Source organism: Grampus griseus (assembly GCF_964374135.1).
Source record: "Grampus griseus genome assembly, chromosome: X".
Lineage (NCBI taxonomy): Eukaryota > Metazoa > Chordata > Mammalia > Artiodactyla > Delphinidae > Grampus > Grampus griseus.
The window spans coordinates 101,641,488-101,785,666 of record NC_138999.1 but is presented as its reverse complement, the minus strand read 5'-3'; the positions used below and the strand labels follow the sequence as shown (position 1 = coordinate 101,785,666).

General features: G+C 42.3%; 2 protein-coding genes and 1 long non-coding RNA gene across 3 annotated transcripts; all 3 read right to left on the bottom strand.

Annotated features, from left to right (window-relative positions):
• Window positions 1-19,175: 19,175 nt before the first annotated feature.
• Window positions 19,176-28,992, bottom strand: LOC309839339. Its single transcript, XR_014298499.1, has 3 exons — window positions 28,860-28,992; window positions 25,370-25,445; window positions 19,176-19,273 (listed from the first exon to the last, which is right to left on the bottom strand). It is a non-coding gene; the product is annotated as an uncharacterized lncRNA (long non-coding RNA).
• A 17,414-nt stretch (window positions 28,993-46,406) lies between these two features.
• Window positions 46,407-49,573, bottom strand: ZCCHC12 (zinc finger CCHC-type containing 12). Its single transcript, XM_082681389.1, has 4 exons — window positions 49,434-49,573; window positions 49,028-49,079; window positions 48,671-48,810; window positions 46,407-48,243 (listed from the first exon to the last, which is right to left on the bottom strand). The coding sequence occupies exon 4, from the start codon at window positions 48,132-48,134 to the stop codon at window positions 46,923-46,925; it is 1,212 nt and encodes a 403-aa protein (XP_082537515.1). The 5' UTR covers window positions 48,135-48,243; window positions 48,671-48,810; window positions 49,028-49,079; window positions 49,434-49,573; the 3' UTR covers window positions 46,407-46,922.
• Window positions 49,574-78,790: 29,217 nt separating this feature from the next.
• IL13RA1 (interleukin 13 receptor subunit alpha 1) lies at window positions 78,791-143,941 on the bottom strand. Its single transcript, XM_082681464.1, has 11 exons — window positions 143,808-143,941; window positions 137,077-137,216; window positions 131,203-131,341; window positions 129,285-129,405; window positions 108,039-108,226; window positions 105,162-105,313; window positions 99,228-99,275; window positions 98,809-98,941; window positions 95,262-95,358; window positions 92,161-92,245; window positions 78,791-81,253 (listed from the first exon to the last, which is right to left on the bottom strand). The coding sequence occupies exons 1-11, from the start codon at window positions 143,887-143,889 to the stop codon at window positions 81,161-81,163; spliced, it is 1,278 nt and encodes a 425-aa protein (XP_082537590.1). The 5' UTR covers window positions 143,890-143,941; the 3' UTR covers window positions 78,791-81,160.
• Between the last annotated feature and the right edge of the window lie 238 nt (window positions 143,942-144,179).

Below are 144,179 nucleotides of genomic sequence, written 5' to 3'. Positions count from 1 at the left end.
AAGGAGATTAGTGGTTGCTCAGGGTTACGGGTGGGGATTGTGGATAAGGGAGTGATAGCTAAAGGGTACAGAGTTTCTTTTTGAGGTGATGAAAATGTTCCAAAAACTGATGATGGTGGTGGTTGCACATATCTGTGAATGTAACTAAAAACCACTGAATTGTACACTTTTAATGTGTGAATTGTATGGTATGTGAATTACAGCTCAACAAAGCTGTTTCTTTTTAAAAAAAAAAGCAAGTGCTAGAATAATGCATGTACTATGAGTTCATTTACATAAAACCCCAAACTACATATGCATGTAATACAAACATTTGTGAATGTACGTAAATATCCAGAAGATGACTTGGAAGGCTGCCCACCCATCTGTTAGCACTGGTTACTTCTGGAGAGGGAAACAGGATTGCCTTCTGTACTATCACACTTTCCTGTTTCTCCTCCTACCACCCTAGTTGTTCCTTCAAGTTGCTTTTGTAAGCGTTCCTTCCCCTGCCCGTCTCTTTTGAAGCTCATTCTACTCTTCAGGCTCTTCTTGAAGTAATCCTAAGATCATACATTTCCTATGGCTTCAACAACCTCCATCCGTATCCTGACTCATTCATTCAGCAAATATTCATTGAGCACCTACTAGGTACTGTGCTGGTACCTTTGATTCCTTCCTCTCCCTCATCTCCCATCCCTCATCCAGCAAACTCCACCAGTCCTCTGTCCAATAAACATACTCTGTCTCTCTACTTCTCTCCATGCCCGTGGCCTCCACTGTAATGCAGGCTACTGTCATCTCTCCCAGATCACTGCAACAGTCTCCTCCCCGGTCTCCCTGCTTGCATAGGCCATTCTCTACACAACAGCCAGAGCCCACTTTTAAATATATAAATCAGCTCATATCAGTCTCCCTGCTTTGAAGCCCTCCAAGGACTTCTGAATACACTTTGCATAACATCTAAGCTCTCTACTTTGACCTAGTAAGATACAGCCCTTGCCTAAATCTCTGATCTCATCCCATCCTTGTTTGCTATGCTCCCAGCTATAATTTGCTCCCTCTTGAGGGTCTTTGAACTTGCCTAAAATGTTCTCTCATCATCCACGTCTCAGTTCCAGTGTCAGCTCCTCAGGGAGGCCTTCCCTGATCATCCCAACTAAGTAGGCCCCGAGCCTGGTCAGTGTCGCATCGCATCTCCTGTTTTACTCTCTCCCAGCGCTTACTGTCATCTGCGGTTGTTTCATTTGTTGGTTTGCTTGTTCATTATATTTTTTCCCTGCCACTTGCATGTAAGCTCCATGAGAGTGGCAACTCTATTTGCCTTGTTCCTGATGAATCTCTAGCACCTAGAAGGTACTCAATGAATATCTGCTGAATGAATGAGTCGGGAGATGGATGGAGGTTGTTGAAGCCATGGGAAATGTATGATCTTAGGATTACTTCAAGAAGAGCCTGAAGAGTAGAATGAGATTCAGAAGAGACGGGCAGGGGAAGGAATTCTTACAAAGGCAGCTTGAAGGAACAACCAGAGTGTCTGACCCTCAGGTGTTTGGCTGAAGCAACTAGACACATGGTAGGTGCCATTCACTGAGGCTGGAAGACAAGGGGAGGAGCAAGCGGGGTTGGGGATTGCTTCAAGAACTGAGTTCTGGACATGCTAAATTTGAGATGTGTATGAGTCACCCAACTGGAGATCCTAAGTAGATGGCTAGTTACAGAAGTCTAGATAGACTTCAGTGAGGTGGTCAGGGCTAGAGATGGAAGTTTAGAAATTGAATTCATCAATACAGATACAGTATTTAAAGCCCTGGGAATAAATAACCTAGGAAGAAAGCAGAGAATGAGAAAAAGGGGGCCTGATGCAGAGTTCTAATGTCTCCCACATTTGTATCTCCAGTCCTCACCTCCTTCTTCTAGGAGTTCCAGAACCACTATCAAATGCCTCACATAAACCCAGTGTGTCCCAAAATGACTCCATCGACTTCCTCTTCAAAACCGGTCCTCCTTCTGTATTCACCAGTCAGTTGGACCTCTTCGTAACATCTCCAGTACTGTTCCCCACCTTTCCATCCCCGTGACAGTTACCTTAGGTCATCAATCTCATCATCTCATGCCTGGATGACTACAATAGTTTCTTAGCTGGTATCTCTGCCTCCAGTATTGACCCCCAACTGCTGCCAGTAGGGTCCTTCTAAAATCCCTTGATCATGGTACTTCCTTTCTTAAAACCTTTCAATGGTTTCCCATTGTTCAAGATAAAGTACAGGACTTCCCTGGTGGCGCAGTGGTTAAGAATCCGCCTGCCAATGCAGGGGACACAGGTTCGAGCCCTGGTCTGGGAAGATCCCACATGCCGCGGAGCAACTAAGCCCGTGCACCACAACTATTGAGCCCGTGTGCCACAACTACTGAAGCCCACGTGCCTAGAGCCCATGTTCCGCAACAACAGAAGCCACCGCAATGAGAAGCCCGCACACCGCAATGAAGAGCAGCCCCCGTTCACCGCAACTAGAGAAAGCTCATGTGCAGCAACGAAGACCCAATGCAGCCAAAAATAAATAATTTATTTTTTAAAAGAAGATAAAGTACAAATTCTTATACCTAACGTATAAGGTCTTTCAGGACCTGCTTCCTGCTGACCTTTTCAATCCTGTCTTCCGCTTACTCCCTCTCCCTTACACCCTAGGCATACCAATTTATCAATTGCCTTTAGTTCTCTGGATGCATCATCCTTGTTTATTTCTACAAACATGTACCTGCGATGCACCCCACCACTACCTGCTCTCCAGCTCTATGAAAAGTTTTGCCCTCCAACCAAGCCAACTTGCTCTCTTCTCTCTTGATGTCCCCTCAGCATCCTGAGCATCTTCCATCTTTATTTTCTGTAGTATCTTGTTGTATTTCTATGTTCATGTTGCTCTCTCCCTCTACTAGCCTATAAGCTTAATGAGGGCAGGGATGGTACTTCCTTAGCTTTGTTTTGCCAGCACCTAATATAGTGCCTAGCATATAGTAATCACATCAGCCAATATTTATCAAGTGCTTATCAGTGCCAAGTAATTCTATAAGTGCTTTACATGTATTGATTCATTTACAACAACCCTATGAGGCAGGTAGTATTATGCCCAATTGACAAATAGGAAATAAAGACAAATACGAAATTAAGTAACTTTGCTCAAGTTACACAGCTAGTAATGGATACAAGCCCAGTCAGTCTAGCTCCAGAGTCTGTGCTTGTAATCACTAGTCTCTCAGCAAATGCCTGTTCAATGAATGTGGAATTGGAAATGTGGGACATGTGACTTTTTTTCATGTTATTATTCTGACCTTGACTATTTCATCTTTTCTTTCATTAAAAACTCTCATTTCATTCAGAGCTCAGACACAATAAAGTTACAAAATCAAATAACAGATCCTGTGCTATGGAGCTCAAGGGAGTCAATAAGGGCAAATGTTATTATCCTCACACCTCCAGGCACTTAGCAAGTCAGGTTGATTTACTCATGTTCAGCGACGAGGGCCAAAGCACAGAAAAGTAAGATAGGACGAAACATCATAACATCTTAACATCAAAACATCCTGACAGCAACCATTTACTGAGAGCCTCATAGATGCCAGGCACTTTGTTGAGAGTTTTACATGGATTACCTCATTCAATCTTTCCAACAGCCCTCTGTGATGTCCGTACTGTTAGGCTCCCCATCTTACAGATGAGGAAATAGGCTCAAAGACGTTGGATAACTTGTGCGAGGTTGCAGAGTTAGTAAATGGCAAACCAGGATTTACACCAGGGCTGCCGGCTGCAGTCCGTGCTTTATTTTTTTTTAACATCTTTATTGGAGTATAATCGCTTTACAATGGGGTGTTAGTTTCTGCTTTATGACAAAGTGAATCAGCTATACATATACATATATCCCCATATCACCTCCCTCTTGCGTCTCCCTCCCACCCTCCCTATCCCACCCCTCTAGGTGGTCACAAAGCACGGAGCTGAGCTGATCTCCCTGTGCTATGTGGACCGCCCCACTCACCCTTGTCAACCATGACTCTAGGGCTGCACTGCCCCCATTGGACAAACTAGCCATACACGGCTAGGTCAATTTATTTATTTACTTTTTAAATTTTATTGAAGTATAGCTGATTTACAATGTTGTGCTAATTTCTGCTGTATAGCGAAAGTGACCCAGTTATAGATATATATATATATTCTTTTTCATATTCTCTTCCATTATGGTTTATCACAGGATACTGAATATAGTTCCCTGTGTTATATAGGACCTTGTTTATCCACCCTATATATACTAGTTTGCATCTGCTAATCCCAAACTCCCCATCCATCCCTCCCCCACCCCCTCTCCCCTTTGGTAACCATAAGTTTGTTTTCTATGTCTGTGAGTCTGTTTCTGTTCTGTAAATAAGCTCATTCGTGTCATATTTTAGGTTCCACATATAAGTGATATCATACATATGGTATTTGTCTTTCTCGTTCTGACTTAGTTCACTTAGGATGATAATCTCTAAGTCCATCCATGTTGCTGTAAATGCCATTATTTCATTCTTTTTATGGCTGAGTAATATTCCATTGTATACATGTACCATACCTTCTTTATCGACTCCTCTGTTGATGGACACCTAGGTTGTTTCCATGTCTTGGCTACTGTAAACAGTGCTGCTATGAACATTGGGGTGCGTGTATCTTTTCGAATTATGGCTTTCTACAGATATATGCACAGCAGTGGGACTGCTGGATCATATGGTAGCTCTATTTTTAGTTTTTTGAGGAACCACCATACTGTTTTCCATAATGGCTACACCAATTTACATTCCCACCAACAGTGTAGGAGGGTTCCCTTTTCTCCAGACCCTCTCCAGCATTTATTGTTTGTGGATTTTTTGATGATGGCCATTCTGACCAGTGTGAGGTGATATCTCATTGTAGTATTGATTTGCATTTCTCTAATAATTAGCAATGATGAGCATCTTTTCATGTAGGTCAATTTAAATTAATTAAAATTAACTACAACTAAAAATTCAGTTCCTCAGTCACACCAGCCACACTTTAAGTGCTCAAAAGCCACACGTGGCTAATGACTGCCACACTGGGGAGCGCACACAAAGCACATTGCCCTCGTCACACAAGGCTGCATAGGTCAGCGTGGCACCAGAGTGTGCTGGCTATGACAGGGTAGGTTCGGTGAGCTGCTTCCAACTGCTGCCCCCCTTCTCACCATCCTGCCAGTCTGGCTCTTCTCACTTCAGCGTCCTGGGGAAACTTTGAGCCATACGTTAAGGTAATAACTTTCATTATCGTCCCCTCCATCATTCACCTCCTCAGTAATATCACCCTGTCTATCCACTGCCTGCAGTTCACCCTCGTGCCCCATCCCAGTCGCACCCTCCCCTCTCCAGTTCTGGGGAGACAGAGGTCCCGTTGTTATTCATTCTCATTGTGCCTCCAACCAACCCAGATGATCCAGTGCAGGACAGGCACTTTACAGCCACAAGAAGCAGAGATCCCTGACTGTCGTCCGCGGCCACACCCTGTCTCCCCACCTGCTGCTGGCTCAGCTCTCCAGAGGGAGGGCTCACCCTAACCCTGGCCCAGCCGGCTGCTGAGGTGCAGCCTCCTGTGGCCACCACGACTCCAATATGATTTTGGAGCTGGTGAAAAGGACCTGGAACCTTTCTAAGATCACATGTTACCCAACGTCAATGAAATCTAATAGGATGCTAGAAGGCAGGCTGGTTATATATGATCTGCTCTGCACACAGGGACGAGTTGGGAAGAAAGGAGACAAAGCAGCCAGGGATAGAGGAGCTAAATAAGATACACTCAATTACCCACGGTCATGGAGAACAGACATGGTAGCTTATTAAAGCCAGTCAATAATCCCAGAGGCACTCTGGAATCCATCATACGACACAGCCATAACCTACCTCTGAACCCCAGCGGATTTATCCATCTAATTAATTTTTCTCAGACTGATATTAAAATAAGTATATATTTTCCAAGCTGATTCTAACTGATGTCTAGAGAAGTGGGCAATGGCATGCATACTGGGAAGGGTAAAGACAGCCTAAAACGATTAATTTGCCACCGAAAATCTCAATGTATGTATTTGAGAGTCACCTGTACACACTGTCCAAAGAATTCTGCCTGTCAAAGCAACTAAAGGGTTGAGCCACCTAAGACTCTTCTCGGAGGCCCACATCGAAGATGTAGGAAATGGTCAAGTCAAGCTGGATGTCTCTCAGTCCATAATGCCCCCAGTCACAAAGTCAGAGACACCCTGCTGATTCCCAAAAGGTTCTCATGCAGAAGCAACTTCACTCCAGAGCATGCCACTTAACAGCAGGGGCTACAGTAGGGAAAGGAGGGGTGGGCAGGCTCTGTCCCCATCCCCGTGACGTGTGGGCCACACCACCTCTGAAAACACAGCTGTAAAACAGGGACAGTAAGCGCCACTCAGGGTTCTGCTCCAGTCATGCTTGAAGTGGGTAGAGCAGAGTGATAATGGAGCGTGGAAAGGACAACGGGGCAGAAGAATCAACATTCCTGAAAGCAAGAGCACTCACGAGACATGCATTGGTTTCTGTTTTCCCTCCGAAGGGGAGAAAGTAGGTCAACACACTCAAAGAACTGTGGCCAGGAACAGTGGGTCTGAGAGGGAGCCACCGGCTGAGCCCTGCCAAGGCGAAGCAGTGAGACACATGCCTTTCACTTTCAGGCATTTGTCTGAGGTCACTTGGCCTCGGGAAAAACTCGGGCTGTGAATCCCTTGGTGTGTATTCTCTGCAGGCCCTCGGAGTTGGGTGCAAGGGGAGCCTCGCGTTTTAAGACAGACATCTAAATGATTGGCTGGCGTGAGCTGGCAGGCACAGGACTGTTCATGAGCAGACTGCCTGCTTTGGCTTTCAGACAAGGTGGACAAGGCTCGGGGCAGTGTGGCTAAATATAGACAGCACAGGGGGCCCAGAAAGCAGGAGGGCTCAGTTTCATCCCCAGGTCTCTCGGTTAACCTGAGGCAAACTCCCTGAGTGTCTTTCTTTCATGGACTGACTTGTTCTTGGTAAGGCAGGAGCACTGAGGAAGCTTTCCCAGGCCTAGAGCAGGGGGTCACACTGAGTCTGCTGCATTTTCTTGCCTCATCTTCCTTCAACGACCCAAGTCTGGGGAAAAGACCGTTTGTGATCAGGTGGGAGGTGGAGTCGCCGATTCACGTATGGAGACAGGACAAGCTGTGATGACCCGCTGGCAGCCACACGAGGCCCCCTCAACGAGGTTGCTGCCCAGTCAGAGCCAGAAGGAGGCTGACTGACCCCTGGTCTAAAGGCAGAGGTGGCAGAGAAGCATACCAGAGGCGCCAAATCAGAACTCTTGCTGCACAGCACACAGCTACGAGGCAAGCAGTGTGAAACCCAGGAACTTGGGTAGGCGGTTTTAGGAGGAAGTTCAAAGCCCAGGCAGTTCCCGCCCTCTGCCACTGCTCATACGTCATTCCTTTCCTCAGCAAGACTCTACTTGGACAGAAGCAAGAACCCAGACCAAGGCGGCTGCTTGTCCAGCCCAGTTAGGGGGCAGTGTTCTTAGGAAAAACCATGGAGCAGGGGAGGCCGAGCCCAAGGAAACTCTTCAGCATTTCCCGCCCCAAGGCCCTCGGCCCTACCCTCATTCCTGGACACTTCCGCCAGAAGTCACTATATCCCTGGGTGGCAGGAATACCTGGGAGGAGCTGCTTTTTTTTTTTCCGATTATAAAACTGATAAGTGATTATTGTATAAAATTGAGAGCATAAAGGAAAATAGAAACTAGAAAATTTTAAAAATCACTATAATCCCATCACCTAAAGATTACTACCGTTAACAGCCTTTATGTAAATTTGGAGTAGTCAGGCCTGGATTCAAGCCCTAGCTCTATTGCTTACTTACAGTGTGACTTTGGGCAAGTTACATAAGCTCTCTGAACCTCAGCTTTCTTACCTGCAAAATGAGAATAATCATAGCACTCACCTTAAAGTGTTGTTTCAAGGATCCGAGAATTCCCGTGAAGAGGTGTAGTCGTCCCTGGCAAATAGTAAGTGATCAATAAGTGCTGGCCATCATCACCACCACCATCATCATCATTCTACGTGCCTGTATTCAAAAACCTCCATAACGACGGCTGCATAATATTTCACCTTGAGATGGTACTATTTCCTGAGTGTTAAACATCTATCTTGCTTCCAAGATTTCGGTATTACAAAACTGCTGCAAGGAACATTCTTGCACATAATCTCTGATCATTTCCTTAACATGAATCTCCTAGAATTGAGTTTACTGGGGAAAAGAATATGAACATTTTTTAGGCCCTTGTTCCAGACTGTAGAATGGCTTTCTAGAAAGGTTGTACTCACTTACATGTCTAGCAGCAGGGCATATAAGTACCTATCTCTTCATACTTTCACCAACACTGAGTAATAACATTTTTAAGAAGTCTTTGCCAATTTGATAAGGGAAATGGTGTTTTGTTTTCACTTGTAGGACTTTGACCATAAGGGAGGATACACATTTTAAGCTAACTCTCTGTTAAACTCTCTGGGAACACGTGAGTTCCTGTATGGGAGGAGTCCCTATACTTTAGTTTTGCTTTCTTAAAATATTTTAAGTCTCTTTCCCTTAGTAACTGACATACTTGTAATAAAAGCTATGCTGGTTTATAATAGCATATAACTGAAAGAAGAAAATGCTTGTCTTTTTTTAATGGACCTGTACATACACATAAAAACATACACAGGGCTCCCCTGGTGGCGCAGTGGTTGAGAGTCTGCCTGCCAATGCAGGGGACACGGGTTCGAGCCCTGGTCTGGGAGGATCCCACATGCCGCGGAGCAGCTAGGCCCGTGAGCCACAACTACTGAGCCTGTGCGTCTGGAGCCTGTGCTCCGCAACAAGAGAGGCCGCGACAGTGAGAGGCCCGCGCACCACGATGAACAGTGGCCCCCGCTTGCCACAACTAGAGAAAGCCCTCGCACAGAAACGAAGACCCAACATAGCAAAAATAAATAAATTAATTAATAAACTCCTACCCCCAAGATCTAAAAAAAAAAAAACACATACACAATTTTCCCCAGGCATGTGAGTAAATAAATTACTCTGCCTCAAACTTAGCATATCACTTGGATATAGTTACACGTGTTAGTTCAATTTCAAAGTCATGCCCCCAACGTCAGTATAATTTTAACATTTTCCATTCAAGCTTAAGTGTCAGTTATAAGTCAGGATTCTGATTTTCCATCTTTTTCCCCCCTCAATCTGTTAGATAGGTCAGAGTTCTTAGTTGCAAACTACAGAATCCACTCTGACTAGTTTAAGTAGAAAGGAAATTTATTGAAGAATATTAGACAGTTCCAGGATCTCTTGAGACCCATAAAGTCAGGCTCTGAAGAAGCCAGAAGCATGGTGCAAGTACACTGGTAGCACTGCTCTGGCAAAAACACCACTGCCCCTACCCTGCAGAAGACAGCAGTGCCCCACGATCCTTGCCTTCCATTTGGAATTTCCAGGCTGCTGGTATCTCCCTTCCAACAGCCCCTAGAAGCCCATCAAAGAGAGCAATGGGCTGGAGAGATTCGAGCTGCTCGATGGGGCCCCTCTGCAGTCTCCTGGTTTCTGCTGTCCAGGACAGCAGGACTGACATGCCCTATGTTGGATACCGGAAAGCACAGAGAAGTTTTCTGCATGTTTTGCTGGTTCTCACCCAACTTTCCAGTAGAATGTAAACTTTTAAGGGCAGATACCAGCTCGTCACTCTTAAGTAGTCACATACTGATTATTTATTAATTATCTGCTACATGCACCAACAAATATTTCTGAATGCCTACTCTGAATTTGCCATGGTGCTGGGTGCTGGGGATATAAACTGTGGACTAGATAGAAAAGCGTCTTCTCTCACAAGCTTACATTCCAGCCAGCGCTGAGTGACAGCAAATATATAAACAATCATGATTTCAGGTGAGGCAAGAGGCAAGGTTACCAGGCAAGGCTGGTCAGAGAAGGTCTCTATGAGGGGCTGACGGTGGGAATAAAATGCTAAGGATGAGAGGGATCCAAGCATTTGAAGAGTGAGGGGAAGAACAGTCCTGGAAGAAGGAATATCACGCAAGGAGGACACAGACTGACCCACCGGCTCTGGGGCTGGAGCATGATGAGGGAGCAGGGCAGTGAAATGCTTGCATTTTAACCCGAGCACATTGGAGCCACTGGAGGCTGTGAAAGCAGGGAGTGGCGACATCTGCTACAAATTTCGAAGGGTCGCTCTGGGTGGTGAGGGGAGAACACACCATAAGGGAGACAAACAGAAACACCAAGGTCAGCAACACAGACGGAAGATGATGGTGGATTGCAGCAGGGTGCTCGAAAGAATGGGAGGTCGGCACATTTGGGATACGCCTCAGAGTTCGAACCAACAGGAATTACAGATTGGCTGTGGGAGGTGAGAGGAAGAGGAGAATCAAGGATGATGCCCAGATCTGGGGGCTTGAGCAATAGAGCAACTGATGCTGACAGTTGAGATGGGAAAGAGTGGTTGGGGGCGGGGCGGTTCGAGTTCACATTTTGACAGGTTCACGTGCCAGTGTCTACGGGACTGGACGGGGTGAGTAGATAGTGACGTGTATCTGAGTGGAGCTCGGAGGAGACGCCAGGTCTTGTGTTGCCCCACACTGAGCACTCTGAGAGGGGACATGAACTGTACCAGACACAGCTTGGAAGAAGGAGTTAAAACAGAAGGTCTTGTCAATCAGTCCTTGTGTGTCTCCAGGGGAGCCTGGCATCATAATTGACCCTTGACCTACCCCGGGGACTATGGCCCTCAGAAGGCTTTTTTATGTCTCTGATTGACCTTGTTGTTTTACGTATCTGTCCAGAGAAATGGGGCATGTTTGTACCAGTTCAGGGAGGACCTCTCAGGAGTGTTTGAGAAGAGCCATGATGTACCTGCTTTCGATGCTGGAGTCCTGAGTTTTGTTTCATAAACACCTCAGACCCTGAGACTTGGTGGACTTTCCTGGGCACAGACATGTCACAGGTGTCCCTGTAGTTTGCTGTGAGCTGCTCCTGTGTGGCCCTGGGTAGGGAAGAACTTGGAAGCCTGTGCCTGAGCGATGCGTATATTTTTCCCACTGCCTTTCTCTGTATCCTTTGCTGTAAGAAACCTTAGCTGTGACTAAAACCCACTGTTGAATCTTATGAGTCCTTCTAGTGAATCACCCAACTTGAAGTGGCTGTGAGCCCCCCGAAACATAGCCTTTGCCCTCAAGGGGCTTAAGCTTTGGCTGAAGAGGAGAAAGGAAGAAACATGAAGCAACAGTGACCCAAGCAGGACAATATATTTATATAGCATAGTCCGCCCGAGGACAGGGAGTAAGTCTTTACTCATCTTTATATCCCCCAAAGAGGGCTGGGGAACTGCAAGGGCCTCGGTAAAAGTTTGCTGAACTTCACGCAAGAGGTGGAACTTCCTGGATGGTGAGGATTTTCAATAAGCTAAGAAGAGAGGGAAGGCCTGCCAATTGGAGAAAACAACTTGATGGAGGCCCAAAAGCAAGAACAGGCAGGGTTTGTTTGTAGAAAGCTGTCCTCTCAGTCTCCGTGCTCCACAATGCCTGGCTCAGTCACCAAACAGTGGGCATTTATTAAAGTCGGCCACTTGTCAGGTATCCGGGCCCAAGTTTGCTGCCACACCCTCTCCAGCCTCCACCCCTGCTTTTCTGGGTAGCGCTAAGGATGAGAGGTGAGAGCAGAGCTTATTCCTCCTGCACCCACTCAAGTCACTTGCAAGAGAGTGAACTGCGGCTGAGATGTCTAGTTCCAAATCTTACTGCAGCACAGTTAGCTGGGCTGATCTCCCTGTGATTCTGAGATAAAATTCCAGATGGGACTACAATACCTCTATTAATCCTGAATTCCATGTCAGTTCCAAAATCAAAACTCCCAGAACTTAGGCATCTCTAATATAATCTTGCCCAATTCCCTGGGCAGCTTTCAAAAGAAATAGATTCATGACTTCTTCACCACAAGAGAGGCTCAGGTGAAGGGAGATATGGAGACCAAAGAAAAGAGAAGGCACTCTCAAGAACGGACCAAAACATTTCTGTCTGCATGAACAGGAAAGAGAATGGAAGGACGAGCACTTGGACGTTATAGAGATCATCGAATGCAACCGTTGCCCCTCCCTCTCCAACAGATGAAGAAGAGATTTGTCTAGCATGGAAGCAACTGAAGTGTCCACCGACAGATGAATGGATAAAGAAGATGTGGCACATATGTACAGTGGAATATTACTCAGCCATAAAAAGAAACGAAATTGAGTTATCTCTAGTGAGGTGGATGGACCTAGAGTCTGTCATACACAGTGAAGTCAGAAAGAGAAAAACAAATACCGTATGCTAACGCATATATATGGAATCTAAAAAAAAAAAAAGGTTCTGACGAACCGAGGGGCAGGACAGGCATAAAGACACAGACATAGAGAATGGACTTGAGGACACGGGGAGGGGGAAGGGTAAGCTGGGACAAAGTGAGAGAGTAGCACTGACATATATACACTACCAAATGTAAGATAGATAGCTAGTGGGAAGCAGCCGCATAGCACAGGGAGATCAGCTCCGTGCTGTGTGTCCACCTAGAGGGGTGGGATAGGGAGGGTGGGAGGGAGGGAGACGCAAGAGGGAGGGGATATGGGGATATATGTATATGTATAGCTGATTCACTTTGTTATAAAGCAGAAACTAGCACACCATTGTAAAGCAATTATACTCCAATAAAGATGTTAAAAAAAAGAGAGAGAGAGAGAGAGAGAGATTTGTCTAGGACCACACAACTGCTCCAGGACCAGAACCCGGTTTTCCTGATTTCCAGTCCAGTGCTTTACCACATTTTAGTGGTATTCAGCCCTATTCAGTAGTTCTACTGCCATAAGAATCATCCCCAAAGAAGGGGGATGCGTTAAATTTCCAAATTAGCAACCATCCCTTGGTGAAGCACGTTAAGGGCCAGCACAGGGGAGGGAGCAAGAGGCTCAGCCGCGGCAGCACAATTGCAAGGGCTAAGTGAGACATGTTTCTCACTGCTTTACAGGCTCTGCAGCCTCACTGCTGCTTTGCTTTGAGCCAAGTCAATCACGCTCTGTGTCATGGGGTGGGGGGTCAGGCAGGGAGAGGAGTGAACAAAACAGACTTTCCTGCCGGCAGAGGTGCGTGGCCAGACTATTAATCGACCAGCGAAAGGAAGGAGGTAATTGCAGATGCACATGACGGCAGCAGAAAGCCCTGGCCCGACCAGCATCCCTCCCACCCAAGGCCTGCCAGTTCACAGCAGCCGGTCAGAAAGCTCATGGCCATGAGAACGGGATAGGTTGCCAGAGTGGAATATGCACATCAGCCTCTGCGCCCTGCCCAGACTTCCGACTCAGAGGTGGTGACGAAGAGGCTGGGCTGGTCCAGCAGCACAGTGAACCCAGACGACAGGCTGGCAGTGACTTCTTTGAGGACCGAAATCACTTCCTGTTTGGGAACCCCAAACCCTGAGCTGCACTCCCACACAGCTCGGGCCTCCACAGAGGATCACAGGTGGCTTCTAGGCCAATCGCAAAAATGTCAGAAAAAGCCTAGAGGTAGTTAAGGGAGCCTTAGATAAAGTCTGAAATGCGACGCCTCTACTGAGTACCAAATCCGAGAACGAATGAATTCAGGATTCAAATCACATTCTTACTCAATGCCTGAATCACTCTCACAAAACAAGACTGAGATTCAGCTCCTCTCAGGGCTTCAAATCCTCACCATAAAAAAGCATTATATTGTCATCACAGGAAATACCCCATAATTCTAGCTTAGGTGAGGTACGGCAGAGTTAGAAATAACTGGATTTGTACAGATAAGGGAATCATATCCTTTAAACACCAAAACATTTAAACAGTATCTTTGATGACATGAAATATACGTGCATATATTACACGCTTCCCAGATTTCTTAATTCACTCGATGTTCTTCTGGCTAACTCAGAGTAATCAGAATCAACATGCTTTATTATGTTATGCCATTTTGTTTTTCTGTCACTTTTCAGAATATCAGGCCTTCAGCCAGCACTTCCTCTGTCAGTATCTCTGAGCTTCTTCCCCCCCCATCCCCCACTCCAACATCTCTTCCTGTTGCTTCTAATCTGTACAGTTAGGAACCAGATTACAAAACTCTTTATAGCTATGTAACAAGCCAGGCACTAGAAAATAAAGTGCCTTGGGGAATAAAGTTTGTGGCTTTAGTGCTATCTCTGTGTGTTTAAGGGAGTTTGTGGCTATTCTTTCCAGGTTTGGGGAAAATTTCCAGAGAACAGAACCTGGCCTGGGGTTAAGTGTTGTGCTACTGAATATTTGCCTGGGATCAGGCCAGGTCTCAAAATCCCCTGTGCCCACACCAACTCCCTGGCTCAGACAGCTCTGAGTGACAGAAAATTGGGAAGAATAACCAAGAATAAACATGAGGCCGTGCCAGATTCTTCTTTCAGAAAGTGAAGTGCTGACAAAGTAAGGGCTTGGGGAATCTGCTCTAACCTCCAACAGAGGAGCATCCCTGCACTATCCCCAAAACTGTGAAGCACTGAGGAAATTAAAAAGGTGAATTCTCAGAACTAGAACCAAAAAATCTTAAAATTTGTATGGAGACAAAAAAGACTCCGAATAGCCAAAGCAATCTTGAGAAAGAAAAATGGAGCTGGAGGAATCAGTCTCCCCGACTTCAGACTATACTACAAAGCTACAGTAATCAAGACAGTATGGCACTGGCACAAAAATAGAAATATAGATCAATGGAACAGGATAGAAAGCCCAGAGGTAAACCCACGCACCTATGGTCAAGTAATCTATGACAAAGGAAGCAAGGATATACAATGGAGAAAAGACAGTCTCTTCAATACGTGGTGCTGGGAAAACTGGACAGCTACATGTAAAAGAATGAAATTAGAACACTCCCTAACACTATACACAAAAATAAACTCAAAATGGATTAAAGACCTAAATGTAAGACTGGACACTGTAAAACTCTTAGAGGAAAACGTAGGAAGAACACTCTTTGACATAAATCACAGCAACATCTTTTTTGACCCACCTCCTAGAGTAACGAAAATAAAAACAAAAATAAACAAATGGGACCTAATGAAACTTAAAAGCTTTTGCAGAGCAAAGGAAACCATAAACAAGACCAAAAGACAACCCTCAGAATGGGAGAAACTATTTGCAAATGAAACAACAGACAAAGGATTAATCTCCAAAATATACAGACAGCTCATGCAGCTCAATATCAAAAAAACAAACAACCCAATCCAAAAATGGGCAGAAGACCTAAATACACATTTCTCCAAAGAAGATATATAGATTGTCAACAAACACATGAAAGAATGCTCAACATCACTAATCATTAGAGAAATGCATATCAAAACCACAATGAAGTATCACCTCACACCGGTCAGAATGGCCATCATCAAAAAGTCTACAAACAATAAATGCTGGAGAACATGTGGAGAAAAGGGAACCCTCTGGCACTGTTGGTGGGAATGTAAATTGGTACAGCCACTATGGAGAACAGTATGCAGTATGGAGGCTCCTTAATAAACTCAAAATAGAACTACCATACGACCCAGCAATCCCACTACTGGGCATATACCCTGAGAAAACCATAATTCAAAAAGACACATGCACCCCAATGTTCATTGCAGCACTCTTTACCATAGCCAGGTCACAGAAGCAACCTAAATGTCCATCGACAGATGAATGGATAAAGAAGACATGGCACATATATACAATGGACTATTACTCAACCATAAAAAGGAATAAAATTGGGTCATTTGTAGAGACGTGGATGGATCTAGAGCCTGTCATACAGAGTGAAGGAAGTCAGAGAGAGTAAATTAATATCGTATATACATGGAATCTAGAAAAATGGTACAGATGAACCTGTTTGCAAGGCAGAAATAGAGACACAGACGTGAAGAACAAACGTACGGACACCAAGCAGGGAGGGTGGGGTGGGATGAATTGGGAGATTGGGATTGACATATATACACTATTATGTATAAAACAGATAACTAATGAGAACCTGCTGTATAGCACAGGTAACTCCACTTAATGCTCTGTGGTGACCTAAATGGAAAGGAAATCCAAAAAAGAGGGGATATATGCATACATACAGCTGATTCACTTCTCTGTACAGCAGAAACTTACACAGCATCGTAAAGCAACTATACTCCAATAAATAAATAAGTAAATAAAACATATGCGTACACAGATTTTACCAGAAAAATAAAAATAAAAATAAATAAACATAAAAAGGTGAATTCTCATGCTTAGGCAGATCCAGAGAGAAACCCAAGGACATAAAAAAAATGCACTAATCAATTTTTAAGCACATGATACCTTATTGTTAACTATAGGCACTACATTGTACTGCAGACCTCTGGAACTTTCTCATCTTGTACTATATATCTCTAACTTTATACCTATTGAACACCAACCCCCTTCCCATATCCCCATCCCCCCATCCCCTGGCAACCACCATCCTTACTTTTGACTGTTTTAGATGCCTCATATAAGAGGAATCATGCAGTACTTGTCCTTCTGTGACTGACTTAGTTCACTTAGCATAATGTCTTCTAGGTCCATTCACATGTCCAAACTCACCAAATTATATATATATTAATTATTTGCAGTTTTTTACATACCAATTACACCTCAGTGAAGCTGGAGAAAAAATAACTAAGCCATGGGCTCTACCTTCCAGCAAAACAAAAATGCACTAATCAGAAGTAAGGTAAATAAAGTGAATTTTGAAGTTTCTTAACTATGGTAATACTTGAGACCATTGAGGTCTTTCTTTAAAATCCTGGGAGAAAAATAACACATGCAATTTATAATGTAGTACCAATAGCCATCATGTGTTCCATGTTTTTACAATTTAGAAACCATTTTCATAGTCAATACTTCATTTGATAAACTGCAGAGAAGGTCATTCTCTCTCACATCCTCAGCCATCACTTGTTACTTTAAGAAGCAACATTTGAAATTTTCTACTGTCTATATTATTGACAGCTAAATCCCCACTGTGTCCACATCCTCTGTAGACGAGGATTACCACAGGGTCCTGCTGGGAGAGCTGGGTCAGGCCCCAAAGGCCCAGCTACGCATAAGATATAAAAGGAGGATTGCCTAGATGCTGGGGTCCCTGCCTTCTGGGGACCTATAACCTCAGAGTCCTGCCTCTGCCAGACCATTAACACCCACACGATGCAGGGCAGTCTCCTTCAGCCTGTCCCAGTGTCCTTTTTAGCCCAGGATGGAGGTAATAATGCAGAATCCACAGGTCAGCATTTGATTACTTTGGCCTGGACATCAAACAACTAGCAGGATGATGACAAGGTTCATCTCTGAAACTTGATTTGACCATTCTTAAGGTAGAAGGGATAAAACTTGCCTCTACCTAGTTCCCAGATATTTGGAGATGATAAATGAAGTACTACAATGACATATTTTAGTTTTCAAGGTGAATTACTTTGAAGTCCTTGGAAAGATCACAGAAGGCTGAGAGAGTCTAACTGGCTCAAAGTTAAGTATCTTCGATCACTCACCAGTTTTACTAGAAATCATACACAACATCTCAAACTAAAGATATGGAAAAGAGAAAAAGCTTAGGTTTTGATATTGGGAAGTAGGAGGAAACTTAGTGAGGAAAGTGTCAATCAACAGCAGGAGTATGAAACAGGAAGAGGTGGACATGAAAAAGTCAAAGTGAAGAATTAAAATTTTGTTTCTGGGAAAGAAAGGGGGGAATATAAACAGCAACCATCGAACGATGTTCTCCCATAAAGAAAACACAAAGAAATTTTGTAAAGTGGTTCAATCCGGAATAACTGATAAACAATTAAAAACACATCATAAAGGACATAATGCTTATATGTGTGAAATAAATTTAAATGGAAAACTCCAACCAAAGTGAATGCTGTACTGAGTCTCAGAAATCTTTTAACCATAATGAGTTTGGCTGTGATTCTAGAAGGTAAGGGGATGTGATTTGTATCTCAGAACTGTCTATTTGGGTGAGTCTCATCCAGATTCGAGCTAACAAGACCCACACAGAGTATCGCAACGAAGCCAAAGGAGAGAAAGGAAAAACTAATCATCCTGCCCCTCTTTCAGATACAGCCCTGCCTAACCCCTACCTCCTTATGTTGCTGCCCCTTCACACCCTTCTAAGCCAGCCAGCTAACCAGCCAAGCAGTCACCCTGCGGCTAACTTACTTACGTCTGGTCTAGGGCCTACCCTGCAGAAAGATACACATGCCGGAGGCAAGGAAGCTGAGCTGCAATTCTGGCAGATGTGCACTCCTTGGATTGGTCTACACTGATTCCAGCCACCCCTTCCTCTGGAAGACACTAAAGGCAGTAAGAGTAAATTATTATTTCCTTAGTTTGCTCACGCCTGTGATTCCAAGGGAAAATAACAACAACAGAAGAAAATTGTTGCAAGGGCTGGGCAGCCGAAGTCACCAAGTACCACAGGATCGATTTTTATACACACACACACACACACACACACACACACACACACACACACTCTAGTATACTCTAGTGGTTATGGTTCAGCTAAACACGCTAAGTCAAGACAGGAGAAGGCAACCACTTTTTTACTCTCAGGTCCCTTCTGGGAATTTGGTCCTCACTTCTAGTGAGAAATCTGGAAATGGCTCCACTGGTCATCCTCCTCCTGGGAGAAGGACCATCTGAACTGTGGAAAACTTGGCTTTGGGAGGGGAGTGAGTTCCCTATCTCAGTGATACTCCTGGACACTGGGGGAATTCTGCTCCCTCAATCTTGTCAGAGGGTTTGCCGTAAATTAATTTATGGTGACTCAACCCTGGGGCAGTAGGCCCACTAGAGACATGGACAGCCTGCCCCAACCTTGTGAGAACTTCATAAACACAACTCTTGCACTTTCTCATCAAACACTCCCTCAGCTCCAGTCAGACCTGGAACCTGGGACTAGAGTGACAAAGGTGTCTGACCTGGGGGCAATTCTTCTGTTCATATGAGTGTGACTCTCAGGACAGAGCAGAAGTGAGAATGTGTGCTTCATGGTGAGCGACGAGGGAGGACAAGGAAAAGGACTGTACCTGTCAGACAGGTGAGCGCTGCCCGTCCTGTCCCCTTTCCTTAGATAAAACAAGCGCTGTCTGTCAGGTTGGAGAGCTGGTTTGGTCTTCACAGTCCAGGCTGTTACAGAATTAGAAAATCAGCATCACTCATACATTCCCTGAGAGTGGGGTGGGAAGTTAAGGGTCAGTTGGTACCCAGGGGATGTAGCAGAGACTGTTAACAGCCACCAAATACACCAAGTATGCTTCTACGTACCCCCTGCAGTTAGACTGGGGCGAAGTGATTGGTTCCTGCCACTGAAATATGTGAAGTGATGTGTGTCAGGGCTGGGATGAGGCAGCTAAGGCATACGGGTTTCCAGCTGTCTCTTCCTCTGCCATGATGCCCCTGGAGGTCACGTGTGCCAGATGGCATTGCAACAAGATTAAAGAGAGCCAACCAGTCTGCATCAAACCTTATTTACGTGAGCAACAAATAATCCTGTGTTGTTTATTTGTTACTGCGTCAGAGTGTACCCTATCCTGACTAATACAGGAGCCAAAGTAGCGGCCCATCCCCAAAGCCAGAGACTTTAGTGCACTAAGTTTAACCTAGTCCCACTTACTCACAAACTCTAAGAGGATGATTGGATCTCACATGTTTTCCAAGACTTTCTTCAACAAAACATTGTCTCTGAGGGAGGATGGTTCAGCCTAAAACAGTAACTTCAAGTGTAAAGGCCACCTTTCCCAAGACACGTGTCTTCAAAATATCACAAAGCATCCAAAACTCATTCAATGGCTCATGAAATCTCTTCCCAGGCACCTATAACCTCCTGCTGTTTCCCATTTGACTAACACCACTGGACACAAGTGCTGGCTTATAGCCTCTATAAACAGAAGTTCCTCATAAATTCAGGTTCCCATAAAAATCAAACAAGAGAAAAGTGAAAAAAGAGCCACCAGTAAGTTTCTCTCTGTCGAGACCATCTCAGTTTCGTGAGGGCCCTGGTTCAATTCACTTTTCAAGTTTGGAATAGGAAAAAAGAGGAGCTTCCCTCACTCATTGTCTCTAAAACGTCTGGATCTCTCTTGGAGAGCCAGCAAGGCCAGCATGAGGCAGAAGGCACATCGCTTTAGAGCTTGAACTCAAAGGGCTGGGGATGCTTCCGGCTGGGCGCTATTCACAAGCTGCTGAAAGCCCTACCTTTCAGAGCACCTACCTACTCAGATGACAAGGACCCCGTATATGACTACTTGTTGTACGTGACCAAAACGTGTCTTTAGAAACACGTCTTTCAAAGGCAGTCACATTATCAGTGTAAGTTTCAGAAATTACACACATATATTTTTCTCGGGCTGGGACTGGATGGAAATGTTCATGTATTCAACCCCTAAGAGAAGGACTGTCTGGTGGTTAGGGGCTGCACGAAAGCCACGGCCTGGGCCCGTGCTCCGCACCCGGAATCTTCTGGCGGGAGGGGATGGTCAGAGAAGTACTTACTCTCTGACCCAGAAGGCCTCTTCTGAGCATTGCCCAATGCTCCTGTTATACAACATGCAAAATAAATAACCAACCTTAAAAGTCAGGCGGCCAAAACTCTACTCAATAATAAGCCCTTTTACAAGCTGCTTATCACTTGCCAAAATCAGCTCCAGAGGAACACCAGGAACTCTGAATTCTATTGTTCTTATGAACTACTTGGGGAATATAGACAAGCTTCACTGGCTTTATTGGTTTTCTAAGAGACAAAAGACAAAGGTTTTCATCTACCCATACTCTGACCTTGATCTCAAGAATGTAAATACAGACAGCCCCATCCCACCATCTCAGCGAGGTCCCTATTACAAGTGTGAGTTAGAAAGGGGTCCTGATCTTTTCCTAGAAAACACGCCGCTCTCTGCTTTCCCTCTCACCTGATTGTTGGGGTGAGGAAGGGAAGATAAATGCCAACCTTTTCAGAAAATTCACTGGGAGGGAGCGAGAGGGCAGGACAGAGGCACCTGGAATGCGGTCTTCTGCCTGCGAGGGCTCTCTGGCTTAACTACAAAAGGAAAGAGGAGTTTTGCCCGAGGAAAACTGTTCAAAACCATTTTTGGTACACTTAGGTTGGCCTGATGATACGTTGTTGTTGGCCCAGAATGGTTTCTCTAGGTTTCCAAATACACGGTGGAGCCTCTCGTTAAGGGGTCTTGTTAAAGAAATTGATGGGAGAAATCTGTTATAAAACTCATTTCTGATGAACCACAAAAGGGATTTTGATACCCATTTGGCATTCTTATTCCAGGATCCTCAACCCACAGATGCAAAGCTCAGGATGTACCTGCTCTAGAAAACCTTACTGCCCTCCCATTTCCCCTCATTGCTCCCTTCCTCTGCCAGGCTCTATACATACTGACTTGTTGCCTTCACTAGCTGAGAGGTTTTCTTAGAGCAGGAACCAAGCCGTACTCCCCTCTGCATCTCTACTGTCTAGCACAGTCCACGGAACATGGTACGTGTTTATTAAATCATTTAATTAATGATAAGATTAACAATAAATATAGTTAATATCCAAATGTTCAGTAACCGTGTTTAACTTCCTATATTTTTTCTCGTTTTCCAGATGAAGAAGCTGAGGCAATGAGGGGTTAAGAAGCTAATAAGTGGCTAAGCAATGACACAAACTAGGCCATCAGGCCCTAGAACCTTCATTCTTAACCGCTACATGGAGCAGTACACAGCAATAAATAAGTGAGCTGATGAAAGGGCTATACACATATGAAACCATTAAACATGAACCTGGTTTAGTCACACAAAAATGTGTTAGGCACCTAGCACTCTGTGCCAAGCCCAGTGCTAACATAAGGGCATCATCTTATTCCTCAAGGAGAAGAGAGACAAATAACGAAAGCTTATTGAGCACTTACTACATGCTGGGCACCGTTCTAAGTACTTCACACATATTCTTTCCTCTTTACAAAATCCCTATGAGGGCACTACTACTACTATTATTTTATATTGAGATAAGACAGGTGAGAAACTGAGGCACAAGGAGATTAAGCAATTTGCAAGAAGCACTATTTAAACCCAAGCAGCCTAGCTCCAGAGCCCGTGCTCTTATCCACTACACTCTGCCGCCTTTTCTGTTTACAACCACACACAACTCAGTGTAACATGTGCGAAAAGAGAGAAAGAGAAAAAGTGGTATCGAAACTCAGGGAAGGAAATGGTTCATTTTGCCTGAGACGGGGCTCACAGAAGGCTCTGCAGAACAAGTGACACTTGAGCTGGGCCTTGAAGACATGAGAATCGGAAACAAGTTCAAATAAAAACAGGACATGGAGACCAGTAAAACTTGTATGTGTTTTCAAAGCCATCACCACTAACGCACAGAGCTAGGAAGCAAGCCTGGCCCGACAATGGCTTCTGAGGCCACTTCCTGCCAAGGAACAGGGTTGTCATTCGCGGAACTGTGACCTGAATTTTTATGTCACTTTTCCCACTTGGTTCAAACTCTACCTAGGGTTTTGTCATGCTCACAGTATCTATAGAAATTTCTTTTCCTCTCCCTTCTCTAGATAATAGGAGATAATAATGTTTCCGGAAGCGGATCTACAGGCTGTCTTCAGTGTAACTGAGGCCAGATCCTTCAAGGTTGGCAAAGGAGGCTGGAATCACCCAGTGGACAAGGGGGATGGCTAGAGCTCATGGCCCCAGCCATTTCCACACGTGGAGATACTCTCCCTTTCCCTAACTGCAGAGGGTCTGAGTCCAGTTTTAGTAAAGGCTGCCCACGGGTTTCCTTAGAGTTTGTTCCAGTCAAACCTACTGGCAACTTCCCCTCCCTCAACATCTAGCTTCTCTGACGATTACTGGCTACTATGCCCAGAAATGCACGTGACTACGGACTAGTGAACTCCAACGACCAGTGAGTACTCCTGGGGCAAACGTTCCATTATTTCTCCCATTCTGAGTTTATTTTTGTGGATGGTGTGAGGGAGTGTTCTAACTTGATTGGTTTACATGTGGCTGTCCAGCTTTCCCAGCACCACTTGCTGAAGAGACTGTCTTTTCCCCATCGTATATTCTTGCCCCCCTTTGTCGTAGATTAATTGACCGTAGGTGCGTGGGTTTACCTCTGGGCTCTATTTCTCCCATTCTGATACCTTCTTTTGACCCCCTCTCCCACACACCATTCCAGTTACTGCCTCATCTCCCTCCTCTTCTTGACAGCAAAACTCTTCAAAAGATTTGTCTATATTCCCTGTGTACAATTTTTCTCTTCCCATTCTCCCTTGAACCCACTCCAATCAAGCTTTTGTCCACTGAAAAGGCTTTTATCCGGGCCACTCCTGACCTCTGTGTTGCTAGAGTCCACTGAATATTCTCGGTCCTCATCTTGCTCGGCCAACCAGAAGCACTTCTCACAGCTGATCATCCCCCCTTCCCAGAAGCACCTTCTTCACGTGGCTTCCGGGGCACCATTCTCTTCCGGTTTTCCTTCCATCTTCCTGGCCACTCCTTGTCAGTCTCCTTTGCAGGTTCCTCATTGTCTTCCAAACCTCTGGCTGTGGGAGTGCCCCAGGGCGGGGTCCATGGTCCCCTTCTCTTAACTATCCTCACTCCCAGTGATTTCATCCGTCTCACAGCTTTAAATACTATCTAGATGCCTATGACTCAAGAATGTTTATCTCCAGCCCTAACCATGCCTGTGAGTGCCAGGCTCATACATCCCACAGCTCACTCCTCATCTAAGTTAGACTTAGATGTCTAACTGGCATCTGAAATTCAACATATCCCAAAGTCAACTTCCAATATACTCCCAACCTTGTCTACCCACAGTCTTTATCACTGCAGTTAGTGGCAACTCCATCGTTCCAGCTGCTCAGGATGAAAACCTTGGCATCGTCTCGAACAGAAACACTGTGTTATACAACTCCAGAGGGCACGAGCCACATTTTATGCAATGCTATTGGTGTTATGTAACATGGTGACCCTGTTTTCCTTGATTCCTCATTCACATCCCACATCTGATCTGTTAGCAAATCCAATTGGCTCTACCTTCAAGATATACCCCCAAATCCAACAACTTCTCCCAAATTCCAGTTACCAGCCTGGCCCAAGCTTATCCCCTTAAACATAACGTATTATCCAAAAAACAAGAGTGATCCTTTTAAAACATGTCAGATCACACCATTCTTACTCAAAATCCCCCACTGCTTCCCATCTCACTCATAGTAAAAATCAAAGTTCTTACAATGGCCTTCAAGACCTTGCATTATTTGTTCTTTTTAGCACTTATCCCTATCTAATATACTACATATTATTATCTATCTAACTTACTTATTATCTGTTGCCCACATATGAAATAAGCTCCATGAGGTCAGAGACTTGGTCGGTCTTGTTCACAGATGAAGCCTCAGCATCTATAACAATACCTGACACAAAGCATATGCTCAGTATGTATCTGTAGAAGAAATAAAAGATTGGGAAGAGGGAAATCTTCACACATGGGCCAGAATCATACCAGAACCCAATATAACAAGTGAAATGGCATTTGGGTCAACTGGTGCTGAGACCAAGTCAAGTCCCAAGAGACGTATGTGCAGTTCTTACTTCCTATTATTTGTTTTCCCATTGCTTTGATATTTTGCCTGATGAAGTCTCCTTTCTTTTGCCTCTAAAGAAAAAAAAAATTGACCTAGCTATAGTAAGGAGCTCCCCCTGGTGGGAGCAACCCCATCAAAGGAATGGCAAAGAAAATCATAGAAAACAGGCTTTAAGTTACAAAGGAGATCGCTGGAGACAAAGGAGTGACTCCAGCATTTCACAGGAAAAGTCCTTACTAGAAACAAGAGAAACTAAAGATTAGATTCAAGGTACATGGGGGAACTTGTCAACTTATTTTACTGTTGAACATCTTTTGCATCTGATGATGAGAAAGAAAATAATTCATTTAAAGTTGAACAACCTAAGTACCTTCCCTCAAGGAATTTAAAATCTGGTAGAGGAGGTAAGTCATGAATACAAATAAGTACAGGGGCTTCCCTGGTGGTCCAGTGGTTAAGACTCCACGATTCCACTACAGGAGGCACAGGTTCAATCCCTGGTCAGGGAACTAAGATCCCACATGCCACTCAGCCAAAGCAAACAAACAAACAAAATAAACAAATAAGTACAAAGCAATGAGTATAACTGTGAAAGAGTGAATGGGGGCTAAATAAAAGGAATAAACTAAGAGCTATGACTTACCTAGGAAAAAGAAGGATTACTTTAGGCTGAGTAAATCCAGGAAGACAACTTGGAGGAGGTGGTTCTTGAGCTGAGCCTTGAAAAACAGACAAATTTTTATTGAGCGTAAATGTAGGGAAGGGCACATCATGTGGAAACCCAAGTTGACCAACGGGACCCTGTAAAGGTCACAATTTGAGTGACAACACAGAATTCAAAGTCTTTCGTAAAAAGAGCAGAGAGGGATTCTCAAGAGAAAACTCCTTGGCAGAGGTAGACACAGGAGGGAACCAAAGAAAGCTCCTTTCCTTGTTTTCCCTTGCGTGAGAGGAACACTATTAAAAACTATAGAGGAGGGGCTTCCCTGGTGGCGCAGTGGTTGAGAGTCCGCCTGCCGATGCAGGGGACACGGGTTCGTGCCCCAGTCCGGGAAGATCCCACATGCCGCGGAGCGGCTGGGCCCGTGAGCCATGGCCGCTGAGCCTGCGCATACGGAGCCTGTGCTCCGCAATGGGAGAGGCCACAACAGCGAGAGGCCCGCGTACCGCACAAAAAAAAAAAAAAAAAAAAAAAACAACTATAGAGGAAAAAGAAGATAAAATACAATCTCCATGATAAATGGTCCAGCTTCCATACTAGAGGATTTAGAATCCACAAAACTAATGAAAAAAGCCCATATAGACATGCAGGGTCTATTCTGTTCTATATTTTATCTGAAGGTAATGTGCAGAGAACATCCTTTTCAAATGAGGCTGGTCTCCCTTCTATTCCCTCCTGTGCAACGTCCTTCCTGTGGAGATGCCAAAATGCATGCTGAATCCATCCACCCCTCTCAATTTCCACTGCCATCCCCCTAGTCTGAGCCACCATCATCTCTCCCCTGGTCTAGTGCCACAGTCTCCTGACTGGTCCCCCCACTTATAGTCTGGCCCCTCTGTAAGCCACGCTGCACACGGCAGTCAGATCAACCTAGGGATATTTGGGGGTGAGATAAATAACTCATGTTTCATTTTCTTTTTTTTTATTTTTATTTATTATTTATTTATTTATTTTGCTGTGCCAGGTCTTGGTTGTGGCACGTGGCATCTTCATTGCTGCGTGTGGGATCTGTAGTTGAGGCAAGCGAACTCTTAGTTGTGGCCTGGGGGATCTAGTTCCCTGACCAGGGATCAAACCCGGGCCCCCTGCATTGGAAGCGCAGAGTCTTAGCCACTGGACCACCAGGGAAGTCCCTCATGCTTCATTTTCAACTTTTCATTTTGGAAGTACAGACAATGAAAAAAGGGGCACAATAGCACAAAGAATTCTCATATACCTTTCACTCAGATTCTCCAAATGTTAACATCTTCCATAACCACAGTACAATATTATAAATCAGGAAATGAACATTCATACAACACTATAACCTAATCAACAGACTATCTGATTTTCTCCAGTTGCCCCAACACTGTCCTTTTTCTAGTCTAGGATCACACCTGTCTCCTTCAGCTCCTTTAATCTGGCAGAGTTCACTAGTCTTTCTTTCTTTTCTTTTTTTTTTTTTTTTGGTCTTTCATTACCATGACACTTTTGAAAAATACGACTGGTTTCAATTTTGGGTTTGTCTGATGGTTCCTCGTGACTCAATTTAGATTATTTGTTTTGGCAAGAATACTACAGATGTGATGTTGTGTCCTTCTCAGTGCATCCTACCAAGAGGCACCTGGTATCAGTTTGTTCCACAACTATTGATGTTAACTCTGATCGTTTGGTTAATGTGGTGTCTGCCAGGTTTCTCCCCAGTGAAGTTACTATTTTGCCCTTTGTAACAAATAAGCATTTTGTGGGGAGATACTTTGAGACTATAAACATGTATACTGTTTTTCATCATACTTTTGTCCATTTTGTGGAGAAAAGGGAACACTCTTGTGCTGTTGAGTGGGATTGTAAACTGGTGCAGCCACTATGGAAACAGTATGGAGGTGCCTTAAAAATTAAAAATAGAACTGCCATATGATCCAGCAATTTCACTTCTGGGTGTTTATGTGAAGAAAACAAAAACTCTAATTTGAAAAGATATATGCACGCCCATGTTCATTGCAGCATTTACAATAGCCAAGATGTGGAAGCAGGGCTTCCCTGGTGGCGCAGTGGTTGAGAGTCCGCCTGCCGATGCAGGGGACATGCGTTCGTGCCCCGGTGCGGGAGAATACCACATGCCGCGGAGCGGCTAGGCCCGTAAGCCATGGCCTCTGAGCCTGTGCGTCCGGAGCCTGTGCTCCGCAATGGGAGAGGCCACAACAGTGAGAGGCCTGTATACCGCAAAAAAAAAAAAAAAAAAGATATGGAAGCAATCTAAGTGTCCATCGACAGAAGAATGGATAAAGAAGATGTGGTGTATACAAAAACAGACACACACACACACACACACACACACACACACACTGGAGTGTTACTCAGCCATAAAAAAGAATGAAGTTCTGCCATTTGCAGCAACGTGGATGGACCTAGAGAATATTATGCTAAGTGAAATAAATCTGACAGAGAAAGACAAATACTGTATGATCTCACTTACATGTAGAATCTAACAAACAAAATGAAAACAGACTCACAGATACAGAAAACAAACAGGTAGTTACCAAAGGGGAGGAGGGTGGTGGGAGCAAAACAGGAGACGGGAATAAAGAGGAACAAGCCTCCGGTTATAAAATAAATAAGTCACAGGGATGTAATATACAGCATAAGGAATATGGCCCGTAATATGTAATAACTTTGTATGGGAACAGATAGTTACTAGACTTATCATGGTGATCATTTCATAATGTATGCAAATGTCAAGTCACTCTACGGTACAACTGAAACTAACATAATATTGCATGTCAACTATATTTCAATTTAAAAAAGGAATTCCAATCTTGTAAGTAACTTAGAGTCATCTGAAATTGGGAATACTGACACATGCTAATAAATCTCAGAAGAGAATGAAGTTTATAGATTACAACATCAATTTATTAATTTAACAGTAAAGTGGGCATTCTTTCCCCACAGGCTTGCCTACTAAGACAGTTTTCTGGTGAGCCTAGAACAGGGATCCACAAACTCTTCCTTTTAAAGGGCCAGACAGTAAATTTTTTTGATTTTGTGGGTCATATACTCACATCTGTCACAATTACTCAACTCTGCCACTGCGGGGCAAAAGCAATGATAGACAATAAGTAAACAAAGAAGTATGGCTGTGTTCCAATAAGACTTTATTTACAACAATAGACGTCAGGGTTTCTAGAGCCCTGGCCTAAAATAAGAATAAGAGGAGTAGTAGTTACATGATTCAAATGCTTGATCACATCAGGCTTTTGTAGCCTGATGTGTCCATCAATGGAGGAGATAAACCTGTCTCCGCTATCAGATTAGACACGCTGCTTAGCTGGACACTGCCAACGTTTGCCTCTCTAGTCCTCCTTTTTAAATGCCAGCCACCCTTCAAAAATCCCACCCCATCCTAAAGCCTTGAGTGTAAGAAAGCTCTACTTACCAGTAAAACTCTCAGGGAAATGCCAGCAGCCTCAGTTTACATTCTGCGGCTATTTCACGGAGAAAACCTTGATCCTTTGTTACCTTCGGGGTGGGGCGGGGGGAAGAGCACCCTCCATTCTTACTTGTGTTCCCCTGGAAAAAAAGTGACAGATTTGGCAATATTAATACTTATAAGAGGCACTAGCGTGTAAGCTCCATGAAGAGAGAGATTACTTTTTAAATTAGAAAGAATCTCTTATTTTTACAAAAGCAGTGTATGTTTGTTCACTGTGGAAAATTAGAAAACAAAAATTAATAGAAACATTACATTTCTACCATCCAGAAATTACCACTGTTAACAGCTTAGTATATATCCTTCCAGATCTTTTTCTAAGTATATATAATATGTATATGTACTTCCTACCAAAATGAGGTAATGCGTGTGCATAATGCTTTTTCTCAACTAACGAGCTCCACCATTCCACGTTAAGAAGTTTTCATCTCATCTAAGACCCATCCATATTCATATCCGCTTACTTTTCCCCAAAATGTCCTATAAAACTAGTCTGTTCAAATTAAGATCCAACCTCAGATCACACATTGCAAGCTAAGTCTCTTTTCATTTAGAACAGTATCCTTTTTTCAGGACAGGAATTTTGTTTCCCAATGTATCCTCAATGCCTTTAACAGTTCTCGGTACACAGGAGTAGATCAAATATTTGCGTAATTAAGTAATTAATAAAACACTTAGGAGATGGGGGGCTTTCGCCCTCGAGCTTATCTCAACCACCCATACCCTTTATCTTCACTTTATAGATAATAAAAATCAAGGCCAGAGAAGTAAAGTGACTTCCCAAGGTCACCCAGCAAGTACATGGCAATTTCTCGGTTTCTTCTGTTAAACCAGGAGTTGGCAAACTTTTTCTGTGAAGGTCAGATAGTAAATATTTTAGGCTATATGGGCCAAGAAGCAAAATCGAGGATATTACGTAGGTACTTATATAATGACAGAAAAAAATTTCCATAAATTCTTTACTGATGAAACTCAAAATATAATAATAATTGATTATACGGTTTTGTAATACAGGTCTACTAATGAAAAAATGGAATTGAAGAATAATATTTTGTTTTATTGTGGTTGAAACTTAGTGTTCCCTATCATCAAACTGATTGTAAATGTTCATCTGAAAAAACATTCTTAGCTGCCAGGTCATAGTGTGTCAACCTCTGTCCTATACTATGCTGCTTGTCTGTGATTTGGCTTTTTCTTTGAAAGTCTGAATGAAAATAACATTCTTCCTAATTGACGGTTGTAATTGGGTTCTGGCTTATTGAAGTTATATGGTATGAAAATACCAATGAGGAAAACAACTCCTTGGCTGCTCCTTTAAAATGTATATCTTGTCTTACTTCCGTTACTCTGGTACCTAACTGTTGGTAATGACTGTCTTCTTTCATTTAAATGGTAAGGTAGGTTGCACCGTGACTGTGGCTTTCACGATTAACCATGTGATAATATTAAATGGGGCTGGGACTTCCCTGGTGGCGCAGTGGTTAAGAAACCGCCTGCCGGGCTTCCCTGGTGGCGCAGTGGTTGAGAGTCCGCCTGCCGATGCAGGGGACACGGGTTCGTGCCCCGGTCCGGGAAGATCCCACATGCCGCGGAGCGGCTGGGCCCGTGAGCCATGGCTGCTGAGCCTGCGCTCCACAACGGCACAGGCCACAACAGTGAGAGGCCCGCGTACTGCAAAAAAAAAAAAAAAAAAAAGTATCCGCCTGCCAATGCAGGGGACACGTGTTCCAGCCCTGGTCCGGGAGGATCCCACATGCCACGGAGCAGCTAAGCCCCTGCGCCACAACTACTGAGCCTGCACTCTAGAGCCCGTAAGCCACAACTGCTGAGCCCGGGTGCCACAACTACTGAAGCCTGCGCGCCTAGAGCCCATGCTCCGCAATAAGAGAAGCCACTGCAGTGAGAAGCCCGTGCACTGCAATGAAGAGCAGCCCCCCCTCGCTGCAACTGGAGAAAGCCCGCGTGAAGCATCGAAGACCCAATGCAGCCAAAAATAGATAAATACATAAATAAATAAATAAAAATATTAAATGGGGCTGACTAATTGAGAAATCACTGCAAGTGAGGATGGTGATTGTTTGGCCTATGTCAAGGTTGATAATTTTTCTTCTAAAATAAAAATATGCTATGCTATTTAAAGATATAGAGGTAAATATCCAAAGAGTTAAAAGAACAGAAACTATTGGTTTGGGGGAAGCAGGGAATGGGGAGGAAAGCTGGGGACTCCTCTTTTTAAAAATAACCAACCTTGTAGAAGTATTTGACTTTTTAAAACTATGTACATGTGTAATTTTGATAGAAATACACAAAAGAAAACCAAGGCACATTAAAGCGCCTTCTAGAAAAGGCCTTTTTAATACTTTCCTATACACAAAAACAAACTCAAAATGGCTTAAAGGCTTAAATATAAGATATGACACCATAAACTCCTAGAAGAGAACATAGGTAAAACATTTTCTGACATAAATCATAGCAATATTTTCATAATTCAGTCTCCCAAGGCAAAAGACATAAAAGCAAAAATAAACAAATGGGATCTAATCAAACTTACAAGCTTTTGCACAGCAAAGGAAACCATAACAAAACAAAAAAGACAATCTACGGACTGGGAGAAAATATTTGCAAACAAAGGATTAATTTCCAAAATAGACAAACAGCTCATACAACTCAGTATCAAAAAAACAAACAACCCAATCAAAAAAATGGGCAGAAGACCTAAATAGACATTTCTCCAAAGAAGACATACAGATGGCCAACAGGCACATGAAAAGATGCTCCACATCGCTAATTATCAGAGAAACACAAATCAAAACTACAAAGAGCTATCACCTCACACCGGTCAGAATGGCCATCATCAAAAAATCTACAAATAATAAATGCTGGAGAGGCTGTGGAGAAAAGGGAACCCTCTTGCACTGTTGGTGGGAATGTAAATTGGTGCAGCCACTATGGAAAACAGTCTGGAGGTTCCTTTAAAAACTAAAACTAGATTTACCATATGATCCAGCAATCCCACTCCTGGGCATATATCTGGAAAAAAACATAATTCGAAAAGATACATGCACGTCAATGTTTATAGTAGCACTATTTACAATAGACAATAGCCAAGAAATGGAAGCAACCTAAATGTCCACCGACAGATGAATGGATAAAGAAGATGTGGTACATATGTACAGTGGAATATTACTCAGCCATAAGAAAGAATGAAACATTGCCATTTGCAGCAACATGAATGGACCTAGAGAATACCATACTAAGTGAAGTAAGTCAAACAGAGAAAGACAAATATTACATGATATCACATATATGAAATCTAAAAACAATGATACAAATGATACAAAACAGAAACAGACTCACAGACATAGAAAACAAGCTTATGGTTACCAAAGGGGAAAGTGAGGGGAGGGGTAAATTAGGAATATGGCATTAACAGATACATACTACTACCTATAAAATAGATAAACAATAAGGACTTACTGTATAGAGCAGGGAACTATATTCAGTATCTTGTAATAACCTATATTGGAAAAGAATTTGAAAAATATATAACTGAATCACCTTGCTGTACACCTGAAACTAACATAATATTGTAAATCAACTATACTTCAATTTAGAAAAGAATACTTTCCTCCATCCTCCCCCCCCCAGACTAGGTTAGGTGTCCCTCTTCTCTGCTCCCCAGAGCATCCCTTGCTCAGCTCCATCAGAACACTTAACACACTGTACTGTAATTATCTGTTTCTCTACCTGTCTCCCTGAAGGGACTATATATGAGCTCCTTGCAAGGAGGGACCATGTATTATTCATTTCAGCTCCTAGATTAAAATATTAAAATAGGTATCCATTAAAGTGAAGTGAAACTAGCTAAATACCACTCAGTCTGGGAAAATTAACATCACAATGAGATACCAAACAAAAAGACAAAACAAGTGTTGGTGAGTATGTGGAGAAATTGGAACCTTCATACATTTACCGACGGGAATATTAAATGGTACAGCCACTTTAGAAAACAGTCTGGATGTTCCTAAAGAAGTTAAACATGCAGTCACCTTATGACCCAGAAATCCCACTCCTAGACCAGGGAACAAGTGAACATGGTCCTTGCCCTTTCCAGTGTAGAGACAGAGAATAAACCCAAGCTTACAGGGCAGTGTGTTAAGTGTTATGACAGAGGTCTGCTAAGGGCACTATGGCAGCACCTGAGCAGGGCAGTGAAATCAAGAGAATTGAAAACATATGTCCTCACAAATGTTCACAATAGGATTACCCATGATAACCAAAAAGTGGAAATAAATGTCCATCAACCGATAGATGGATAAATAAATGTGGTATACCCATTCCATGGAATGTTATTCCGCCATGCACACATATATACAATGGAATATTACTCAGCCATAAAAAGAAACGAAATTGAGCTATTTGTAATGAGGTGGATGGACCTGGAGTCTGTCATACAGAGTGAAGTAAGTCAGAAAGAGAGAGACAGGTACCGTATGCTAACACATACATATGGAATTTAAGGAAAAAAATGTCATGAAGAACCTAGGGGTAAGACAGGAATAAAGACACAGACCTACTAGAGAATGGACTTGAGGATATGGGGAGGGGGAAGGGTAAGCTGTGATGAGGCGAGAGAGTGTGGCATGGACATATATACACTACCAAACATAAGATAGATAGCTAGTGGGAGGCAGCCGCATAGCACAGGGAGATCATCTCGGTGCTTTGTGACCACCTGGAGGGGTGGGATAGGGAGGGTGGGAGGGAGGGAGATGCAGGAGGTAGGAGATATGGGAACATAATGTATACGTATAACTGATTCACTTTGTTATAAAGCAGAAACTAACACCATTGTAAAGCAATTATACTCCAATAAAGATGTAAAAAAAAAAAGCAATGAGGTACTGATACATGCTACAGCATGGATGAACCTGGAAAACATCATGCTAAGTGAAAGAAGCCATTCACAAAAGACCACATATTGTAAAATTCCATTCACATGAACTGTTCAGAAAAAGCAACTATAGAGACACAGGGCAGTTACATGGTTGCTTAGGACTAGAGGTAGGAGGAGAGATTAACTACAAACAGTCTTTTGGGAATTTGGGGAGGGGTGATAAAAATGCTCTAAAACTGGATTCTGGTGATGGTTACACAACTCCATAAGTTTAGTAAAAACAAGTGTACATGTAAAATGATTGAATTTAATGGTATGCAAAGTATAAAGGCTCTTTTTTAAAAAAAATCCCTCAATCTATTACATTATTTAGTTTCTCTCTAAATTAACTTTCTTCCTCCATGACAAGACCTGGTAAGAACTGTGGTAAATGAAGTTTCTGAGGCATTTTTGTCGGTTGGGGTTTGGGGCTGTGCTGACAGAAACATCAAAGTCAGCCTCTCTGAATATTGCGTGATGAGGTGTACAATGCGTTTCCGGTTGGGTGATCCCAGTGTGTAATCTGGACAATCTGTGGTCTGCCAGTTTAAGTGTGAGTGCGCCAGGCCCCTACTCCAAGCAATAAACTGTAGTCAGGTAACAAATTCACTTCTTGCAACTCTCAAGCCTTGTTCACAACCAGGTGAATTATTCTATTACAGCATATCTGTGAAAATGTTAGTGGTTTTTGCTTGTGTGTTTGGGTATTTTTTTTGGCAATTTGGTCAGTGCTTACTAGGCAAGGATGTCCTGCCAGAACAGCTGATAGATACTAACTCCTCCCCTCCAGACCCGCCCCCTTGGATACTCCAGAGGAAAGCACACCTATCTAAGGGCGATGGGGGACGTGCCAGGGGATGGAACAGCACCTCTCCGAGCTAGGGGAAAGGCTGGGACCGAGTCCCTCCTTCTTTGCGTTGCGGAATGGGCAAAAACTGCCACAAAGTAAGGGTGAGGTGTCTCCTCCCAGGGCCTCCTGGTGCCCGGGAAACTCACGCGTCTTCTTGCAGGGTCGCCAGGAGGTTACAGATAATTGCGCCCAGACCTCAGTCGCTTTCGCCGCTACAGTTCCACCGTGTGGTCCGCGCACAGCGAAAGAAGGCGATGAAGACAAGCAGCCTGAGCAGGCTTGCAGCGGTCCGGAGTTCCAAGCCGCGGTCCCCTACGCCCCAGCGCTCGGCTCCCTGACCACGTGACCGCCACCCCTCCCCGCACGCGCGATTATGTCTTGGCGCCCCCTGGTAGCCGGAAGCGGGCAAAACCGGCGCTGTTATCACCAGCTGGTCGGAGCATGCGTGGACTGGCGAGTGGCTTCCGGTCCGCGGGGCAGCCCAGGCAGAGGCGGAGGCATCTGCGGCGGAAGTGGCCGCGCCGCTGGCCCAGGGCGAAGCCGCGATTCCGAGGGGAGCTGACCCAGATCCAAAGTGGAGTAGGTGGAGGCGGCCTCCACCCCTTCCTCCTTTCTCCCCAAAGGGAGAAGGACCCCAAAGAGGACAGAATGGTCAAATAATTATCTCGAACCTGGATGCCAGCTCCCTTCTGCAAAAACGGAACAGAATAAGGAAGCTTTGTTGAAGATGGTTTTTGTTGACGTTCCGAAAAAATGCATTTGTAGCCTCATCGATATGAGCTAATTATTACCTCCCTGAGCCTCAGTTTCCTCCTCTTATAAAATAGGGATAATAATAGTACCAACTTCACAAGGTGTTTGTGAGGATTAAATAAAATAATCCACCCAAAGGGTTTACCAGACTGTTAAAGCTAGCTATTTAGTTGTTTCTCAGGATAAGAGTATTATCTTTCCTCGAGATTCAGAGAAACGAAAGGATTTTGACACTACCAAACAAACGCATACCTAAGGTGAATTATTCATAAAAATGTTTTGTATATGAGGAAACAGTCCATCCGCACACTCAGCCTGGACACAGAAACAAAAGCACGCCATACTATGTACATAAATGTGTCTTGCTAGTCCACTGTCTTCGTTGGCATTACTTTTCCAGGACTCCTCTGTCCAGGCAAACAGTTTCTTCACTACAGCAACGTCCCCAAAGATCCATCAACTCTTCAATGGAAAGCAGCAACAGTTTGCTCTCTGAAATTCTTTAAGTCCCTCTCCTCAAAATCCTCCCCTTGCAGCTTCCACCAGTCCCAGACTGTTGGTATCATGATCCTTACCCAATCCTAATCAAGCCCCAGAGTTGAAAGACCCTCTGCCTTAAACCATGCTTTCATTTCTCAATAAATTCTGCCCTTTCCTTCCTCCCTGAAACAGTGGCAAAGCTTTGTGAGGTGAGGGTTCTCCCTTACAGAGGTAAGTGATAAATTCAGCATTGTCCTATCAACAGGTGCATTGGTGATATTTGGGGAGCCAGCACTTGACGGTTTTGAAGTCCCCACTGACATCCAGTGCCCCTGAGACCTCAGCACCACAGCTCAAGACCTTCAACTTGGAAACAGTGTGCTCCTCCCGCCTCTTGGACCTCCAGCTTGGGGCTCTCTGACCACAGTGGTAAGGTATGTAGCTTTCACATTGGTTAGAGCTCTGATCCCTCGGAGCTTCCAGTTGCTGAGGATACTAGTCCTACAGCCTGCACATGACCCCCTGTGAGAAGCCTGACCCCGCGGATTATAGGGCCCTCCTCTGTGTTCTGACTGTCCCCTGGCTCACCCCTGCCGTGGCTCTCACCACTCTTGTTTTATTCTGATGAGCTACTGCACTTAATAGTAAGCCAAGTGGGGCAGAGGATCCCTGCATTGTAATTGTGAGGTCAGCCTGTGATGTGGCTGGGGCCTGGGTGATTTTATGACAATGTCTTCCTCTACATCCACCACGCTCACCCACCATCCTCTAGCTGAGCTTCAGTTCTCTCCTTTCATTCGTATCTTCTAATGGTAAAAAGAGTTTTATCATTTTCTTTTCCTAAGCCTTTCAGATTTTACATTAACGTCCCTCATTTTATTTTCAGAAACGTTTCCACCAATTCTTTTGCTTTGTCTATGAAAATAAGCATACTTACTACAATTAATGATCATTATTTGTCAGCCAGTAACAGCACAGTGTTTATTTCTTGTATTTGGCGGGGGGGGGGGGTGTTTTTATATTTGCTCAGGCTTTACCACCCCCTTACTTCTCTTTTTGCCAATCTTTATTTTCTACTTTTGAAATTATTGCACTTATTAACAGAAAAAGAACAAAATTTACTCAATAAATTGTACATATATCTACACCCACAAAGTTAGAAAAAGGATTTAAAAGAAATATGCCACAATGTTCAGTATTCACCTATGGTTTATTTTTTCTTCCTGTATACTTTTATGGCTATTTAAATATTAACCATGTAAAATATTTTGTATAGTTTTGTGACATTCTAAATACTTTTATAACAACTCTAAAATTATTTGGTGAATAAAATAGTTTTACCAAGCATTCTGGCAGACAGAGAAGGAAAAAGTTTATGTGTCATTTCTTGAGTTTCAGAGATCAGTGATACTGAAGACATTCTATTTTCAATTATGTTTCCCTGAGCTAAATTAGATCTTGGTCCATTCAGGATATTTAAAATCAACCTCCATCATGTTCCCTCTAGTAAAATTTAAGTTCTTTTACTTACAGATTTTCAAACAGCTTTAACCTGTGCTTGATGAACAGGAAATTGATCAGATGTTCATATCTGCCTGGTACCCCTGCCCCAATAACTGATCTTCCACTGTGATACAGTTTTTCTCATTAATGTCAACACTTCTACTTCAGATATATGATGGAAAGTTCATAGGCTTTGGTGCCAGACTTACCATCTGTTTACTGGCATATGACACCTTAATCCTGTTGCTGTCTCTTGCTGAGACCCATTTATCGCCTCTAAAATGGGGTTAATAATTCTTACTATATTATTGACATGTTCAACACATAGCGAATGAAAATAATATTCATTATTTTACTCTTTTTTTACATCTTAGGTTATTTATTTATTATGCATGCAAGTCTTACATATTTTTATTGAAGTATAGTTGATTTACAATATTGTGTTAGTTTCAAGTGTACAGCAAAGTGACTCAGTTACATATATATTTTTCAGATTATTTTCCATTATAGGTTATCACAAGATATTGAATATAGTTCCCTGTGTTACACAGTAAATCCTTGTTGCTTATCTATTTTATGTATAGTAGTTTGTATCTGTTGATCCCATACTCCTAATTTATTCCTCCCCCCTCCCTTTCCCCTTTGGTAACCATAAGTTTGTTTTTATGTCGGTGAGTCTGTTTCCGTTTTGTAAATAAGTACTATTTGTACTATTTTTTAGATTCCACATATAAGTGATATCGTGTAGTATTTGTCTTTGTCTGACCTCACTTCGTATGATATTCTCTAGGTCCATCCATGTTGCTGCAAATGGCAATATTTCATCTGTTTTTATGGCTGAGTAATATCCCATTGTATGTGTATATATATACCACATCTTCTTAAATCAGTCATCTGTTGATGGGCACTTGGGTTGTTTCCATGTCTTGACTATTGTAAACAGTGCTACTATAAACATTGGGGTGCATGTATCTTTTTGAATTAGAGTTTTCCTCTTTTCTGGATACATGCCCAGGAGTGGGATTGCTGGATCATATGGTAGCTCTATTTTTAGTTTTTTAAGGAACCTCCATACCGTTTTCCATAGTGGCTGCACCACATAATTATTATTCTTAATTATCCTTTAATAAAAGGGAAAGAGCAAACACTACCCAAAACATTCATATTTTACAGGGCAGTTATCTTTAATATTTACAAATGCACATGGAGTGATTGGGACTTTGAAACACCTAAACCTAAGGTCTGATGATGTGACATGTATGTAGCCACAAAGAAACCCATCTCTCACTTTCTGCCATGCTAGGAGTGAATGGTCCAACTAATAAATGACAACCTGGGAGAGTGAGAAACAAGCAATTGATCTAGAAAGTCTCCCAGGTTTCTGATCTCAACTAGATGGGTGGTGGTTCAGCAGTGTACACTGTTCTCTCCTTGACTGACTCCCCTCCAGTAAAATTTGTTCCAGGAAAGGAGCAATAATAAAGGTTGCCATTCGCTGAGTACCTACTGTGTGACAAGCACTTCATTCATTCTAGCCACAAACATTTATTGAGATCCAGCTTATGTTCCAGGCAGTGTTCTAGGAGCTGAGGATACACCAGTGAACTAAGCAGACTAAAATGTTTATAGTCTAGTGGGGAGAGGCGGGAATAAACGATTAACATAATAAATCAGTAAATTATGTAGTATGCTAGAAGAGAGGCATGTGATGGGCAAACAGCAGGGAAAGGGAAATGAGAATGCTGGTCCAGGTGTGCAGTTCTATTTATTTTTTTTAATTGAAGTATAGTTGATTTACAGTGTTGTGTTAATTTCTGCTGCACAGCAAAGTGATTCAGTTATATACAATTCTTTTTTATATATTCTTTTCCATTATGGTTTATCATAGGATACTAAATATAGTTCCCTGGGCTATACATTAGGACCTTGTTGTTGATCCATTCCATATATAATAGCTTACATCTGCTAACCCCAACCTCCCACTCCATCCCTCCCCAAACACCTCCCTCTTGGCAACCATCAGTCTGTTCTCTATGTCCATGCATCTCTTTCTGTTTCATAGATAGGTTCATTTGTGTCATATTTAGATTCCACATATAAGTGATATCATACGGTATTTGTCTTTCTCTTTCTGACTTACTTCACTTAGTATGATAATCTCTAGTTGTATCCATGTTGCTTCAAATGGCAATATTTAATTCTTTTTTATGACTGAGTAATATTTCACTGTATATATATTACCACATCTTCTTTATCCATTCATCATCATGTCGATGAACATTTAGGTTGTTTCCATGTCTTGGCTATTGGATTAGAGTTTTGTCTGGATATATGCCCAGGGGTGGGATTGCTGGATCATATGGTAATTCTATTTTTAGTTTTCTGAGGAAGCTTCATACTGTTTTCCATAGTGGCTGTACCAACTCACATTCCCACCAACAATGTAGGAGGGTTCACTTTTTGCCACACTCTCTCCAGCATTTGTTATTTGTAGATTTTTTAATGATGACCATTCTGAGTGGTGTGAGGTGGTACCTCACTGTAGTTTTGATTTGCATTTCTCTAATGATTAGTGATGTTGAGCAGCTTTTCATGCGCCTATTGGCCATTTGTATTTTTTTTTTTTTTTGGAGAAATGTCTATTTAGGTCTTCTGCCCATTTTTTTGTTTGTTTTTTTGTTTTTGTTGAGTTGTATGAGCTGTTTGTATACTTTGGAAATTAAGCCCTCATCGGTTGCATCATTTGCAAATATTTTTTCCCATTCTGTAGGTTGTCTTTTTGTTTTGCTTATGGTTTCCTTTGCTGTGCAGAGCTTGTAAGTTTGATTAGGTCCCATTTGTTTATTTTTGTTTTTATTTCTATTGCCTTGGGAGACTGACCTAAGGAAACATTGGTATGATTTATGTCAGAGAATGTTTTGCCTATGATTTCTTCTAGGAGTTTTATTTTTTAATTTTTTTAACATCTTTATTGGAGTATAATTGCTTTACAATGGTGTGTTAGTTTCTGCTTTATAACAAAGTGAATCAGTTATACATATACATATGTTCCCATATCGCTTCCCTCTTGCGTCTCCCTTCCTCCCACCCTCCCTATCCCACCCCTCTAGGTGGACACAAAGCACTGAGCTGATTTCCCTGTGCTATGCGGCTGCTTCCCCCTAGCTATCTATTTTACGTTTGGTAGTGTATATATGTCCATGCCACTCTCTCACTTTGTCACAGCTTACCCTTCCCCCTCCCCATATCCTCAAGTCCATTCTCTAGTAGGTTGTGTCTTTATTCCCGTCTTACCCCTAGGTTCTTCATGACATTTTTTTTCTTAGATTCCATATATATGTGTTAGCATACGGTATTTGTTTTTCCCTTTCTGACTTACTTCACTCTGTATGACAGACTCTAGGTCCATCCACCTCACTACAAATAACTCAATCTCGTTTCTTTTTATGGCTGAGTAATATTCCATTGTATATATGTGCCACATCTTCTTTATCCATTCATCTGTTGATGGACACTTAGGTCATATCTTATGTAGTCTTTAAGCCATTTTGAGTGTATTTTTGTGTATGATGAGAGGGTGTGTTCTAACTTCATTGATTTACATGTGGCTGTCCAACTTTCCCAACACCACTTGCTGAAGAGACTGTCTTTTTCCCATTGTATATTCTTGCCTTCTTTGTCAAAAGGTTAATTGACTGTAGGTGTGTGGGTTTATTTCTGAGCTCTCTATTCTGTTCCACTGATCCATATGTCTGTTTTTGTGCCAGTACCACAGTGTTTTGATTACTGTAGCTTTGTAGTATTGTCTCAAGTCTGGGAGGGTTATGCCTCCTGCTTTATTCTTTTCCTTCAGGATTGCTTTGGCAATTCTGGGTCTTTTGTGGTTCCGTATAAATTTTAGGATTACTTGTCTTACTTCTGTGAAGAATGTCATGGGTAATTTGATAGGGATTGCATTAAATCTGTAGGTTGCTTTGGGTAGCATGGCCTTTTTAACAATATTCATTCTTCCAGTCCAAGAGCATGGGATATCTTTCCATTTCTTTGAATCATCTTCAGTTTCCTTTATCAATGTTTTATAGTTCTCAACGTATGTCTTTCACCTCCTTGGTCAGGTTTATTCCTAAGTATTTTATTTTGGGGGGTGCAGGTGCGCAGTTTTAAATGGGCTGTTCAGGAGGAGGTGCCATTTGAGCAAATACTTGAACATGGTGGGGAGTCAAGGCACAGGGATATCTAGAGGAAGAGTTACAATAACCAGGGCAAACACGTGTAGTGAGAGTGTGCCTGGATTCTGTACCAAGGTATTGAAAACTTCCTGTGCTCTGCACAGGGGTTATAAGCCTCCTGGGGAGGACAGATAATTAGACAAGCAGTTACAATACAAAGTACTACCTAAGCTGTAAGGAATGACCTTTAGTGGAGTCAGAGAAAGCTGTCCCGAAGCAGTGCCAGGGGAGATGATACTAGAAATTTGACAAGAGTTTTGCCAGATGAAGGGGAGGACCAGGCTGATAGACACAGCACATTGGGAGTCACAGATAACACATAAGCCCTGGTGGACTGGTGGTCTTCTAAGCCCCTTTCTAGAGGGACCACTCTTCATTTGTCTGGTTGGGCCCAATGATCTGAAAGCACTCCCAGAGTTTTAAAAGCGTAGCATTCCATTCCAAGTGCGGAGCCTAATTTATTCAGCCAAACTTTACTCGTGGTCTTTCAAGTTGTTTCCAGTTTTCCACTATTACAAAAAAATTAAAAGCTAGAATAAACATCTTTGTTCATAAGAATTTTTACACTTGTTCAGTTACTTTCTTAGCCTCAATTTCGGGAAGTTAAACTGCTGGATTCAGGGTTTTCACATTCAACCTTTGATACATTTCCCCTTGGCCTTGTAGAAAGAATGTGTCAATTCTCAGTCCTGCCAGCAGTGTGGGAGAGAGACTCTAGCCCACGTCCTTACCAACAATTTGTTATTTTTAGTATCTTATCCCAGAAATTGGATATAAAAATAAATACGAGGAGAAGATGGTTTCAGGCTCTGAGATGGAAGTTTCCTAAAATGATAACTTTTTCTGCCTTGTTCAATAAAAGAAATGAGACCAAGGCCATCCTACTATGCTTAGGGTGTGAGTGTGACAATTCAGAAATCCATACCCAGGATGCAGCCAACAGAATGATCAGATGTCTTGTACCTGTTACCTTAGGAATGACTTTACAACACAGTGGTAAAGACTGCAGTCTCTGGGGAGGGGCAAATCTGATGTTCAGTTCCAGCTCCAACTTTTACTAGCTGTCTGATCTTAGGCAAGGTCCTATAACCATGTGTGTGTCAACATGCTGGTCTGTAAAGTGGGGATGGTGAGTGTGGTACATATCTGAAAGAGCAGTTGTGAGAGGCCATGATAAACTGTGACCTCTGATCTGAGATGAGATGCTGCAGCTGGAGATCCATACACCCTGTCAGGATGCAGTGGGAAACCCAGCCCCACTCCCTGTGCCCCCTTTTATCCTGTCCCTGAGATCCCTGGTAGTGACAGGATTGGCGGGTTACCTGGATCGTAAAGAACTCCTCAGACCTCAGTCATGTCTCCTTCCAGCCACGCACTGGGGAGCCTGTGTGACCCTCTGGGATCAGCTCCCCTGACCCCTAGCTCCCATCTGCTGCTCAGGGGAGTTGTTTGAGTGGGGGAAGACTTGGCTGGTCTTGACCTGTCTGAAAGGATAGGAATGCCTCTGACATGTGGGGGAAGGAGACCTCCTCTGGGGACACCAAAAGTAGGAGAAATCCACCTCGGCATTCAGTAAGTGTTCCCTTATCACCCCATCATCAATCATCATCATTACCACCATCATCACCATCACTAAAACACTCAGGCATTTCTGAATCCACTCTTGTACCTGTCAGGGGCCAGGTTCGGCGTAGCTCCTGGAGCCCAACTGTCATGGTGTCAGATTAACACTGAATCAGCACTGCCTGCGTAGCATGGACTGCATTTAATTTTCCCCGTCCTTCCTTCTGTAGCAGAATAATGCATTCTAGCCGAGTAATAATAGCTACCATTTCTTGAGAGCCTACAATGGACCAGCCCTATGCCAGTCACTCATACACTGGGCACCTGGGGAAGACAGGTCTTATTATCCTGAATTTATAAACCTCAGTTTCCTCATACTTCATATGCAGATAATAACACCTACATCGTAGGGTGCTGTGAACACAGGAGAGTTAAGACGTGTAAGAAGCATAGCCTTCTCACCTGGGAGAGTGACCTCTGGCTCCACCACTAACTAGCTGCATGCCCCTAGGCGGGTTTCTTCACTTTGCGGAGTGTTTCCTCATCTGAAACATGTGCTAATCGTAATACCTATTTTATGGAGTTGATCTGAGGCTTAAAGGAGCTAATGTGTTTAAAGGACTTGGTACAGGGTGCCTGGTACTCAGTAAGCTCTTAATAAATCGCAGTTGTGATGATTTTGATTACTATTATGGAAGGATCAGGAAGAAGGAGAAGATTCAGCAAAGGAGACTCAGAACTGGGCACCAAGAAGGTCGGGGAGGGGGGAACCGTGAGAGAGGGTCTCATGGAAACCAAGGGAAAAGAGTGCCAGGAAGGAGAGAGACATAATGCAGAAGGGTACTCGGAGGCCAGTTTCTTCTGACAAGACAAAAGGGTGATTTTCATCTCCTAGCGACCAATGAGAAATGAAGGCAGAAAGGAAGAAAAGAAGCCTATCGTTTGAGATGAAGTCTTTTTTAGGCTAACCCCATTAGTCTGATCTGAATGCCCAGGTCTCGGTTCCATGTCTCCTAATTAGTGAGAATACATATTTCTTGAGTAAAGGAAAAGCCAGTGTCACACAAAGTGAAAAAAGAAATGTCAGATCACATCAGGTTGGCGAAATAAAAGTGTAGACAATCTCAAGTTCATACGATAAAGAGGAGGATGGAGGAGGGAAGAAAAGGGGGGTGAATCACAGAACAGATTTTCAAGGCGGTGGTCTATGCTGAACTCCCAAGCTAACTCCAGTGAAAAGGAGGGTAGTGAGACGGGCAGAATTTATTTATCTATCATTTCAGGTTTCTCTTCTACCTGGTGCCAGAAAGAAATTATGGCAACATAAAGTGGGTCTTTGGGCAAATATTCAACAAGTATTTATAAGGTAAAATTAAGACGAGCAGAAAGGGAGAGGTATGAGGAATTAAGGGTTAAAAATCTATGTGAGCTGGGAAATGGTGGTGGTCCCTGTGGCTTTGGGGGCCTGAGTGGAGCTGCCTCTTGCCTGAAGGTGATGGGGGGGGTCCTCTTTGGCTCTGGAGAGATGGAGGTGGCTACCAAGGTCCCAGAGCTGCCATGGATGGATGCAAGGAGAGGGCCTCTAGAGGCTGCGCTCCTGGCCGGTTCTCAGCTAAAGGGTCCGAGGCAGAGAGGCCCTCCCAGTCTCCCTCTGGCCAGGAGGGTTAAGGAGGCCGAGGCTTAAGGCAAACCTGGGATGCTAGGGGTGGGGGAGGAGTAATGGCAGAGCTAGGGAGGCTGAGCCTCCAAACCCCTGCACCGAGAGAGAGTGTGTGGCGGTGTGTGGGGGGGGCACTGGGGGGTGTCTTTCAAGGCAGGTTCAAGGCGTGGCAGCCCAGGGAAGGCTGCACTGGCTTCTTACAGCGCCTGGCATCTCCCCCTCCCTCCGCCCTCACCTGCTAACATAATTAGAAGCCCGCTGTCTCTCCCTGGGCGCCTCAAGCTGTACCATTCCTGGCACACACAGCCCAGAGTTCTGTATGAAACCCTGGAGTCTGTGATTCCCACCGGGCTTCCTGTCCCTGTCAGGCTCCATGTGAGTGTCCCTGGTCATCGGGCCCTCAGCTGCTCTGCTCTTGCTCTGTGCTTAGCCCCTGACACACCATCTCCCACTGCTGCGAGCGCTGTCCTCTCGGCTCTGTGGAGCACCGATTTCCTGCAGGACAGCTGCTTCAGGTCCCCAGGTGTGCGCGTTCGTTTCGCTCCACCCCATGGCTTAAATGCAGTCGTCCCCCTCCACCACCCACCCCCAGCCCTGTCCTGCTCACAGAGGTAGGAACTTATACACCTACAAGAAACATAGGGATCCTCAGGGTCTGAGGTCAGATACGTCCTCTTTTACCACCCTCCGATATGAGATCAGGAGAGGGGACAGGGCAGGTTCCTGGGAAGGTTCTCCGCCCCCCCCCCAACCCCATCCCGCCTCTCCAGGCCATGAATGCCCACCACTCCACTAAAATAACGTGGAGAGCTTCCAGGCTTTCTGATCCCCGTGTTCCTTCATGCGTCCTGGCAACTATATTGCTTTTCGCTCCTCCCCAGCTATTCTCAGTTCCTGGGGTGAGTGGGGTTGGGCTTGGAGTCCTCGGGCTGCACGTGTGCTCTAACATGTAGCTTCAGGGCTTCCAGGCTGAGGCTCAGGGCGCTGTGAGGAGCTGAGCCTCCTGGTGCTGGGCTCCCTTTCCTTAACTGGGGAGTGGGAAGAGGGCCATGTCAGCCCCCAGGAGAGATTCCCGGTTGTGACCAGGATGCGGTGAAGCAGCGGCAGCAGCGATCTCAGAAGTCCACCCAGAGGAGGGAGGGATGCCCCTCCCCAAAGTGGTCAGGAACGGAGCCGCTGGGCTCCTCATTTTGGGCTATTCAGCACCAGACTCCCCCGCTGTCAGAATCCTCTGGATACATTAGAGAAGAAAGCATTAGCGTGTCGTCAGCTAGCGGGTGCCACAGTTTGGCTCTGTGACCTAAGGGACAGGTCAGCTGTGGTAAAGGGGCTCTGTCCATTTACCTCTGGGGAATATGTCAGCCCATTTCTTCTTCCTTTTTCCCCATCTGCAAAGGGAAGTTAATAAAAACCCCACCTCAGGGTATAACCCCACCGTTCATAGCTTTTTACTATATTTTTCTTATTCCTTTTTCCTTTACTTCTTCCTAAAATAATATCAGAGACATTAAGATAGATGCTGATATATATTTATTGACATAGAAAGACGCCCACAACATATATTATTTGGTGAAAAAATACACTTTAGAACGGCACTTATATTTGATCACTTTTTTCTATACATATATCTGTCTGGGTACATAGGTATAGGGAACTATCTAGAAGGACATTCATCACAGGGTTGACAATGGTTATATAAGGGTTGGAGGGTTTGGGGTTACTTGTACTTTTTGTACTTCCCTTTATTGTTTTAATATTTAACAATGAATTATACCAGTTTCACAAAGAGAATAAAGCCATCAAGGAAAGGGGCACACACAGAAGGTAGACCCTTGGGCAGCAGGGGATTGGAAGCAAGGACGGAGGTCAGGCCATCTCCCTCCACTGTGCTAATATTCAAGACCCTTTGTCTTCCACCCCAAAAGAAAGCCACCTTGTGGATTCATTCATGCAATTAGAAGCACCACCCGCCATTTTTCCCATTGCTGGACTCTGTATATAGGTTAGGGTTCATTTAAAGCTGGGGGCTAGCACCTCACTGTGGCTCAGAAGGGTCACTGGGTTGGCCAGGGGCCTCTCTTGACCCCTCCTCCTCGGTATGCGTCAGCTCCTGCAGGGTGATAATCAGGTTCTCAAACATCTGGGCCTTGTTGCTCTCATTGTCACAGGTTTCCTTTGAGTGGCCCTCCTGTCCACAGTACGAACAGTGGATTGTGTTTTTTCGCTTCCTGGTTCTACGCACATCCCCAGGACCATCATTCTTATACCCAGAACCCCCGCTGGTACAAGGAGATTGAGCCCTGGAATTGCTGGGGGAATCAATGACTAGCACTTGATTCCGAGGTCTGGCCCTGCGTCTGGGGAGAGGAGAACTCGAGAATGAAAGTGGAGGGTCCTGAGACTCCACCAGGATCACATCCTCATCTGAGTCATCATCGGGGGTATCATCTATCTCTATCACGCTGCAGTCGGCATTACCGATCACTATGGGTCGGGAGCCCCCAAATGCCACTGGGCTAGTTGCCCTCTCCACCATTGACTCAGATCTCTTGGCCCGCTTCCGTTTAATAAAAGTGTCATCCCAATCCTCTTCCTCCCTTATCATTCTGATTAACTCCAGGAAGCTGGGGAGACGTTCCTGCTCATTTGCATACATCCTGAGAAGATTCTTCAGCCTGAAGCGCAGGTCCCCATTCAGCTCAGCCCCTAAAAGGAGCTGGTGCAGGCGACTCTGGTTTGCATCTTTCTGAGCTATGATCCCTGCCTGAATAGCATTCTGGAGCTGCACCTCTAAACGGATCACGTAAAGGGAGGCTTTCTCCCCTTGTGCCTGCAGGGTGTTAAAAAATCTACCATGAGCGGTCACACTGCTTTCAGACTCCCCAAACACCAATTTCATGGCGTGCAAGAAATCTGCCACACTTAGATTGGGGTTGGCCGCCTGCAGCAAACGCATGACCTCCCGCGCGGGGCCCCTCAGGGTTTTCATCAAGCGCTTGAGTTTTTCCTCCTCAGACATATTCCAATCTGGTAGGACCCCATTGACTTGGGTCAGCCAGTTTTCAAAGGTTTCTTCCCCCTGGGCTGGCATCACCCTCCCCGAGAACAACTTCATGTTTCTCTCTGCCATGTTGGCCATTAAAGGACCAAGACTTCTCTCCAGGGACCTTAGCATAGAATGGGCCCAAGGCGGCAAGGGTGCGTTCTGCCGCCGGCTGTTACCCACGCGCGCAATGATGCTAGCCATGACGGACGATGACCGGGTTTCTGAATGTAACAAGATGCTCAGGCTTTTTGGAAGAGCCTAATCTGCAGGCGTGCTGGGGGGCTCTGCCTTCCTCTTATCTCGGTAGCAACTGCAAAAAAAGAAAACAAAACAAAAAGCGGGAGGAGGAGTTAATAAGGGACGGGCTGCAGCTGTATTATCTCCCTTCCTGAATATCCTGCAGTACATTTTATATCTGCCCACTGCCCTAAAAATATCCTCCAGAAGACTGGCAATTACAACCTCACGGAGCCAGCCGGTGTCTTTGTAAAAAGCAGGGTGCTTTTTACAGCCTCATCCATCCCCTCCCGCCAGTCCTTCAAGAGGGACGGCAACTGTTGCTTCTAATTCTAAGTGTAACAGTGTATGGAGCTGATATTGGGCTCTCAAAATAGAGCACAGCGGTCACAGATTTGTGGGAATAAATAAGATCTCATTAACCTCTTGGTCTCCGGTCTCAACCACACCCCTTTCTTAAAGTCCCCTCTCCCCCGCCCCATTATTTTTCAGATTCTTACAGGAGCTCAGGAGCAAGCGCGCGCCTTTATTTCACTTCCAGCTTCTGCAACCGGTGGCCTCCGTGAGAAAGCTCGCCTCTGGGGTACGGTCGATCGCTGTCCCCCGGGGGTCGCCGATCCGGGACCTTAGGGCGTCAAGACTGCGCCGCCGCAGAGGGCAGGGCAGGGAGGGAAGGGTCAGAAGCAGCCTCATCCCTCATCCCGCTCCCACCCCGCGCCCGCCCCCGCCCCCTCCCCTCCCCCCTCCTCCAGCGGCCTCCGTAGTACCCAGACGGAAAATTCCTTCTCCCACGTCTGAATACAAGCCAAAGCAAGCCCCCCTCCCATTACAATTCCTCCGGGAAATCGTCGCCCTACCAGCTCTGCAATCAGCCGCACAGAATTCAAGTTCGGATTCGGCTTTGGTCGCCTGCCAAGGAGAAAGGGAATAGGAGTTGGACGCTCACACCCACGTATTCCTCCCCCAGGAAGGGATGAGGAGATGCAAAGGGGTTCAAGGCAGACACTTTGCGATTCTCCCCCCAATACCAACGCGCCCCTTGCCACTTCCCCCCGAAAACGCCCGCCCTCTCAATCCAGGCAAATCCTACCCGTTCGGCAGCAGCCAGTGGAACCCCACCTCCTCCCTCAGCGCAGCCGGGCCGCGGGAGTGCTCCTCCCCCCTGCCGCACACCCCTCGATTTCCCAAACGGGGAGCCGCCCAGTCCTGGTAGGGCTTCCCCCTCCTCTCTCCTCGCGGGGCAATCGCGCCCCCTTGCTTTACCTGTCTGTGTTCGGCTGGTGGGCAGCGGACGCTCCGGCGTTGACAGCTGTGATTCCGCCTTCAGTCTCCGCGGCCCTGCAGGGCGAAAGGACGGACGCCTCCTCGGCCGCTGAGCGACCCGGGACCGCCCGACGGAGCTGCTTCGCACGGCCACCCAGCGAGTGGTAGCCGAGTCGAGGCCGCACAGTTCCCACGGCAGCCGTGGCTGCTTTTATCTCTGCCACCCCCCACCCCCCCCCACCCCCCCCCACCCCCCGAGACAAAAGAGCATGACGAGCTGGCAGGCGGGGCCAATCAACGGAGCGCGGGGGCGGACGCCCCGCGGCGCCTCGGGCAGGACGCAAATGTGCGCCGGCGGCCGAGGGGCTGGGGCGGTGACCCGCAGGTCCCCGGGACGTCAAGTGCAGCTTGGCTGCGGGGACCGGAGGAGTTTTCGAGTCTTCCCCTCTCCCTCTCTTCCTCGCCTCAACCCTGGGCCTTGAAGCCAGGTGCATTAAACATGAGGCGGAATGGATTTCAAATAAGCAATAAAAGTTCTTCACCTTCGTAGAGGCGGAGTGGACAAAAGAAAAGAGGGTTAGCGCTTTCTTTGTGCAAACAGCTCGCACAGACTTTTTTTTTTTTACTGTGAAGGAGGTGGCAGCACCACGTCCATTTAACAGTGAGGGGACTTGGGCACTCAGGCTCTTAACCAATACTCACTAAAGTATGCGTGCATGGCTGGCTGCCTCAATCATTTGGGGGAGCTTGTTGGAAATGCAGATTCCTGGGCCCGGCCTCTGGGAGATTCTGACTGACGAGGGCTAGAGCTGGGGGTGGGATTTCGTACTTTTAACCAGCACTGTAGTTGATTCTGAGGTGTCAGGAGGATGGTGGATAATAGACCTGCCTCCAGCGTATCTGTTCACAGCGTACCTATGGTGAAATGCAACGCCAGGGCAGATGTTCCTCCTGGAGTCCATGATCTTCTTGAAATTGTAGGCAAAGATTTTGGACTCTGTAGGAGGCTGAATAATGTCCACCCCAACATATCAAGTCCTAATCCCTGGAACCTGTAAATGTTACCTTATCAAGTAAAAGAGATTTTGCAGGTGCGGTTAAAGTAAGACTCTTGATGTGGCGGAGATCATCCGGGATCATCTGAGCGGGCCCCACAACTGACCACAAGCTTTCTTATAAGAGAGAGAGGAAGAGAGAGGGCTGATGCACACAGAGTAGGAGAATGTGACGTTAAGACTGCGTCAGACATTGGGGTGGCGTGGTCACAAGCAAAGGAATGCTGGTAGTCACCAGAAACTGGAAGAGGCAACAAGGAAGAGAGTACAGCTCTGCCCAGAGACACTGATGTAGAACTTCTGGCCTCCAGAACTAGGAAAGAATAAACTCGGTTTTTAAACCAAGTTTGCGGTGATTAACTACAGCAGCCATAGGCAACTAATACAGACTCCTGTATTTTGCCGAGTCCATAGCTTTGTAGATGTTTTTGAAAATATCTATTTATTTATTTTGGTTGTGCCAGGTCTCAGTTGCAGCAGGCGGACTCTTAGTTGCGGCATGCGGGCTCCAGTTCCCCGACCAGGGATCGAACCCAGGTCCCCTGCATTGGGAGCACAGAGTCTTACCCACTGGACCACCAGGGAAGTCCTGGAGCTATTTAAATAGTGGTTAAAAACCATTCCCCTACAGTCTTTCTTCATTCATATCTTCCTCCTTCCATTTGTACTTGAGGACGAAGTGCAAGAAACGAAACACAATTTGCTTACACACAGCTCTCTGCTACTGATACAACTCTTCCATTTCTCAACTTGAAGACAGGTTGCTAGGCTGCTCTTCTGTGAGCTAAGGACAGGTTGAGGGGACATGTCCTTCGCTGGATTTGGCATCACTGGCCTCAGAGGAGTAACTCCATGGAAATGGCATGCAGGGCAGCCCGGAGTGAATCGGCGGTGAAGCCAGTGGCTCCATGTATTAGGGTGCTGGGGCTGCCATAACAAAGTATCACAGACTTGGTGGCTTAAACATAAGAAATTTATCTATTTTCTCACAGTTCTGGAGGCTGGAAGACCAAGATCAAGGTGCCCACAGGGATTGGTTTCTCCTGCCACCTCTCTCCTTGGCTTGCAGATGGCCGCTTTCTTGTTGCCTCTTCACAGGGTCATCCCTCTGTGTGCTCTAGTCCCTGATGTTCAAATTTCCTCTTCTTATAAGGACCCCAGTCAGTTTGGATTAAGACCCACCCTATCAGCCTCATTTTAACTTAATCACCTTTTTAAAGTCCCTATCTCCAAATACAGGAGAAGTATTGGGGGCTAGGGCCTCCACATATGAATTTGGGGGGGATGCATTTCAGCTCACAGCACTCTATTTTCCCTTACTTCTGGTTCTGGGAAAACATGTCTCCTTTCCTTCATGTAGAGTGTGACTAGGAGGTCCCTGTGGGGCTTTTGGGGGTCAGGGTGGTGGCAGCGTGCACTGCACAAGTGCAAAGTTGTTGCTGCTGTTTGCTTTTGACTGCTGACATTTGGTGCTTTTTTTCTTTATTATTATTTTATTTTTGGCTGCGTAGGGTCTTAGTTGCCGCATGCGGGATCTTTCACCGTGGCCCGCGGGCTTCTCTCTAGTTGTGGCATGCGGGCTCCAGGGCACGTGGGCTCTGTAGTTGCGCGTGGGCTTTGCTGCCCCGCGGCATGTGGGATCTTAGTTCCCCGACCAGGGATCGAACCCGAGACCCCTGCATTGGGAGGCGGATTCTTTACCACTGGACCACCGGGGAAGTCCCTTGACTGCTGACGTTTGGAAGCAAGTGAACAATCTGATGTCCTTCGGCTGCTGTTGGGTTCCTCTTTAGCCTGCTAATGTACGTCACCTGCTCCTTTCTGCTTTCTTATTTCCAACCCCAATACTTAGAATGCCTTGGAGTAGACAATCCCAATTTGGAGATGAAGCCCCCTGCATCTCAGGAGTGTGGCCTTTCTCTCATGGACGGAACAGTGGGGGTGGTGGCAGAGGGTAGAGGGTGGTGGAGGTAGAGAGAAGGCAGGTTGGTCACCCGGAAGAGTCAAGGGTGATGCTGGCGGTAGCTAGCTCATGGGTTACCCTCAGACTCCTCCTTCGGCTCGCCAGTGCTGTGAAATCTGACCCTAGCCTCTCAGCACACTCTTGTTCTGAATTTAAATAGCTTCATCACCAAATCAGGTGATCTGCAGTTGGACATGGTGGCATCATAAAAGACAAAGACTAGATCTCAGAGCTCTGACAAAAAGTTGGAAGGAAATGGATTGTGTATCAGGTGCCTGGGTGGGGTCATTAGAACAAAGACAGGGTCGCTCCATGTAGGGCTAGAGGAAGAATGTTGGATAGTGAGCAACCCTTATCTCTGGTCTCATGTTGCCGGGTGTCGGGGGACACTTCCAATTGCAAAGATGCAGCTCTGGTCGCTCTAAGGAGGTCACATTTATTTTCCAATTGCAAAAACATAAAGCTTAAAAACCTGTAGGTTAGGAGCTAAGGCTTTCAGTTGAAACAGTATTAGCTACCTTCGGCTGCCTCCTCTGTGACAGGAATTTTCCCTCTGTTATCTCATTTAAGCATCTCTGGCAACTTTGTTGAGATAGACATCGTTCTTTCATCAGAGGAGCTGAGGGCATGCAGGCGCTTCAGACTAGGGCTTTGGCTAATCAGAAGTCAAAGCTGGGATGGGGATGCTTACAGGAGACCCTGACCATAATAAACTGGGACCCTGAGGGCAGCATCTTTCATGAAAATCCTCAACAAGAGGGTGAAATAAGGATATCTTTAAACAAACAAAAAGTAGGAGAGTTTGTCGCCAGCAGACTGCACTAACGGAAATTCTAAAGGATGTACTTCAGGAAGAAAATGATTTTAGAAGAGCTAAATGCAGGAAAGAATGAAGAGCCAGAAAAGTGATAGTATGTGGACAATGTTAAGTGAACACTGACGACAGAAGGAATCATAAAAACGTCTATTCTGCTTTTAAAAAATAAACTTAAAGTACCGTACAATAAGAAAAGACGGGGCTTCCCTGGTGGCGCAGTGGTTGGGAGTCCGCCTGCCAATGCAGGGGACACGGGTTCGTGCCCCGGTCCGGGAAGATCCCACGTGCCGCGGAGCAGCTGGGCCCGTGAGCCATGGCCACTGAGCCTGCGTGTCTGGAGCCTGTGCTCCACAACAGGAGAGGCCACAACAGTGAGAGGCCCGTGTACGGTTAAAAAAAAAAAAAGAAAAAGAAAAAGAAAGACGTCAGAGAGGCATAAATGGAGTTCAACTTTCCTAAGGGCCTTGTATCATATCGAAAGTGATTTAGGTATTTATTAAATTTATACTTTGATAAGGTAATTACATGTGTAGGAATTAATAGGATGTAACTATTAAAATAATAGCAACAGGGCTTCCCTGGTGGCGCAGTGGTTGAGAGTCCGCCTGCCGATGCAGGGGACATGGGTTCGTGCCCCGGTCCGGGAAGATCCCACATGCCGCGGAGCGGCTGGGCCCGTGAGCCATGGCCGCTGAGCCTGCGCGTCCGGAGCCTGTGCTCCACAACGGGAGAGGCCACAGGAGTGAGAGGCCCGCGTACCGCAAAAAAAAAATAAAATAAAATAAAATAATAGCAACAGAATATAAAATTCCAAACTAGTAGAGAGGGAAAATAATTGAATAAAAAAATTCTGAGTCAATTTTTTAGGTCAAGAAAGAAGAGGTTAAAAACACATAGGTGGAGGTTAGAGGGGAAGATGGCGGAAGAGTAAGAAGCGGAGATCACCTTCCTCCCCACAGATACACCAGAAATACATCTACATGTGGAACAACACCTACAAAACACCTACTGAACGCTGGCAGAAGACCTCAGACCTCCCAAAAGGCAAGAAACTCCCCACGTACCTGGGAGAGGGGATTAAGAGCGCTGCTTAAAGGAGCTCCAGAGACGGGCGCGAGCCGTGGCTATCAGCGCGGACCCCAGAGATGGGCATGAGACGCTAAGGCTGCTGCTGCCACCACCAACGGTCCTCTGTGCGAGCACAGGTCACTATCCACAGCCCCCTTCTGGGGAGCCTGTGCAGCCCACCACGGCCAGGGTTCCGGGATCCAGGGACAACTTCCCCGGGAGAATGCACGGCACACCTCAGGCTGGGGCAACGTCCCACCGGCCTCTGGCGCCGCAGGCTCACCCCGCACTCCATACCCCTCCCTCCCCCCGGCCTGAGTGAGCCAGAGCCCCCGAATCAGCGGCTCCTTTAACCCCGTCCTGAGCGAAGAACAGACACCCTCCAGTGACCTACACGGAGAGGCGGGGCCAAATCCAAAGCTGAGCCCCTGGGAGCTGTGAGAACAAAGAAGAGAAAGGGAAATCTCTCCCAGCAGCCTCAGAAGCAGAGGATTAAAGCTCCACAATCAACTTGATGTACCCTGCATCTGTGGAATACCTGAATAGACAACGAATCATCCCAAATTGAGGAGGTGGACTTTGAGAGCAAGATTTATGATTTTTTCCCCTTTTCCACTTTTTGTGAGTGTGTATGCTTTGTGTATGCTTCTGTGTGAGATTTTCTCTATAGCTTTGCTTTCACCATTTGTCCTAGGGTTCTATCCGTCCAGTTTTTTTCTTTCTTTTTAAAAAATTTTTTCCTTAATAATTATTTTTTATTTTAATAACTTTATTTTATCTTACTTCATTTTATTTTATCTCCTTTCTTTCTTTCTTTCTTTCTTTCTTTCTTTCTTTCTTTCTTTCTTTCTTTCTTTCTTTCTTTCCTTTCTTTCTTTCTACTTTCTCTCCCTTTTATTCTGAGCCGTGTGGATGAAAGGCTCTTGGTGCTGCAGCCAGGAGTCAGTGCTGTGCCTCTGAGGTGGAAGACCCACCTTCAGGACACTGGTCCACAAGAGACCTCCCAGCTCCACATAATATCAAATGCCGAAAATCTCCCAGAGATCTCCATCTCAACACCAGCACCCAGCTTCACTCAACAATGAGCAAGCTACAGTGCTGGACACCCTATGCCAAACAACTAGCAAGGCAGGAACACAACCCCACCCATTAGCAGAGAGGCTGCCTAAAATCATAATAAGTCCACAGACACCCCAAAACACACCACCAGACATGGATCTGCCCACCAGAAAGACAAGATTCAGCCTCATCCACCAGAACACAGGCACTAGTCCGCTCCACCAGGAAGCCTACACAACCCACTGAACCAACCTTAGCCACTGGGGACAGACACCAAAAACAATGGGAACTACGAACCTGCAGCCTGCAAAGAGGAGACCCCAAACACAGTAAGATAAGCAACATGAGAAGACAGAAAAACACACCGCAGATGAAGGAGCAAGATAAAAACCCACCAGACCTGACAAATGAAGAGGAAATAGGCAGTCTACCTGAAAAAGAATTCACAATAATGATAGTAAAGATGATCCAAAATATTGGAAATAGAATAGAGAAAATGCAAGAAACATTTAACAAGGACCTAGAAGAACTAAAGATGAAACATCAACGATGAACAACACAATAAATGAAATAAAAAATACCCTAGATGGGGGCTTCCCTGGTGGTGCACTGGTTGAGAGTCCGCCTGCTAATGCAGGCAACGCGGGTTCGTGCCCCGGTCCGGGAGGATCCCATGTGCCACAAAGCGGCTGGGCCCGTGAGCCATGGCCACTGGGCCTGCGCGTCCGGAGCCTGTGCTCCGCAATGGGAGAGGCCACAACAGTGAGAGGCCCATGTATCAAAAAAAAAAAAAAAAAAACTCTAGATGGGATCAATAGCAGAATAACTGAGGCAGAAGAACGGATAAGTGACCTGGAAGATAAAATAGTGGAAATAACCACTGCAGAGCAGAATAAAGAAAAAAGAATGAAAGAACTGAGGACAGTCTCAGAGAATTCTGGGACAACATTAGACACACCAACATTCGAATTATAGGGGTTCCAGAAGAAGAAGAGAAAAAGAAAGGGACTGAGAAAATATTTGAAGAGATTATAGTTGAAAACTTCCCTAATATGGGAAAGGAAATAGTCAATCAAGTCCAGGAAACACAGAGAGTCCCATACAGGATAAATCCAAGGAGAAACACGCCAAGACACATATTATCAAACTGTCAAAAATTAAATACAAAGAAAACATATTAAAAGCAGCAAGAGAAAAACAACAAATAACACACAAGAGCATCCCCATAAGGTTAACAGCTGATCTTTCAGCAGAGACTGTGCAAGCCAGAAGGGACTGGCAGGACATATTTAAAGTGATGAAGGAGAAAAACCTACAACCAAGATTACTCTACCCAGCAAGGGTCTCATTCAGATTTGATAGAGAAATTAAAACCTTTACAGACAAGCAAAAGCTAAGAGAGTTCAGCACCACCAAACCAGCTTTACAACAAATGCTAAAGGGATTTCTCTAGGCAGGAAACACAAGAGAAGGAAAAGACCTACAATAACAAACCCCAAACAATTAAGAAAATGGGAATAGGAACATACATATCGATAATTACCTTAAATATAAATGGATTAATGCTCCCACCAAAAGACACAGACTGGCAGAATGGATACAAAAACAAGACCCATATATATGCTGTCTACACGGGACCCACTTCAGACCTAGAGACACATACAGACTTGAAAGGGAGGGGATGGAAAAAGATATTCCATGCAAATGGAAATCAAAAGAAAGCTGGAGGAGCAATTCTCATATCAGACAAAATAGACTTTAAAATAAAGACTATTAGAAGAGACAGAGAAGGACACTACATAATGATCAAGGGATTGATCCAAGAAGAAGATATAACAATTGTAAATATTTATGCACCCAACATAGGAGCACCTCAATACATAAGGCAAATACTAACAGCCATAAAAGGGGAAACTGACAGCAACACAATCATAGTAGGGGACTTTAACACCCCACTTTCACCAATGGACAGATCATCCAAAATGAAAATAAATAGGGAAACACAAGCTTTAAATGATACATTAAAAAAGATGGACTTAATTGATATTTATAGGACATTCCATCCAAATACAACAGAATACACATTTTTCTCAAGTGCTCATGGAACATTCTCCAGGATAGATCATATCTTGGGTCAAAAATCAAGCCTTGGTAAATTTAAGAAAATTGAAATCGTATCAAGTATCTTTTCTGACCACACTGCTATGAGACTACATATCAATTACAGGAAAAGATCTGTAAAAAATATAAACACATGGAGGCTAAACAATACACTACTTAATAATGAAGTGATCACTGAAGAAATCAAAGCGGAAATAAAAAAATACCTAGAAACAAATGACAATGGAGACACGACAACCCAAAACCTATGGGATGGAGCAAAAGCAGTTCTAAGAGGGAAGTTTATAGCAATGCAATCCTACCTTAAGAAACAGGAAACATCTCAAATAAATAACCTAACCTTGCACCTAAAGCAATTAGAGAAAGAAGAAGAACAACAACAAAAAAACCCAAAGTTAGCAGAAGAAAAGAAATCATAAAGATCAGATCAGAAATAAGTGAAAAAGAGATGAAGGAAATGATATCAAAGATCAATAAAACTAAAAGCTGGTTCTTTGAGAAGATAAACAAAATTGATAAACCATTAGCCAGATTCATCAAGAAAAAAAGGGAGAAGACTCAAATCAATAGAATTAGAAATGAAAAAGAAGTAACAACTAACACTGCAGAAATACAAATCATGAGAAATTACTACAAGCAACTATATGCCAATAAAATGGACAACCTGGAAGAAATGGACAAATTCTTGGAAATGCACAACCTGCCAAGACTGAATCAGAAAGAAATAGAAAATATGAACAGACCAATCACAAGCACTAAAATTGAACCTGTGATTAAAAATCTTCCAACAAACAAAAGCCCAGGACCAGATGGCTTCACAGGCGAATTCTATCAAACATTTAGAGGAGAGCTAACACCTATGCTTCTCAAACTCTTCCAAAATATAGCAGAGGGAGGAACACTCCCAAACTCATTCTACGAGGCCATCATCACCCTAATACCAAAACCAGACAAGGATGTCACAAAGAAAGAAAACGACAGGCCAGTATCACTGATGAACATATATGCAAAAATCCTCAACAAAATACTAGCAAACAGAATCCAACAGCACATTAAAAGGATCATACACCATGATCAAGTGGGGTTTATCCCAGGAATGCAAGGATTCTTCAATATATGCATATCAATCAACGTGATACACCATATTAACAAATTGAAGGAGAAAAACCATATAATCATCTCAATAGATGCAGAGAAATCTTTCGACAAAATTCAACACCATTTATGATAAAAACCCTGCAGAAAGTAGTCATAGAGGGAACTTTCCTCAACATAATAAAGGCCATATATGACAAACCCACAGCCAACATCGTCCTCAAAGGTGAAAAACTGAAAGCATTTCCACTAAGATCAGGAACAAGACAAGGTTGCCCACTCTCACCACTCTTATTCAACACAGTTTTGGAAGTTTTAGCCACAGCAATCAGAAAAGGAAAGGAAATAAAAGGAATCCAAATGGGAAAAGAAGAAGTAAAGCTGTCACTGTTTGCAGATGACATGATACTATACATAGAGAATCCTAAAGATGCTACCAGAAAACTACTAGAGCTAATCAATGAATTTGATAAAGTAGCAGGATACAAAATTAATGCACAGAAGTCTCTGGCATTCCTATACACTAATGATGAAAAATCTGAAAGTGAAATCAAGAAAACACTCCCATTTACCATTGCAACAAAAAGAATAAAATATCTAGGAATAAACCTACCTAAGGAGACAAAAGACCTGTATGCAGAAAACTATAAGACACTGATGAAAGAAATTAAAGATGATACAAATAGATGGAGAGATATACCATGTTCTTGGATTGGAAGAATCAACATTGTGGAAATGACTCTACTACCCAAAGCAATCTACAGATTCAATGCAATCCCTATCAAACTACCACTGGCATTTTTCACAGAACTAGAACAAAAAATTTCACAATTTGTATGGAAACACAAAAGACCCCGAATAGCCAAAGCAATCTTGAGAATGAAAAACGGAGCTGGAGGAATCAGGCTCCCTGACTTCAGCCTATACTACAAAGCTACAGTACTGAAGACAGTATGGTACTGGCACAAAAACAGAAAGATAGATCAATGGAACAGGATAGAAATCCCAGAGATAAACTCATGCACATATGGTCACCTTATCTTTGATAAAGGAGGCAGGAATGTACTGTGGAGAAAGGACAGCCTCTTCAATAAGTGGTGCTGGGAAAACTGGACAGGTACATGTAAAAGTATGAGATTAGATCACTCTCTAACACCATACACAAAAATAAGCTCAAAATGTATTAACGACCTAAATGTAAGGCCAGACACTATCAAACTCTTAGAGGAAAACATAGGCGGAACACTCTATGACATAAACCACAGCAAGATCCTTTTTGACCCACCTCCTAGAGAAATGGAAATAAAAACAAAAATAAACAAATGGGACCTAATGAATCTTCAAAGCTTTTGCACAGCAAAGGAAACCATAAACAAGACCAAAAGACAACCCTCAGAATGGGAGAAAATATTTGCAAATGAAGCGACTGACAAAGGATTAATCTTCAAAATTTATAAGCAGCTCATGCAGCTCAATAACAAAAAAACAAACAACCCAATCCAAAAATGGGCTGAAGACCTAAATAGACATTTCTCCAAAGAAGATATATAGATTGCCAACAAACACATGAAAGAATGCTCACCATCATTAATCATTAGAGAAATGCAAATCAAAACTACAATGAGATATCATCTCACACCAGTCAGAATGGCCATCATCAAAAAATCTAGAAATAATAAATGCTGGAGAACATGTGGAGAAAAGGGAACACTCTTGCACTGCTGGTGGGAATGTGAATTGGTTCAGGCACTATGGAGAACGGTATGGAGGTTCCTTAAAAAACTACAAATAGAACTACCATATGACCCAGCAATCCCACTACTGGGCATATACCCTGAGAAAACCAAAATCCAAAAAGAGTCATGTACCAAAATGTTCATTGCAGCTCTATTTACAATAGCCCAGAGATGGAAACAACCTAAGTGTCCATCATCAGATGAATGGATAAAGATGTGGCACATATATACAACGGAATATTACTCAGCCATAAAAAGAAACGAAATTGAGCTATTTGTAATGAGGTGGATGGACCTAGAGTCTGCCATACACAGTGAAGTAAGTCAGAAAGAGAAAGACAAATACCATATGCTAACACATATATATGGAATTTAAGAAAAAAAATGTCATGAAGAACATAGGGCTAAGGCAGGAATAAAGACACAGACCTACTAGAGAATGAACTTGAGGATATGGGGAGGGGGAAGGGTAAGCTGTGACAAAGCGAGAGCGTGGTATGGACATATATACACTGCCAAACGTAAAATAGATAGCTAGTGGGAAGCAGCCGCATAGCACAGAGAGATCAGCTCGGTGCTTTGTGACCACCTAGGGGGGTGGGATAGGGAGGGTGGGAGGGAGCAAGACGCAAGAGGGAAGAGATATGGGAACATATGTATATGTATAACTGATTCACTTTGTTATAAAGCAGAAACTAACACACCATTGTAAAGCAGTTATACTCCAATAAAGATGTAAAAAAAAAAAAAAACATAGGTGGAAAAAAAAAACATAGGTGGAAACAATACAAGCCCAAAATAAAACGATAGCTTGAAACCTAAATATACTAATAATTTTATTAAATGTTTGTGGGCTAAATGCTCAAGTTAAAAAATAGTGTCAAGGGCTTCCCTGGTGGCGCAGTGGTTGAGAGTCCGCCTGCTGATGCAGGGGATGCGGGTCCGTGCCCCGGTCCGGGAAGATCCCACATGCCGCGGAGCAGCTAGGCCCGTGAGCCATGGCCGCTGAGCCTGTGCATCCGGAGCCTGTGCTCCGCAACGGGAGAGGCCACAACAGTGAGAGGCCCGTGTACCACACACACACAGACACACACACACACACACAAAAATAGTGTCAAATGGGATTAATAAATACACCCATATGCTGTTTAAGAGAGACTAATCCAAAATATAAGGACACTGATAGGTTGACAATAAAAAGATTGAGAGAGATAAATCATGCAAATAACATTTAAGTGATAGAAAACTTGTATACCTGTGTTTGTATCAGACCAAATACACTTAAAAGCAAAAAGCATTATTAGAGATATAGAGGGTTATTTTATAATGATAAAAAGTTCAATTCACCAGGGATGATTATGCACTTATAACAAAACCTCAAACTACATAAAGGCAAAGTTAACTTACTAAAAAGACAAATAGACAAATATACAGAATGGGAGGTCTTACACCTCTCTCAGTAGTTGATCAAGGAGAGAAAAAAATGTCTCTGAGGATATAGTATATTTGAACAATACAATTAATAATTTGAGCTAATAGCCAATGTATAGAACACTGCCCACCAACAACTATAGAATACACACACAGAACATTTATAAAATTTGACCATGTACTAGGCCAGAAAGCAAGTCTCAATAATTTCAAAAATATTGAAATCTGATGATAATGCAAATAAGTTATAAATCGATAAATATAAAAGATAACTGGAAAATCTCTGTGTGTTTGGAAATTAAGGTACACAGTCTGAAATAACTGATGGGTCAAAGAAGAATGACAGTAGAATTTAAAACATTTGTAGTTGAACAATAATGAAAATATATCAAAACTTGTGGGATGTAGCTAAAGCAGTGCTTAGAAGGAAAACTATCTTTCAGCAATGATGAAGGGCCAAGAAAGTTCATGAGTTAAGTATCCATTTCAAGATTTAAGAAAGCAAAAAAGATATGCCCAGCAAAATTAGGAAAACATGAAATGAGAAAGATAAGAATATAAATTAATGACATAGCAATAAAGACAAGTCAAGAATGTCCTCTCTTGACACTTCTATTCAGCACTGTATTGGAGTTCTAGCCAGGAAATTAGGCAAGAAAAAAGAAATAAACAGCATTGGATTGGGAAAAAAAGAAGTAAAACAATCTCTATTTGTAGAGGACATGATTTTGCATATAGAAAATCCTACAGAAACCACGAAAAAACTTCTAGGATGAATAAATTAGTTCAGCATGATTGTAAGATACAAGATCAAGATACAAAAGTCAATTGTATTTCTATACACTAGCAACGAACAATCCAAAAATGAAATTAAGAATGCAATTTAATTTACGATAGCATCAAAAAATAAAATATTTATGAATAAATTTTAGAAGTGCAAGACTCCTACAAGGAAAACCACAAAACATTGTTGAAAGAAATTAAAGATCGCAAGAAATGGAAAGCTATTTCATCTTCATGAACTGGAAGACATAATATTGCTAAAGTGGCGATATACAGATTGATCCTTGAATTCAGTGTAATTCCTATCATAGTCCCAGTTGGCGTCTTGGTAGAAGTTGACAAACTGATCGTAAAATTCATGTGGAAATGCAGGGGACCCAGAATAGCCAAAACAATCTTGAAAAAGAAGAATAAAGTTTGAAGATTCACACTTCCCAATTTCAAAAGTTATAAAAAGCTACAGGGTCAAGACTGCCTGGTATTGGCGTGAGAATGGATATACAGATCAGAATAGAACAGAATTGAGAGGCCAGAAGTAAACCCATACATTTGTGGTCAATTGATTTTTGACAAGGATAGCAAGACCATTCAGTGGGGGAGAAGAATAGTTTATGCAACAAATGACACAGGGACAAGTGTATATCCACATACAAAATAATGAAGGTGGACCTCCTATCTCATACCATGCACAAGAATTAACACAAAATAGACCATAGACCTAAATATAAGAGCTAAAATGATAAAACTCTTAGAAGAAATCACAGAAGTAAAAATTTGTGACCTCGAGTTAGGCAAAGACTTCTGTGACACCAAAGCACAAGCAACACAGGTAAATTAGAAAACATAGATAAGTTAGACTTCATCGAAGTTTAAATATTTTGTGCATCAAAGGACACTGTCAGGAAAGGGAAAAGACAATCCCTAGGATGAGAGAAAATATGTGCAAATCATATATCTGTATCTAGAATATATAAAGTACTTTTATAACTCAATAATAGAAAGACAAATAACCCTATTAAAAATTGGGCAAAAGATCTGAATAGACCTTTCTCCAGGGAAGATATAGAAATGGCCAATAAACACATGAAAAGATGCTCAACATCATTAACCATCAGGAAAATGCAAATCAAAACCACAATGAGATACCACTTTATACCTACTAAGATGCCTGTAATAAAAAAGACGGACAATAACCAGTGTTGGGAAGGATATGGAGAAGTTCGAATTCTCAAATATTGCTGGTGGGAATATAAAATAATACAGCCACTTTGGAAAACAGTCTGGAATTTCCTCAAAACGTTAAATGCAGAATTACCATACCATGCAAAAATTCCGCTCCTAGGTGAATACCCGAGAGAAATGAAACCATATATCAACATACAAACTTGTACACGAAAGTTCATAACAGCATTATTAGTAATAGCCGAAAAATGGAAACAACCCAAATGTCCATCAACTGATGGATAGTTAAAAGGAATGAAGTTCTGACACACGCTATAACATGGATGAAACTTGGGAACATTATGCCACATGAAAGAAGCCAGTCACAAAAGGCCACATATTGTATGATTTCATTTATAGGAAATGTTCAGAATAGGCAAATCCGGAGAGACCGAAAGTAGAGTAATGGTTGCTGCGAGTTGGGGAAGGAGGAAAAAGAGGGTGACTGCTAATGGGTACAGGGTTTCTTTGGTTTTTTCTTTTTTTTTTTTTTTTTTGGCTGCACGACGCGGCATGCCGGATCTTAGTTCCCAGACCAGGAATCGAACCCGTGCCCCCTGCAGTGGAAGCACGGAGTTTTAACCACTGGACCTCCAGAGAAGTCCCCAGGTTTCTTTTTGAGGAGCTGAAAATGTTCTAAAATGATTGTGATGATGATTGTACAACTCTGAATGTATTTTTTTTTACATCTTTATTGGAGTATAATTGCTTTACAATGGTGTGTTAGTTTCTGCTTTATAACAAAGTGAATCAGTTATACGTATACATATGTTCCCATATCCTGAATGTAGTTTTTAAAAAAACACGGAATTGTACACCTTAAAAGGATGAATGTTATGGATGCGCACTGTATCACAATAAAGCTGTTTTAAAAAAAGAATACTTACGGTAAGGATCCATTTATGTAAAACTCAAACACAGGTGAGACTATATTGTTCAGACATGCATTCAGAGATGATAAAACTAAAAGAAAGCAAGGAACTAGTAAATATATAAATATTAAATAAAGTCAAGATAGTGGTTACCCTGCGGGTGAGGGAGAAGTATTGATTAAAAAGAGACCTCCAGAGGGCTTCCGCAATGTTCTACTCCTGACCTTGATTTGTGGTTACATGGGTCGGTTTTTTTTCTATTTTTTAAAATGTATATACGTGCTTTATGCGCATTTCTGTATAAATGCCCTATTTTGAATAACACGATAAAATTAAACTCATTTGCATGAGTTTATGTGGACTACACTAAATTGTTAAAATGTTGGACTGAGCCAGGTTATTTATTCCAGATATTTAAAGAAAAGAGTTGCTGTATTAAGTGTCCGTGAGATTAAGAGAGGGTGTAGAGGTGGAGAGGGAGTAGGGTAGAGGACGAAAGAAGAGAATTTGACTTTCCTAAGAAGTACTACCCCTTGGGATCCTGAGCAAAGCACTAAAGATGGGGTAATAGTGGTGAAGTATCCAGGCTCTGCAGCCAAAGCAACTACGTTCAAATTCTGCATCTGCCACTTAGTTCTTAGTTTCTGACTCCTGTGCCTCAGTTTCCACATCTGTAAAGGCAGTTTATAATCGCATCTAGCTTAAATGTTATTGTGAGGGTTAAAGAGCTAACCCTTGTAAGGTCCTGAGAATGGTTTTTGACACACAAGTGCTCAGCCACTATCATTTGTTATTATTTCTTCCTAAAGCTCTTAATAAGGTGAAGAAATTAATTCTGAATCCCTGTTGTACGTCTGCTATTTTCCTACTTTCCATTTTTCGTAGATACATGAAAATATTAAAATTTCATTAAAAAAATCTACATTTCTGATGTTTCACTCTTTCAGACTGGTTCTGCTTCCTCAGTGCAAAGGAGTAGTCAGGTGTTAGACGTATGCCAACTCCCTTAATCCTCAAACCTATCCTGTGAATTGCTACATTCAATAGAAACTGACACTCAGAGAGGTTAAGTAAGAAGCCTAAAGTTGTACAGCTTGGAAGAGATAAGGTCATGTTTTGAAAACAGGTCCCTCTAAGTCCAAAGTCCTTGCACTTCCCACTGCATCATGTTGCCATGGGGTTAAACATAACCATTAATCCATAGGATTAATATACTGGGCTTGATTCTTTTTTTTCCCTTACCATTGCTAGTGTCAGAGTTGGCCCTTTGTGTAGCTGGAGTAGCCAGCCTCTTCCATGGCCTGGTGTTGAAGCAGCTTCAATGTTCCGTTAGCCTGAAACTATTTCTCCTGACACGCTCTATAAACAGGTCAGCGCTGAAATAATAATACTAACATGTATTATGTGTTTACTGGGCCAGGTACTGGTTTAAGTGCTTTGCATGTATTAACTCATTATGTCTCCAATCTCCCCCCACCCCCGCAGGATGCTGCTCTTATTATTCTTATTTTAACAATGAGGCATCTGAAGTTCAGATAGATTTTGATATCTTAATTTGGTTCAGGTCCAATATGTTAGAACGTTTAAGACATTATGTTCTAGTTCAACTGAGTGCATATGGAGATTTTTAAAATTGGTTTAATTCTTAAAAAACTAAAAATGAAAGAAATCAAAATCTAGTATTTCAAGAGTTCAGGAAAATTAATATTTCTTTATCTACTTATACCTATTCTTTTCCGAAAGGGGCAGTCTAATTTGGAGTTATTTTTTAAAATTAATGTATTTATTTATTTAGTTTATTTTTGGCTGCATTGTGTCTTCATTGCTGTGCGTGGGCTTTCTCTCTAGTTGCGGCGAGTGGGAGCTACTCTTCATTGCGGTGCGCGGGCTTCTCATTGCAGTGGCTTCTTTTGTTGAGGAGCATGGGCTCTAGGCGCGTGGGCTTCAGTAGTTGTGGCAGGAGGGCTCAGTAGTTGTGGCTCGCGGGCTCTAGAGTGCAGTCTCGGTAGTTGTGGCGCAGGGGCTTAGCTGCTCCACGGCATGTGGGATCTTCCTGGACCAGGGCTCGAACCTGTGTCCCCTGCATTGGCAGGTGGATTCTTAGCCACTGCACCACGAGGGAAGTCCTTGTAGTTATTTTTTTAATCTCTATTTCTATGTTTCCTGATTTTCTGATTGTTGTTGTTGTAATTATTATTTTGATTTTAGACACACACTTTTCACTTTAACTGACATGCCAATTCAGGATTAAAGATTCTCCTAGGGATTGTCTGTGTAAAGCTTGGAGTCTCCCTACTGCACTATCATTCTAGAAGACAGAGGAACCAAGAGGATTGCTCCTTCTTTGCCCAGCCTTGTGGGTTTCATATTTTTTAGAACAGTTAACTCCTAGCTAATTCTGACTAATCCTTCAAATTTCAGCTTAAATGTCACATCCTTAGAAAAGTTTTTACTCCCCTTCAAGACTAGGTCGGGTTCCCTTGTTACCTGCTCTCACTGCATCATGAACCTTTCCTTCATAGCAATGATCACATTTAGTATGATTATTTTTCTGTCTTTACAGTTAGAGTGTAATACAACTTTTTGAGGGGTCCCATCTGCTTTTGCTCCTCAATGTATCCTCAGTACCTAGCACACTATAGCCACTCAATAAATGTTTGTTGAACGAATGAATGAAAAGATGAAGGTCCAGTTCCATTACAGAAAAGGTTAGCAAAAGAAAACATCAACGAGTAAGTGGTGCCCTTGCAGGCAAAAAGTAAGATATTCTACAGCAGTATCAAAAGTCAGAGCCAGCCAGTGACTCAACCAAAGCCAGGGATTTGGTGGGTCCAGCAAGGAGTTGCGGTCCAGGCCGGAACTTTGGTCAGTAGTTACAGGATAGCAGGAGCAGCAGGAAAGATCTCAATTCAGTGCTGGCATGCCAGACTGGAAGCAGTCTGTGGTCAAGGTCAAACCCTTCTGGAAAGAAAGGATGCTACAGAACACGTGCCCCCATGGTTTCTTCATTGGGGACCGAGAAATCAAGCTAGCTAAAAAGAATTCGAGGGTGAATTCCCTGGTAGTCCAGTGGTTAGGACTCGGTGCTTTCACTGCCATGGCCCCGGGTTAAATCCCTGGTCGGGGAGCTAAGATCCTGCAAGTCTCAGGGTGTGGCCAAAAAAAAAAAAAAAAAATTCCAGGAAGAACTGTAAAAGGCTTTTTTTTTATAACATCTTTATTGGGGTATAATTGCTTTACAATGGTGTGTTAGTTTCTGCTTTATAACAAAGTGAATCAGTTATACATATACATATGTTCCCATATCTCTTCCCTCTTGCATCTCCCTCCCTCCCATCCTCCCTGTCCCACCCCTCCAGGCGTTCACAAAGCACCGAGCTGATATCCCTGTGCTATGTAAAAGACTTCTGAGAGGCGAGGTCTTTCTTGCTGGCCCCGAAATATGTCCCCTGTCACCAAGCGGCTTTCGCAAAGCTGCCATTATAGATTCTACATGCTGCCCCCAGATGGCAGCAGTGCGTTAGTCTTGAGCTGGAAGGTACTGGTGAGCGCTCTGTCTCGCTGGCAGTCCCGTGACTGCCCCATAGTAAGCTTAGATTTCGGGTTTCCTCACCCTGTGCCGTGAAGGCTTGCAATGCGTCTTCTTCTGCGAGTGTCCGCCCCTCCCCCATTGGTCTTTCCCCGGCGCCTGGCTCCCGCGACCCCAACTCTTGAAGTCGTTCTCCTCTCACTGCCATCCCTGAGTGCCCTCCACCCTGATGGAAATCATGACCCGATGGTTCCCTCCAACAATCCAAGTCAACATGTCCAGAACAGAATTCTTCTCATCCCCCCATCCCCGACCCCCCACCCAAGTCTCCACTTCTCTCTGTCATCTTAAACATCTTCCACCCATTCCTGGTGAGCCCACCTCTAAAATACTTCGGATCTGCACCCTCCTCTCCAATTTGCCTGGCACAGGAGATCCTCAGCACCTCTCGACTGAGCTCCTAACACATCTGCTTGTCTCCATTATCTTCCCCCACAACCCAGCCTGGCACCATGATCTGTGCCTTCGCTCAAACTCCTCCAAGGATAAGAATGTCCCCTTTTGTTAATCTCATCAGATCCTACTCACACTTCAAGATGCAGATCAATTAGCACCTTCTTTAAGAAATTCTTCTATCACTATTTCCCCTGCCTGTCTACAGCACTTTATTTGGACCTCTTTTTAAAGCTCTAATTTTTAGCATTCTGCCTTGCAGATTATTCATCATTTATATGGATGAAGATCTCCCTCCATCCCTTAGCCCAGGGTGGCAACTGTGTGGCACAAATGCTTCAACTCATCTCCCACCGGCACACAGTAAGAGACATCACTATTCGATCCTAGCTGTCTTGCTACTGGGCCCAAATTCAGTCTCAAAATCCTTCTCGAAACAGTACTCTAGGCAGAACTGGCCCACAAGATTAAACAAATTTTCCATCCCTGCCCCAGACTATAAGAAACATTAAGACAGAAAGCATGTGCTATTCTTTGAATCCACCACTGCATCTTGCACATAATCTATACTCATTTCAAGGTTTCTTGAATGAATGAATTTAAAAAGTGGAATGGAGGGCTTCCCTGGTGGCGCAGTGGTTGAGAGTCTGCCTGCCGATGCAGGGGACACGGGTTCGTGCCCCGGTCCGGGAAGATCCCACATGCCGCGGAGCGGCTAGGCCCGTGAGCCATGGCCGCTAAGCCTGTGTGTCCGGAGCCTGTGCTCCGCAAGGGGAGAGGCCACAACAGTGAGAGGCCCGCATACCGAAAAAAAAAAAAAAAAGTGGAATGGAGCAGACCCTGGCAGCAGGAATGCTGCTCCCAGATTCCACAGTTCAATTTAATCAGCTTTTTTTTCACTCCAATATATCTACTATGTCCTGCTGGTGATAGACATGGTGTATATCAATATTTCCCAGTGGTATTCAAAGCAGCAACTTGCTGAAAGCTGAATGACTAAGTGTACACTCAGCAGGTTTAAGAAGCACATACTTAACCATGCATAACTTTTCTCGGCCTAATATTCAGACCCATAAGCCTGTTTTTCTACCCTGCTTTCAGATTTTCAGTGCACTTAAAAATATCAGGAGGGGGTTGCACCATTTTGGTCTTAATCCATGCTGAAATGCTCTTTCAATATCACATTTCCAATGTGCTTAAATTGGTCCTTATCCTGAGGGAAAAAATGATACAACACACATATGCTTTGTACTGCCATATGCAAAACCATTCCTTAGACATATTACAAGTTGGCATTTGGTTGCGTGTGTGTGTGTGTGTGTGTGTGTGTGTGTGTGTGTGTGTGTGCGCGCTCATGCAAGCGTGCACGGTTTTATTTTCCAAGGAACCCTAAGTGCTGGTTGTGTAAGAGCTTTCTAATTTCAAGGCCAAACTTGAGTTTTCACTTCTTTCACAGATGTCATACTGTTCTTGTAAAGAATTTCCGGAGTCCAATTGGACACTAAACTTATGTTTAGTCACAGCAATCTGGAAAGGAAAAAAAAAGCTACTTTGTGGTGACAGGGCCATATTCATTACCAGATGCCAACATGGTGTGGTTTTGAGGGCCAACAATTGTTTGTTGCCAAATCCTTGCCCCTACATATCACGAAGCATCAATATTCAAAAATCCACCGTGAGCCTGGTTGGATCCTGATTTGAACAAATTATAGAAAAAAAATGATGAGACAATTGGGAAAATGTGAACACTGACTGGATATTTGGTAATATTAAGCAATTATTGTTAACTTTTAAGTGTAATAACGGTATTGCAGTTATTTTTTAAATAAAAAGCATCCTTAGTTTTTAGAGATGTATACTGATATGCTTACAGATGAAATGATATAATGTTTGGGTTTTACTTTAAAATAATTCATTTTGTGGGGGATAGAGAATGGGTGGAGGTATAGATGAAACAAGATTTTCCATGTTGATAATTGTTGCAGCCGGATGATGGGTACATGGTAGGTCATTTATTGTAACAATCTCTCTACTTTTATGTTTGAACTTTTCTATAATAAAAGATTTTCAAAAATCTACCATGGAAGTGGTAGCATGGTTTTGGGGAGGCTCCTTGTAATATGAATCTTATCCAGGAATAATTATCCACAAACATCTTGGACTTCCTTGACCACATTAGCAAAGATGAACTGATCAAATGTCTTAATGTCTTAAGATGAGGCAGAGGCCAAAAGGAAGAGGAAATGAGGCAGGGCGAGTCTGGAAAGAGAGGAAGTTGGGAAAGGCCTGCAACATGGACTCTTGCCAGAGTGGACAAGCCACTGCCAGCCACTGAAAGAGAGCATTTGGGGGCGGTAGTAGCTGGAAGAAAGTAGTAGACTCAAAAGAGGGAAGGTACCTTGCATAGGCATGCTGGTGAGGGCTAGTGGGATGCAGCTGGAATGTCAAAGCTGTGAAACAAACTCACCTTTTGGGTAGAGCTAGCTTTGTCTCCCCTCTAGTGCCTTTGGAAGCATCATGGAGATAAGACATTTAGAATTCATTCTCAGTCCAATTCTCAAGACAAACAATAACTCATAGAATCATTTTCTGTTTTTGTCTACATTTTCAAATCTACAAGTCTTGGGTCAGCTGCTGTTTTTCTATATCTGCTTCCACTGTTGTTCTAAAAACAATCAAACTTTATCACTTTATTGATTGTGGAGGTTAGACCTGAAGGGGCTCCTGTAGATCACTTACTCCTTTTCACAGGAGAGAAAAACCGAAACTAAGAGAAAGGAACTGACCTGCCCAGCATCGTGCAGTGCGGGGGCGTGGTAGGTTCTCAGAAAATATCTGCTGAAGGTGGAATTGTTAAACTTGAGTCTTGGAGAGTAAGCTGACTGTTCACTGGGTGGAGGGGGGAGGGGGCAGGGAAGGAAGTGCAGAGAGAAGGGTTCTATGCCCATGAGTCTTTAGACAAGTTCAGATTGTCTAACCATTGTTCTATTTGTCCATTTTAGTTAATGTTGCTGTGTATTAAAGAATAAGCAAGTCCTAATACCCAAAGTATATTAAAAGTAGAGGTAGTAAAATAATCCCTTAATAAATGCCCTTTTGTCGGTTTTTAGGAGTGTCTTCTGGGAGTGTCTATGTTAATCCCCCTCTTGGAGCTAGATGTAGTCCTGTACTTAGCTGAAATGCTGGAAGAGGGGTAAGAGGAAGGGTGAAGGGGAGGGCTCTTGGCTAATATCTCCATATCTAAAAGACAGTTTTAGGTTATAACCACAGGTCTATATGTGCATTTTTTGTAAAGTACCTATGTTTATTATGGACAAGGTTCATTCATTATTTTGCAACATCTAGGCTTTTTCGATGTCCTGAGGTGACAATGTATGATAAAAAGTAGAGCTAGTGAATTAACCAATTTGTAAATATCTTTGTTATAGTTGATAAAAAAGCAGCATCTTGGACATGGAATTGTTAAACCATCTCTGAGAAATGTACGTCAGGACTTGTTCATTAGGTTGGCAGCAGAGGGGCAGAAGGAAGTATAAATGGAGGGATGTATGTGGATGTGTTCGTATTTATATTTTGATGATAACCATTAATGTGTATGCATCTCTTGGCTGTACTATAGGAATACATTGTTAAGTAATTCAATGGAAACATGCCTCCTTGCTAATACTTTAATAGTTTAGATCGGATAATGAATCCTCTTAGAAGCATTATACTTTGCGTACTCTGTTGTTTCATGTCTCACTTTTAATGGAATATTAAAGGAATGTAGTATCTTAATCATAACTCTGACAATAATTTTATCTAGAAGCCTGTTGCCATTTTTGTCTTCTGTGAAATCTTTGTCACCAAGAAAGACAGGATTACATTTTTTTCTTCCAGATTGAGTTGGTGTAGTGTATTCTTGGTTATCAAAATACTCATAGCTTTGGGACTTTGAAATGGTAAATATTCATGATGTGCGAAAAAGCATGATACATAACTGGATGATCTTAATTACATAAAAATGGATGCTTAGTTGTATAAATACACAAACGAGACCTAGAAGGACATATCAAATGGCAAACTGCTTGTGATGATGGATGACTTTGTTTTTTGCTTCTTGTGTTTTTTGGTTTCCTCTTATGCACATGTTAACCTTTAAGAAATAAATGTTATTTTAAAAACCTTAAAAAAAATCTGTTGAATCCAGGATTAGTACATACTAGTATGACCCTACCAAGAAATTACAGCTGGCATCAGATCTGATTGGTTGGTGCCCATGTCACATAATTTTAATATCACTCCTGGTTGAAAAAAATGAATAAATAAATAGAGAAAGCAAAGTTAGATTGTTCCTGACTTACAGGCTTTCTTCCTCTGTAATTCTAGTTCTGGTCTCCTTGGGGTCCCTGCGTGCAGGCAGAGCAGCTCTTGGCTGTGAAGGTCACAGCTAATCCAAATCTCCTCTTGGGGCTGGGTTTTGTCGATTATCTGTTAGCCTCCTTAGTGCACTGCACTCCCATCCTGAGAAAATGGTTAGTTGGCCTCCAGACTACCTATTTTACTGTCAAGGAGCAGCTATCCAGCGTTATTTTTCCAGTTTTTAATCTAACCCAGAGGTGAGGGGAGAAAGTGGATCTGTGCAGTTTTTTTCTGACAACTTGAAAAGTAAAAAAAGAAAAACAGAAAAGGAGAGAAAGAAAAAAACTACTTTTGATTTTAAACATTTTTAGAAACAAATAAAAGAGTTAAGATTTGAATTCTAGCATTCTAAGATTCTAATATTGCTAACTAGATTTATACCATATTTTTTTCTAAAACAGTGCAATTAGAAAATGTCATACCATTACAAACTCAGTACAATGAAGGTTAATAGTATAATAAGATACTGTAAAAGCAAGATATATTGCTGCCACTAGGATTGTCATTTTCACATAAGAAGGAAAAAGGAACTGGTGCCAGAATAACATTACATACAATCACAGCCATCATTTATTGAAGTTCACTTCAAATGGTTTATTTCATCAACGTCTCAAAATAATCCTATGAGGTAGGTCCTTTTATCACCATTTTACAGATGAGAACTGAGGCTCAGACAGATCAAGTTAAGGAAACCTCCAAAAAAGTAGAACCAAAAGACAATTAATTGGGCTTCCCTGGTGGCGCAGTGGTTGAGAGTCCGCCTGCCGATGCAGGGGACGCGGGTTCGTGCCCCGGTCCGGGAGGATCCCACATGCCGCGGAGCGGCTGGGCCCGTGAGCCATGGCCACTGAGCCTGTGCATCCGGAGCCTGTGCTCCGCAACGGGAGAGGCCACAAAAGTGAGAGGCCCGCGTACAGCAAAAAAAAAAAAAAAAAAAAAAAAAAAAAAAAAAAAAGACAATTAATTGAAACATGAGAGAAAGACATGAAAATTAAAGAATCGGTCCAGGACATCCAATATACAACTAATAGGAGTTCTAGAAATAGAGAAAACAAAAAAGAGATAGTATGTGAGAAATGTCTCAAAAATGAAAGATGAGTTTTTTGATTGAAAGGGTTCACAAAAGCCCAGCCCAGTAAATGGAAGAAGATGCAGAAGAAGGCATATCACTGTTAAATTTTAAAACACTAGAGATCAAAAGAGAACTTTTAAAGCTTGCAGAAAAAAAAGTTACATACAAAAAAAAAAAAAGAAATCAATACAGGATTAGACTTTTCAAAAGCAACACTAGCAGCAAGAACATATTAGAATAATGTTTTCAAAATTCTAAAAGGAAATTGTTTCTAATTAGGAATTCTTCACCTGGTGAAAATGTTAATGATGTATGAAGATATATTCAGACACAGAAGGGTTTTATTAAAATTACCTCCCATGCAATCTTTCTAAGGAAGTTAGTGCAGGATGTGGTCCAGCAAAACAAGGGTGTAAAGCAAGAAAGTGGACGAGCTGAGAGCTAGGAAACAGACTCTAACACAGAAGAGAAGCAAACGGAATTCCCAGGATGACAGCTGGGTAGCGGGCCTAGAGGGCAACCATTCCAGAATGGATCGGGGGGCAGCAAACTCCACTAGGGCTGTCTCCAAGAAAAAGAAATGGAACTCGTAGAGTTGAGTATGACTAGATTACCTAATATGCTTGACCATACTGAGTGGAGTTTAATGGTTCTGATAGAAAGTTTGAGACTGAAGTCATGGCAGGTGCATAGCAAAACAAATCGAACCAAATGTACAGTGTGGGGAATATAGTCACTAGCTATGTGATATCTTTGTATGGTCACATATTGTAACTAGACTTATCGTGGTGATCAGTTCGAAATGTATAGAAATACCGAAGCACTATGTTGTGTAACAGGAACTAACATAGGTCAATTATACTTCAATAACAAATAAACTCATGGAAAAAGAGATCAGATTTGTGGTTACCAGAGGCAGGGGGTGTGGGGAGTGGGAATTGGATGAAGGCAGTCAAAAAGTACAAACTGGCAGTTATAAGATAAAACAAGTACTAGGGATGTAATGTACAACATGATAAATATAATTAACATGGCTGTATGTTATATGTGAAAATTGTTAAGAGAGTAGATCCTAAGAGTTCTTACCCCAAGAAAAAAATCGTGTTTTTTTCGTATTTCTTTAATTTTGTATCCATGTGAGATGATGGATGTTCGCTAAACTTATTGTGGTAATCATTTCATTATGTATGGATATCAAATCATTATGTTGTGCACCTTAAACTTATACGTGCTGTCTGTTAATTAATGTCAATAAAACTGGAAGAAAAAATCCAAATCAAACCAAAATAGACTATTTGGGAAAAACAAAATAAAGGAAGTACAGTTAATGGCACTCTACATGGATCAACTGTGAGCAATAATTATATGGTCTAATGCAAATATTGAATATTTAAACCAAAATTTGTTGTATTTGTGGAAGAGAATTATGAGTGCACGTGGTGTGTGTGTATGTGTTGGGACGCATATATGAAAGCTAGTTTCTCATCTTCCATAGCAGAAATTTAGAAATAGATAATTTCTAAACCTAAATAAAAATAAGAAATAGCATTAGGTATTAGGGTATTATTCCAAAGTAAAGAGTTATATGTCAAAAGAAACAGCTAAAAATGTTAAAAGCAGTTTTAAACAACACAAATTTATTAGCTCATACTTCAGCAGGTCAGAAGTGCAGCCCAGCATGACTGAATTCTCTGCTCAGGGTCCCACAAGGCTGGAGTCACGACAGGTCGGCCAGCCTGGGTTCCTATCTGGAGGCGCTGGGAGACAGAGTCTGTTTTCAGGCTCATTCAGGTTGCAGGCAGGACGCGGTTCCCTCTGACACTTTCTACATGGCCTCCTCCATCCTCAAGCCGGCAGCAGCACTTTGGGTCCTTTCTGTGTTTTGAATCTCTCTTCCTCTTCTGTTTCCAGCCAGAGAAATTTCTCTGCTTCTAGGGGCTCAAATGATTAGATCTGACCCAGCCACATAATCCAGGATAATCTCCCCATTTTAAATTCTGTCATCTTAACCACATTTGCAAAGTCCTTTTTGCCACGTAAAGTAACATTTTCACAGGTTCCAGGGATTAGGGTGTGAGGACCTCTTCCGGGAGGAGGGATCCGGGGTAAGAAGGGGCGGGGCAGGGGATTGTTTTTTATAAGCTCTGTGGTACTCTTTGACGTTTAAAATTATGTACATGTTTAATTTTGATCAAACGAAACCCAAAAAGGTAAATTCAATGACCAAATTTGCAAGTATTGAATTCAAATGGATTTTAGAGAATGCATCTATATGCACTATAATGTAGTCATTATACAAGCAATCTGTATTATACAAAGTCTATTTTTGCATTTCTAGGCAAAATGACCTAAGTTCTGCAAAGCATGTTAAGGAATATTTGTTAGGCACAGCCATGGCTGGGCCCTCGTGAAAATTCTGATTTGGGTGAACCACAAGGCTCTCCCAATGTATCAATTCCTTTGTTCTTACTGTCGTATTAAAGGGCCGACTTTGGTTATTTTTTGCAGCTGCTGCTAATAGCTAACTACCTCCTATAGCAAGAATAAGAAGTGACCATAAACATATTTTCTTGATATGTAAAACAAAAGTCATCATCTTAATTTTTGCAGGATGTCAGAATAGAGCTAATCTAGTCCAGTCTCATTTTACAGATGAGAACCCTGATGCCCAGAGAGAGGAGGGGACCTGCCCGTGGCATTGCTAGTGCACGTAGCAAAGATCCTCACTTCTAAATGAGCTCTACGACTTATGGCCACTGTTATGAGCCTTGGGTGGGATGATATATCACTGTCTAACATCTTCATTTTATAGATGGGAAAGCAGATGCAGATAGGAAGAGATACCTGCCCAAGGTCATTTGGAACTCCTACATTCTAATCCAGGTTTCTTTCCCTGTACAAAGTAGCCTCCCCCTGACTAAACACCTGATATCATGACAAATCTTATTCACTTCTAAATTCCTAGTGCCTAGCACATTGCCTGGCTCATAGAGGAATGGACGCACGAATGAATCTTAAGACACTGCATAAAGCTCACTTTGCAATTAAATATTTTAAATTCTCAGTCTGTCGGTTGATAAGAAATTTGGCAATAATTTGAAATAAGATGTTTCTTCTTTTGCCTCCTTAGGACAAATAAGTACATCACTGGCTATATTATACAGGCTCTAAAGCCAGGCTGACTTGTTTCTCTCAGTCACGATCTGTGTGATCTTGCACACATACACTCAATCATTTGATGTCTTGGTTTCCTTATCTGTAACATGAAGATAATAATCAACCTATCTCATGGGACTCACATGGGGATTTAGTGAAATAACACATGTAACTTGGCACACAGTAGCTACTCAATAACTATTAATTTTCTCTTTTTTATATAATGGTCTACCTAATAAATGTTGAAAACTAGCAGTGAAGTATTTTCCTGTTGCTAATGGTAAACTAAAAGTGTGACCATTAGAAAAGATGGCTAAAGGCCAAAGAACATTCAGGAAGAAATCATCTTGGGAATTGATGTCAAAAATACCTAGCACATCCAAATGTCAGTAAAACTGCTTCTTCTCTTAAAGTAAAAGCATGCCAAGATTTCGCTACGGTATTTACAAAGAACTTTATTGCTTGATCTAATCATTAGGGTTTAAAAGAAAATAGAGTCTCTGAAATAAGTGTTCTTGTCCCCTTACTCTCTTCTAAAACTACTAATATTCTAGTAGCGTGATATGCTACTCACATGAGCACAGAGCTGTGCTTGGAAAAGAGCAGGGCTTCTTGGAAATGACAAAATGGTAAATTACCCTGGAAAGCAGGTCATTCTCAGGTCATTCTGGCTCCTCTGCCCTGAGATAAGGTAAACATGTTTGTGGCTACAGGAATTTGTTTTCCGTAGATCTCGTACAGATATACAGTCTCAAGGGTCCTCAGTTAAATGTTTTCTGTCATAATACTCAGCGTGTTGATGTGCTGAGGACCAAAAGGTGATTTCTTATTCAAAACAAAACAAAAGTATACTTATCTGGAGATGGATTTCCAGAATCTTCTTGGATCATTTTCGATAGTTACAGAAGTAACCTGACCAAGATCAGCACCCCCTACCCATACCCTAGGGCTTGGATCCTGGAAAGATGCAGGGTAATTAACAAATGTTGGGCTAAAGACGCACTCCCAGAACTTAATACAAATGAGAAAAACCCTCCGTGACATTCAAACCGTTTTGCTGTAGTTACAGAAAACATGAAACTACATTACCATCTCTTAAGAGGGAAGCTATTGAACACTGATTTTCTTAGTCTCAAATCTAACCTGTTTATGTGATTAATTCATAACCAGAGGTCCCTCATCGTGTATATACCATGACAGTCTCCTTAAGTACATTGCACTCTATTTGAAGCTTGAAATTAGAAAGGACCAGTTCTCCATTTCCCTTAATTGTCAGAAACACGATTTAGCAAATACTTATGCCCCTTTAGGTACTGTTTGCAAAGGCTGTACTAAACCAGGTGCAGGCCTTTATCAGAAAACACAGGCATGCCGAGAACAGCAGGGAAGCTTATGATACATGCTTGTAAGATGAAAGAGCTGTCTTGGAATTTTTTCCCAACTTATATTCTTTTAACTCCAATTTCTTCTGCCACCCACTCCTCACGACACTTTCCCCAAAATAAGGCAAAGGAAAACATTTGGGTCACATACAAAAAGACAATTAATATTTATTTTACTCAAGCTTTTCTGTTAAGAAGTTAAACAAAATGATCCCCATTTGAAGGCATTACCAAAAATGTTAACATTGTTTCACGTATCCCTTCAGTGCGGGATGAAGAAAACACTTATCTGAATGAAAGAATAAGAAGGACCATCCTTACAGTGGCTTTACTTTGATATGTGGAGAAAACAAATCCATAAAGTTAGACATAAAATAGCACATGAACTTACTAGTTTCCTACAGGTAGTGGGAATTCCACTAATGTGTTAAAGTCTCCAAGAGCTCTCAAGACCTGGGGATCAGTTTTCAGCAGTTATAAAACAGCCATAGGTACTCCCATAATTCACTGCCCACTTTTCCCTCAACTATTTTACCACTAAAAGAGCAAGATGGAAACACCCCCGCTCCCAGCCCACTCCCAGGCCACGGGACCGTCATCAGTAGTTCTTTGGGTAATCAGAATATCAAAGCATCCCCTCTCCGTGCTGCCATCTAGATAGGATGACAGGAAAAATGACTTTGGGTGAGGCATTTAGGTGTTTTGTTTTGCAGAAGTATAAGACCTGGCTAGGAAATAATCTCATCGCTACACAGGAGAACCAAATATTCTTTCTAGAGAAGAGTAGGACAGAATAGCACATCCATGCCCGTCTCCCAGCCTCAATCTGACCTCAAATATAAAAGCAGGGGGAGGAAACACCTTGACATCTGACATTGCCATGAACCCCAATTTCCTCAGGAAAGCCAGGGCACAGTGGTCCTCCACTGTGCCCAAACCTGAAAAGAGCAGGGATGTCTGATCTCCCTTCCCCTAAGAGCAGGAATTGGAAGTAGCATTATCTTATTAATACAAATGGATGAATGTTTGGAGAAACTGTGATACAGAGTTCTCAAGTTCCTACCAGTAATCTGAGTCTATGTGTGTGAGGAGAGAAACATTAGAGGGGACTTCTCATTTCCACACTTTAAATATGGAGGAAGTAGAAGTAGAGGGAATATATATATGGATAGGTTGTGGGGATGGGTGAGAATGGAGCCTTAACATATGCAAAAAAAAAATACAAACGTTGGAGCCTTGGATGGCTGGTTATCAATATAAGAAACAAAACCTACTAATAACCATTTGTGGGAGTAAGGGAAAAGAGAAAGACACAACTATTCTTTTTTTCTCAAGCAAATAGCAAAGTTCTAGGTGAAGATAATACCTACTTTCTGTTTATAAAATGCATACAGAAACAGTAAATGCCGAAAAGCTTCAAATAAATGCAGAGTCACACAGAAGTTACAAAATATGCGAGAATTAGTCATTGTTTCTCAGTCTACTCACACTTTTCCTGAGATGCAAATTACTCCCTGCTCCTCTAGGTGCTGTGAGCAGATTTATATTCTAATTGCTCATGAGAGGTGAAAGACTACACCGAAGGGAATGAGGGAGATGCAAAAGGGGAAATCGAGGTGGGAAGAGGGGTGTTGAAAGGTCTGGAAAATGACTGGTGGACAAAGAACTGAGGAGCCCCAACCAGACTGTGAATTCTTTGAGGGAGTTGGTGCCTCACACCTGGGGGCCTAACACAATCTGGACGCAGAGTAGATACTTGATTTGAGTAGCGGAGGTGAAGAATAAACAATGCATCATTAGAGACTGTGTCGCTCAAACTCTAATACCCAATAAGTCATTCTGCCTCTGCTGCCCTTAAAAGCCTGAAATGGCTTTGAAAGATCTCAGTAAAGAAGCTGCTTCTGCTTTTTCTGTAGTCGCGGCCAACGAGGATGCCTGGGCCTTTCAAAGCAGAGGAAGATGCTGCTGAAGGGGATGAAGATTCCGGACTATTAAAGGGTTTTAATAGCCACAGCCATTACTCAGTGGGATCCCAAACAACAGATAACAGATTTTATCAATTTTGTTTGCTAGATGTTCTCTATGACTCAAGTCTGACTTTTAGCATTTGCACCCAAGATGAATTCTCCTACAAATAAAATTTGTTGGTATTATTTGAGACAAAGAATACAAAGCAGGCATAGGTCCCTCAGGAAGTTGTCACAACTCCTGGTAAGATTAACTCGACTGCCATCATCACTTTTTGCTTTTGTCCTCTAGTTTGAAGCCTTAGCAAAAGACGTCTGCTTTTTATAATTCAACAGAAATGACTCCACTCTTTTCTCCAAAGAGCCCATTATTATTTTTAGTTTTTCGGTGCACGACTCAACATAAAGACCTGTGGCTCTTATGAGCTGCCTGTTTTTAAACGGTCCAGTAGTTTCGGTTTCCATTTAACAAGTTCCCAGATAACAAATGGAAAACGGAATGAATCTTCACAAGGTCACATTGAAGGTTAAAATAAATTATCCCCATCACTGAGAGGCTCTCTTCAGGCTTTCTATCAGCACTACAGAGTCAGTTTCTTCTTTGGTTTGCTTCTCATAGATGTCATACTTCTTCCAGTGCTGGAAGGGAAGAAAAAACACATACACGATGACTTTTCTAAACAGTGTTCTTTCCCTGAGTACTCGCAGCCAATGCTTATTTTTAGGTTTCTGTGCATGGAACCCCGAGTATATGTTTTCCTGTTTTGTTTGGGGTCTTTTTTTTTGACCTAAGAATCTTCATCTATTTGAACAATCAATTAAACAAAACAATCAGGAATTAACGTTAAAGGTGAAAAACACCGTGGGACTGTTTATGATATTTAATAGCCATCTCAAAAGATAAATGTGGACACCTCCAAAATTGGAAACGAAGTCTTTTGAAGAAGAATAAAAGAGCAGCATGCTTTCCTTACTTGAACTGTTTCTATCTTTATTTTTTTACCACTCAAATTTGACCATTGCTCCAGAGATGCAATAGGCTCAAAAAGGCATCAAGGTGAACGGCAATATATAAAATGTCCCAAAGGTCTTAGTGCAGTTAAAAGTTTTGAAAGACCTTGCATTAACAGCTTCGTGTAACATCATTTGCGAGACAGGGAATTATGCATATAAGGTAAACTCATCTTGAACTCAATTTAAGTGTGTATCTTACGGTGAAAGCCAATATCCTGGTCCTTGCCTTCCTTCCTTACAAGTCAAAGGAAAGGGTGAAATGTGAGCTCAGTCCCCTCATCTGTAAAATAAAGTTGTTAGACTAAACCAGGGGACTGCAAACCATGGTCTAAGGGCCAAATCCAGCAGCCTGCCTGTTTTTTTAAATAAAGTTTTATTGGAACAGAGCCACCCCCATTTGTTTCTGTACTGTCTACGGCTGTTTTCGTGCTACTACAGCACAGTTGAGTTGCTGTAACAGACCAAAAGGCTTATGAAACCAAAAATATTTACTATCTGGCTCTTTATAGAAAAAGTTTGCCAATCCCTGCACTAGATTATTTCTAAGCTCCATTTCTGCTCTGTTGTTTTCTGGTTCTATAAGCCTAGAAAAGGAAATGGAAAGAAGGAAAAATAGACACAAGCAACAATGATGATTCAGCTGCCTCAGGTTGTGCAACTGGAGATGGACTCAGCAGGTCAGGAGCATCCAGGCTTAGAGAACGTATGGAGAGATAAGTTGGAAGACACTGTTTAAAATATCCAAATTCTACTCAGCCTGTGCTCTATAGAGCCCACGAGCCACAACCACTGAAGCCTGCACACCTAGAGCCCGTGCTCTGCAACAAGAGAAGCCACCGCAGTGAGAAGCCCGTGCACCGCAACGAAGAGTAGCCCCCGCTCGCCGCAACTAGAGAAAGACCACATGCAGCAACGAAGACCCAACACAGCCAAAAATAAATAAATAAATAAATTTATTTTTTAAAAAAGAAAAAGTATATTATAGGACCAGGGTTGGCAAACTTTTTCTGCAGATGGCCAGATAATAAACATTTTCAGCTTTGCGGGCCATACAGTCTCTGCTGTTGTAACATGAAAGCAGCCATAGACAATATATAAATGAATAGCCATGGCTGTGTTGCAACAAAACTTTATTTATGGATGCCGAAATCTGAATTTCATATTATTTTCTTCTTTATATTTTTTCAACTACTTAAAAGTGTAAACACCATTTGCAGCTTGCAACCTGTACACAAACAACTGGCAGGAAGGAGTTGGCCCATGGTCTGTAGTTTACAGAGAAATCCTACGAGGAAGGTAGTGGATGGCAGCATAGTTTTTGCATTTCCCCAAATGCCACTATAAAAACCACAAGTAGGAAAGGTAAGTAGGGTAAGTAGGAAAGCAAAGCCAAAATCCACGGACACAATCTGCAACAAGACCAGATGAAAGTGACGCCCCCATGAACCCTGAAATATGAGTGGGTAGGGACAAATTAGAGATGCTGCAAGAGCAACATGGCATTAGCTATGGGAGAGTATGGAGAGGGAATCAGCAGGGCATCTGATAGATCGGAGAATTCTAAAACAACTCACTCAAACTTCAGCAAGCTAATTTATGAACAATAAGTGAGTCTGGCAGGGGGTTGCACCGCCAAAAGAGTGACCAAATGCAAGGAGTCCACAGAACAGCCTGAGAGCCACCTGAGCCCTATGAACTCTCAGAACCATCCGAAGCTCCCTTCCTGGGCAAAGTCCCACTCTGAAGAGAAACTGATAGGAAAAGACTCCACACTGGCTAGGACACAGGCGAGAGACACAAACTATAAAGTCCAGATAAAAGTAGACGAGGTGAACAGGCAGAGCCAGATTTCAGAAAGGAATTCACTATAGTTTTGAGAAATTGTCAAAAATAATAGAAGATGGAACTCTATAGCCATGAAATTAGAAAAAAAAAAACTATCCTAAATCAAGTCTCCTTCTAAAACTTTAGGGAAACTAATTTCATGTAAAAATAAGCGACAGAATAATATCTTATGGAATTAAAAGATGCCAGAAAGATGTCCACAAAATATACACAGATGAAAATTATAATCTAATATTTCAAAACTAGCAAAAGTATATTAAGAAAAAGTTATGTGATATGAAAAACAGTGCATGATATCGAAGAATATAAAAATTCAGAATAAGAACAATTCAGAAATGACATGGTAAAACCCAAGAAACAATTAGAAGTAAAAGAAAATAATCATTTCAGAAATGAAGACTAGCTAGAGGAAACACAGGGGCAAATAAACACAACAGATAAAACTTAAGAGAAACAAAAGATGAAAAGGAGGATTTTTTTAAAGGAGGATTTTCAAGAAGAAATAAAGATAGATGAAAATTATTCGAAAGGATGTGACAAATATAGAAGACAGGCAAGGAAAATAAGGGAACAGAATAACAAAAGTCTATAAGTGAAGACATTTTCACTGAAAGTTTTTAAAAAGATTTGAAACTACATACTGAAAAGGCACACTATATACCTTGGAAAATCAACCCAGAATGACTAATACCAAGACATATTCTAGTAAAATTATAGGACTTCGAAGGAAAAAATCTTTTGACAACCAGGCAAAAAAGACTAAGTGTTTTAACACAGAAAGAGTATTATATTGTCAGCAGACCTTGACAACACTTTATGCCAGAAGAAAATGCATGACATATTTAAGATACCCAAAGCAAGAACATGTAAGCCATGGATTTTATATCTAACTAAAATGAATTTCAATGATTAATGTAGGAAACTCCATCAATATGTAAATAATCCAGGAAATGTTGGTCCCATGAATCCTTCCTGAGAAAAGTTTTGGAGTTTCAAAAAACCAAAATGACTGGAGAGACATCAACATAAAGATCGGGGGTGAGCATCAAATACATACCATATAGAATTAAGACTAAAGAGGGCTATAGGGAGACAATATAGTATATAATGGCCTTATGCACTGGAAATGTAGATCCTGGACAACTTGAAGAATGGGGAGAGAATGGGAAGAACATATGGAAAAATTGCTGTCTTTAATAATCGTTAAAAATTATTTTATAGTTTGTCAAGAGTTCAGAAATTCCTTCAGTTCCACCTGTTTCCTTTTCACCTGTTAAATTCAAATAAAGATAAATATGAGCATTTTATGAAAACATATTATATAATTTGTTAAAAGTGTGGACTGGAGGATCAGGAAGCCTGGGCTCAGATCCCAGCTCTAACTCTTGTTAGTTAGACGTAGATACTAGCACTGCTAGGCAGCAGCAGTGTAACCTCAAACAAGTTACGTATAATCCCTCTGGTGCTTCACTGTCTTCATCTGTATAGTGGAGATAATCCCTGTTGCAGGATGGGGACAAATTAATGAAGGAAGTGCTTAGAAAAGTGTCTAACACATAGCAAAAGTTCAAGAAGTATGAACTGCTATTATTATTGTTGTTACTATTATTCCATTTACCAGTAAAGGTGCAGTCAGCCCTCCGGAGGAGGTGCATAGGTTATGTGTAAATACTACACCATTTAAGGGACTTGAAAATCCGTGAATTTGGGTATCCGAGGGAGTCCTGAAGCCAATCCCCCACAGATACCAAGGGACGACTGTATTTCCATTCCTCTATGTTGTTCTCATAACCTTAAAGATGATTATAGCTGGATAACAAGATTAATTTTTCTCTTTTGGTTATCTGTATTTCTCATTTCTCTATAATAAACATATTTCTTTTAAAAGAAATATTATTTTAATTTAAAAGATGCACCCTGAATGCTACATTTTCATTGGTGTCTGCTCATTAGACCCAACACTTAACTGTGCTGGACAGGAAAAAAGCAATCAGAACACTGCAGCAGAAGTGGCTTCTAAGAAAACATTAATTAATTAATTAATTAATTTTTTTTTTGCGGTACTAGGGCCTCTCACTGTTGCGGCCTCTCCCGTTGCGGAGCACAGGCTCCGGACGCGCAGGCTCAGCGGCCATGGCTCACGGGCCCCGCCGCTCCGCGGCATGTGGGATCCTCCCGGACCGGGGCACGAACCCGTGTACCCTGCATCGGCAGGCGGACTCTCAACCACTGCACCACCAGGGAAGCCCAAACATTAATTTTTTAATTGCCTTTTTTCATTCCTGAAACTCTGATTACTCTCATTTTCACCCATCGTCAGAATCAGGGCCTTTGCCTGAGCACTGCTTCTACGCATATGTCTATGTAAGGTAAAAGGGACAAAAGCAAAGGCTCTGACCTGTTATTCAATTTTGTGAATTATATGTCAGTCTAATTTTAAAATGACTTGCAGGAAAAAAAAATTCCACAGAATTACAGTCCATAATTCAATTCTTACCCTGCCGATTTTTTAAACAAGGTAATCGACAATAGAATAATGGCCAAAGATGAAAAACATCCTAGATGAAAACAAACCAGTGTTTGGGTGGTGAACACAACTGGCTTTTAGTTGTTAGTCATCCTAGAAAAATACATGTATGTATATAGAATTTTTTTAAAGAAAGAAACAAACGTCATAGAATAATGGAACATCAAGTTTCAGTTTAAGAGTACCTTCAAGATTTGGTTATTTCACAGTGAACTGCCAACAGAGGTGAAGTGGGTTTCACGCACCTAAGCACCACGCAAAACACTGGCCTTGTGTGTACAAATCAGCTGATTATGTGCCCCCGTCTTCTTCAGAGCAACAGACACAATAGAAAGTTGTACAATATGAATTGTAGATCCCCACGCCTTAAAAATCACTGCAGCTTAAAAAGAACTTGTTGAATGTGGTGTGGAGGGGACTAATTTGGTACCATTTGAGGTGGCTATCAATCCAAACACTCACTTTGAAAACTGATAATTAAAGGGAAAGAATTAAACATGTTTCCTACCTTTCTAGCAGAAACCGAATTTCAGAACAACTAAGAAGCCTAGTTGAGGACTGAAAGCAGTGCTTTGTAGGAAAATGCTAGCTTATAAGTGTAGATTAAATGATAGATGAGAAAAATCATCATCGTTTCACAACCCCTACTGAGATTATTGATTCAAGCAAAGATACTAATTGGTCAATAAAAAGCATCAGCTGAAGAGTTGACAGGGTGCTAACATTACCACCACACAGATTATCTTCAGGTGGCAAGGGGAGGAAACGTGTAGATGGCAGGAGGGGACATGCTATTATCACCTTAAATACAGTGGTCCATCTCACTAATGGTGGGACAACTGGATATTATCTGTCTCCTGACAATTGGGACAGCTGGAAATATTTAAATATGGACTGAGCATTAGATGATATTAAGGAATTAATCATTTTTAAAGTGCGGCCATGCTATTTTGGCTATGTAGGAAAGCGATCTTAGCTTTTAAGGATACATACTGAAGTTAAAAAAAAAAATTCAGCAGTATTTGGAAGTCAACTCCAAGTTAAAAAGCTGCTTTCCAATCAGGAATTCAAAACTGGCACAGCACTGAAAATGTAATTGGTTTCCAAGAAGCAGAGGAAGAATAGATAATATTTTGTGGATGAAAAAGAAATGCAGATACAGAAGAGAAGCAATTCCCTCCGCAAAGCCCCCCTACCCCCCAAATATGGCCAGCAGCCCAATTAGTCACACAGAAAAGGCAAACAACAAAGCAACAGGAAAAAATGCTGCTGGCCAAAATGTTACTACAGTGATGAGCAAAACACTGTCAAAACAGTAGAAACCTTAAGGAAAATGATACAGAAGATTTAATTTACTGGTGGCTAAACCTAAATAAGTTTTTTTTTTAAACAACCACTACTGATGGTGCAGCGTGGAAGAAGAAATTGTTTAGAAAGGGCATGGATTATTTCTTGGGATTAGAAGTTGGTAAATTTGGGCTACAATGGCTTCTACTTCAGGTTCTGCAATTCTCTCTCTATGTGATAGTCCTTGAGAAATTTCTCCATGGTCCCCAATGTCCCCATCTTTAAAGTGAGGAGCTGGACTAGAATTTTGAAAATTTATAGTTAAAGACAACTAAACATGTAAACATACACCTCATTAGATGACCTCTAGGGCAATGTTCACTCCATAATTATTCATTCCCTAATTCGATGATTCTAGAAGTAAAAGAACAGTCTTTCTGCTGTATATGCAGTTCAATTTTCGAGAACTGCTGCCATGTAGAGAAAGTAGATTATTCATTTGGTTAAAAAGCAAACATGGAAATTTGTTCTATCACCCTTTCCCCTGTCTGGCATTTTTATTATACTTTTAGTTTTAAACACTGATTTTATTTAATGGTCTGCAACCACCGCAAACAAAAACATCTTATGCTTTTAGTGGTCCATCTTGTCAGTGTATCCACCTCACTAAATTATAGAATTATCTGACTCATCAGGACAACTTATTATCCTCTAGACAGCAAGTTGAAAAAAAGCAATTCTCCCATCTCTGAGAAAGATAATTGATCTGATTTTGCTGTCAATGTTACCATCATTCACTCTATCACCCAGGCTTGAAACCCTGAAATTATTTTTTACTCTCGCCACCTTTCATCACCCACACAGAGTCACCAAGTCGTAATGAGTTTCCTTTAATAATGTCTCTTGCATCAATCTCCTCTGCTACCACCTAAATTCAAATCCCTATTATCTCACAGACCTGGATGACCACAATATTCTCTTTTCCCTTAATGACTTGTATAGCGTTTCTTTTTATTATAAAAGTAATACATGCTCATTACAGGCAATTTGGAAATTTCAGAAAGGTAGAGAGAGAATAATATCAATTATCCACAATCTTCCTGCCCAGAGATGATTATTTGGACGCATGTCCTTCCACTCATTGTTCTATGTATATATTGATAGGTTTTTTATAAACATTAGGATTGTAATACACTACACATTTATGATATGTTTCTTACACTTACACCGTGAGTATTTTGCTAGGACATTAAATGCTTTGAAAACCTAACTTTTCAAAAAACTTATTCTTGATTGTTGATGTTTCCTTAGTTTCTAATTTTTCGTTTTAGAAACAAATGCTGCATTGACCATCCTTGTACCATTGTTGGATTATTTCCCTAAAATAGATTCCTAAAGAAATAATGACAAGATCAAAGATTCTTGTTACATTTTACCAAGCTGCCCTCCAGAAAGAACACATACCATTTTACAGGCCCACCAGCATTGCACGAAAAGTGCCAGTTCCCCACCCACTTGTTAACACTGGATATTATCACTTTTTAGAAATGTATTAAGCTGAAAATTTATATCTCATCAATGCTTTGGCTGTATGTCCTGTATATATCAGTGAGTCCAAACATGTTTTCACAGATATTGGACATTTGTGTCATGGCACTTTGTCTTCATTCTGCTAAAAGGGGTAGCAAACTCAAATGCTTTTCAGGGGTCTGGCATGTTAGGTCAACGTGTGAAACCACAGTGGGAATTAGGAATTCTCAGGAATTCCTAATCTCAGCAATAGGGCCTGAGATGCACTGGTAGAGTGCATGCCCTGCTTAAGATCCCAAATTGAAAAATTTTAAATACACCACGCTGGCCAAACAAAACATCTGTGGGGCAAATTCAGGACTAGGTTCCCAGGTTGCTACCGTGCTAGCGCCTCCCCTCCCTAATCCATTCCCTCCAGGTCGTTGTCAGGATGACAGGTGTGGAGAGAAGGGAACCCTCCTGCACTGTTGGTGGGAATGTAAATTGGTGCAGCCACTGTGGAGAACAGTATGGAGGTTCCCTAAAAACACTAAAAATAGAGCTACCATATGATCCTGCAATCCCACTCCTGGGCATATATCTGGAGAAAAACAGGGTCTGAAAGGGTACCCCAATGTTCATTGCAGCACTGTATACAATAGCCAAGACATGGAAGCAACCTAAATGTCCACCAACAGAGGAATGGATAAAGAAGATGTGGTACATATATACAACGGAATATTACTCAGCCATTAAAAAGAAGGAAAGAATGCCATTTGCAGCAACGTGGATGGACCTAGAGATCGTCATACTGAGTGAAGTAAGTCAGACAAAGACAAATATCGTATGATATCGCTTATATGCGGAACCTAAAAAAATTGATACAAATGAACTTATTTACAAAACAGAAACAGACTCACAGACTTAGAGAAGAAACTTATGGTTACCAGGGGGAGGGGGGGGGAGGGATAGTTAGGGAGTTTGGGATTGACATGTACTCACTGCTATATTTAAAATGGATAACCAACAAGGACCTACTGTAGAGCACAGGGAACTCTGCTCAGTATTATGTAACAACATACATGGGAAAAGAATTTGAAAAAGAATAGATACATGTATATGTATAACTGAATCACTTTGTTGTACAACTGAAACTAACAAAACATTGTTAATCAACTATATGCCAGTATAAAATAAAAAGTTATAAAAACAAAGAGTGATATTCCTAATACCTTCTCATATAAGGCCAGCCATAACATGACTCCAAATCTGTTTCTCGGAACTCTCCTATCCCAACCCGGTACTTCTATCATACAGAACTCTAAGGAGGTAGTGAGGTTCTTGAGGACAAACATTCTATCCTACAAAAGGCAATGCAGCAGAGTGGAAAGAAAGGGAAAAGTCTAGAATCAGACAGTCCTGGGTCAAATCTCACCTTATTATCTACTAGCTGTGTGGCTGCAGTAGTTATTTAACCTCACTGAGGCTCCATTTCCTCGTGTGTGAAATGGTACTAACAGCACCTACCCCACAGGGTGGTTATGAAGATGGAGCATTTAATACACTGTGTACACACGGTAGACTTCCAATCACTGGTTAGAGCTGTTAGAATACTTGCACAATTCTCAACCTCCAGCATCTGTCTCAGTAGCTGGCAAAATGAAGACACACGGGTGATCCTAAGGAAAGTATCTGTAACGGTGATTTTCAAAGTGCGCTCCATGAACGATCATGCCAGGATAGGAATCATCTTTGCGCTCCTTTGAGATATGCAGATTCCTGGGACCCATCCCAGAGCCGGTGAATCCGAACTTCTGAAGGTAGGGCCCAGGATTCTATACTCCTACAAGCACTGCAGCTGACTGTGACTCAAAGCTGAAGAAACACCGTCACCTCAGTTGCGGTATACCAGCCCTTCATCAGGTGCCTGACTTCTAGACCTCCCTGGCTAATGGTGCCCTATCTGGCACAGTTACCCACTGCCCATGCCCATGACTTGGTGAAAAAGTGATCCAGATGGCTCTTCCTCTGACAGCATGGGAGCCTCCCTGCCTTCCTTCCCTAGCCACTGTGTATCACCCGTCATTACAAGAATCGTTTGGGTGTTAAAGATAAATGGAAAGTATTATCAATAGTAATACTAAGCACTAACACTTACAAAGCACCTATAATGTGCCAGACACACTAAGTGGTTTCTACGTATTAAATTAATTTAATCCACATAACAACACTATGAGGCAGGTGCTATCATTACCTCCACTTTTTACAAGTGGGAAAACTGAGGCACAGGAAGGTTAAGGAAGTTACCTAAGGTCAAATAGACGGTAGATGACACAGCAGAGATTTGAATCCAGACACTCTGACTCCAGAGCGCAGGCTATTATCTACTATGCTGTACTATTTCCCTGAATTAACGGCCCTATGCCTGAAATTACTAATTTAAGATACATACAATAATATTGCTATTTATTTCATTTAGTGCCTTTATTATTTTATTTGGGTGAATGTATTTATCAGAGAAGCCTCAAACTCTTTTGTTCCCATAGGGTCTTAGCTTTTCCAGCCACAAATTCTAGCGTAAGAGTCTGCAGCCAGCTAACTCTAACAGTTCGGGTGGGTTTGCTCTAGTTCCATGTCTTCGGAGGCCAGCTTTCCAGGCAATAGCATGAACACAATCTATTTCAATTGTTTACCTTATCTTTCTATTTCCCTAAATCAAGTTTGAAAAATTACTCCAGTCAGAAGACCTGACTATTGGCTTAGTTTCATAAAGGAGGCTCCTCCCCCTGCAGGTTTAGATCAAATATGTTCCCTACCCCAGAGAGAGAATGAAGCCCCGTGAAACAAGACAGACGAAGTATTCTGGGAACTTCTTAAACGCTATGCTTGGCCTGAGATACAACGTTTTAAATCAGCTCTTCTTTAATCTTTTAGATAAAATGTAGTTTAAAATAACCAATTTTGAAATGAAATTCTGACACATGCTACAACATGGATGAACCTTGAAAATGTTATGCTAAGTGAAAGAAGCCAGACACAAAAGGACAAATATTATAGGATTCCATTTATATGAGGTACCCAGGTTAGGCAAATTCAGAGAGACAGAAAGCAGAATAGAGGTTACCAGGGGTTGAGGGGAAAGGAGAGTTATTGCTTAATGGGTACAGTTTCTGTTTGGGATGATGGAAAAAGTTCTGGAAATAGTGAAGATGGTTGTACAACACTGTAAATGTACTTAATGCCATTGAACTGTATACTTAAAACTGGTTAAAATGGTAAATTTTATGTTTTACCAAATTTTTTTTAAATCCCATAGCCTCCCCCCCAAAAAATCAATCTCAGACTTCACAGAGTCAGTGCTTACCAGGGTATCATCATTCTGGTCTCCAAACATTTCTTTAAAAATCTTGCCAGGATCAGGAATTGGAGGGAATATAATAATCTTGAGCCTTTAAGAAAACAGAGACATTTTGGATCAAACCGTCCATTCCATAGAAATGTCCCACTTAAATACAGCCATATTAAAAGAAGGCTTGGACAAAAGACATGGTACACAAGTCATCTTTAGTGATAACGTACTTGTGAAAAAATTTCTAAAACAAGCTGAGAAATCGATCTCCTCAAAGTATCAAGTGTGGATAAAGCAGAGGGCCCATCAGTAGCAGACTACTTATACCCTTTCAATGAAAAAAATTTTTCCAGCTTTATTGAGATATACTTGACAAACAAAAATTGTATAAATTTGAGGTGTACAAAGTGACATTTTAATATATGTGTACATTGTGAAATGATGATCACAATCAAGCTAATTAACACATCCATCACCTCACACAGTTATAATTGTGTGTGTGGCACTGTGTGTGTTATCCTCTATCATTTAAATAAAAATGGTGCTTTACTTATCACAGATCAGATGGGAGCTTGCTGTTTATAATTTTGAAAAAAATAATCTTCCAAGAACAGGGGGCATTCTCTTTAATTTTTCTTCCTTGTCTCCTCTCTGTTTTTTTTTAAATTAAAAAAAAATTTTAATTGAAGTATAGTTGATTTACATTGTTGTGTTAATTACTTCTGTACAGCAAAGTGACTCAGTTATACATATATATACATTCTTTTCCATTATGGTTTATCACAGGATATTGAATATAGTTCCCTGTGCTACACAGTAAGACCTTGTTGTTTATCCATTCTATACATAATAGTTTGCATCTTGGGCTTCCCTGGTGGCACAGTGGTTGAGAGTCCGCCTGCCGATGCAGGGGACACGGGTTCGTGCCCCGGTCCGGGAAGATCCCACATGCCGCGGAAGCGGCTGGGCCCGTGAGCCATGGCTGCTGAGCCTGTGTGTCTGGAGCCTGTGCTCCGCAACGGGAGAGGTCACAACAGTGAGAGGCCCACGTACCACAAAAAAAAAAAAAAAAAAAAAAGTTTGCATCTTATAATCCTAAACTCCCACTCCATCCCTCCCCCACCTCCCTCCCCCTTGGCAACCACCCCAGTCTATTCTCTATGTCCATGATTCTGTTTCTGTTTCATAGATATGTTCATTTGGGTCACGTTTTAGATTCCACTTATAAGTGATATCATATGGTATTTGTCTTTCTCTCTCTGACTTACTTCACTTAGTATGATAATCTCTAGTTGCTGCAAATGGCATTATTTCATTCTTTTTTATGGTTGAGTAGTATTCCATTGTATATATGTACCACATCTTCTTTATCCATTCATCTGTCAATGGACATTTAGGTTGTTTCCATGTCTTGGCTATTGTGAATAGTGCTGCTATGAACGTAGGGGTGCACGTATATTTTAGAATTAAAGTTTTGTCTGGACTCTCTATTTTTGCATCTGATAGTAGTACCCTTTGGTGGACCTACCTCATCTCCTAGGTCTCTAAATGTTGATGTGTCCCAGCATTCTCTTTTGTCCTCTTTATCTCCCTCACTTTATTAGTGCTCTCTTCCAGTCTTAGGGCTTTAAATCCATTTACATGCCAGGGACTCCCAAAATTCTATCTCCAGCCCAAACCTCTCCCTTAACCTCCAGATTCATGTATACAAGTACCTATTTAGCATCTCTACTTAGATATCTAATAGGTATCTCAAATTTCTCATGTTCAAAACTGAAGTCCTCACCTTTTCCCTAAAGCCAGCTCTCCTCCCAATCTTCTCCATCTTAGTAAATGGCTCTAGCATTCACTCAGTTGCTGAAGCCAAAAATCTAAGAGTTATCCTTGAATCCTCAATTTCCCTCACACCTTCGAAGACAAGCAGCCATCAGCAAGCACTATTAATTCCGTCTTCAAAATATATTCCACATCAGACTACCTCTTACTACCTCCTAACTAGTCTACCGGCCTCCACTCTTGTCCAAGTCAAGTCTTCACTCAGCAATACAATGATCTTTTACGACAGTAAATCCAATCACATCCCTCCCCTGATTAAAACTCTCTCATGTTTCCCCATCATGCTTAGGATAACATTTCAATTCCTTGCCATAGCCTACATGATCTGGCCCTGCCAGCCTCTCCAGCCTCATTTCCTGTTGTTCTCCCCCTTGCATGCTCTCCTCTAACAAGACACACGGAGTTCATTCCAGCCTCAGGACCTTTGCACTTGCTGTTCCTTTGGCCTAGAATACTCTTTCTTTGAATAGCTGACTGGTTTGCTCCTTTAATTCTGTCCTCAAATGTCACTTTCTCAGAGAGGACTTCCCTGGCATCCTATGTAAGATGAGCCTCATATCACTTCCTAGCCTTTCTCCCCAGCCCAACTCCACAACTTTACTACTCACTAAGTGAAACCATAGATAGGGACTTTGTTCTGTTCGTTGCCACAACCCCAGCAATAACAACGGTGCCTGGCACATAAACAGGCACTCAACAAACATATGTTTAAAGAATACTGAAATAACGATAAAATGTTGATTCTAGAACCAGCTTAATAACCTTATTCCAACTTTAGGTATTTACTGAAAGAGCAAATAATAGCACCAGACTAGTCCCTATGATGAAATTGAGAAAGTGAAACATTCTCAAGGAATGAGTGCTGTAACTTAGAGACAACTTGAAGTTCTCTTTCCTATAGCATTAAGTAGCAACCTGTTTTGCATTCACACTAGACAAGTCATTTAATTGGTAATGGTCTCCATTTCTAAAACTTATGATCTACCAACCAACTGTTGACAAATTAGGCATTTGAAAGAGTAGAGTGAACATAGGTCTTATCAACAATTCTAAAAATATACAAAGAGAGCACTGCCTGAGCAGAGCCCTGGGATCCAACACTTTTCTCACCAGAAAATGGGTACAATAATATTTCTTTGCCATGCTATACTACCAAAAAGCCAGGTATAGCCAAAATGCTTCCAACACACTGGGGAAACATCAAACACACCCACAAAGAAGAATAACCATAGCAACCAGGGTAGCAGAAACTGTCAAGCCTGCCTGGGCAGCTGCCTTACCTTTTCAGGTACAGTAGAAGGACTATGATTGCAGCTGCAACGATGATCGGAATGATGAGTAACGTGGTTATGTAAAATGTTGGATTGGCCTTCTGACCTGGAAAATGAAAAGCAAAGAGAAAGACATGAGAAATAAAACCCTTTTAGAAATAAACCAAGCAACAGTTGAATTAGACTAATGAGATTACAGATATTTCTGCCCTCTACACCAACATATTTCCCAAAACTCTTCAATTCTCTTATCTTTTGTTATCTTAATAGTGAAAAAAAAAGTCCTGCTCTGGTGCCTAAAATTCCATGGATGAAAAAGCACCTTAAGGATTATCTGAAACCAGGATATCTTAACTGGTTTCAGACACTATTAACAAAGATGTTATATTTGTTAAATATGTCATCTCATTAACAGTGACTATCTTTTCTTATTGGTTACTTAGCACTATTAGAACACCTAAAATAATCCTAACAACAACTACCACTACTATTCTTAATTGAGCAACTACTGTATGTCTGATATCATACTAGGTAATTTTGCATGCTTATGTCTATGCTAAAGAGATAGATAATATTACTTCCCACTTATACAGATGAGAAGTGTAAGGCTCAGAGAGGTTCAGTGGCTTGTCCAGAGGGTTTAGTAAGTGATGGAGTCAAGTCTCAAACCCAGCACTGTCCAATTCCAAAGACTTTCATTAACTGCCTTGCTACACCTAACACTTAGAATGGCATGTCTAGTTATTGGGTTGGCCAAAAAGTTTGTTCAGGTTTTTCCATAGCATCTTACAGAAAACCCAGACAAACTTTTTGCCCAACCCAATATATGCTCATCTTTTCCACCAGGGCATGAAAATCTGGAAAGCATCTCAGGGCCTAATATTGTGTTAGGCAGCCTCTAAGATGACTCTAAATGATCCCTGCCTCCTGATATTCACACCCCTGTATAATTTTCTCCCCTTAAGGGTGGGCTGGACTACATGTGTGAATAGCAACAGTGATGGGATGTCACTTCTGAGATAAGGTTATAAAGGGCTGCAGTTCTCATACTGGGTGTTTCCTCATATGCTCTCTCTTGTTTGGACTACGCACTGGGGGACGCCAACTGCCATGTCATGAGGTAGCCCTGTGCAGAGAGTCAAATGGTAAGGAACTGAGAGAGGCCTCTGTATTAGTTTCCTAGAACTGCTGTAACAAATCACCACACGCTGGTTGGCTTAAAACAGGAGAAATATATTCTCTCTCAGCTCTGGAGGCTAGAAGTCCCAAATCGAGGTATCAGCAGGGACACGCTCCCTCTGAAGGCTCTGGAGTAGACCCTCTCCTTGCATCTTCCTGGCTTCTGGTGGCTCCCAGGAATCCCTGGTGTTCCTTGGATTTGTAGCTGCATCACTCCGATCCCTGCCTTCATCTTCACATGGCCCTCTTCTCTGTGTTTCTGTGTATCCTCTCTTCTTCTGATAAGGATGCTAGTCATTGGATTTAGGGCCTGCTCTAAGCTGGTATGACCTCATCTTAACTTGCTTACATCTGCAAAAACTCTATTTCCAAATAAGGTCACATTCACAGGTACCAGGAGTTGGAACTTGAACAAATCTTTTTGGGGCACATGATGCAACCTGCTACAGCCTCCATCCAGCATCCAGAGTGGAAATGAGGCTTTCCAATGACCATATGAGTGATTGTGCAAGTGGATTCTCCAGCCCCAGTCAAGCCTTCAGATGAGACTGAAGTCCCAGTCAACAGCTTGACTGGAACCTTATGAGAGAACTTAAGCCAGACGTACCTAGCTAAGCTATGCCCAGATTTTTGAGCCATGGAAACTGTGAGATAGTAAATATGTGTTTTTTATTTTTTAATTCTTTTTTTAAATTTTTTGGCTGCACTGCACAGCATGTGGGATCTTAGTTCCCCAACCAGGGATCGAACCCACGCTCCCTGCATTGGAAGCATGGAGTCTTAACCACTGGACCGCCAGGGAAGTCCCATATATGTGTTTTTTGTTTGTTTGTTTGTTTTGATTAATTTTTATTGGAGTATGGTTGCTTTACAATGTTGTGTTTTCTTGTTTTTTGTTTGTTTTTTTAAATTAACTTTTATTGGAGTATAGTTGCTTTACAATGTTGTGTCCAAATATGTGTTTCGTAAGCCACTAATTTTGGAGCTAATTTGTTATGCAATAATAGATAACTAATACAACCTTGCCTGGCACATAGCTTGTTCAGTTTTTCAATTAATAGGGAATTGACTACTTCAATAACCTGTCTCTCTGACAGTTAGATGGCTGTTAGAAAGTTCTTAAGTTGGTCCTGTTTTGGCCCATGGAGCCACAAAAAAGATAGCCTACCCCCTCTTCTACCTGACAATACCTCAAATATTAGAGTTCAGCAATTATGACTCCCTAAGCTTACTTCGTTAACTGTTCTTCCCCAAATGTTGAGATTCTTCAACATGCTGATCACCCTTCCAAGGAAAGATTCCAGTCTGCCAGTGCACCTCTTACAATGTGGTGCCCAGGATGGGATGCTGTACACTTTTGATGTGGCCAGGACACTGTGCCCCACCCTGCAGCACCCCTTGTTCTGGATGCTGCACTATCACTGCTGCCTATGACTGCAGTATGCCTTTGGGGGATATTTAAGGGACCGATGTTGAGTCACTTTGAGCTTACAGTCAAATAAAACCCTATCCCTCACCCCACAGCACACACATCCATAAGGGACATGTCTTTCCAATCCTGTACTTGACCCTGGCAGATAGCTTGCTCAGCCTCTCAATTAATAAATGAAACTGATTTTCTTCAAACCTAGATATATGTTTATCTCTATAAAATGCCATCAAGGTCATTGTCCTACTCTTGATTCTGTTACCAGCACATAGGATAGTACTCTAGCATTGCACAATCTGCAGATTTAATCATGCCTGCCTTCTATATTTTTGTTCAGGTTGTTAACAAAGATACAGACAGGATAGAAGAGAGGATAACACCATTTGGACTGCAAATTTTCAAAGAGCTGCATATTGTAAATTAACCCTGAGTGACCCGACAATAATTAAACAGAAAATACATTTCAATTGTAAGTATTCTCTGGCTGACGTCAAGAATAAAGAACAGGGACTTCCCTGGTGGCGCAGTGGTTAAGAATCCGCCTGCCAATGCAGGGGACATGGGTTCGAGCCGTGGTCCGGGAAGATCCCACATGCCGCGGAGCAACTAAGCCTGTGCGCCACAACTACTGAGCCTGCGCTCTAGAGCCTGCGAGCCACAGCTACTGAGCCCGCGTGCCACAACTACTGAAGCCTGCACGCCTAGAGCCTGTGCTCTGCAACGAAAGAAGCCACCGCAATGAGAAGCCCGTGCGCCACAACGAAGAGTAGCCCCCGCTCGCCACAACTAGAGAAACCCCGCATGCAGCAATGAAGACCCAATGCAGCCAAACATAAATAAAATTTTTAAAAAAGAATGAAGAACAGCCCTTTCCCACAATCAATTTCTGCTTCAACTTAGTTTCCATGTATCAATGGTTTAACTTTTAATAAAATCCCATTCTCTTACCTATACTCATTGCTTGACTCCAATTACTCCAGAGTTTGTCATCCTCATAGCATAACTTATTTGTTTTGACTCTTATTCTGACTGTGTTCAAAGTATCAGGAAGAACACCAGGGACGATGAAACAAATTGTACCCTTAGATATAAAATAAAAGCACACAAGGAATATTACCAGCTTATTCTCTTTCTCTGCTTCTGAATCCTAAATATAATTATCTGCCAACTTTTGTATATGATTAAGACTTTGTATTGCAATACAAATTATCTGACTTTAACTCCTGAAAAAGAAAATTGGCAATAATCCACAGAACAAAGTAGTTTGTTTTTCTCAAAGCAGTTCAAATTTAGGATATGCTCACCCTGTCCCACCCCCAATTACTCTATGAGTTTAAGCCCAAATAGCTAAAATTGAACTTACTGACCTCTAGGTTTCCTTCAAATTCTGAATTCTGACATTTGGCCTCTTCAACCTTGAAAATATAAAAAATGAATACATTCAAAAAGTTTTAAAGACCACACTTTATATCATTTAACCGTTTTAACAAGTTTTCTTTTATGCCATTATCAGAGGACCAGGTGCAGTGAAAAGAGGTAGGTTTTTAAAAATAAGTGGTCAATTACATATCCATATGTGAAAAAAAAGAATCTTGACCCCTACCTCACACTATTTACAAAGTCAATTCCATATGGATTGCAGATCTAAATGTGAAAGTTAAAATAAATTAATAAATAAATACATAAATACAGCAAGCTTTTAGATGAGAACATACAACATCCTCATGACCTTAAAGTAGGAAGATATCTTAAATAGGACCAAAAAAATATTAACCATAAAGGAAAAATTTTTATAAAATCATCTATATTAGGGCTTCCCTGGTGGCGCAGTGGTTGAGAGTCCGTCTGCCGATGCAGGGGACACGGGTTCGTGCCCCGGTCCGGGAAGATCCCACATGCCGCGGAGCGGCTGGGCCCGTGAGCCATGGCCGCTGAGCCTGCGCGTCCGCAGCCTGTGCTCCGCAACGGGAGAGGCCACAACAGTGAGAGCCCCGCGTATTGAAAAAAAAAAAATCATCTATATTAAAATTAAAAGCTTCTGTTTACCAAAAGATATCCTATTAAGGAAATTCAAAGGTAATGCATAGAGTGAGAAAAGATATTTGCAGTTTATGACAAAGGATTTGCATATATATATATAAAATATATATTTATATATAATACACACACATACATATACCTCATAAATTAATAAGAAAAAGACAGACAACCCAATAGAAAAGTGGCAAAAGACTTGAACAGACATTTCACAAGAGGATATTCAAATTGCCAATAAACATAGGAAAAAGTGCTCAACTTCATTAGTTATCAGGAAAATGCATATTAAATCCACAAGATAACGATACACACACCTACTGGACAATACCAAGTGTTGGTGACGATGTAAAGCATCTAGCACTCTCAATTTCTGCTTTTAGTAGTGTAAATCGGCACAACCATTTGGGAAAACTTATTATCTACTAGAGACAATCATATGTAACCCTATGTCCCATATATGCGCAACAGAAATGTACACATATGTGCACCAAGAAATAAGTGTGCAAATGTTCATAAAAACTCTATTCATAAAATTCCAAACTGGAAACTATTCAAATGTCTATCAGCGGGAGAATGGATAAATCAAATGTGGTATATTGACATGATGGAATGAATGCAATGAGATGCATCTTCAACCACAGGCAACAATATCCGTGAATATCATAAACATAACATTGAACAAGAGAAGACAGACACACAAAAAAGTTCTGTATAATTCATTTATATAAAGTTTAAAAAGAGGCAACAAAATTAATCTATGGGATTAGAAGTCAGGATAATAATCATTCTTTGGGAAAGTAGTGACCAAAAGGAGTCATGATTGAGCTTCTAGGGTACTGATTATGTAAGTTAAAAATCATTTGTGAAAAATCATTGAGCTGTACATAATGACTTCTGCAATTTTTCTATAGTATACTATATATAATAAAAAGTTAAAAAAAGAAAACTATTATGCTCCGTTGTTGAGAGTATAATATACCAAAAATGACTGGGTTAGAGAAAAGAAAGTAAAATGCAATTTTCTCCTCTACACAACTTAAGTCATGTGCTGTCTGAAGTAAAGAGAACAACCAGTTCTTAAAATGTAAATATTTCCAAATCAACACATGAAAATCTGTTGCTTAGTTAAATAGTCTACTTCTGGCCAACAGGTCCATGAAAAGATGTTCAACATCACTAATCATTATCGAAATGCAAATCAAAACCATAATGCGATATTATCTCATACTTGTTAAGTGGCTATCATCAAAAAGATAAGTGATAACAAGTGCTGGAGAGGGTGTAGATAAAAGGAAACCCTCGTGCACTGTTGGTGGGAATGTAAACTGGTGCAGTGACTATGGAAAACAGTATGGAGGTTCCTCAAAAAATTAAAAATAGAACTACCATACGATCTAGCAGCCCCAAGGAAATCCTGCCATTTGTGACAACATGGATGGAACTTGAGGGCATTATGCTAAGTGAAATAAGTCAGAGAGAGAAAGACAAATACTGTATGATCTCACTTGTATGTAGAATCCAAAAAAGTCGAATTCACTGAAGCGGAGAATAGAATGGTAATTGCCAGAGGCTGGGGAGTGAGGAAAATGGGAAGATGTTGGTCAAGGGTGCAAATTTTCAGTTATATATTCTGGGGACCTAATGTACAGCATGATGATTACAGTTAATAATACTGTATTGTACAGAAACTAACACAACATTGTAAATCTACTATCTCATCACACACACAAAGAAGGTAAGTTTGTGAGGTGATGAATGTGTTAACTTGTTTGTGATAATCATCTCACAATGTATATGTATATTAAATCATGTTGTACACCTTAAAATAATCACATTGTACAACCTAAATATATACAATTTTTACTTGTAAATCATACCTCAATAAACATGGAAAAAATAGTCAACTTCTATCAAAGAAATGTTTAAACATGGGACAAAGACCAGAACACACGCTATGATCTTTGGCATTCAATGTCATTCACTAAATGGTTCCTACCAGCATTTGTGAAGAGTGAAAGGCCAACTGAATGATGAAGAGCCATCCTATCAATATTTCATATAGGGGCAGAGCAAAGGCCACTCGGGGGCTACTGTACACCAGTGCTGGCCATTCGGAATCAGAGGCCTGCTGGGGAATCACAAGTGCCAACTACCACTTGAGGGACCAGGTTGCAGGCTGATGTCCCCCCTCCCCTGGACCATCTCCCAGATATATATATATTCCAAAGTCAGCAAATCATTGTGTAAATTGATAGTTCTGGGCTCTTGTTCAAATGTAAATCTCCTTGTGTAGTTTACCAACTGCTCAGATATTTCTGTGAGAAAAGGAAAACAAGGATACAGATCACCAAGTAGATAGCTGGCGGGGATGGAGGTAGTCAAAGCCAAGTCACTTCTTGCTTCATGATTCTGTCATGAGCTACCTCTGACCCAGCACCATGTGGTGGCACCCGTTCATATTCCAGCCTACTTCCCCCTCTTAACTAGAACACCAGGCAAAAGAATTACTCAAAAAAGTCTTGCAGAAAGAAACAAAAAGGGTCTAACCAGCAGAGCTCAAAATCGGCAAGCACACAAAAAGCTGATGACATTCTAGGGGAAGAAACAGCTGGTGAACATCTGCTAAGAGAGAGAACATTAAACTCAAGTGTATAAACAGAGTTAACTCCAAATCAACTATAGTTCTGGTTTTGATGGATAAAGTTCCACAGTATAGTGTGCTCTCTTCAGTTCAGAAGTTTGCAAAAAAAAAAAAAAAAAAAGTAACTCAATTTAACAAGAATTTATCAAGTGGTGACTATGCACATGGTCTTATACCAAGTGTTCTTGGTCAAAGCTTAATACATGGAGACCAACCTCTGAAGTCATACTTATAAGCTATGTGGCCTGTAGCAAGTTACTTAACCTCTCTGAGCCTTAGCTGCTCAGTAAAATGTAGGTTAAAAGAGAACCTATTCCATCGATTGTTATGAGCTACTGTATAAGAAGTACATAGAAGAGTATATTTGTAACACATCATAAACAATAAGTGATGCCTGCTACTATTAACAGGAAGTATTGAGGTGGTCCTGGGGGTCAGACTTTTACAGAAATCTTGACTCTATCACTTATTAGAAATGTGACCTTACAAGTAACTTCTGGGACCGAGTTTTCTCATCTGTAAAATGGGGACAAAACAACAGGACCTTGGGACTTCCCTGGTGGTGCAGTGGTTAAGAATCCGCCTGCCAATGCAGGGGACACGGGCTCGAGCCCTGGTCTGGGAAGATCCCACATGCCGCAGAGCAACTAAGCCCGTGTGCCACAACTGCTGAGCCTGCGCTCTAGAACCCGCGAGCCACAACTACTGAGCCCGCGTGCCACAACTACTGAAACCCGTGCGCCTAGAGCCTGTGCTCTGCAACAAGAGAAGCCACCACAATGAGAAGCCCATGCACCGCAACAAAGAGTAGCCCCCGCTCACCACAACTAGGGAAAGCCTGTGCACAGCAACGAAGACCCAACGCAGCCAAAAATAAATAAGTAAATAAATAAGTAAATAAATAAATTTATTTAAAAAAAAAACAGGACCTAGATCCTTGGAGTTATTGTGAGGACCAAATGAGACAATTCAAATAAAGTGCTTATTAAAATAGCTAATACATAGTAATTGCTTAATATATGTTAGCTGGTATTAGTAGCAGGAATGGCACAAAGTAAACACCACCTAACTCCTCCCTACAGGAGCTTATATTTTTGGTAGAGATCATGGGTAACTAGCAGGACATAATTCAGTACCAAGTGAGTAATGCAAGCAGCACGTGTCTCAGGATTTCAGACAGAAGAGAACAGTAAAGGCTGGAATAGTCAAGCATATTCGGCTTTCGGATAACTCACTTGGTTGTAAATTCAAGCCTCACCCCCTACCCACTTGGAAGCCCTTTGCCTTTTCCTTTGTGGCATTATTTGGGGATTCAGGTTTCTGGTACAAATAATGATTATTCTATTTCAGCAAACGCCTTCATTTGCAAATATCCAGAAGAGGTCTGCTCAGCTGTGGACCTGGTCACTTCCTCTTGGAGTTACAGCCTGTTAATACCAGCTTATTTTAGTAAATAAAATAATTTAGTTTTTGAAACTCCCATGATGAGCTAAAGCAAGTGGACCAAGGAATCTGCCCACATGTGAGATTCAGGACTCCTTTAAAAGCCAATATAATATACTTGGTTTCTAACCTCTAAAACTCAAATGCACACAGGGCCCAGGCAGGTGGCACACAAATGAGTGGGGCAGTCCACGTGGTCCTAAGGCGCCACCTTATGGCAACTACACTGTCAGGTACCACAGTTTTAAATCTGGGTAAAAAATTCAAATTTAATATACAAGCAAACAAAACCCCACTTTGTTTGTGGTCCAAACAAAAATGTTTGAGGCCCGAGTTCATGTCCTCTGCTGTAAAGCGTAACAATGAGACTGAGGCCCGGAGGTTATGCCACATCCAGTTATGCCCAGTGCCCCACAGTGACCTCTAATTAGCATGTTTTGTATTAGATTACAAATAGCGTAAATGTACATAATCCAAAAAATACTGACTACTCAGTACTGACTACTTTAGTTGCCACAAACTCCAAGAAAACTGAATGGCTGTACTGGAGCCTCCAGGTATCCACATAATCTGACCCCAGCCTCAGGCTCAGACATCTCTTCCTACTATATTTTGGTCACACCAGTCTCCTTTTTCTCACACATGCCAAGTTCATTCCTGCCTCAGAGCCTTTGTACATGCTGTCCCCTCCGCCCCCAGATCGTCAAATGGCTAGCTCCTGTGCATCTCAAGTGTCATCGCTTCTGATGACTACCCTACCTAATATTCCCTCAGGACTTCCCATCACCCTCATTTAATTTTCTGCATAACATTCATTCTCTAAAATTAGCTTGCTCGTTTACACACTTGTTTCCTAGTAGGTAAGCTTCGTGGGAAAAAAATTCTTTTCGTCAGGTGTCATGTGCACATAAAACAGTGCCTGGCACATGGTAGGCACGTAATAAAAATTTTTTGAACAAATGAATTAATGAATGGCTGGAATCTTGCAGCCGATGCTACCATAAACTGCCAAACCTTTCACCATACTCTATTTCAGAGAAGTTTCATCATCATCATCATCACCACCATCATCAGATGAGAAATCTAAGAGCTACATTTCACTGATATTTCAATTTATTACACTGTAAGAAATTCAAGTGAAAGAAAAATATCTAAATAACAACTATCAAAAAAAACTTACGTAGAAAATATCATGTGTCTCAGCTTGGCTGTTATTGACTTCTACTTCATAAGATAAGCATCTGCTATAAAAATTCTGTGGATTCTTCCATTGCACGTATAAGTCACCATTTTGGAAGGAGAGATTTTTAATATGTGGAGGATCAGGCTTCACTGATAGAAATAGAAGAATACAAATTAGCTTCCAGAGTTTATTTTGATGAGATACACATATGGGTAGAGACAATGAAGGTCACAGAGTAAATCAAAATAGGGCTGATGCTTTTAATGGCCTTACATGATCAGACATACAGTTCTAGAATTTCTGATTAGCCACGATTAATATAGGGCGCCTAGTAAATGTATCTAAGGAACATCTTTGGGGTGTCTGCCAGATGACATGAACTCTGATCTGCATCTGCTTAGGACATGGCTGGGGTATAATCAGGACATCTAGCTGCCACAAGGAGGGTAAAGAAAAGAAGTGCGTAGGTCCAGATATGCCTCTACATGATGGGTACCAAGGAGCATCAGGTACAAGCGGTTTCCCCAGGCGACACTCACTTATGCCAATCAAAGACCACAATTAAAACATTAGCATTGGGCTTCCCCGGTGGCGCAGTGGTTGAGAGTCCACCTGCCGATGCAGGGGATGCGGGTTCGTGCCCCGGTCCGGGAAGATCCCACCCGCGGAGCGGCTGGGCCCGTGAGCCATGGCCGCTGAGCCTGCGCATCCGGAGCCTGTGCTCCGCAACGGGAGAGGCCACAACAGTGAGAGGCCCGCATACCGCAAAAAACAAAACAAAACAAAACAAAAAAAACATTAGCATAGTTTTCCGTGGGACAACTAGGCCCGCGTGCTGCAACTACAGGGCCCACGCACTCTGGAGGCCGAGTGTCACAACAAATGAGCCCGCATGCTGCAACTAAGACCCAACGCAGCCAATAAATAAATGAATATTAAACATTAAAAAACAGCCTAATTTTGTCACATGCTACAACATGGATGAAACTTGAGGACATTATGCTAAATGAAATAAGTCCATCACAAAAGGACCAATACTGTATGATTCCAGTCATATGAGGTACCTAAAGTAGTCAGTCATAGAAACAGAAAGTAGGAAGGTGATTACCAGGGGCTGGGGGAGGGAGGAGGGGGACAGGGGGAGGGGGAATTAGTGTTTCATGGGCATGGAGTTTCAGTATTACAAGATGGGAAAGTTCTAGAGATACGTTGCACAACAATGTGAATATACTTAACACTACTGAACTGTACACTTGAAAATGGTTAAGATGGTATATTTAATGTTATATAATTATAACCACAATTTAAAAGAAAGTAAAAAACAAAAAATTAGCCTAGTCAATTTAGTTTTTCAGGAGTCAACTATGCTTAAGACCGAGCAACAAAAGAGAATGGATAATTAACAGAAAACAACTTGACAATGTCATCTTCTAGCTGAGAAGGATCTCCCTTTATTTTATTTTTTTAATTAATTAATTTATTTATTTTTGGCTGCCTTGGGTCTTCATTGCTGCGTGCAGGCTTTCTCTAGTTGCGGCGAGTGGGGGCTACTCTTCGTTGCGGTGCGCGGGCTTCTCATTGCGGTGGCTTCTCTTGTTGCAGAGCATGAAGCACGGGCTTCAGTAGTTGTGGCACACGGGCTCAGTAGTTGTGACTCGCAGGCTCTAGAGCACAGTCTCGGTAGTTGTGGCGCACGGGCTTAGTTGCCCCGTGGCATGTGGGATCTTCCCGGACCAGGGCTCGAACCCGTGTCCCCTGCATTGGCAGGCGGATTCTTAACCACTGCACCACCAGGGAAGCCCAGGATCTCCCTTTATATCACCACTAATCTCTAGGAAGAAGAGCAGCAAAATGAGCTTTAAAAGGTCCAAGAAGGACAACCTGCCAAGCCGGGGGGCGGCGGGGGGTGCAGAGAAGGTCTTTGCTTCAGATGATCCTACTTGGCAAGTTTCCGCACACCCCCCCCGCACCCCAACCCCCCGCCCCGGCCTACAAACTAAGCTACCCTGCGTGCACTACTAGAATTCATTTCCATGGCTGTCTGAAGCGGCGGTAAACAGTGTTCTACTCAGACTTGGAAACCTCTGTCAATTCATGATTATTTGCCTATAAATTTTCTGTGTACCACTTAGCCAGAATCTGAGCTCTCTGTCGGGATATCACAACAAATAAATAAACGTGACGCTTACACTACTCTGCTATAGAGACTTACAAAACGCTTTTATACAGCTCACATCATTTGGACCTTACAACAATCCTTTGAGGTCAAGAGGAACTGTGTACCCCCTTTTACAGATGAGGAAGCACTTAGAGTGTATATGCCTTGTCCAAAGTGAAGAAGCTAGGACCTTAAGCAGGTCTCTTAAGTTTTTAAGTTGAGGACTCTTTCTAGTGGGCTGAAACTCAGCTGCACTGGTTGTTCTGATTGATCAGTGCCTGGGTCACCCAGAATGTTAGAGAGTTTGAATATCACCCCTGATCACTCCACCTCCAGTCTAAGCGCTTTTTTAACTAAGAGGCAGATTATCCAGGAACTATATTAAGTCACATTTATTCTGCAGCAGCATCCTCTGGAGATCTTGAGTCACAGAGCCCAGGTCCTAATCTCGGTTCTGCAACTGACTACTTGCTCTAAGGCTCAGTGTACTCATAAGTAAACAAGGATAAAGCATGTGGCATGTGTGCTCGATAAATATGAGAATTTCCAAGCTTGCTTCTTTAAAAAGGAGTGAAGAAATATATACATAAATATAGTCCCTTTTTTTTTCTGGGAAGATCTTCAAGCCAAAAATCATCATTTTTTATTATTTCTATTGATGTTCAAAAAAAATAACACTTTTATCCACACTGCCTTAGAGGACTTCTAAAACGTACCATGAGAAGTTAAAGGCACTATATTGAAGGATGGTCTGATTTTTCCTGCATTGTCCTTGACCATTACTTGGACACTGTGTTGTTCAAAACTGGAATCCTTCACCTTAGTCAGAGCAAAGGAACAACCAATGTGTTCACCTTCTCTATAGATGTCTTCACACTGAAGAACTTTTCCTAGGCTGCTGTGCCTGCAAGATAAAATAAGACAACCTTCTGCATTATTTTTAACCAGATATTCAAGAAACAAAGGTAGAAGTTTATTTGTTTGGTTGTTTTTAAATGACTGAAGATGTCCATATTTGCAAACTGGCAGGGTAGCATTTTTTAAAGCCCTATTTTATAATGGCTTTTTTTATAGTGGCTCCATTTCATACTCTAGGAAGAAGTGAATGATCCTTTTTCATGAATATTGGTACTTTCAATAGTTAGAGAAACTAGAAGAGTCCTGACTCTTCTTCCTCTTCTGTATGGGAGATGGCATGAGGTCAGGATGAGAAATGTTACGCTTCCTGAAAATGCCTCATCTGCTCAATCCCATGGCTCTCCTCTGGGCCCTCTGCCTGCTCCTTCCTTGTTTTCTTGGCTTGCTCCTCTCCCTTCTCCTATTCTCAGAGGATTCACATCCGGTCCTCAGCCCGCTGCATATCCCTCTCTATTTCTTACTCCCTCATCCATTCACCCATTTATCACTTCCACCCCTTGACTAGAATTTCTGCACTGAGGATTTCCCTAATCCTGACCTCTCACCTTGGAGCTAGTCCCAGATTCCTAACTGCTCCACCTGAGTGTTCCACCCACCTCAAATTCAGCAGCCAAAACAGATGCCCCCTCTTCCCTGCCGAACTGCCTTTTCTTCTAACCGTCCCAGTTTCCATCAGTCAGAACTCAGTTTCTCTGGGCTTCTCGATTAGAGCCTTTGAGATCACCTCTCTTCGCTTTCCCTACATTCTATCACCAAATTTTGTTACTTCTTCCTTTGCAAAGCTTCTGGGCTTCTCTCCTGTGATATTCCCCTCATCCTGTTTCAGGTCCTCGTCACTTGAGGCTTCATGGCTTCTCCAGACTGACCTCTCTGACTTTATCTGTGTCCTCCAACCAGTGCCAGATCAATGTTCCAGAACACAATCGCTTTCTAAGTGTCTTACTCCACTGTGTGGTTCTAAATGCTGGTATCTTGTTTCCCATTTCAAAAAACCTCTACATATACCTTTCCCCAATGATCGTCTAGCACAGCGCAGGCAGGCAATGTGCTCATTACACTTTTTTGTCTAGACTATCAAAGGACTCTGTTTTATAGTAACTGGCAGAAGACACAGAGTCAACCCTTACATTATCAGTTACAAGGGGAGTTGTGCAAAGGTTCTGCAGAAAAGGAAGACAATTTAGAAAATGAACTAAGAGTAAAGAGTCCCAAACCCTTCACCTGTTCACTTCAGAATCATCTGTGCTCATTTTAAAAATTCAGATTACTCAAACCTTCTCCCAGAGAACCCTACTTAGAAGGTTTTGTCCAGGGCCTAGGAATAAGCATTTTGACAGCAATTCTCCAGGGGATTGTGCTGCAAAATCCAGTCTTATAAAACTCAGATCTTTCCCATAAATACAGTCAATTGATCTGTGACAAAGGAGCAAAGGCAAGACAATGGAGCAAAGATAGTTTCTTCAACAAATGGTGCTGGAACAACTGGACATCCACATGCAAAAAAAATGAATCTAGTCACAGACCTTACACTAGTCACAAAACTAAACTTAAACTCACAATGGATCACAGACCTAAATGTAAAATGCAAAACTATAAACCTCCTAGGAGATAACACAGGAGAAGAGCTAGACAACCTTGGGTGTGATGATGACTTTTTAGATATAACATCAAAGGCGTGATCTTTAAAAGAAATAATTGATAAGCTGAATTCCATTAAAATCAAAAACTTCTGCAAAAGATAATACCAAGAGAATAAGAAAACAAGCCACACACCGGGAGAAGATATTTGCAAAAGACACACCTGATAAAGGACTGTTATCCAAAATATACAAAGAACTCTTAAAACTCAACAATAAAACAAACAACCCAACTAAAAAATGGGCCAAAGATCTTCACAGACACTCCACCAAAGAAGATATATGGATGGCAAATAAGCATATGAAAAGATGTTCCACATCATATGTCATCAGAGAAATGCAAATTAAAGCAACAAGATACCACTAGACACCGATTAGAATGTCCATAATCCAGAACACCAACAACACCAAATGCTGACGAGGATGTGGAGCAACAGGAACTCTCACTCACTGCTGGTGGGAATACAAAATGGTACAGCCACTTGGGAAGACAGTGTGGCAGTTTCTTACAAAACTAAACATATTCTTACCATATGATCAGCAATCGTGCTCTTTGGTATTTACCTAAAGGAGCTGAAAACTTATGTGCACACGAAAACCTGCATACAAATGTTTAAAGCAGCTTTATTCATCATTGCCAAAGCTTGGAAGCAACAAGATGTCCTTCAGTAGGCAAATGGATAAATAAACTGTGGTACATCCAGACAACAAAATATTATTTAGCCTTAAAAAGAAATGAGCTATTAAGCTCTGAAATACACAGAGGAACCTTAAATGCATATTACTAAGTGAAAGAAGCCACTCTGAAAATGCTACGTACTGTATGATTCCAACTATATGACATTGTGGAAAAGGCAAAACTATGCAGACAGTAAAAAGATGAGTGGTTGACCATGGAGGATAAAGAAATCAGTGGTTGCCAGGGGTTGGGGTAGGGGAGAGATGAATTGGTGGAACACAGAAGATTTTTAGGGCAATGAAAATACTCTGTATGATATAATGATGGATATATGTCATACATTTGTCCAAACTCATGAATGTAGAACACCAAGAGTGAGCCCTAATGTAAACTATGGGCTCTGGGTGATTATGATGTATCAGTGTAGCTTCATCAATTGGAACAAATGTACTATTGGTGGGGAATGTTGATAACGGGGGAGGCTATTAATTGTGGGGGCAGTGGGTATATGGAAAATCTCTGTACCTTCCTCTCACTTCTGTTGTAAACCTAGAACTGTTCTAAATAATGTCGTTTTTGAAAAAGAAAACAAAAATTCAGATCTAATGTATTTAGTTCTTCAAAAGCTGTGCAAAGAAATGCTTCAATATAGAAAGTGACCTTGTCCCTTAAGAGATTGTACATAAGATTTTTCTTGTGGTTGTAGGCCCCTGTGGTTCATGAATGAAACAGTTTTTTAAAAGCTCAGTTACAGCCATGACTAGCTTTTAGATCAGACAGGCCTGAAATGTTTTCCACCCACAGCCAAAAATAAAAAACTGAAGAAACTTATGACATTATTTTTACATAACTAAAGAAAACTATGTAGAAAGTTAAATTTTTTTCAATAATGAACCTTTGAGATTCCTTTTTCATTTTTGTACCCTGAGTATTTCATATATGCTCATGGACCCCAGATATGAAATTTAAAAAAAATTTTGTTGTTCTTTAGAAAAAAAATAGCGAAAGGAAAAATATCGGTTTTGAATAGACAACTTTCAAAATTTTGTGAAAGATTAGATGATAACCTAAGATAGGACGCATTCAAGTGCTTCCTGTTAAAAATCAAACACTGGAATCCACAGAATCATACTGTAGACATAAGGAGGAAATGGACAAATTAAAGACTATTTCCCCACTCTGAAGATGATTAATACGGTAAGAAATTCCCGAAAATTCATTGGCATGGCTAGTCTGTAGCTATTAAGGTCAGGCTTCCTTAAATGCCAGACTATCCCTGCAGGACTTCAAGTCATTGCCCTGGGGCTTCAAAATGACTCCCCGTTTTCTGACTGGTGATTAGGGAAACAGTCTCCTGCAGTTTGTTTGGCAAGATTTAAACTGGTACCTAAACCAATTCTGAGTGCTTGATTATGAATGAGCCACATATCTGTCTTTTGTGGTTTTGATTGGAAAGGACCTCTCTAGGGGAGAGCAGGGAGGAAGAGGTATGGGCTAGGCGCTAATTATGCGACGTTGGGCAAGAGGCCAGCTATGTATACTGGCTACATCTGCAAGGGAGTGGGGATGAATAATAAAAAAACAATATAGCCACCATGTATTGCGTGCTTACTCTATAAATGTTAGCAGTTAGGCACAACTCTCAACACTCTTCATATAACAGCCCTCACAACATCCTTAAGAAGTAGCACTATTATTACTACCCCCATTTTACAGATTATAAAACTGAGGCTCAGAGAGAAGTGACTACCTCCAAATCACACTGCTAATAAGAAAGAGAGCCAGGATTTGAACCAAGGCAGTGTGGCTCCAGAAACAAATAAGCTGCGGGGTAGTAAGGGCAAAAGATACAGAATTTATACCAGTACCGTCCAACAACGTTTTCTGGGATTATGGAAACGTTTGAGATATGTGCTGTCTGATTCAGCAGCCACTAGCCATATGTGAAATTGGCTACTAAGACTGAGCAACTGAAGTTTTAATTCGATTTAATTTTAATTAATTTAAATTAAAACGTAAACAGTCATGTGTGACTAGTGGCCCTTGTATTGGCCAGCACAGGTCTTTGTTACAGAAAGAGTCCATCCACGCTGATGATCAACTCTGGGAACATGTATGACAAGAAGTGGTATTACTGATGCCTGCTCCCCCCACCCCGGGTGCCAGCGAACCCCCACTCTCTGAGGATGGCTTCTTGCGCCACCTCCCATAGCTGTAGATTATCCCCTGCACCAAGGCATGAACTAAGGGCTGAAAGCCAGCCCGAGCACCATCTGCTGTCAGCTTTGGCAAGACACTGCATCAGCCCAGAACGTTTCAGCCCAGAGGAAGAAGAATGCCTTTCTACTTGGTCGGGCCAGTTTTTTGTAATTTATTCATCAAGAGGGGATACTGGAGAGAAAGCTTCAAGAAGGCAGAGGAGTAAGCCGTGGAGATCACCTTCCTCCCCACAGATACATCAGAAATACGTCTACATGTGGAACAACTCCTACAGAACACCTGCTGAACGCTGGCAGAAGACCTCAGACCTCCCAAAAGGCAAGAAACTCCCCACGTACCTGGGTAGGGAAAAAGAAAAAAGAATAAACAGAGACAAAAGGATAGGGACGGGACCTGCACCAGTGGGAGGAAGCTGTGAAGGAGGAAAGGTTTCCACACACTAGGAAACCCCTTCACTGGCGGAGACTGCGGGTGGCGGAGGGGGGCAGCTTTGGAGGCATGGAGGACGGCGCAGCAACAGGGGTGTGGAGGGCAAAGTGGAGAGATTCCTGCACAGAGGATTGGTGCCAACCTGCACTCACCAGCTCGAGAGGCTTGTCTGCTTACACGCAGGGGCGAGTGGGGCTGGGAGCTGAGGCTCGGGCTTTGGAGGTCAGATACCAGGGAGAGGACTGTGGTTGGCTAGATGAACACAGCCTGAAGGGGGCTAGTGCACCACAGCTAGCCGGAAGGGACTCTGGGAAAAAGTCTGCAACTGCCTAAGAGACAAGAGACCATTGTTTTGGGTGCACGAGGAGAGGGGATTCAGAGCACCGCCTAGATGAGCTCCAGAGACAGTGCGAGCCGTGGACTATCATCACGGACCCCAGAGACGGGCATGAGACGCTAAGGCTGCTGCTACAGCCACCAAGAAGCCTGTGTGCGAGCACAGGTCACTATCCACACCTCCCCTCCCAGGAGCCTGTGCAGCCCACCACTGCCAGGGTCCCGTGATCCAGGGACAACTTCCCCGGGAGAACGCACGGCACGCCTCAGGCTGGTGCGACGTCACGCCGGCCTCTGCCACCGCAGGCTCGCCCCACATCTGCACCCCTCCCTCCCCCAGGCCTGAGCAAGCCAGAGCCCCCGAATCAGCTGCTCCTTTAACCCCATCCTGTCTGAGCGAAGAACAGACGCCCTCAGGCGACCTACAAGCAGAGGCGGGGCCAAATCCAAACCTGAACCCCAGGAGCTGTGCGAACAAAGAAGAGAAAGGGAAATCTCTCCCAGCAGCCTCAGAAGCAGCGGATTAAAGCTCCACAATCAACCTGATGCACCCTGCGTCTGTGGAATACATGAATAGACAACGAATCATCCCAAAACTGAGGTGGTGGACTCTGGGAGCAACTGTAGACTTGGGGTTTGCTATCTGCATCTAATTTGTTTCAGGTTTTATGTTTATCTTACTTTAGTATTTAGAGCTTACTATCATTGGTAGGTTTGTTTATTGATTTGGTTGCTCTCTTCCTTTTTTTTTTTTTTTTTTTTGCGGTACTCGGGCCTCTCACTGCTGTGGCCTCTCCCGTTGTGGAGCACAGGCTCTGGAGGCGCAGGCTCAGCGGCCATGGCTCACGGGCCCAGCTGCTCCACGGCATGTGGGATCTTCCCGGACCGGGGCACGAACCCGTGTCCCCTGCATCGGCAGGCAGACCCTCAACCACTGCGCCACCAGGGAAGCCCTCTTCCTTTTTTCTATATATATATTCTTTTCCTTTTTCTCCTTTTGTGGGTGTGTGTGTGTATGCTTCTTTCTGTGATTTTGTCTGTATAGCTTTGCTTTTACCATTTGTCCTAGGGTTCTGTCTGCCCATTTTTTTTGTATAGTTTTTCACGCTTGTTATCATTGCTGGATTTGTTTCTTGGTTTGGATGCTCTCTTCTCTCTTTCTTTCTTCTTTTTATTACTTTTATATTTTTAATAATATATTTTAATTTTTTTATTTCAATAACTTTATTTATTTCTTTTTCTTTCTTTCTTTCTTTTTCTCCCTTTTCTTCTGAGCCGTGTGGCGGACAGGGTCTTGGTGCTCCGGCCAGGTATCAGGCCTGTGCCTCTGAGGTGGAGAGCCAAGTTCAGGACATTGGTCCACCATAGACCTCCCGGCCCCACGTTATATCAAATGGCAAAAGCTCTCCCAGAGATCTCCATCTCAACGTTAAGACCCAGCTCCACACAACGACCAGCAAGCTACGGTGCTGGACACCCTATGCAAAACAACTAGCAAGACAGGAACACAACACCACCCATTAGCAGAAAGGCTGCCTAAAATCATAATAAGGTCACAGACACCTCAAAGCGCACCACCGGATGCAGTCCTGCTCGCCAGAAAGACAAGATCCAGCCTTATGCACCAGAACACAGGCACCAGTCCCCTCCACCAGGAAGCCTACACAACCCACTGAACCAACCTCACCCATTGGGGCAGACACCAAAAACAACGGGAACTATGAACCTGCAGCCTGTGAAAAGGAGACCCCAAACACAGTAAGTTAAGAAAAATGAGAAGACAGAGAAATACACAGCAGATGAAGGAGCAAAGTAAAAATCCACCAGACCAAACAAAAGAAGAGGAAATAGGCAGTCTACCTGAAAAAGAATTCAGAGTAATGAGAGTAAAGATGATCCAAAATCTTGGAAATAGAAAAGACAAAATGCAAGAAACATTTAACAAGGACCTAGAAGAACTAAAGATGAAACACACAACAATGAACAACACAATAAATGAAATTAAAAATTCTCTAGAGGAATCAAGAACAGAATAACTGAGGCAGAAGAACAGATAAGTGACCTGGAAGATAAAATAGTGGAAATAACTACCACAGAGCAGAATAAAGAAAAAAGAACGAAAAGAATTGAGGACAGTCTCAGAGACTTCTGGGACAACATTAAACTCACCAACATTCGAATTATAGGGGTCCCAGAAGAAGAAGAGAAAAAGAAAGGGACTGAGAAAATATTTGAAGAGATTATAGTTGAAAACTTCCCTAATATGGGAAAGGAAATAGTTACTCAAGTCCAGGAAGCACAGAGAGTCCCATACAGGATAAATCCAAGGAGAAACACGCCAAGACACATATTAATCAAACTATCAAAAATTAAATACAAAGAAAAAATATTAAAAGCAGCAAGGGAAAAACAACGAGTAACATACAAGGGAATCCCCATAAGGTTAACAGCTGATCTTTCAGGAGAAACTCTGCAAGCCAGAAAGGAGTGGCAGGACATATTTAAAGTGATGAAAGAGAAAAACCTACAACCAAGATTATTCTACCAAGCAAGGATCTCATTCAGATTCGACGGAGAAATTAAAACCTTTACAGAAAAGCAAAAGCTAAGAGAATTCAGCACCACAAACCAGCTTTACAACAAATGCTAAAGGAACTTCTCTAGGCAGGAAACACAGGACCTACAATAACGAACCCCAAACAATTAAGAAAATGGTAATAGGAACACACATATTGATAACTACCTTAAATTTAAATGGATTTAATACTCCAACCAAAAGACACAGACTGCCTGAATGGATACAAAAACAAGACCCGTACATATGCTGTCTACAGGAGACCCACTTCAGACTTAGGGACACATACAGACTGAAAGTGAGGCGATGGAAAATGATATTCCATGCAAATGGAAATCAAAAGAAAGCTGGAGTAGCAATTCTCATATCAGAGAAAGTAGACTTTAAAACAAATACAACGAGAAGAGACAAAGAAAGACATTACATAACTATCAAGAGATCAATCCAAGAAGAAGATATAACAACTGTAAATAATTATGCACCCAACATAGGAGCACCTCAATACATAAGGCAAAGGCTAACAGCCATAAAAGGGGAAAGCGACAGTAACACATTCATAGTAGGGGTCTTTAACACCCCACTTTCACCAATGGACAGATCATCCAAAATGAAAATAAATAAGGAAACACAAGCTTTAAATGATACATTGAACAAGATGGACTTAATTGACATTTATAGGACATTCCATCCAAAAACAACAGAATACACTTTCTTCTCAAGTGCTCATGGAACATTCTCCAGGATAGATCATATCTTCGGTCACAAGTCAAGCCTTGGTAAATTTAAGATAATTGAAATCATATCAAGTATCTTTTCTGACCACAATGCTATGAGACTGGATATCAATTTCAGGAAAAAAAAATCTGTGAAAAATACAAACACATGAATGCTAAACAATACACTACTAAATAACCAAGAGATCACTGAAGAAATCAAAGAGGAAATCAAAAAATACCTAGAAACAAATGACAATGAAAACACGATGACCCAAAACCTATGGGATACAGCAAAAGCAGTTCTAAGAGGGACGTTTATAACAATACAATCCTACCTCAAGAAACAAGAAATATCTCAAATAAACAACCTAACGTTAGACCTAAAGCAATTAGAGAAAGAAGAACAAAAAACCCCACAGTTAGCAGAGGGAAAGAAACCATAAAGATCAGATCAGAAATAAATGAAAAAGAAATGAACGGACTTGAGGGTATGGGGAGGGGGAAGGGTGAGCTGTGACAGGGCAAGAGAGAGGCATGGACATATACACACTAACAAACGTAAGGTAGATAGCTAGTGGGAAGCAGCCGCATGGCACAGGGATATCGGCTCGGTGCTTTGTGACTGCCTGGAGGGGTGGGATAGGGAGGGTGGGAGGGAGGGAGACGCAAGAGGGAAGAGATATGGGAACATATGTATATGTATAACTGATTCACTTTGTTATAAAGCAGAAACTAACACACCATTGTAAAGCAATTATACCACAATAAAGATATTAAAAAAAAAAGAAATGAAGGAAACAATAGCTAAGATCAATAAAACTAAAAGCTGGTTCCTTGACAAGATAAACAAAATTGATAAACCACTAGTCAGACTCATCAAGAAAAAAAGGGGGAAGACTCACATCAATAGAATTAGAAATGAAAAAGGAGAAGTAACATCTGACAATGCAGAAATACAAAGGTTCATGAGAGATTACTGCAAGCAACTATATGCCAATAAAATGGACAACCTGGAAGAAATGGACAAATTCTTAGAAAAGCACAACCTCCCGAGACTGAACCAGGAGGAAACAGAAAATATAAACAGACCAATCACAAGCACTGAAATTGAACCTGTGATTAAAAATCTTCCAAGAAACAAAAGCCCAGGACCACATGGCTTCACAGGCGAATTCTATCAAACATTTAGAGAAGAGCTAACACCTATCCTTCTCAAACTCTTCCAAAATATAGCAGAGGGAGGAACACTCCCAAATTCATTCTACGAGGCCACCATCACCCTGATACCAAAACCAGAAAAAGATGTCACAAAGAAAGAAAACTACAGGCCAATATCACTGATGAACATAGATGCAAATATCCTCAACAAAATACTAGCAAACAGAATCCAACAGCACATTAAAAGGATCATACACCATGATCAAGTGGGGTTTATCCCAGGAATGCAAGGATTCTTCAATATACGCAAATCAATCAAAATGATACACCATATTAACAAACTGAAGGAGAAAAACCACATGATCATTTCAATAGATGTAGAAGAAGCTTTTGAGAAAATTCAACACCCATTTATGATAAAAACTCTCCAGAAAGTGGGCATAGAGGTAACTTACCTCAACATAATAAAGGCCATGTATGACAAACCTACAACATCGTACTCAGTGGTGAAAAACTGAAACCATTTCTACTAAGATCAGGAACAAGACAAGGTTGCCCACTCTCACCACTATTATTCAACATAGTTGTGGAAGTTATAGCCACAGCAACCAGAGAAGAAAAAAAAATAAAAGGAATCCAAATCAGAAAAGAAGAAGTAAAACTGTCATTGTTTGCAGATGACAGATACTATACACAGAGAATCCTAAAGATGCTACCAGAAAACTACTAGAGCTAATCAATGAATTTGGTAAAGTAGCACGATATAAAATTAATGTACAGAAATCTCTTGCATTCCTATACAGTAATGATGAAAAATCTGAAAGAGAAATTATAGAAACACTCCCATTTACCACAGCAACAAAAAGAATAAAATACCTAGGAATATACCTACCTAAGGAGACCAAAGACCTGTATGCAGAAAACTATAAGATACTGATGAAAGAAATTAAAGGTGATACAAACAGATACAGAGATATACCATGTTCTTGGATTAGAAGAATCAACATTGTGAAGATGACTATACTGCCCAAAGCAATCTACAGATTCAATGCAATCCCTATCAAAGTACCAATGGCATTTCTCACAGAACTAGAACAAAAAATTTCACAATTTGTATGGAAACACAAAGGACCCTGAATAGCCAAAGCAATCTTGAGAGAGAATGACGGAGCTGGAGGAATCAGGCTCCCTGACTTCAGACTATACTACAAAGCTACAGTCATCAAGACAGTATGGTACTGGCACAAAAAGAGAAATATAGATCATTGGAACAGGATAGAAAGCCCAGAGATAAATGCACACAAATAGGGTCACCTTATCTTGGACAAAGGAGGCAAGAATATGTAATGGAGAAAAGACAGCCTCTTCAATAAGTGGTGCTGGGAAAACTGGACAGCTACATGTAAAAAATGAAATTAGAACGCTCCCTAACACCATACACAAAAATAAACTCAAAATGGATTAAAGACCTAAATGTAAGGCCAGACACTATAAAACTCTTAGAGGAAAACATAGGCAGAACACTCTATGACATAAATCACAGCAAGATCCTTTTTGACCCACCTCCTAGAGAAATGGAAATAAAAACAAAAATAAACAAATGGGACCTAATGAAGCTTAAAACCTTTTGCACAGCAAAGGAAACCATAAACAAGACCAAAAGACAATCCTCAGAATGGGAGAAAATATTTGCAAATGAAGTAACTGACAAAGGATTAATCTCCAAAATTTCCAAGCAACTCATGCAGCTCCATATCAAAAAAACGAACAACCCAATCCAAAAATGGGCAGAAAACCTAAATAGACATTTCTCCAAAGACATACAGATTACCAACAAACACATGAAAGAATGCTCAACATCACTAATCATTAGAGAAATGCAAATCAAAACCACAATGAGGTATCACCTCACACCAGTCAGAATGGCCATCTTCAAAAAGTCTACAAACAATAAATGCTGGAGAGCGTGTGGAGAAAAGGGAACACTCTTGCACTGTTGGTGGGAATGTAAATTGATACAGCCACTAGGGAGGACAGTATGGAGGTTCCTCAAAAAACTAAAAATAGGACTACCATATGATCTAGCAATCCAACTACTGGGATTACATATACCGTGAGAAAACCATAATTCAAAAAGAGTCATGTACCACAATGTTCACTGCAGCTCTACTTACAATAGCCAGGAGATGGAAGCAACCTAAGTGTCCATCGACAGATGAATGGGTAAAGAAGATGTGGCACATATATACAATGGAATATTACTCAGACATAAAAAGAAACAAAATTGAGTTATTTGTAGTGAGGTGGATGGACCTAGAGACTGTCATACAGAGTGAAGTAAGTCAGAAAGCAAAAAACAAATACTGTATGCTAACACATATATATGGAATCTTAAAAAAAAAAAGGTTCTGAAGAACCTAGGGGCAGGACAGGAATAAAGACGCAGATGTAGAGACTGGACTTGAGGACATGGGGAGGGGGAAGGGTAAGCTGTGACAAAGTGAGAGAGAGGCATGGACATATATACACTACCAAACGTAAAACAGATAGCTAGTTGGAAGCAGCCGCATAGCACAGGGAGATCAGCTCGGTGCTCTGTGACAACCTAGAGGGATGGGATAGGGAGGGTGGGAGGGAGATGCAAGAGGGAGGAGATATGGGGATATATGTATACGTTAGCTGATTCACTTTGTTATAAAGCAGAAAGTAACACACCATTGAAAAGCAATTATACTCCAATAAAGATGTAAAAAAAAAAAAAGCCTATAGTAACAGCTTTCTCTAGACTTCACCACAACATCATCAGGGTCAGGCTACTCCTTTTAAGGCTTAGTTCTCGGTCCCTTTCACTAGCAGTTCTTTCGGGTGGCAGATGTACTCAATCCTCCTCTGTTTTTATTCATCAACTATAACGCTCTTGAGTTGTTTATCCCTCCCTTCTAAGTCCTCACCCCAGTCCTGAATGTTGTTTAACTTTGGATCCTACCAAACATTCAAAACCTATTTATGGAGCACCTACCATGTATCAGGCACAGGGGGCAACAAGACACAGCCCGTGCTCTCAAGGGAGATGGCAGTCTGGGAAGGGTGACCACTAAGTAAACAGGAAATGCAACACAATGTGCTGAGTATTATGACACAGGAAGGTGCCAGATACTGTGGTACATGATGACTGGGGACATATCTAGCCTTGAGAAGTCAAGGAAGGCTTTCTGGAAGGGAAGTGATGTCTGAGCTAAGAAGGACAAATAAGGGGCATCCAGGTGAAAGGGCAAGGCTTGGGCTGTGAGGGAATGCAGGATGCTTCCGCTATTCTGGCTGAACGTTCGGTTTGGTCGCCACTCTTCTGTTTGAGTGTTTGAAGAGCGAGTTTGAGGAACTGGAAGAAGTTCAGTGTGGGCTGGGAGGTAGGTGCAAGAGGGGTGGGGGTACATGGGGGAGACGAGACTGACGCTACAGAGATAGATGGGCAGGAGCTGGAGCACAAAAGGCTTTGTCAGTCACGCTGTGAGTTTGGACTTTATCCTGCAGCCACCAGGGAGCCACTGAAGGGCTTAAAGTAAAGGAGAAACAACAGGTACCACAAGCGGACAAGTGAAACTGCAAAACCTCAAGTGAGAATGATCTGTCCTGAGGGGTGGGGGGGACTGAACTGCACGATCTCAGTCTGGCTTTGCCTGCAGTGCTTCTCAACTTGGCCGGGAGCACCTCTGGGGACAGGGGAGGAAAGTGAATGCTAACCCCCCGGCAACTTGGGAGGTTTTTGTTAAAAAATTCATGTGATATTTTTATACTATAAGCATATTTTTTTGTACAGAGTGTTCATTCTTGAATAAAGTAAGTTCAGTGTTGGCTTGTAGATAATAAAAAGAAAGTATTTGATTTTGATTCAATAAATGTTTCTCAATCCTGAAAAAAAAAATCGCCGTTGTTTTGTGTTCTATTGCATGACATAGCCGTGAGTGTTTTCATATACCGAAAATATTTTACAGCAAGTCATCAGGCAAAATGGACATTCCAGGATAAAGGCCATGTTTATACTATAGCTTCAGAAGTCCTGGATGTGGCCTTTCACACCCCACTCTCTCAGAAACAGTCTGAAGGAGCAATAGACAGGGGGACAAGGGCACATGCAGGGCAGACTGCCAACACTAGATCTCCTGCTTCCTCAACTGGAATCACACAGACTCAATGACCCCAGTCCTCAGACCACTCTTGCCCGGTGCCACCTCCAGCCTCGGAGACTCCACCCCAACCAGGCAGTGCACCCCCTTTATCAAAGCCTCTCAGCCTCGCTCCACCACCACCCCAAGCTCCACCGTCACTTCCCACAGAGTCTGCCTACGCTTCTGGAAGCCTCCATCATGCACTCTTATTTTATATAGGCAATTGTGCCCGGTGCTGTCTCCTCCAAATTTGAAGCTTTAGGAGTGAAGAGACATGTTTCTTATCTCTGCTGCCCATTCAGTGCTTTACCCACAATGTGTGCTAAAGTTTTACTGAATTGAATTGATTATCCTGGCCCTTTCATCCTTGTTCTGCTGTTAATAATTCTAGGCTCTACAGAGAGCAGACATCAGAAGCAAGAAGAACTACAATCCTGCAGCCTGTGGAACAAAAACCACATTCACAGAAAGATAGACAAGAAGAAAAGGCAGATGGCTATGTACCAGATGAAGGAACAAGATAAACCCCAGAAAAACAACTAAATAAAGTGGAGATAGGCAACCTTCCAGAAAAAGAATTCAGAATAACAATAGTGAAGATGATCCAGGACCTCAGAAAAAGAATGGAGGCAAAGATCGAGAAGATGCAAGAAATGTTTAACAAAGACCTAGAAGAATTAAAGAACAAACAAACAGAGATGAACAATACAATAACTGAAATGAAAACTGCACTAGAAGGAATCAATAGCAGAATAACTGAGGCAGAAGAACAGATAAGTGACCTGGAAGACAGAATGGTGGAATTCACTGCTGCAGAACAGAATAAAGAAAAAAGAATGAAAAGAAATGAAGACAGCCTAATAGACCTCTGGGACAACATTAAACACAACAACATTTGCATTCTAGGGGTCCCAGAAGGAGAAGAGAGAGAGGAAGGACCCGAGAAAATATCTGAAGAGATTATAGTCGAAAACTTCCCTAACATGGGAAAGGAAACAGCCACCCAAGTCCAGGAAGTGCAGAGAGTCCCATACAGGATAAACCCAAGGAGAAACACGCCGAGACACATAGTAATCAACTTGGCAAAAATTAAAGACAAAGAAAAATTACTGAAAGCAGCAAGGGAAAAATGACAAATAATGTACGAGGGAATCCCAATAAGGTTAACAGCTGATTTCTCAGAGGAAACTCTACAAGCCAGAAGAAAGTGGCATGATATACTTAAAGTGATGAAAGGGAAGAACCTACAACCAAGATTACTCTACCCGGCAAGGATCTCATTCAGATTCAATGGAGAAATCAAAAACTTTACAGACAAGTAAAAGCTAAGAGAATTCAGCACCAACAAACCAGCTCTACAACAAATGCTAAAGGAACTTCTCTAGGCAGGAAACACAAGACAAGAAAAGGACCTACAATAACAAACTCAAAACAATTAACAAAATGGTCATAGGAGGATACATATCGATAATTACCACAAATGTGAATGGATTAAATGCTCCAACCAAAAGACACAGGCTTGCTGAATGGATACAAAAACTAGACCCATATGTATGCTGTCTACAGGAGACCCACGTCAGACCTAGGGACACATACAGACTGAAAGTGAGGGGATGGAGAAAGATAATCCATGCAAATGGAAATCAAAAGAAAGCTGGAGTAGCAATTCTCATATCTGAGAAAATAGACTTTAAAACAAATACAACTACAAGAGACAAAGAAGGACATTACATAATGATCAATCCAAGAAGAACATATAACATTTGTAAATATTTATACACCCAACATAGGAGCACCTCAATACATAAGGCAAATGCTAACAGACATAAAAGGGGAAATCGACAGTAACACAAACATGATGATCTTTCACCAATAGACAGATCATCCAAAATGAAAATAAAAAAGGAAACAGAAGCTTTAAATGACACAATAGACCAGATAGATTTAATTGATATTAATAGGACATTCCATCCAAAAACAGCAGATTACACTTTCTTCTTAAGTGCGCATGGAACATTCTCCAAGATAGATCACACCTTGGGTCACAAATCAAGCCTCAGCAAATTTAAGAAAACTGAAATCATATCAAGCATCTTTTCTGACCACAATGCTATGAGGTTAGAAATGAATTACAGGGAAAAAAATGTAAAAAAAACAAACACATGGAGGCTAAACACTACATTACTAAATAACCAAGAGATCACTGAAGAAATCAAAGAGGAAATCAAAAATACCTAGAGACAAATGACAATGAAAACACAACAATCCAAAACCTATGGGATGCAGCAAAAGCAGTTCTAAGAGGGAAGTTTATAGCTATACAAGCCTACCTCAAGAAACAAGAAAAATCTCAAATAAACAATCTAACATTACACCTAAAGGAACTAGAGAAAGAAGAACAAACAAAACCCAAAGTCGGCAGAAGGAAAGAAATCATCAAGATCAGAGCAGAAATAAATGAAATAGAAACAAAGAAAACAATAGCAAAGATCAATAAAACTAAAAGTTGGTGCTTTGAGAACATAAACAAAATTGATAAACCATTAGCCAGACTCATCAAGAAAGAGGGAGAGGACTCAAATCAATAAAATTAGAAATGAAAAAGGAGAAGGTACAACAGATACCGCAGAAATACAAAGCATCCTAAGAGACTACTACAAGCAACTCTATGCCAATAAAATGGAAGAAATGGACAAATTCTTAGAAAGGTATAACCTTCCAAGACTGAACCAGGGAGAAATAGAAAATATGAACAGACCAATCACAAGTAATGAGATTGAAACTGTGATTAAAAATCTTCCAACAAACAAAAGTCCAGGACCAGATGGCTTCACAGGTGAATTCTATCAAACATTTAGAGAAGAGCTAACACCTATCCTTCTCAAACTCTTCCAAAAAACTGCAGAGGAAGAAATACTCCCAAACTCATTCTATGAGGCCACCATCACCCTGATATCAAAACCAGAAAAAGACACTACAAAAAAAGAAAATTACAGACCAATATCACTGATGAATATAGATGCAAAAATCCTCAACAAAATACTAGCAAACAGAATCCAATAACACATTAAAAGGATCATACACCATGATCAAGTGGGATTTATCCCAGGGATGCAAGGATTCTTCAATATATGCAAATCAATCAATGTGATACACCATATTAACAAATTGAAGAATAAAAACCATATGATCATCTCAATAGATGCAGAAAGAGCTTTTGACAAAATTCAACACCCATTTATGATAAAAATTCTCCAGAAGTGGGCATAGAGGGAACCTACCTCAACATAATAAAGGCCATATATGACAAACCCACAGCAAACACCATTCTCAATGGTGAAAAACTGAAAGCATTTCCTCTAAGATCAGGAAGAGGACAAGGTTGTCCACTCTCACCACTATTATTCAACATAGTTTTGGAAGTCCTAGCCATGGCAATCAGAGAAGAAAAAGAAATAAAAAGAATACAAATTGGAAAAGAAGAAGTAAAACTGTCACTGCTTGCAGATGACATGATACTATACGTAGAGAATCCTAAAGATGCCACCAGAAAACTACTAGAGCTAATCAATGAATTTGGTAAAGTTGCAGGATACAAAATTAATGCACAGAAATCTCTTGCATTCCTATACACTAATGATGAAACATCTGAAAGAGAAATTAAGGAAACACTCCCATTTACCATTGCAACAAACAGAATAAAATACCTAGGAATAAACCTACATAGGGAGACAAAAGACCTGTATGCAGAAAACTATAAGACACTGATGAAAGAAATTAAAGATGTTACCAACAGATGGAGAGATATACCATGTTCTTGGATTGGAAGAATCAATATTGTGAAAATGACTATACTACCCAAAGCAATCTACAGATTCAATGCAATCCCTATCAAATTACCAATGGCATTTTTTACGGAACTAGAACAAATAATCTTAAAATATGTATGGAGATACAAAAGACCCCGAATAGCCAAAGCAGTCTTGAGGGAAAAGAATGGAGCTGGAGGAATCAGACTCCCTGACTTCAGACTACACTATAAAGCTACAGTAATCAAAACAATATGGTACTGTCACAAAAACAGAAACATAGATCAATGGAACAGGATAGAAAGCCCAGACATAAACCCATGCACCTATGGTCAACTAATCTATGACAAAGGAGGCAAGGATACACAATGGAGAAAAACAGTCTCTTCAATAAGTGGTGCTGGGAAAACTGGACAGCTACATGTAAAAGAATCAAATTAGAACACTCTCTCACACCATACACAAAAATAAACTCAAAGTGGATTAGAGACCTAAATGTAAGACCAGACACTATAAAACTCTCAGAGGAAAACATAGGAAGAACACTCTTTGACATAAATCACAGCAAGATTTTTTTCGATCCACCTCCTAGAGTAATGGAAATAAAAACAAATATAAACAAATGGGACCTAATGAAACGTCAAAGCTTTTGCGCAGCAAAGGAAACCATAAACGAGATGAAAAGACAACCCTCAGAATGGGAGAAAATATTTGCAAATGAATCAACGGACAAAGGATTAATCACCAAAATATATAAATAGCTCGTGCAGCTCAATAACAAAAAAACAAACAACCCAATCCAAAAATGGGCAGAAGACCTAAATAGACATTTCTCCAAAGAAGACATGCAGATGGCCAAGAAGCACATGAAAAGCTTCTCAACATCACTAATTATTAGAGAAATGCAAATCAAAACTACCATGAGGTATCACGTCACACCAGTAAGAATGCGCATCATCAGAAAATCTACAAACAACGAATGCTGGAGAGCGTGTGGAGAAAAGGGAACCCTCTTGCACTGTTGGTGGTAATGTAAATTGATACAGCCACTATGGAGAACAGTATGGAGATTCCTTAAAAAACTAAAAATAGAATTACGATATGATCCAGCAATCCCACTACTGGGCATATACCCAGCGAAAACCATAATTCAAAAAGACACATGCACCCCAATGTTCATTGCAGCACTATTTACAATAGCCAGGTCATGGAAGCAACCTAAATGCCCATCAATAGACGAATGGATAAAGAAGATGTGACACATATATACGATGGAATATTACTCAGCCCTAAAAAGGAATGAAATTGGGTCATTTGTTGAGACGTGGATGGATCTAGAGACTGTCATACAGAGTGAAGTAAGTCAGAAAGAGAAAAACAAATATCGTATATTAACGCATGTATGTGGAACCTAGAAAAATGGTACAGATGAACCGGTTTGCAGGGCAGAAATAGAGACACAGATGTAGGGAGCAAACGTATGGACACCAAGGGGGGAAAGTGGTGGGGGGTGGCGGTGGTGGTGGGATGAATTGGGTGATTGGGATTGACATGTATACACTAATATGTAGAAAATCGATGACTAATACGAACCTGCTGTATAAAAAAACAAATAAAAGTAAATTTAAAAATTAAAAAAAATTCTAGGCTCTAAAGAAAGGAAATGATGAAAGATTAATTTAGAAAAGAAAGAAAATTTTAACAAATTTTGTAGGTATAGTCACAAACATGAAATGTAAGTTATTTTGTGGGGAACTAAACTACTTTTTAACCCTGGGAATGATTTAAGTTTCCCTTTGAGAGGTAGATACCAATCACTCAGACATTGTTGATGGGAATGTAAAACGGTACAGCCACTCTAGAAAATAGTTTGGCAGGGTTTTTTTTTATAAAACTAGATATGCAATTACCATATGATCCAGCAATTACACCCTAAGGCATTTATTCCAGGGAACTGAAAAGTGATATTCACATAAAAACCTGAATATGAATATTTATAGTAGTTTTATTCATACTTGCAAAAAATTGGAAACACTCGAGATATCCTTCAATGAATTAAAGGTTAAACAAACCAATACATCCATAGCATGGAACACTACTCAGCAAGAAAAGGGAATGAACTATTGATACACACAACGGCTTGGATGGATCTCCAGGGTATTATGCAGAGGCTAAAAAAGATAAAGTCAGCCTCAGACAGTTATATGCTGTATGATTCCATTCCAGTTACATTCTTGAAATGACTGAGGTTAGAGACTTGGGGGAGAGGAGTGTGGGGAGAGGGTGTGCAGGAGGGAGGTGGGTGTAGCTATAAAAGGGCAACTCAAGGGATCCTTGTGGTAATGGAGCTATTCTGTATCTATGCATATGATAAAAGTGCATAGACCTACACACACACACAAATAACTGGACGGAACACCAGTGAAATTTGAATAAGGTCAGTGGACTGTACCAATCTCAATTTTCTGGTTCTGATATTGCACTCTGGTTATATGAGATGCTACCATTGGAAGAAACTGGGTGAAGGGTAGATGAGATCTCTTTGTATATATTTTTGCAATTTAATTTTGCGGATCTATAATTTTTTTTAACATTTTTGTTGGAGTATAATTGCTTTACAATGGTGTGTTAGTTTCTGCTTTACAACAAAGTGAGTCAGCTATATGTATACACATATCCCCATATCCCCTCCCTCTTGCGTCTCCCTCGCACCCTCCCTATCCCATCCCTCTAGGTGGTCACAAAGCACCGAGCTGATCTCCCTGTGCTATGCGACTGCTTCCCACTAGCTAGCTATTTTACATTTGGTAGTGTATATATGTCCATATACACACTACCACTCTCTCACTTTGTCCCAGCTTACCCTTCCTCCTCCCCGTGTCCTCAAGTCCATTCTCTAGTAGGTCTGCGTCTTTATTCCCGTCTTGCCCCTAGGTTCTTCATGACCATTTTTTTTTTAGATTCCATATATATGTGTTAGCATACAATGGAATATTACTGAGCCATAAAAAGAAACGAAACTGAGTTATTTGTAGTGAGGTGGATGGACCCAGAGTCTTTCATACAGAGTGAAGTAAGTCAGAAAGAGAAAAACAAATACCGTATGCTAACACGTATATATATGGAATCTATAATTATTTTTTAAGGGTTTGTTTTTTTTTTAAATGAGACACCAAAAGCAGACGCATTTTCCATGAAGCAATGTGTAGAAAAGAATAGGCTGGTCCATTTGGGGGTTTGTTTTAACTAGGTTAGGTGCAAAGGCTCCCAATGCAATCACAGTCAGTCCCTCTCCAGTAAGTCTCCTGTGCATACTCACCAATAGTAGAGAGTATAGTTAGTGTCAGGATTTGTATTCCTTCCAGGGAGCCAAGAGCACTTCATGTAGCTCAGGTTATACCAAATGCATTGTAGCTCAGTAACAGCGGACTCAGGATCGCCTGGAATATGCAGCCAAGAGTTTAGGACCCCCGTCTCCTTGCCCTGCGAGCTGGCCAGTCACTCTAGGGGCTGGGGGATGGCAAGCGTGCTTCCGGCTGCTTCTCCGGAAAGCTAATCCCTAACCTCTCACCCCATTTGACCCAGAAGGCACCCAGGCGGAAGAAAACCCAAATCTAATTTGTTCACAACTTTCTCTCTTTACTATCACTGAGGGACCCTAACTCCTGTATTCCTAACTGGAGAGAGAGTCTGAAGGTCAAACATTTCAGTCATAGGAAATGACTATGGAATTTCCCAAATGAATGTGAAAATATAAACAACCATTATATCTACCTGTCTTTTAAAAAAAAAAACAAGTGTTCTGAGTTATACTTTACCTTGTCTTTCGAGCAATACTGACACACCTTGTTTTAAAAATTAAACAAACCTTCCTCCTGAGGCAATTTGGGGAAAGGTAAGCAAAACGTAACTCTTAGTAGCTGTCTATTGGGGGTTATGGCCTAAGGAGCCCTAAAATCTTGATGATCTGAAATCTCTACCTTTATAAAGCCTTTTAAGTTAAGACATCACGTCTCTAAATTAAATGCCTATGTTTAAAATTCAAACCTGTTATCCCTCGTGCTCCTTAAAGGCGTACTGTGCTGAGCCATCACCACCCACCTTTTCGTCATAATACAATTTAGTTTCTTTCAGATTATTAAAGTCCTCAAGAAACGAGTATAGGGGAGGTAACTTGCTGTAAACCATGCTCCCAGCCTCCTAGCAGTACTGAATTTTATAACTTTACAAATATTACTTCATATACTTTTGATCTGTGCATACAGGTAGAGAGAACGGTCTAGAAAACAAGTCATGTAGTGTTAAGGTTTGGAGGTAGGAGATGGGACCTTGCCCAACCAAAGGGCAACATGATGTGAATAGATAATATGTATCTAGCATTTACTGTCTGCCAGGCAGTATTCTCAGCACCTCATGTGTACTGATTGATGTAATCCTTTCAACATTCCTGGGAGATAAGTACTATCATCATCCCTTTTTACAGGTGAGGAAACTGAAGAGAGAAGGGGCTAAGTGATCTGCCTAAGGTCACACAACTAGAAGCTGGCAGAGCTGAGATTTAAACTTGGACATCTGGGCTCTGGTAGCCCTGCTCTTCCTGAGTATATGCTACTCCCTGCATGTAACATAAGAGCTGGGAACAATGATCAAGCTGACTACTTGACAGCTTTTTCTAGGGCTAGTCTTGAGTCAGAGCTGGGCCAACATGCCCACTTTCCTCTTTTAACATCTTTCCCCAAATACATCCTGTATATCAATCTAATCTCTCTATATAATGAGTGAGACACTATCAATATTTTCATTTGTTTAAGGTACTGGACCTGGGACCTGAAGATCTACAGCAACTCACTCAGTTCCCTTCTTCCTCACAAAATAGATCAGGGTAATAATACATGCCTTGCTCATTTCACCGAATAAGCTTGCGAAGCTCTATTTAGGGGAGAGGCGTGTGTGTGTGTGTGCGTGTGTGTGTGTGTGTGTGTGTGTGTGTCACTTTCCAAATTATTAAGTGGTCTATAACTATCAGGCATTGTTATTCAAGTTGTCTGTGAGCACCTCAAAGGCAGAGATGTCCTGACAGTTGTTGGTGTGTCGTCAGCATCTAGTACCAGTGCCTGACACTTATTAGACTCAACAAATGTTTGAAAATTAAATGAATTAATGAACACTGAACATAAGCATATGGATAATTTGGATTTATTCTCTAAATGCCAAGAGACAGTGTTTTTAGCTGTTACCTTCAGGGGGTGAGATGCACTTTTCCACCAAAATGCTAGGCTTCTCACTTTCGTTGGTGCTACACTGGGACCCCACTTGCAGACAAATCCTCTCATTCAGGGGCACTTCTTTTGAACGATAAGTTTCTGGAGCAATTTTCTAAGATAAGGAAATTTAAAAAGGCATTGCAGTAGCAAACACACAGAAATACAGTTGTGTAAAGAAAATGGAAAGTTATCAAATGGTATACAGTTCAGTGATTCTCAGCTTCGGGTGATTCTGTTCTCCCATTCCTGGGGGACATTTGTTAATGTCTAAGAACATTTTTCGTTGTCATAACTTGGGAGGGGGCTGCTACTGGCATCTACTGGGTAGAGGCCAAGGATGCTGCCAAACATCCTATAATGCACAAGACAGCCTTCCCTCTCCCAACAACAAAAAATTATCCTGCATCAAATGTCCGTAGTGCCACCATTGAGAAACCATGGCATAGATAAAAGACAGTTTCCTGCATTTTCAATGTATACACATCATGATATTTACTACAAACCTACCATGCTAACACATATATCTAAGAGCAATTTCAAAGGAAACACAATAAGCTTATCAAAATTCAATTCCAAGTAGATGCAGTATAACATCAAGATCAAGGTAAAAAGGACTGCTTTAAGAATCTGGCAATCCTGGTCACCTCTGAGGAGAGGAAGTAAAGAAGGGGAGCCTGAGGGCTGAGGAGACTTTTCAGGAAACACCTTTCTGCACTGTTTGACCATTTTGATTATCTCATATACACATATGAATTATAAGGGTTGATATTATATGCACTGAGTATAGCACGCTCTTATTCTAAAAGGTAGATAAGCTTTGTGGAACCACAGAAAGCCAATTTATACACGGCTTACGGATAACAATCACAAGCCTGGTTATTATGATTTAGAATAATGAGATTAAAGGCTCTTGAGGAAATTAACATTTTCCAAGGTGACAGAGTTGGGATAATTAAGAACAGAGCCGCTTTAAATCAGAGCTCCAAGGAGCTTCCTGTTTTGCAATAGTTTCTGACTCAAGTTGGAGACAGCACTTCCTTTTATATACGAGCTGATAGCCATGAAGGGAAATTTTGTCAGAGTTACCTTTATCTACCACCCTAAGGGGTACTCTGCCATTTCACATGCCTGCTGCCAACTGAGCATGAGGGCAACTGCGAGAGACTCTCAAAACCAGGCACAAGGATGTCCTCTGAGAGGTAGCCAGCAAATCAATTAACGAGCCACAGCAAAGACATGGGGAAGAAACAACACTTTGTACAGACCGAACAGCTCTTAGGCCCAGGCAAGAAAGCACTCTAAAAAAGGAGTTAGCTGGCCAGCCCTGGAAGAAGAGAAAAATAAATGCCTGCAAACAAAATTCTGACAGGGAGAAAAGAGAGGGTGATTCAGCTCCATGGACATTGATTATTTTTGTCCCAGAGCAAAGCCCTGCCTACTTTCAGTGGGGCCTCCAGCTATTCTGAGTCAAGTACATTTTCACAACAAATTCCTGATTCCTTGCCAAGAAACCTACTTATCATTTGGCTTTCCATATAGTCGCTGCCTACAGGACTAGAACATACCAGTTGAGCCAAGAGAAGGCTCTCGAGAATGTTTCACCATTATAGCTCTCATGGTGAAGTAAGGAAACTGGCCCTTAATTGATGAATGTGTGCTGAGGAAACAAGGATTGTTGGTAATGGTGGCAGGAAAGCTCCGAATGCAAATTTCACCAACCACACAATTTTACTAAGCAGAAGTCCCATATACCCCTGAAGGAGCCACCCTGACCCAAGAATCCTTGATAACTCTTGTGTGGAAGCTGCATTTGCCCTCTGAGGACACCCGGGGGAAAATGTACGGTCAAATGCCATAAATTGGAATCATTATGGAAAAATCCCAGTTCTCTTATATTAGATATTGTTCCAGTGAGAGGGCTGAGGAGTTTTATTACACAAGTATTTTTAATAAATGGAATTTCTTAAAGTAAAAACATACTTTAGCATCTAAATCTGAACCTTTTTTTTTAAAAAAAACTTCATTTTCAAAGTTAATCGGTTATTGATTCAGACCCTTTATTAATTTATTTATTTTGGGCTGCGTTGGGTCTTCATTGCTGCGCGCGGGCTTTCTCTAGTTGCGGCGAGTGGGGGCTACTCTTCGTTGCAGTGCACAGGCTTCTCATTGCGGTAGCTTCTCTTGTCACGGAGCAAGGGCTCTAGGCATGCGAGCTTCAGTAGTTGTGGCACGTGGGCTCAGTAGTTGTGGTTCACGGGCTTAGTTGCTCCGCAGCATGTAGGATCTTTCTGGACCAGGGCTTGAACCTGTGGCCCCTGCATTGGCAGGCGGACTCTTAACCACTGCGCCATCAGGGAAGCCCTAAACCTGAACCTTTTGTTTTGGGCATATGAATAAAAAAATAACTTAGAAAAGACATGGTAGGGGGAAAGATAAAATACTTTTAAAAAATCTCTTTCAAAGCTCAAGGCAAATAATATTAAATTGGCATGAATAAAGTAGGAACCCCAATTGTCAATGATTGCCAAGTCAAGTGCACCTCTCTGTATCAGACAAGGAACTAAATCCCTCCCAGAAGATCTTGATGAAGTATGTGTGATCGCTCCCATGTGACTTTCGGCTGTGGTGACTCATTGCACTGGTAGCTGCTGTATGACATTATGTTCCACCTGTCAGAGAATCTGGGGTCCTTTGAAAATTTATCAAAAATCAAGGCCAGAGTCCTGAACCGATCCCTCCCCCTCAAGACCAAAGTTCATTTGGCTAGATCGCATTTTTCCCAACTGCTAATCCTTTCTCAGAAGGAAAGGGGAGTCAGCTTCAGCTTCAGTCTCTTTGGATGCCTAGACAGAACAACATCCTTTTAATTTATTCACCTAGTAAGACTTGCTTATCTCTTGGTGATGAAAGAGATCTAAAATCTGATGCCAGATCCTTCTTCTAATTGCCAGATTACACATTGCTAAAACAATGGTGAAGCGCAGCCACTTAAGCTAGTCTTGTATTGAATTTTTTTTTTTTAATCATCTATGGGGCTTCCCTGGTGGCGCAGTGGTTGAGAGTCCGCCTGCCGATTCAGGGGACGCGGGTTCGTGCCCCGGTCCGGGAAGATCCCACATGCCGCGGAGCGGCTAGGCCCGTAAGCCATGGCCTCTGAGCCTGTGCGTCCGGAGCCTGTGCTCCGCAATGGGAGAGGCCACAGCAGTGAAAGGCCTGCGTACTGAAAAAAAAAAAATCATCTATGATTCCATATCTCTCATCTTAATGGTCCTCCAATCTGAAGATTGAAAATGACCTCAAGGATTTACCTCATTTAGCAATTTGGGACTGTTAGACGGTCATAAAAGTCCTGTAACATGTACAAACTATCATAATGCCACTGCTTCAACATGATTCAAAGCACATATACACCCCGGTGTGGTCTGATGACATTAATGCTGTGTCCAAAGGACAGAAAGAGGGAAGGAAAACCACTCCTCCCATTGATTCTGAGTCTCAGGATTGTAAACTTCATAAAGGTCCAGACAGGAAATCCCCCATCACTGACTGGAAAGAATAATCTGTGTTTATCACAACTGCCACATTGGCAGCCTTCAAAGCTGTCAAATGGCTGGAATAAAGGAGCAGGCCTTAGGCAGCGGCCACCCTTTATGGTCTCCATCTGGTCTCTTCAGGGGCAAAACGGAGGGACCAAGTTTAAACGATAATATTAGGTTGAACCATATAATATGACCTATAAAGGCAACAATTTCATATGGTTGAATCTAACAACAGTAATAATAATAAAAGCTAACAATTATTGAACACTAACTCTGTGCCAGGTGTATCACAAACATTATCTCCTTTAACAAACACACACCATTCATATGAGGTAGGTACTTTTACTAGCCTTTCCCCCCAGCATTCTACAAACAAGGAAATGGAGGCTCAGGCTCAGATAGGTTAAATGACTTGCCTACGGCCACAAAACTTGAAAGGGAAAGAGACAAAATTTCAAACCCAATTCTATCTGATTCCACTGCCTCCTAAAGTTACTTTCAAGTCTAAATTTCTGTAACTATACCGAGGAATTAGCCCCATTTCTACACTAGCATATCAGCATGTCTACCTGACTGATCCTTGAGTGCGGTTGACGGGCTAATGAATAAGGACATGTTAGAAAGATGGTGACCTCTCCTGGGGGTTTCAGTTAGATACTTAGGTGACGCACTAAAGGGTCTTTCCTGGAATTTCTCAAGGCTGAACTACCAAAAGTTGCCACTAAGACTCCAACTGTCTAAGGCCCCTCCTTAGGAACAAGAGGAAGCCAACAGTGTGAAAAGGGGAACTGGCCTACCAGAGTTTCACAGGCTTCTGCATTTGGAGGACCTCTTTTAAAACACAAATATTTCTGACCAGCCTCAATTCCTTATCAATCAACACCTAAACTATAATTAACACCTCTGCAGGAAAGCAGGAAGGCAGATTAGCAAGTTTCCCTCTAGAGGAAGAGCCCATTCCACCCGCACTTCATTGAGTTTCCCATACATTATTTTTGGTGGACCAGCAAGCCAGAGACGTGAGTAGAGCCACACTTTACACATGAGGAAATGAAGGCTCACAGAGGTTAAGGAATTTACCCCAGCCCAATGAGCTAGCTGAATGGTGCACTAACTAGTTCTCCAGACTCTTCCTGCCACCAAACTGCTCGAACATGGTGATTCCACAGTTCACTGAGCCAAAGTACTGTCATTAATAACAACTTCTCATTGGCCTTCTCAAAATCCAGGACAAATTCAACCCCAAACATCCTCCACCTCCCCCACCCATACACTGAAAGAAGATACAGTCATCCCTCTTACACCCGAGGGGCATTGGTTCCAGGACCCACCACTGACACCAAAATGCATGGATGCTCGAGTCTTTAATTAAAATGGTGTAGTGTTTGCATATGACCTAGGCACATCCTCTCCTATACTTTACATCATCTCTAAATTACTTATAATACCTAGCGCGACGTAAATGATATGTAAATAGTTGCCACTACGAGGCATTCAAGTTTTCCTTTTTGGAATTTCCTGGAATTCTTTTTCCCTAATATTTTCCATCTGCAGTTGGCTGAATCCACAGATGCAGAACCCAAGGACTGTATAAAGATATAAAACAGTTTTGAACAGACGATATGATGCTTTGAGGAACCTGTCAATTAGCAGGGGCTACAAACCAATAAGGCTCAAAAGGAACTTCCATTGAATAAGACTATCATAAAGAATCCGAAATTATCCAATCTTGTTAACAAAAATTCACTTAAATCGGTCACACATCTGACTGGAAAGGCTGAAAGTTTCTCTCATCTTTCCTCAAGCATCAGGGAACTGTCTGGTCAACCCCACCTGCCACTGACATCTTATGTTTTCATTTTCCATATGGCCATTTACTTTTGCATCACATAGTTCTTGCATATCTATCTGTGCATGGGATTAGTGAGATGGTAAATTTGAAAATTCCCTGAGGAATGGAAAGTGCTATATAAATACAAGCCTTCAGGCAGCAACACAGAAACCAATGTTAACATAATTAATTATTCACTGGGTGCCTACAGGAACCAACTTTAACATAATTAATTATTTATTGAGTGCCTAGTATTTCCTAAAAGAGTAATAATCTCAATTGTATTTGATTGGCAAATATTTTCTAATGTTCAATTTTGTCAACAGTTGTTTCCATAATTTTCCCAGTTAAAACATTTGGACACAACTCAAAAATAAAAATCCCACTTTGAAGTAAGATTAGAATTTGACTTATTCTTAGCTCCAACTCACAGGGTTCACTTTACCTTATCAATGCAATATGTTCCAGAAAACTTACCTTATCTTGTTTGTTGCCAAAATGACTAAAATACTTTAGACTACAATTCGGGCTGGCTCCCTCAGGAGGATTCCATGTCCATGTGACTGTGCAGAGGTTTTCAACAGACACACTCAAATTCGTCACAGGTGGCTGAGTTTCTGTTCAAATCAAACACAAGAAATACATTTATCCACAGCAGCCAGTGTTTTCAGTGGTTAATTTAATCCATTCCTCCAAGTCCTGGAGACCAAGAATCAGAAAACTGAGTTATCAAGAGCTAACATTTATTGAGCCAGGCAGCATTCTAAGTACTCTCCACAACCTTATAAGACAGGGACTCTCAGCCTCATGTAAAGATGAGGCGACTGAGGCACAGGGACATTGAATCACTGGCCCCATATCCCACGGCCAGTCAATGGCAGAGCTGAGATGCAAACCCAGAAAGTGTGGCTCCCAGGCCGCATTCTTTTTTTTTTTTTTTTTTTTGCGGTACGCGGGCCTCTCACTGTTGTGGCCTCTCCCGTTGCGGAGCACAGGCTCCGGACGCGCAGGCTCAGCGGCCACGGCTCACGGGCCCAGCCGCTCCGCGGCATGTGGGATCCTCCCGGACCGGGGCACGAACCCGTGTCCCCTGCATCGGCAGGCGGACTCTCAACCACTGCACCACCAGGGAAGTCCCCCAGGCCGCATTCTTAACCACTTGCTATGGTGTGAACACAGAGGAGAGTATATTCTTAAATGTCCAAGTTTTCCTCCGGTGGGTATTTGGGGTCCCCTACACTGCGCGCTCAGGCCCATTCAATACAGACAGTTCAATCCCAGCAGTTCTGCAAGTCAGTTTAAGTGGCTCATCTTTAATCGTGCTTGCTAACGTGACCTGGCAATTGTTCTTATAACTTTTCCAAAGAAGTACTGAGAAAGAGATCTCACAACCCTGTTGCTCCCCTGAGGTCTGACACTAAACAACTGGAACTGTAGCTTTGACAAATCTGAAGAGGGACGAAAAGAGGAGAAACTGTGAACCAGTGTCTTAAAAAATGTGTTTCATTTTGAGAAAACCCACCACTGTCTCCACCAAATATTTACTGGCTCTATTATCCTGGACCCAGCTTTAGGATCGGGGATAGGAGTTTTCATGCTTCTGCCAAATGCAGGGAAGTACATATGGAGGAGGGAAAGGAAACACCATTTCAAACTTTCCTGAGAACTTCTCCTGAGGCCAAAATCGCCCCACGGAAACTGGATGAGGGCTCCTCTGTCCTATCTTTGCAAATTTTCTGTAAGTCGAAATTTATAAAGTTTATTAAACTAATTTTAAAAACAATCCCCCCAAATTGTCTAAAGTGGCAAACTTAATCATTATTAATTACTTAAGGACTACAGTTTTATTAATTTATCAATCAGTAGTTCTATTTTATACTCTATGCCAACACTTTGGAGTGCTCTGGGCCTCTTACATAATCTGCAGTATTTATGCCATTACCTTCCTCTTTAACTGAACAAAAAACACCATTTGTCCCAAAACAATCAACCTCACAGGCACTACAGAGGTGGGATTCCCCCCTAAGTCAGGTTTATACACAGCAGCCTGCACAGACCCTGAACTCTCAATATTCATTCCGCCTTTCCTAACTCAACTACCATTAGGCTTTCTGAAAGGTAGACCAAAGGCCCAACCGTGGGGAGGAGGAGGCCACAGCAGGCCAAGTCCTTGTGGAAGCAGGGGGGTCCTATTGCACTGCATTAAAACCCAGCCAGTGCCAGGAGCACCAATGGCTCAGGCGACAGTGATTTTAAGTTAGGATTTTAAGTGATTACAGGAGTGTATAGCTATTCCAGTTTGGCCTTTCGAACATCACGTCAATGATATTTTTTATTTATTTATTTATTTTTACCGTACGCGGGCCTCTCACTGTTGCGGCCTCTCCCGTTGCGGAGCACAGGCTCCGGACGCGCAGGCTCAGCGGCCATGGCTCACGGGCCCAGCCGCTCCGCGGCATGTGGGATCTTCCCGGACCGGGGCACGAACCGGTGTGCCCTGCATCGGCAGGTGGACTCTCAACCACTGCACCACCAGGGAAGCCCACGTCAATGATATTTTTGAAGGCAAATTGTTTATCAGGTATAGAGTCTCTAATGAAAACTTTGTTCCTACTGAAGATTACAATTTACTTTAGGATTATCTCCCTTACTGTGCAGTTTCCAGAAACACACTAGAGCAAAAGTCCAGGATAGCTGGCTTAGCACTTCCTGACACTCTGCCTTCCCACAAACCTCCCACTCCCACACAAAAATTAAAGCCCTAACAATAAAAATATTACCTATTTATGGTTTGCTTAAATCATACCCCAATTTTCAAGGTAGTCTAAGACCTTTTTAAATCTATTTTTGAACCTCAGTATTTTAATAGAACAATAGCCGGCCCTATTTCCAATCTCTCAAACGGATTTCATTTTCCCCCATCTGTTCTGAAGCATCCTTTAGTCAGATCTTCTAACAGGTTTGCATTTTAGGCTACTTGTGGCTATCTGCCATCCTTTATTCCCCCCCTAATGGTTCCTTCCATTTCTCTTAAGATTTTTCTACTTCCTATACTTTAAAAAGCACACATGCTCACAGAAACTCTTTTTTTAATTTTTACTTTTTTAACATCTTTATTGGAGTATAATTGCTTTACAGCGCTGTTTTAGTTGATGCTGTATAACAAAGTGAATCAGCTATACATAAACATATATCCCCATACCTCCTCCCTCTTGCGATACAATCTCCAAATGTTTAAATATATCTGAATATATGTATGTGGGTATAATACATCCAGACACATAAATAAGTGGAGACCTGTGCTTCTTGTAAAAGTCTGTAACAGCTCCTCATCTGTAAGACACATCATTTCAGCGTAGTGTAGTGATTAAGAGCACGGACTCTGGAGCCCTACTGCCTGAGCTCATATGCCAGCTCTGCTACACACCAGCTGCCAGGTTACTTAACCTCTCTCTGCCTCAGTGTCTGCATCTATAATGTGAGGATGATAATAGTAAACTAATGAAAAAGGGTTATTATGAGGATTAAATGAGTTAATACAGATAAAAAAGAACTCAGAACAGTGCCTGGCACAGAACAAGTGCTGTGTAAATGTGTGCTGTCTGCTTTCTTTCTTTTTGAAGAGACGAAACAGTTCTAAACAGTTGCTTTGGTTTTCTCTGGAATTGATATGTGTCCGTGGCCTTAGAGACACAAGCTTCTCTGCCTGATGAGCTTTCCTTAAGCATCTAATTCTAACCATTTCTTAGGGGTTGATCACTCACCAGAAAGGGGAGTGGGAAGGAGAGAGGGACTCAAGTAGCTCCCTCAACTAAACGTCAAACCTCAAGTGAGTCTGTGTGGACATCTAGCACAAGATCCCATTCGAATTATGAATTAACATGATCAATGCTGTTTCTAATAATAAGGCATGTTACTTAACTAAAACTTTTTGCTCTCTCTTGTTCAATCACAGGAGCTGGCAGAAGCATGCATATTTCGGGAAAAGTCAAGGAAATCACAAGAGTTATACATGAGTCATTCATCTCCTTCCTTTACATCTACTCAGTCATCAACCTCTTTCAGAGCTTTTTGCAACACTTTTTTAAAAAATAAATTTATGTATTTATTTATTTTTGGCTGCACTGGCTCTTCATTGCTGCGCGTGGGCTTTCTCTACTTGCAGCGAGCGGGGGCTTCTCTTGTTGCAGAGCACAGGCTCTAGGCACACGGGCTTCAGTAGTTGTGGCACGCCGACTCAGTAGTTGTGGCTCGTGGGCTCTAGAGCGCAGGATCAGTAGTTGTGGCGCGTGGGCTTAGTTGCTCCACGGCATGTGGGATCTTCCCGGACCAGGGCTCGAACCCATGCCCCCTGCATTGGTAGGTGGATTCTTAACCACTGCGCCACCAGGGAAGTCCTGTAACACCTCTCTCAACCATCCCAATCACACTAATGCGCTCTGCTGGGCCCCGTGAGCCAGGCAGACATACAGCAGTAAGGCACGGGCCTGGACAGAAGGCGTGCACAGCACATCTTTCTAGTGGCCACCTCCAACCCTAGATCCCTGCGTCGCTTCGCACTCCAGTGATTCCCCACACTCAGTCAAGTCTCCCTGCTGGCTTCTCCTCCAGTGTCATTTCCCTCACGCTGCACCCCACTGAGCTTCAAGGGCAAATGAAGCCCTTCTGCCTGGACTGATTTTGCCAATGCACCCTCCTGCCAAGCTGGGCTCCTCGCTGAGCACAAAAGGGCACCCTCACCCTTACCTCTGGGCCTCTGTAGCTGCTATTCCCCCCAACTGGGAATAACTTCTCCTCCACCTACTCAAATGTCACCCACCCTAAAAGTCTAGCTCAAACTTTAGCTCTTCCATGACACTCCCAGCCCTCAGTTTCCCCTCTTCTGAACGCCTACAGTACTTATTGTTTGGACTACACAGTCTGGCTATTATAAAGCAAGTCTCCAATACATGATCATTCACTTCATACCAATGGCCTGTACATACTTGCATGGGTGCCAACCAGTCCTGCCCTGCTACCTGGGAGGGGCCCAGCTCCTCTCCCAGCCAAGGACTCCCTTCAATTCTGCAGAGAGAGGCACTGAATACAGTGGTAGGGGCACGGCCTCTGGAACCAGGCTGCCAGGGTCGGAAGCCAAGCTCCTCCACTCTATCACCTACGAGAGCTCTGGGCCTTGCTGTGCCTCAGCTTCCTCACATACAAAACAGGACTAAAACAGCACCTACAGGAGGGTTTTGTGTAAAAATTAAATGAAATAGTTCAAGTGGAAAACTTAGAACGCTGCCCGGCAGAGTAAACACTATATAAGTGCTAGCTGTTATTAAGACATGCCACAATGTGGGCTACCAATCTAAACAGACTAAACTAAGCTGGTAACCTAATCTTTTATAAACACTCAAAAGATTAGCGCTGGAAGAGCCCTTAAAACTTACAGAGTTCAACCTCCTGTCACAGATGAGAAAGCTGCTGTGCAAGGCAGGGGAAATGATAAGCCCTGAAGTCCCACACCTGGGAAATGTCAGACCGCTAAAACTCAAGTCCCCTGTCTTTTTTCTTTCTTTTTTTTTTTTTTAACCATGCAATTCTATCAATATTTCCAATGGGAAAAAAGTTTTTCTATTTCTAAGTAACCAAGTTACTAATGAACTTCTGTGACAAAACTGATTAAGTTGGGGGTTGCCAGTATTACTGGAAGGCCAGCTGTTTGTTGTTCCAGGTGCGTGGGGGGACGAAATCTGTAGGAGGGAGGGGGTTAGAGTAGCACTGTGAAAATCAGGAGACTAATGAGATGGGTGACCCCCTCCCTTCTTTGGACTGCAGCTGCCCCATATGATTATGGGAATCAGATCCCCCCAAGTGAACTGGGGGCAACGATTACGCAGTATACTCTAAGGTTCTAAGCCAACCTACAGAGCCTGGCTCAGTACTAAACAAGGCAGGCACTTGAATCATTGACTGTCAAACTTCAAACCTCCCTCAAGTCTCTACTCAAATGCCACCTTTTCAGTGGAGGTCTTCCTACTCCACCCTATTTACAATGGCAAACCCCTTCCCTGCTTTGTTTTTCTCCATAGTACTTATCGCCATCCGACATACCTTATATTTTACTCCCCCCCCCTCCGCCCCCGGCCCCTTCCTCTGACTGCCAACAGCATATAAACTCCAAAGGGCAGGAACTTGACCTGTTTTGCTCACGGCTCCACTCTCTGCCCCTAGAACACTGTCCAGCACAGAGGAGACTGTGCATACGTTTTGTTGACTGAATCAATAGAGGCTATCGAGGTTTCCTAATCAACATTTCAACTTGGGTTTCAAAGCACAACACACTGGTTGAAAATGCAATAAACAAATTGTGGGTGTTTGTGTCAATGTGACAATAAAACCTATCGAATTTGGGGCTAGAATTTGAAGTTATACTATCGTCACCAAAAATGTCCATTAGGCCGCTCATGGCAAAAGCTGGCCGTGAGGAATTCATCAGCCCTCAACTTCTCACAGTAACTCTGGTTGATTAATTTAAATTGCCGCACCAGGGTGAGGGGTATACGAGAACTCTCTATACCATCTTTGCAACTTTTCTGTCAATCGAAAATTATTCCAAACTATAAAGGTTAATAAAGGAAAAGGAAAAAAAGGCATCCACGTGGATGCTGCTCCGAGATTCCCACCGGATTTCTTGGACGCCAGAGGTGGCCGCGACCCTCACGTCCTTTTCCTACAGGGACTAGGAGCTTTAGAGGTTCCCTCCGACTCCCACCCCCTCGCTGGACCGGCCGCGCAAGAAGCCCCGGCGCGTCCCAGCTCGCCCGGACCTAGCTTGCCGTCCCCGCGGCCTCCTGACCCCTCATCCCCTCCCGGGGGCACCGGCGACATTCCGGCTCCCGACCCCGCGGCCCTCCGATGCCACGGACTCGTTTCGGCCCCGGGCCCCGGCGCTAGGCTCGGCGCTTCCCGACGACCGAGGGAAGTGCGGCGACAAGTCGTCGTCCTCCGGCCCCGCAGCCGCCCCTGCCGCCCGGGATCCGGAAAATCCCGGCCGCTCCGGTTCCCCCACCTCTAGCCGGGCGAGGGAGGCGGCGGCGGCCGCGGGCGCGGGGCGTCGTGGGGACGGCCCCCGGCGCCCACCCCCGCCGCGGCGCCCCCGGAGCGCCCCTGCTGGCCTCTCGGCCGCGACCCCCGCCGCCCCGGGCCCCGGCGGCCGCACTCACCCGCGGGCGCGGCCACCCCGCCGCCGCCGCCGGCGCAGAGCAGCAGCGCCCACAGCCCGCAGAGCCGCGCCGGCCGCTCCATGCAGTCCCTCGCTCGGAGCCCGGCCGGGCTGCAGCCGCTGTAGTCTCCGCCTCCTTCGCCCCCTCTCCCACTTCCCGGCTCCGCCGCCCTGGAGGCCGGGGGCCGGCGCAGACTGGAAGAGCCGCCCCGCCCACAGGCCCCAGGTAACCCCAGGCGGTCAGCGAGGACAGAGGGGCGGGGCGCCCGCGGCTCCCGCGGCCTGACGTCTGGCCCCGCGGCAGCCAAGCCGCCACCGCGCCCCCGGAGTCCGATCGCGGGCCAGACAGAACTTCCCTGACCTTGTTGCGGCG

Excerpts from the sequence above, each read along its gene's own strand:
- IL13RA1 (XM_082681464.1), bottom strand. The coding sequence starts at position 143,889 with ATGGAGCGGCCGGCGCGGCTCTGCGGGCTGTGGGCGCTGCTGCTCTGC. Across the intron at positions 98,942-99,227 it reads AATTTGAAGGAAACCTAGAG|GGTACAATTTGTTTCATCGT; the intron begins GTCAGTAAGTTC and ends TTTATATCTAAG. Across the intron at positions 95,359-98,808 it reads GAGTCAAGCAATGAGTATAG|GTCAGAAGGCCAATCCAACA; the intron begins GTAAGAGAATGG and ends TTCATTTTCCAG.
- ZCCHC12 (XM_082681389.1), bottom strand. The coding sequence starts at position 48,134 with ATGGCTAGCATCATTGCGCGCGTGGGTAACAGCCGGCGGCAGAACGCA.